Source organism: Strongylocentrotus purpuratus, unplaced genomic scaffold (genome assembly GCF_000002235.5).
Source record: "Strongylocentrotus purpuratus isolate Spur 01 unplaced genomic scaffold, Spur_5.0 spur5_scaffold_8, whole genome shotgun sequence".
Classification (NCBI taxonomy): domain Eukaryota; kingdom Metazoa; phylum Echinodermata; class Echinoidea; order Camarodonta; family Strongylocentrotidae; genus Strongylocentrotus; species Strongylocentrotus purpuratus.
The window spans coordinates 2,614,711-2,758,889 of NW_022145614.1; the positions used below are offsets into that span (position 1 = coordinate 2,614,711).

The 144,179-nt window shown below is 36.3% G+C and overlaps 8 protein-coding genes across 15 annotated transcripts in view; 4 read left to right on the forward strand and 4 right to left on the reverse strand.

The window, feature by feature from the left end:
• LOC585340 (cell surface glycoprotein 1-like) overlaps positions 1 to 2,586 on the reverse strand; it is a 3,082-nt gene extending 496 nt beyond the window's left edge. The window contains exons 1-2 of the mRNA XM_030975556.1: positions 1,124 to 2,586; positions 1 to 1,091 (exon numbers count right to left, since the gene is read on the reverse strand). The exon at positions 1 to 1,091 is cut by the window's left edge and continues 496 nt beyond it. Of these exons, the coding sequence (XP_030831416.1) occupies positions 1 to 1,091; positions 1,124 to 2,449 (2,417 nt within the window). The 5' untranslated portion in view covers positions 2,450 to 2,586. The remainder of the gene's footprint in view (positions 1,092 to 1,123) is intronic.
• Positions 2,587 to 24,029: 21,443 nt separating this feature from the next.
• LOC100889434 (interaptin) lies at positions 24,030 to 39,129 on the forward strand. Of its 5 annotated transcripts, XM_030975481.1 has the most exons (16): positions 24,030 to 24,185; positions 25,628 to 25,851; positions 26,538 to 26,618; positions 27,366 to 27,575; positions 28,366 to 30,241; positions 30,679 to 30,740; positions 31,399 to 31,524; positions 32,338 to 32,421; positions 33,768 to 33,971; positions 34,800 to 34,931; positions 36,277 to 36,405; positions 36,739 to 36,757; positions 36,817 to 36,935; positions 37,383 to 37,505; positions 37,930 to 38,013; positions 38,500 to 39,129. In XM_030975481.1, exons 1-16 carry the CDS (start codon positions 24,113 to 24,115, stop codon positions 38,569 to 38,571), a joined length of 3,618 nt encoding a protein of 1,205 aa, XP_030831341.1. In that variant the 5' UTR covers positions 24,030 to 24,112; the 3' UTR covers positions 38,572 to 39,129. The 5 variants fall into 5 exon arrangements, with proteins under 5 accessions (XP_030831341.1, XP_030831343.1, XP_030831345.1 ...); XM_030975483.1 differs by lacking the exon at positions 36,739 to 36,757 and having other exon boundaries at positions 36,822 to 36,935; XM_030975485.1 differs by lacking the exon at positions 34,800 to 34,931.
• A 3,052-nt stretch (positions 39,130 to 42,181) lies between these two features.
• LOC589075 (lysosomal protective protein) lies at positions 42,182 to 53,198 on the reverse strand. The gene is made up of 12 exons (XM_030976247.1): positions 52,836 to 53,198; positions 50,394 to 50,562; positions 49,589 to 49,751; positions 49,078 to 49,164; positions 48,534 to 48,692; positions 48,019 to 48,110; positions 47,641 to 47,725; positions 47,270 to 47,449; positions 46,491 to 46,633; positions 45,953 to 46,028; positions 44,930 to 45,118; positions 42,182 to 44,089 (listed from the first exon to the last, which is right to left on the reverse strand). The coding sequence occupies exons 1-12, from the start codon at positions 52,852 to 52,854 to the stop codon at positions 44,006 to 44,008; spliced, it is 1,446 nt and encodes a 481-aa protein (XP_030832107.1). The 5' UTR covers positions 52,855 to 53,198; the 3' UTR covers positions 42,182 to 44,005.
• Positions 53,199 to 53,248: 50 nt separating this feature from the next.
• Positions 53,249 to 82,321, forward strand: LOC585739 (protein fantom). 4 transcript variants are annotated; one of them, XM_030976244.1, is made up of 37 exons: positions 53,249 to 53,363; positions 54,880 to 55,036; positions 55,381 to 55,522; positions 55,923 to 56,103; positions 56,341 to 56,421; positions 56,771 to 56,835; positions 57,003 to 57,092; positions 57,744 to 57,816; positions 58,827 to 58,897; positions 60,135 to 60,146; positions 62,012 to 62,117; positions 62,691 to 62,837; positions 63,446 to 63,519; positions 64,197 to 64,336; positions 65,020 to 65,177; positions 65,772 to 65,838; positions 66,635 to 66,855; positions 67,124 to 67,192; positions 67,693 to 67,773; positions 68,577 to 68,692; positions 69,689 to 69,888; positions 70,322 to 70,416; positions 70,675 to 70,846; positions 71,380 to 71,534; positions 71,959 to 72,084; positions 72,662 to 72,748; positions 73,202 to 73,451; positions 74,056 to 74,147; positions 74,916 to 75,017; positions 77,549 to 77,848; positions 78,208 to 78,277; positions 78,821 to 78,990; positions 79,477 to 79,675; positions 80,170 to 80,248; positions 81,173 to 81,309; positions 81,672 to 81,799; positions 81,857 to 82,321. In XM_030976244.1, exons 2-37 carry the CDS (start codon positions 54,964 to 54,966, stop codon positions 81,878 to 81,880), a joined length of 4,353 nt encoding a protein of 1,450 aa, XP_030832104.1. In that variant the 5' UTR covers positions 53,249 to 53,363; positions 54,880 to 54,963; the 3' UTR covers positions 81,881 to 82,321. The 4 variants fall into 4 exon arrangements, with proteins under 4 accessions (XP_030832104.1, XP_030832103.1, XP_030832105.1 ...); XM_030976243.1 differs by having other exon boundaries at positions 81,672 to 82,321; XM_030976245.1 differs by lacking the exon at positions 74,916 to 75,017 and adding an exon at positions 75,414 to 75,503 and having other exon boundaries at positions 81,672 to 82,321.
• Positions 82,322 to 86,875: 4,554 nt separating this feature from the next.
• Positions 86,876 to 97,229, reverse strand: LOC105446690. The gene is made up of 6 exons (XM_030975066.1): positions 97,007 to 97,229; positions 93,319 to 93,420; positions 92,281 to 92,352; positions 90,448 to 90,651; positions 89,812 to 89,979; positions 86,876 to 88,468 (listed from the first exon to the last, which is right to left on the reverse strand). The coding sequence occupies exons 1-6, from the start codon at positions 97,158 to 97,160 to the stop codon at positions 88,149 to 88,151; spliced, it is 1,020 nt and encodes a 339-aa protein (XP_030830926.1). The 5' UTR covers positions 97,161 to 97,229; the 3' UTR covers positions 86,876 to 88,148.
• Positions 97,230 to 107,517: 10,288 nt separating this feature from the next.
• LOC580938 (beta-catenin-like protein 1) lies at positions 107,518 to 115,246 on the forward strand. Its single transcript, XM_030975093.1, has 11 exons — positions 107,518 to 107,734; positions 108,102 to 108,208; positions 108,535 to 108,772; positions 109,534 to 109,627; positions 110,572 to 110,736; positions 111,072 to 111,130; positions 111,749 to 111,897; positions 112,800 to 112,978; positions 113,499 to 113,677; positions 114,198 to 114,411; positions 114,962 to 115,246. Exons 1-11 carry the CDS (start codon positions 107,606 to 107,608, stop codon positions 115,048 to 115,050), a joined length of 1,602 nt encoding a protein of 533 aa, XP_030830953.1. The 5' UTR covers positions 107,518 to 107,605; the 3' UTR covers positions 115,051 to 115,246.
• Positions 115,247 to 122,800: 7,554 nt separating this feature from the next.
• LOC580779 (vesicle-associated membrane protein-associated protein A) lies at positions 122,801 to 132,384 on the reverse strand. The gene is made up of 6 exons (XM_780817.5): positions 132,162 to 132,384; positions 129,155 to 129,307; positions 128,666 to 128,769; positions 127,774 to 127,872; positions 126,954 to 127,112; positions 122,801 to 126,178 (listed from the first exon to the last, which is right to left on the reverse strand). Exons 1-6 carry the CDS (start codon positions 132,217 to 132,219, stop codon positions 126,026 to 126,028), a joined length of 726 nt encoding a protein of 241 aa, XP_785910.1. The 5' UTR covers positions 132,220 to 132,384; the 3' UTR covers positions 122,801 to 126,025.
• A 4,344-nt stretch (positions 132,385 to 136,728) lies between these two features.
• Positions 136,729 to 144,179, forward strand: part of LOC580710 (T-cell immunomodulatory protein) — a 13,402-nt gene continuing 5,951 nt past the window's right edge. The window contains exons 1-10 of the mRNA XM_780751.5: positions 136,729 to 136,952; positions 137,724 to 137,802; positions 139,151 to 139,308; positions 140,168 to 140,219; positions 140,704 to 140,775; positions 141,243 to 141,526; positions 141,988 to 142,076; positions 142,595 to 142,782; positions 143,219 to 143,345; positions 143,716 to 143,830. Coding sequence (XP_785844.4) covers positions 136,748 to 136,952; positions 137,724 to 137,802; positions 139,151 to 139,308; positions 140,168 to 140,219; positions 140,704 to 140,775; positions 141,243 to 141,526; positions 141,988 to 142,076; positions 142,595 to 142,782; positions 143,219 to 143,345; positions 143,716 to 143,830 — 1,369 coding nt within the window. The 5' untranslated portion in view covers positions 136,729 to 136,747. The remainder of the gene's footprint in view (positions 136,953 to 137,723; positions 137,803 to 139,150; positions 139,309 to 140,167; positions 140,220 to 140,703; positions 140,776 to 141,242; positions 141,527 to 141,987; positions 142,077 to 142,594; positions 142,783 to 143,218; positions 143,346 to 143,715; positions 143,831 to 144,179) is intronic.

Below are 144,179 nucleotides of genomic sequence, written 5' to 3' on the forward strand. Positions count from 1 at the left end.
CTGGCGTAGATCGCAACAAAACTAAATCCAATGGCAAAACCATATATGTGAAGACCCCAAGCCGGACCAAGCATGACGAAGGCTTTATCCCAATCTGGCCCAGGTTCAGGCCACGGTTCGCCTTCAGGTTCTGGTTCAGCGGTAGAGTTTGAAAACGGTTCTGGTTCACCCTCTTGGTCGGGTTCCGGTTCACTATCCCCTTCTGCAGTGGGTTCAGGTTCACTTTCTCCTTCTGCTGTTGGCTCAGGTTCACTTTCTCCTTCTGCTGTCGGTTCAGGTTCACTTTCTCCTTCTGCAGTCGGTTCAGGTTCACTTTCTCCTTCTGCTGTCGGTTCAGGTTCACTTTCTCCTTCTGCTGTTGGCTCAGGTTCACTTTCTCCTTCTGCTGTCGGTTCAGGTTCACTTTCTCCTTCTGCAGTCGGTTCAGGTTCACTTTCTCCTTCTGCTGTCGGTTCAGGTTCACTTTCTCCTTCTGCTGTCGGTTCAGGTTCACTTTCTCCTTCTGCAGTGGGTTCAGGTTCACTTTCTCCTTCTGCAGTGGGTTCCGGTTCACTTTCTCCTTCTGCTGTTGGTTCAGGTTCACTTTCTCCTTCTGCTGTCTGTTCAGGTTCACTTTCTCCTTCTGCTGTCGGTTCTGGTTCACTTTCTCCTTCTGCTGTCGGTTCGGGTTCACTTTCTCCTTCTGCTGTCGGTTCAGGTTCACTTTCTCCTTCTGCTGTCGGTTCGGGTTCACTTTCTCCTTCTGCTGTCGGTTCAGGTTCACTTTCTCCTTCTGCTGTCGGTTCAGGTTCACTTTCTCCTTCTGCTGTCGGTTCGGGTTCACTTTCTCCTTCTGCTGTCGGTTCAGGTTCACTTTCTCCTTCTGCTGTCGGTTCAGGTTCACTTTCTCCTTCTGCTGTCGGTTCGGGTTCACTTTCTCCTTCTGCTGTCGGTTCAGGTTCACTTTCTCCTTCTGCTGTCGGTTCTGGTTCACTTTCTCCTTCTGCTGTCGGTTCAGGTTCACTTTCTCCTTCTGCTGTCGGTTCGGGTTCACTTTCTCCTTCTGCTGTCGGTTCAGGTTCACTTTCTCCTTCTGCTGTCGGTTCGGGTTCACTTTTTCCTTCTGCTGTCGGTTCAGGTTCACTTTTCCTTCTGCTGTCGGTTCAGGTTCACTTTCTCCTTCTGCTGTCGGTTCAGGTTCACTTTCTCCTTCTGCTGTCGGTTCGGGTTCACTTTCTCCTTCTGCTGTCGGTTCAGGTTCACTTTCTCCTTCTGCCGTTGACTCAGGTTCACTTTCTCCTTCTGCTGTCGGTTCAGGTTCACTTTCTCCTTCTGCTGTCGGTTCAGGTTCACTTTCTCCTTCTGCTGTCGGTTCAGGTTCACTTTCTCCTTCTGCTGTCGGTTCAGGTTCACTCTCTCCTTCTGCTGTCGGTTCAGGTTCACTTTCTCCTTCTGCTGTCGGTTCAGGTTCACTTTCTCCTTCTGCTGTCGGTTCGGGTTCACTTTCTCCTTCTGCTGTCGGTTCGGGTTCACTTTCTCCTTCTGCTGTCGGTTCAGGTTCACTTTCTCCTTCTGCTGTCGGTTCGGGTTCACTTTCTCCTTCTGCTGTCGGTTCAGGTTCACTTTCTCCTTCTGCTGTCGGTTCCGGTTCACTTTCTCCTTCTGATGTCGGTTCAGGTTCACTTTCTCCTTCTGCTGTCGGTTCGGGTTCACTTTCTCCTTCTGCTGTCGGTTCAGGTTCACTTTCTCCTTCTGCTGTCGGTTCGGGTTCACTTTCTCCTTCTGATGTCGGTTCAGGTTCACTTTCTCCTTCTGCAGTGGGTTCTGGTTCACTTTCTCCTTCTGCAGTCGGTTCAGGTTCACTTTCTCCTTCTGCTGTCGGTTCGGGTTCACTTTCTCCTTCTGCTGTCGGGTCAGGTTCACTTTCTCCTTCTGCAGTCGGTTCAGGTTCACTTTCTCCTTCTGCTGTCGGTTCAGGTTCACTTTCTCCTTCTGCTGTCGGTTCAGGTTCACTTTCTCCTTCTGCAGTCGGTTCAGGTTCACTTTCTCCTTCTGCAGTCGGTTCAGGTTCACTTTCTCCTTCTGCTGTCGGTTCAGGTTCACTTTCTCCTTCTGCCGTCGGTTCAGGTTGACTTTCTCCTTCTGCAGTGGGTTCTGGTTCACTTTCTCCTTCTGCTGTTGGTTCGGGTGTTCCTCCGGATCTCTTTTTTCTAATCAAAATCGCACTTTCAATTTGAGTTCTTCCATCATTCCTCGTTCGTTCATCTTTAATATTTCTCCAATCGTCAAACCTTTTTATCAGATATGAAATAATGTTGCCATACAAGTCTCCCCGTTCATCTCTTTTGTCATCTGCATCCTTAAGTATTCTCTCTTTGGACTCTCCTGAATGAGTCTGAAGTGTAATGATGATGGTAAGAAGCACGACAAAGCTTATTCCTTGATAGGCCTCCATTTTTCTTTGCCTCATGGCTAGTAACAATGTTTCATGTCCACTCTTAAGGCAGGCTCATTTTATCACATTATTCCGATTCTATGATCACAAGTGACTTGTGAAAGTCGAATAAGAGGCAGCCCACTTCCTTTTACGACCCATGTTGAGATGTTGCTCAAGATCTGAAAGATAAATGAAAAATGAAAATACAAGTTTAATTCAAGATCTTTAATATAATTTCATTATAGTGTTACGTAGACAATTAACAGTAATATCTCTGCCATAGAAGTTTCCAAATATTTAGTAGGACCTACTGCAGATCAAACATTAGGCATATTATATTTTAACCATAACCATGGAAATCCGGATAATAGTACTAAACTATGTTTTGAATATACACAATGGTATGTAAACCGTCAATAGGTAAGCTCAAATTAATTTTCACCTTTGAAATAATTCGCAATAATATTCTCTTCAAGCGATAGGTAATAGGCAATTTCTGAGTCAGCATCCATGCTTTAACTGAAAAATAATAAATATTTATTTTAGTGTGCCAAAGATAATTTCGTTTCAGCTATGTTTTTAATCCCGAATGCGACTGTCCAAACATTGTCTTTATCCTTTCAGTAAAATGTAGGTGGAAATATAACTAAAAATCTATAGTTTTCCTCAAATGTGCATATCCATCATAAATATGGTACAACATACGAATTTCAACGTTTGATTTGGGTCTCAAACGCACTTTCACTTACATTATTTTGGACTTTTTAGCCAAATTTGGAATGATCGTTTCTGATAAGCAGCATAATGGACCTAAACTGAGAAACGATATTATATATAGATTTTTAAAGGTTTTTTTTACTAAATTTCCAAGAGCTTTGTGCGATTTACTATATAATAAATGCGGCGAGACATATACTATACAGCATTCTGTGTCACTACTTTGACCTTTGTCATAACCCTGTGCTATTTTATGACTCCAAATTAGATAAATTGATTTGTCCTGCCATCGCTTTACAAAAACCGTCTTGCCTAATCAGAAAGTGAATAGTAGATGATTTGCTCAGATGAATAATGAAAATGTCGCAATATAAATGAGATGCTAAAAATGATTGAAGCCATACAATCCACTGGAATGTCATACATATTTTATCGAGTTATCATCAATGGCTGCGTTATTACATCCCGGTTGAATTGACATAAATCAAGAGTGTAGTTCCCGGTAGTATATTCATCCTATGGGAGTATGCTTTGTACCCTCCTCTGCTTTCAGTGTTGGGTGATAATAACTCAATTTATTTTGAATTAAGAGATAATGCGACGTACTCTTCGCTTCAACACGCCGCATAATGGGCATTCAGTCCAAGTTAAAAAATATCCTGATTATTTATGCAATGAAACGCTGTATGGCATTTCGTCTTTAGCATAGATCGCTTAACATTTACACAATGCCTATAAACCAGACAATATTCTGTGTGAGGATTTTTTTTAAATGCCCTTAATGATTACTGTGGACCGGCTATAGACAGCCACAGATATGAAAAAGACATTTTAAAATTTGTCCCTTTATTAAATGATCATGGATTTGATGAATGGTGGGATGCAAGCTTTAATTTTTTTATTCTGTGACACCTGCATTGGAAAAAGGAAAACACGATATTTAGGGGGAATAGGATGGAAAGCTAAAGAGAAGTTAAAACAGGAAATTGGAAAGGAAATAAGAGAGAGAGAGAGAGAGAGAGAGAGAGAAAGGGTAACAATTTTAAGACCTTACATATATCAATGACATTTTCTAAATATTTTTACGCAAATCGTTTATTGAGCAAAATACAAGTATGAAATATCATTTGATGTCATTGCCTTATAAACTTAACGTATAATTTAACGTGACTAATTTCCAGTAAAAAAATTGTTTGATGTCTTCATTCTATAAGAATGGGAGAGAACCTAACATAGCAAACACCAAGAGCAATATTAAACGTTGAAATAAATAAGCTGAAAATTGCTACAAGTTAAATGTTTTCTGATTATTTTACGTTGAAAAATATCACATAATCGAGATTAATCGAGATATGAGTAAGATTTCACCCCATCTCTCTGTCTCTTTCCTTTTCTCCCCACCTCATTATATATGTCCATTATCCCCATATTTCTCCGTCGCTTCCCTTCCCTCCATCTACCCCTCTCTGACTCTTTATCCCCTTACCCCCCCCCCCCCCGTTTCATTTCTCACTTCTGGTTCGTTCCATTTTACATCTTTGCTTTTTTTCAAATTAGAACTACAATAATCATGTGAACTAAAAGTCCTTGAATTTAAATAACAAATTTTCTGCACCAGTAAACATGCCAGAGTGACAGGAAAAGTGGGTCTACTCTTGCATCTATACTCTGTGATTGGACTACCACATTATTTTGATGAACTTAAATCATTTATTTCATAATCAAATCAACAATTATGATATCTGATTGTAGGTCGGTATCTTCGTCATAATTTGAGTATATCGACGAAGGCACTTATACCTATTTGTTAACCCAATAATGGTAAAAGGAAGACACTACATTTTCCTGAAAATACAGTTCCAATCCGATATGGCAAAGTGGATTAGTTCGCAATTGGATAATAGCGTTTGCGAGGAAAGTGCTGTCCGCATGACGTAACTTTCGTCTGTTTATATGAATATGGGGAACACTTTGGATAAGTGTCCAGTTTCACACTAGTCTGGGATTATCGTAATGAAACAAATTTCATGGGAATAAATGGTTTACAGTATACCTTATGAAATATTTGTCATCAATTGAAGTACATGTATACATAACGAAAACACATGTAAATTAAGTATATTTTCCTGGTTATACCCCGGAATTATATAGCTGATCAGACTATACTCTGAATAAATTGTATAAAATAAATTAATGAAGAAATGAGTTGCTTGGACTGACAAGACGCGATAAAAAGTTGTATTCAATGAATCAAAGCTTGCATTTTGTACATGTCATGTATGCCTATAACAATGTTTTTTTATGAAACTGAAGGGGATTCTTGTTTTTGTTTTTTAATGTGCAAGAATTATAGAATCAAATTATATTATCTAATATCAAATGGATTGGGTTGCTAAACGAAGCAAAATACATAAACTATGAACAATACCAGCTTTATTGTGTGCATCCTCTAAATCGGCCACCGAGAATGGATACATAATTTCTAGGAAACAATCCCTATAATAAAATTTTGCCGGGAATTTAATAAATGTGAAACTGGTGCCTAGACTCCGAAATTCCCCGCAATGGAAGTGCGGCTCGCAGCATAGAACTTCAAAACCAAGTTGAATGTTACGCATCCCATTGTTACCATTTAGAACTCACCCATGCGTTTGAATAAATTACAAGAGTTTCCACTCCTTTTCTATCATCTTCCTACCCACCTGATACAACCATTGTCGGATCTGGGGCCTTTGTATTAAATTTGCGTTTAAGCACAATTCCAAAATAGAACTCCAGTTCTAAATTCAAAATCTTTATTGGTTGGAAATCAAGTTTCACTTAAATTATTGTTTACATTTCGGTCAAAATCATTCGCCTCCTATCACATTGGACATGCAAATTTAAAAAATACAACAACAACAAAATTCGGGAATATTGCGAACATTTGAATGATGTTCAGAAAAAAATTCACTCAGAGATTTGGCATATCTTGTGTTAACTTCAAAAATATTCTGAATTTCCATCGTTTCAACCAATGAACGTGTTCTTTAACATGTTACAAGATCGCCATCTCCTTGTTATGATAAACATACTTGTTGTCCTAAGAAGTACGATTTGCACGATCATTAAATCGTCATTAAGCGGACTTTCACAGTGAACTATGGAATTGCCAAGATATTATGTTAAGCACTTAGAAAAATTACTTTATCTTTCTTTGAAAGTGATCATGATGTATATCACCATCATTCTCATCGTGTGACGAATGTCATCGTTTGTATCTAGGAACGAAATATTGAGTATCATTAAACGGACCAAAATAATGAACATAATTAGGTTTTCCCGGCCAATTTCGTCGAAGCAGCGATCAATTTCACTAACGTGCATTCATGTTCGAGCGAATTTTCTCCACTCGTTGCTCCCTGTTTCATTTTTAAACTTTTTGCATTCAATTTCGTTTCGAGTCACTGAATTTATTAAACATGCACATTCAAATTAAAGCTTGGTTCAATCAATTTGGAAATGCGTATTCGCCAATGTTGAATGAAAGGAGAATTCTTTGGCGAATTGCGGTTTCATTTTCGTCTATGGGCAACCTCTTTCGCAATCGGGTCATTCAAATTAAAAATTTAAAACTAGACCTCATAATCATTGTATGAGGCTCGATGTTTATTCGTATATTCACTTTTTCATGTTCATTTATTTTTGTTTTTTCTATGATCTTTTCTGACATGATTTCACATTATACAATCTTCTTATTTGTCTGATATATTTATATTGCATTTAATGTTTTCTCTTTCTTTCGATCTTTATTTTTGTAGAAACATTTCTTTATACATGTCTTCATATTTTTCATTATAAGTGAGGTTATTTTTTAAATGGTTTGTGTTTATTAATCTTGATTGAGTAGGTGATCTTTCATTCTTTTCATCATGTCCATGTCTAAAGTTCAACTCTACCGCTGTTCACGATCTGTGTATATATAGCTTGTGCTGAGAAGAGAAGTCACAAATTGTGCACCTTCTCTGCATGATCGACAGTTACCTGTGTAATGACAGATATCTGCTAACAAATACGCATGTTATTCCTACAAGTAAACTTAGCATTAAATTATTCAAACAGATTGAAGTATATTAAGTGACAAATTAACATCAAATAAAAAAGCAATGCACAACTGTCACATATGGATGCCTAATCACGAAATCGAATGCTTGAATACATACCACCGTCTGTCCGGCGCGAATTTGAATGCTCGTTGCACGCTTTTCTAAATTGAATGCTCGTTTTGCACGTTTCCGTGACAAGAGTATGAAGTCGCATGCTACTAAAATCAAATTTAATGACGCAATTAGCTTTTTGAATGTCGATCTACATAGTCATTCAATTTCGCACGAATTTGAACGAGCGTAACGTTAATTCGGATGCAAAGTTTACGAAGTTGGGCGGGAAAACCTATTAATTGGCTCACTCATCAACCGTTTGAGCATTCATTTCTTCTCAATACCCTAGAACCACATGGAGCATATGATAACGCACATATTGGGTATTGAGAAGAAATGGGTTCTAGGACAATTACCCCTTGGACAATCACCCCCCCCCCCCCTCCGAGGACAATTAACCTCCGGAAAAAAAAATCTGCTTTTATTAAAACCAACTTGTTATCAGGATGGACTTCCCCTTTAATGAACAGGGGGGTAATTTTCGGGGGGGGGGGTAATTGTCCTTAGTCGTCCTTGAAAAGGGGAGGGGGTAATTGTCCTTTTGTCACTGAGTGACATTTTCAGGGGTAGAGGTTATTGTCCCGGGGGTAATTGTCCTAGGGGTAATTTTCCGGGGGTACTTGTCCTCGAGGGTTGGTTGTCCTTGGGGGGGGGGGATTTTCTGGGGGGGGGGGTATTTTCCTTGCGGGTAGTTTCTCAGGGGGGAATTTTGGGGGGTAAGGGTCATTGTCCTGATACGGCTCCATGCATAGTGTATAATTTGCATAACTGACAATGACACATTTTTAGTTTAAATTACATTGTGAGATGGAGCTAGTTTGAAATGGTGATTTTTTTTCATGTAGTAGTGGCTATTATGTTCGGTAATGATGATAAAGAATGATTCTCCCCTTATACGCCGTTATGGGTCACGTAATCATCTCGAATGGACATTGCTATACAGTGTGTTATATAGGGTTTGATAAAGAATATCAGAATAGGAGTATCACTAATTTTAAATGCATTAAGACCTTTTCCTCTTCTAAATACAGATGAACCCTATTTAGAATGAATACAGAACAGTGAAAGCATCTTTAGCATTCCTTGGGGAAATTTGGGTCAAATACACCCTTATCGATTAATTGTTTTTCCTAGGTCGTTCCTACTCACATCGTTTTCCGATATGGAATTAAACTGACATGCAGATGACTTTCATGAATATAATTGGAATCTCTGGGAAAATTACCACTTGGCTGACCTCGTTTTCAGCCCTATTGTTGGCTTCTTTTGTCAGTAGAGGCTAATTTTATTACCTTGCATTCTTAATTTCACTCAGTCAGAGGCCATATATTGTAAATCTTTGGCATGATCATGTAAAAGCCAAGCAGAATTCTAATGTCCTCTGTATCCATGGTATCTTTTCATAATTTAACAGAAAATAAATTTACAATGCTACATTAAAATATCAAATTGGTCTACAGACATGTATGGACGAAGGTCCCAGCTAACTCGACACTAGACCATACGAATCACATGGAAGATTGTGGCCGAGTTTCAGTACTATATTCGAATATACTAGCATTTTTTAACCGGTTTCAAGCCTAGGGTGCTGGGTGCGAAATTAATTAATTTTTGTTTAAATCCATTAAGAAATTTACGTAAATTTCGTAAAAACAACATATCGGAAACCGCTATGTTTTCTCATAAAGAAATAACATTTTTAAAACAATTAAGTGTCTTTTTCTCGCTCGATTCTTTCGCACACAATATTAACAAACATTTTTATTACAGGCAGTGAAGTGCTTAAATACCCACATAATTAGTCAATGAGTTGCTAGAATATCTCTTTGGCAGGAAGTTGGTCGAATCTTATATTTTGTATATATATCCTGCCTGATCCAATGTGTTTTGTTTACAACATAATTTTTTACCAATCTAAAAAATGTCTTCTTTTCTGTTATGGTCGATTACTTTGCTCGCTCGCACATTTTGAAAACGAAATGTGTCCGTACGTGTGCACATGAAACTTGATGTGTAACAGAGTGATTTAAAATGAATCTTTGTAATGGTTCTGGGATTAGGGTGACGCGAAACTTTTTATTTCTCAAAAGGGTACCTTGACTATGGTTGAAAACAGCTGGACCATACGTTTAGAAATCTCTAACTGTCTTCATAATTTCATGTTTATTCTTTGGTTCATGAGCTGGATCTTGTCTTTTAATGTCAGAGCATTCAGCTTTGATGATCACTCTAGCTGCCACTCTATTAATTTGGAATTCACCTAGGGCCTACCATCCTTCCTCATTGCATGCAGCTCAAGTTCTAATAATATTCCTGATCGTTCTTCTGCACACTTACTTCTTTCTTTGAAAAAGATCACCATATTTTCAATTCCATCTCTCCAAAACTGTGATTATTTTCCATACCCTTAAACCCTTCGATATCTGTAGACCTTGAAACGTGTTTAGATATCGTTTAGTCATAATGAATTATTGTATATCCTCCTTGTTCTCACCATGTTTATGTCTTTAGAGTATTATGTTTGCACCTGCTTGTCCACTTACCTTCATCTCAGCATCAGCATGATAATAATAAAAAATAATAGGCATTTATACAGCGCCGTCTATCTATTCCATCATCATCATCTTTTGTCAGGAAGTCAATGATAAATGTGTGCTCAGATCTTTTAAGAATCTAAAGAGGCGACGGTATTTATCAGCGACGTTGGTGACTCCAAATTTGTTGAATATTGGCCCTATTGAGGCAATGTTGGAGCAGCCACAAGATTACAAACTAGATTTGTATCTCAGGTGAAAGTAATATGGTTTGAACAATAACATATCATAAAAGGTGGTCTAGAAGACTTGCCAGCGCTAATTAAGACAACTGGCAGAGATGGGGATGAACTGCTTTTTAATAAATATCTTAATTATTCAACCCATTTTTATCAACAATCCAAGGCAGCCACTGCTATTTAAGTTTCATTGATATTTGTATTGATTTGTTAAGTGAAGGAGGTGTACAAACTGAACTTTTCTTTCCTGCGTGTGTGTGTAATTGTGTTTTTACAGACGTGTATCAATCAGATATGATTATTTACGTCTGGGGACCGACCTTTAAAGTGCGGGTTCATAGAAAATCACAAATATGGCAAATAGCATATTACTAGAAACTGGTAAGCTAACAGATGGCCATCATGCAAGTTTTATGTCAACTACATATCAGTGATTTATAAAAATACAAATAAAACAACCTCCGTAGCATCTGGGATATGCGAGAGATTCGCCGGGAAAATAACGATGTTTTAATGCCGTCACAATATGAACCAACCCTGCCCAAGCAGACGACATCCCATAGAGAATGAACCCAATTGCAATGCTTTTATTTCTCAAATTATAATGAGTTTAGTGTATATAAATGTGATGGAATTTTATACCATTCAAAAAGGGATATGACCCCAATTCTGATAACTAAATTCTTTTGTTTGTAAATACACAGGATAGGGGTTAATGAACAATCAAAGAAACCACACTTTCAAATTAAAAAACCTCCGGAATGATAGCATGGACGTCATTTGTTCCCTCTTGAAACGCCGAACATGCCGCGGTGTATGCAGCTGAAAATACAATGGCGTCTTATTTTGTTTACAAGGCAGCGACGGATTCCTTTTTTTATTTAAACCTTGCATTTTTCATCAAAATAATACCATGCATCGGGTTTAGAGTGAGGCAATAGATTAAAAATTTCGCCTGAGGTCATTGAAGTAAGAGAAATAACTGAAGAAAAGATGACAAAACGGGCACTGAAATTGTGTGAGATGTCATGGGACATCGTCTGCTTGTGCACATCATGTTCAACATGTGACGTCATATCTTAGCAGTGACGGGGGAGCTTTGCAGGTGCTATGTCGGGGCTGTATCTAAGTGTTTTGTAATTGTTAATAATCATTTCTTCTAATGTTTCCAAGCATTGGCTTTTGATAACCTTGGCCAATCAGAGTGTCACCTTTGCAATAATGACATTAAAGTTAGTATTTTAAATCAATGAACCTTCTCTTTAACGTCACTATCTGAAAGACGTGCACCGATCAATGATACTTGCTTGATAGGTTGAACCCAATTTTGCAATCTCTGATTCAGAGTATTATAACAAAATGATATCATGCGACAGTTACTAATTCAATGAAATGGTTTGGGTGGATAAGGATGACATTTAGTGTAAGGTTTACAGTGCAATTACTGCTCTGATGGATTAAAATGAAGAAAGAATTACATACGTAAAATGAGAAACGTTTGATTACAAAGGAAATCTTTTATATCTGTTTTATTTATTTTTATTTTTTGGGGTGGTCCCACACATCATTATCCACTTTGTACATTTTTTTTTTTTTTTTAATTGTTTCTCTTCCAGTTTATTGAAAGATGATTTTGAGTGTAATATTATGCAAGCCGTAATAAATTTCTTCTGGTAAATCATGTTCATTTTTTTAATTCTGTAAAATATGAATATAAATGGAACAGCATGGGTATACTAATTTTACATTTGTATCATTCCGTATAAATCTCATAATTCTTCCATGCTTGAAAATGGAGTGTATTGTAGAGAAGAATTATTTGCCATAATCTAATTTAAAAAGCTCGGGTATATTATTGATTGGTAAATCGTTCAGGTACACTGCCATATATTGCTCTCATTATTCTGTTCATACCTTAATGTAGTTAGACTACTTAACCTGGTTGTAAGGCTGAATTAAGCAGAATCGAATACAAAAGAAACATTTCTGAATGTCTGAATACCTATGAACGTGAATGGTTGGAGCTGCCTGTCATCTCATTGTATCCTTGGCACGATCGTTTAACTATATTTTCTCCTGATTTTCTTGTTTTCTTGTTTTCCCCTTCGAAGAGCTTTTTTGTTTTTGTTCTTGCTGTTGTTATTTGAAAGAAAATTTGCTTCGATACTACATTTCTCTCAGCTGAATTTAGACTAGACTACTTAACCTGGTTGTAAGGTTGAATTCAGCAGAATCGAATACAAAAGAAACATTTCTGAATGTCTGAATACCTATGAACGTGAATGGTTGGAGCTGCCTGTCATCTCATTGTATCCTTGGCACGATCATTTAACTATATTATATTTTCTCCTGATTTTCTTGTTTTCTTGTTTTCCCCTTCGAAGAGCTTTTTTGTTTTTGTTCTTGCTGTTGTTATTTGAAAGAAAATTTGCTTCGATACTACATTTCTCTCAGCTGAATTTAGACTAGACTACTTAACCTGGTTGTAAGGTTGAATTCAGCAGAATCGAATACAAAAGAAACATTTCTGAATGTCTGAATACCTATGAACGTGAATGGTTGGAGCTGCCTGTCATCTCATTGTATCCTTGGCACGATCATTTAACTATATTATATTTTCTCCTGATTTTCTTGTTTTCTTGTTTTCCCCTTCGAAGAGCTTTTTTGTTTTTGTTCTTGCTGTTGTTATTTGAAAGAAAATTTGCTTCGATACTACATTTCTCTCAGCTGAATTTAAAACATAACCACTACTTCACTTAAAAAGGGAAAGTCCACCCCAAAATAAGTTTGTTTCGATAGAGGCAGAGTAATAAGAAAATCAGGTGAGTGAAAGTTTGAGCAAATTCTGAATGAAAATAAGAAAGTTATGAATTATTGAAGTTGTGATCAATCAAATACAAATTGGCAACTCTGTGACTTATTATACGAGCTCTCCTTCATTTGCTTTGTGCATAATATTCCATAAAATCATGTTTTCTTCGTTATTGATGACGGAATATATATTTGTTCCTTGCAGGGGGAGTATAGAAACATATTTGCAATTATTATATTTAGGGTGCATGTATGGTTGAAATTTTTCTTGAGGGAAAATGAAAATTTTAGATTTTTTTAGTACTGAGCAAATGGAAGTTGAGCTCGCATGATACGTCATAGAGTTGCCAATTTGTGTTTGATTGATCACAACTTCAAAAATCCTAACTTCCTTATTTTTAATCGGAATTTGCTCAAACTTTCACTGACTTGTTTCTCTCATTTTTGTACTCCTATTAAAACTAACTTAATTTCAGGGTGGACTTCCCCTTTGATAATGTTGATGGATTAAATTTGTGTATTTTTTTCTCGGAATTGTACCTTTGTTTGGTTCTTGCTTACAATATCATATATCCTTTCCTGATTGCCATATAGGCCTGGATACTCAACCAAAGAAATCGAAAGGCACGGTTTGCAAATTTTCTCATCTACATTATGATTACTTATTTGTAACAAATGATTAAGATTCTAGAATGAAATTGTGCTAAATTGCAGTCCGCACAAGAAGTAAAAAAAGAATTGGAGTTTGCAGTTTCATAATGCATTATGAAGAGTTTATTTGTGTATACTCTGTCCATATACAGTCACATTTCTTTTTTCCCATAAATTTGTTTGTATTTTTTAGTACCTTTTCAAAAGTTGTTGTCCATTTTATTAATACTTGTCTTCATCGTAGTGTATATTCAAATTGTAATGCATCAATAGCTCCTATGTAGATATATTGCGGCGACAAAAGAAAATCTTGTAGTATTCCTCAATTCCATTCTATTTAGCACTGTATTATGGAAATATTTACAGTTAACTTCTCACTTTATATGTATGCTTTTTCTATGTATTTCAATTGTATTTTCTTTTATGTATTGTATGGAGTGTATTTCTACCTGCCTGCATTCTTTTATATAATATTATACCGTGATTTGCATTTGTATGCTTTTAATTTTTAATTGGAATTGAAAAAAGATAAATGAATGAATTATGGATGTAGTCATTATTTATTTGCAATTCATATTCATGAAAGGGAACAATAATCACGATTATTTAATTGCAGTTACATGATTATGAATGAAGATTTATGTGCCAGTACAAGACCAAAAGCAATGGAAGAGTCTACACACGTATACGGTGCATTGAGTTATTGAATACAAGATGCAACTAGTTCTGGTATAGCCTGCAATAAAGTATAAAATGTCATTATAAAAAACACAATTACTAAATACACAAATGACCAATCGTCGGTACAAACACTGCATAGTTACTTGGTTATGAAATAAACAAATACTAAACTGTGTCAGGGGGATTCTGTTTTCTCACACAAAGTTAGTCAGTCTATATTTGTGAATTTTGCACTTTCCGCATTAAATCATGAATAATAAATGAACCATCCCATCCAACTGAAACAACGTGGTAACCAGCGACAGTTAAGCTAAGCATAAGAAAGATGATTGCATCAGTAATTATCAATAAACTCTAATTAATCATATCGCTATAAAATGCCATATCAATTTTCCACATGATGTACGAAAAAGAAAAAAAATCGGCTTTTCACACGTTTGCTTGATACGTTTGGGCTGGTACTTATAAAAGTGAGGCTGATAATAATTTTAATTTACTCATCGAAATTGAATATTATGATAGTAGATCAACGATGAATATAATCTAAAAATTGTATTAGCAGTCCCCCAGGCTACATTCTCTCGCTCATCTCCCTCTCTCTATCTCTCTCTCTCTCTCTCTCTCTCTATCTATCTATCTATATGTCTCTATTTCTTTCTCTTCACTTTCTGTCTCTTTGTCTCTGTCCGCCACTTTATATGTCTCTCTCTCTCTTAATCCCTCTTTCTCTATTTTCTCACTCTCTCTCTCTCTCTCTCTCTCTCTCTCTCTCTCTCTCGGTATCTCTGCCTCTCTTTCCCTCTCTGTCTCTTTCTGTCTCTCCTTTTCTCTTTCTGTCTCTCTATTCTCTCCCCTTCTCTTTCACTCTTCCTTACCTCCCATGCCCCTCCCCTTCTCTTTCTCTTTCTCTATTCAAAACCCTTGCACCTTTCTCCATATCCGAGGTTGTTCTTTATATCAACTGTCCTAATTATTTGATACTAGATGGAGTAATCCCTTTAATCTGGTCATATTTTTTTCTTTTTTTTCCCCGTTGATTCGACTGCTTTATTTAATTACGTTTTCAAACAAATAACAACACGATGAAATAATGGGACATCCGAGAGCAATTTGATGCAAAGATGCAAGTTAACATTTGCTGGGATGTTCAAATTTTTCATATTTCTATGAACCAGGTGTAATTCATCTAATACTGGTATTCATTCTGTTCACTGACGAATGTGATATCACCAACATAATACTTCAGATCTCTTTCACTTCTGACAATTTAATATATAACAGACTTCTCCATGTCGAAATTAATTCCCCCCCCCCCAGTACATTCAATTAAGAGAATGGCAAGAATTCAATGTTAATTTAGCTCATCTGATACTCCCTGCCCTTCAGATGATAGCCGAATGATATCCTGTCATTATTCTGCGTCAATTCACATTATCACAGCGAACCGGCTAGTTTTCTAATTGATTTCCTCACATCGCAGTTCTGGAAAATGAACAGTTTTTATCAACATTCTTCACGAATTCATCATCGTGTCCTCTTTATCTCTCAATCGGCATCTTGTTAAATCTTATGGAAGCAAAATACCAGTCCCCCTTTGAGAGACATTGCTTGCAATCAGTGGAAATAATGCACATTTTATTTTGCGATCTGAAACAGCCATGAGACTCATGACAAACAGTAATGGTATCTACTTCAAAATTTCTAAGCTCATTATTCTGTTTAAACAGTTCCAACCGAGATAAACCCGAAACGTCCTCTCGGTCATTTCACGAGAATCAACAATGTGGTTTGTCTCACCTCCCTGGAATCAGTATTCGAATTCACTCTCGTACACGGCTCAATTACTTGTCGTGTATGTCAACCTGTTTTCTTTTATGTTAGCTTCAAGCCAATTTCGATTCAATTTTTAAACGAGCCCTCGATTCTGGGAGCCTGACTTATTGTTTCCATGGTTCATGGTAAGGCATTCAAATTCGTTTTTTCAGACGTTCGTCATGTTAGTGCACATTAATAATGGACATGGCCTTTTAAAAGAAATTGATTTATTTTCAAGGTTATATGATGGAAAAGCTAGTGTCGTTTCGTGCATTATCATAATAATGGCTTCGGAACAGACCCCGTCCAATCTCATTATCCTCATTCAAAATAATCACAAATTTACATTTTCACTATATTGGTTGATACTCGCGCAAGTGAGATAACATCCCCTCCCCCTTGGCAATGTAACTTGTCAATACGCCTATAATTATTATGACAATGCATTGACGACTAATTATAAAAACTAGGTCCATGCATATCTGATGTTCGATCGTGGATGTTGGCTTTTAAAAGCTTTATAACTGGAATTTCAAGAGGACAAGGTAGAATTCATGATTGTAACATCACAATGTATATCATGTAGCTTCACTATATCCAGCTCCATGCAGAGTTAGTGTATGCTTGATTAGAAATTTTGCCTAAAAATAATTGAAATGTTCAAGACCTTGAGAAAGGTGTGGTCTTTTATTTTGGATTTTAAACAAGGGGTAAGATTTAAAAGAGCAAGAAATTTCAGCAAAAAAAGGGGTCATACATGGTATTCGCAAATTGTGGAGGATTACATTTAAAATTGTTTTTTTAAATGTATTTACACAAAAAGCGGCCATATTTTGTGGAAAATATGCTTGAAGGTATGCCAAATAGGAATCAATTTCGATTCAGCTAAAAAGCATGTAATATACCTTTGAATAAGAAGTAGCACCACTGGTGTAAAAATAACAAACTTTATACTTTCTCCATCTGTTCGGGTTAATATTGTAACTTCGACAAGCACGATAAAGACCATGATGAATATAATAAATAAAGTTTCAAATGTATCCAGATTGTTTACTTTCCACATAAGTAACATCGGGAGAACTAGAAAGATTTACACTTAAATTCTCAAGCAAAAGTTAACACGCTTGTTTTGCCTCGGTTAGATTAATGTATCTCTCTCCTCAGTGGTATTGATTGATTAGTTCACCTCAACTTCTCAACAAAAAAATCAGCACGGGTTACTAATATTGTTATTTAAAAGTGGTAAGTTTCATCTGTCATCAGTGATCTTATTTGTTTTCATAATGTTAACAATCATATCATATTTTAAAGTGCCAGAAATAGGGGTACCAAATGCCCGTGGCACCCTTAACAAATTGGCATAATGTTAAGTCACAACGATATAATATATTGCCCCTTCATTGTTTAAATTAAGGATTGTACCCCTCAGGCGCGGATCCAGGATTTCTTAGGGGAGGGGGCCCAACTTTTTTTTTTTTGCTCCCGAAAATTTGAAAAACGCGCCGGCCAAAAAATTCGCTCAGTGGGGGGGGGGGGGGGGGGGGGGGGGGGGGGGGGGAGGGTAGTGAGCACATTTTTTTTTTTGATCCTCAAACAAATTTCAATTTGCACCCCCCCCCCCCTTGAGCGCCAGGGGGGGGGGGGGCCTAACCCCCAAAAAAGGTAAAAATCACGTGATTTTACATGATTTTTTTCTCAAGGGCCCCCCCCCTGGATCCGCCACTGGTACCCCTTTCCTTTACAAACTCTTTCACTCCCGAAAATCGTATAAGCAAGAAGAAGAAAAAAGTCCTATATTACGGAGCGGAGACTCACTCACATCTTATCTAGATGGATGCCAGGCCAGTAAACGGTGAAGGTGAAATGGTCCTTTATTCATCGCTTCCTTTAATTTTTTCTTGCAATACTTTCTTCTTCTTTTTGTATGATAGAAAGAAAAAATACCCAAAAATGTAAACGGATGCAAATCGTCTCTATTCATTAAAGTGGGTGACAAATAACCGAATAACGATTTTACACGCGTATTTAGTATCGATGAGGTTTCTAGCCTTTCTTTTTTTAATTTCTGAATTGTCTGGATTTCGAGCTAATGATTTTAAGGAGTAGTCTACTTTCATTGATGAAACAGAGAAGAAAATAAAACAAATAGTCTTGATCTCCATGCATTTCTTTCGTTATTCTGATGCATCATACTAGGTAAGTATATCCCGTTTTGTTCCAAGTATAAATGTGAAAATAGAAGAATATTATCCACCTACCTCTTTTCTTGCAGACGTAAAGGAAATGCAGAACAAGGCACACTCGTCTCAAAATTGTCGGACAAAAATCACCAATCAGTTGAGAAGAAGCATTGAAAAGTCGATAAAATTCCTAGTGCCGCTTTATAGAATTACATGTAATTCAATAAAAATTGGTGGTTGTTTATAAATCAATGCCGAACATATTATTGTCGATAATTGATTTTTGATGAGGATCCCACATGGAAATAATCACTGGAGGTCATGTGAGATGGTTGATGCAGTTCCACCTCTAAAGAGAGATTGATCCTTTCATTCTATGCGACATGACCGATCTGCGAGTCCTTTTCTAAGCTCGGCAATTTATAGACGACGAATATTTGGGTTGCCCAGTCGGCGTGGATGCGAGTCCGTTCCGAGCTAATTTCAAATCTGTTATCCTGGTTTTCTGCTCGGTTTGCTGCTTGATCCTGCGTATGAACTGTTGTATTAAAACAGGGTGATGCAACTGAATTACAGGGGCATATAATTAAATTGAGCCAGAAATCATTAAATGTATCTATATAATGTTATTTGCTTTCGGAATGAATTAAGTGGCTGCAACTGCATTGACGGAGTGCCTTTAACACTTGTGTGCTTATACTGTAATGTTTTGAGAATAACTGCAAGCCTAAACGGACATTAAATGTACGAAGTACGGCTTTAAATACAGTTTTGAATTGAAAAATCATTAATTGTTAATGTCATTATACCTATAAACCTAGTTACAAAAAGAATTACATGAATTTTGATTTTATTTGTCACTCGATCAGATGCACCTGCCTTCCCTCCGTCAATTATGTATCCTCTGTCCCCCCCCCTCTCTCTCTTTCTATCTCTCTCTCTCTCTCTCTGCCTGTCTACATCTTTATTACTCGAGCTGTCTTTATCTCTTTCTTTCATTCTTTCTGTCTGTGTTGTTTCTATATCTACATGTACATGCATATTTTCTGTGTCACTCGCAATCTGTTATATAAACACATTCTCTCCTCCTCCTTCTCCTCCTCCTCCTCCTCCTCCTCCTCCTTCTCCTCCTCCTCCTCCTCCTCCTCCTTCTCCTCCTCCTCCTCCTCCTCCTCCTCCTTCTCCTCCTCCTCCTCTTCCTCCTCCTCCTCCTCCTCCTCCTTCTCCTCCTCCTCCTCCTCCTCCTCCTCCTTCTCCTTCTCCTCCTCCTCCTCCTCCTTCTCCTCCTCCTCCTCCTCCTCCTGTCTCCATGCCTTTCCCTCACCCTCTCACCGTCTTTCCTTGATTTTCACGTATCATTTCGCTAGAATGCATACATAAGATAACAAAGGAAAAAATCTGAGTATTGATGAACTCTATATAGACATTTTACAATTTTGATTTTGTTAAAATAATATTTCTAATGAACTCGTAACTCGAGTAAAAATGGATCAATATCAAAATCTGATATTTCGTGATTTTACTTTCAAACAATTAAGTAAATGATACCTACAGAGTCTGTATGTTTGATGAACAAACGATGATTTCATTAAAATAATGTGAACGAAATCCAATGCTCGTGATTCTACTTTCAAACAATTAAGTTAACGATACCTGCAGAGTCTGTATGTTTGATGAACAAACGATGATTTCATTAAAATAATGTGAACAAAATCAAACATTGTTGTATGGGAGTACACACGAATATAGTATTTATTGATACTGATTTAATCATGAAATGTTTGAAATGTTATATTCATGGTAGAACATGCACAATGGGCCATTTTGAATGTTGCTTTCACAAAATATCAGATTTTGATATTGATCCATGTTTACTCGAGTTACAAGTTCAATTGAAATATCATTTTAACAAAATTAAGAATCCTCAGAATACATTTCTGGAGGCCCAGGAGATTTTATCGATCTAGTGGACGGTATCTGAAAGTACATAACCTTTTTTTAATAACTGACAGAAGAAAACCCATCATTGATTTGGTCTTTTACAATTAAGATGCGCCACCCCCCCCCCCTAAACAAGGTGTCATGCAATCAATAATTACCACGTCTCAAATGTTCTACAATTTTTACCTTTGAAAGATAAAATAAAAGTTTAAGTTCATTGACTTTCAATTTTTTCGTTAAATATCAACACCTGCGGGTGAAGAAGCAGTTGCTGTATTTTGTGAAATAAAACACTTCAGGTGTGCAAACTGTCGATCTCTCAAAATATGCTCAGATACTGTGGAATGATTGCTACAATCTAAGATGATTGTGAGAAGGTGCTGTGGGCCTGATGAAGCTTGAAAACCTTCGTCACTTTATCCCTTGATGATCGGTCAAGGGGAAACAACCGACGTCATAGCGTTGACGGAAGTGCGGATGCTGATTGGTCAATATTTTACGGACTGAATACTTTGGTTGTGAGGAAGACAGGTGGAAGCTGCACTGACTGGATTGATTTAATGAAGCTTAAAGATGACCAGATCACATCTCCTCAAAATCCAGACATCGGTGTCAAACAAGAAAAATGAATTACAAAATGTACATGTCAATATTTCTGGAAAAGTTAGCTTGGGGTTTAAAATATAGACATGATAGATGGTTAATGAAAAACAAGAAAATGGTACTATTCACCAGGTACAAGAAGATGAATTGAAAAAATTATTTTAAAAATATACAAAAAAACTTTCACATCTTCCGCCTCATTTTTCTTTCTTCTTCTTTCCTGAGACTCTTCTTTTTCCTTCTTCTTCTCTGTTGGGGTCCTTCTCTATAGTCTAGAATATGGATGATGGGGAGTTGCTCTCCAGCCATGCACCTGCGCGGATACCCATTGTGCAGACCTGTCATGTTTCCTCTTTGGTCTATTAAGTAAAATAGTAAGAGGCAGATGATGACGAAGACGTTCGGGAAGAAGCCTAAGTGTCAAATCCATTACAGGCAAACCAGGCTTGAAAGCTTTGAACTTGGCTTGACACGTTATTATCACGAGTTAACATGATAACATGCGTCCTTGGCCTTAGAACAAGTTAGAAGAGGTATATATAGTCTAAAAATATGAAAGAACGTCTGCTTGGAGCCAGGAAGGCGTTAATTCTTATACTTTTACATAGAGTTAACGCCCTTCTTGCTGTTAGAGATTATTCTTTAGACTCCTCTATGAGAAATCATTCCAATAACTATATTAGATGAAAAGAAGTAGGCCTATATATTGTGACTTGACGTTATAAGATAGTGCATTAGGGCTATATATTTAACATAACGGTAAAAAAGAAATAAATAAAGTACATACATGATCATACGACATATTGCAGGTAAAGTTGCGTAATCAGTGGATACTTTTTTTCTCCACGGCCATTGTGATATGAGAATATCTTATGTAATTAGAAAGCGTAAGATTCTGGGTTCAGCTAGTACACACGAATTAATTTTAAAAAAGGTTTTGTCGAGTCAGTTGTGAAGAATTTCACATTATAATAATAAAAAGAAGTAGGTCGATGTTATCTGTATTTGATTGAACAAAGTAGTTGGCGTCACGCCAATAAATGGGGAGCCTGTCCCGAAATAAGTACCCCGTTTTGTCCATAAGATGTGACCCCCCCCCCAAAGTTACTTAGATGTCTACGTCAATTGCCAATTAAATGCAGTCAACTTCATTTTGATGTAATAACAGTTGGTTGCATACTAAATATCTGTAAAATTTGAATATGAAGGAAATAAGGTTGTAGAAGGTGATCCATTTCTGCTGATGTAAATATCCACTGCCACGGCAGCTTTTGTAAGATTATCTTAAGCCTCGGTCACAAATGTTATTACGAACTGCTACGAACGCCGTACGAACGATTTTCAGACAATGGAAATTCGGGAAGACAATAGAAAAACAGGGAGATTCGTACGAAATTATCGTTCGTACGAACCTTTGTGACCGTAGCATAAAGCCTCGGTCACAAATTCCAATGCGAACGGCTTCGAACGCCGTACGAACGATTTTCAGACAATGGAAATTCGGGAAGACAATAGAAAAACAGGGAGATTCGTACGAAATTATCGTTCGTACGAACCTGTGTGGCCGTATAGCATAAGGTTGCGACTAAATAAAGAAGAAGATATGCATGCCTCGATCGCCGAGGAAGGGAGGTCGATTCTTATTCAATTCATTCATGTGTGCTATGTCAGAAGATCTGAGTAGTTTGTTACTTAACTATTTAAATATCCCTGATACCAGCTATTGATAACAGAACGGAAGACCCAAGCTGCCTCATTCATTGATGCCATTTAATGAAAAACCACACACTGAATAGGACATTTTCGTAATGTAATAAAAACAGTAATGCAAAAATCTTTGTTAAGTGCTTCATTACAGTGGATGTGGAGAACCTCATGACAGAATGTAAATTCTTTTAGGTAATCCTCAGGCGTCCGCTGGTGGCATTTTCACTGTCTTAATGTTATATGCTCTGTGTTGTCATTTTTATTTTGTTTATGTACCTGGAAATCAAATAAATTTCAAATTTCAAATTTCAAATTACAAATTATTTCATTTAGCTGTTACGAATAATTGTATTTCAATAGACCTCTTGCAAAGTGCATACATTACGTGTTGTTAGGTAGGACAAACATTATGGTTTGTCCTACCTAGCAACAATTAATGTATGCAAATTACGACCATTATTACAAGACGGCCTATTAGATAGACCAGTTTTCTATTCATTATCCTATGCCAGGGAGCTGCACGCAGTGGCCTATTGACAAAGCCTTTCATGTCGGCAGTTTTAAAAATAAATGATAATAATATAAAAACTCACTTTCATACTTGTAACTGAAAGAAAAATTTTATGGGGAAATCTTGACAACATCTGACTATAAAAATAATCATCATGATGAATCCTGAAAGCGTAAAATAAATTAGTATACTAGGCATTGACATATTCAGAAAGTGTCAACAAATAGGCGATCTTCTTGGTAGTGGAAGCTATCAGGTTCAATACCAAACTCGTGCGTTAATTGTCGCTTTTTCCCTCTCCTCTCTTACCCCCTTTTGTTTTACGTTATCTCTCAAAATTTAGTGATGTTAAAGGACATGTCCCATTTGCAGGCCCAAAAAATGAAAAGGTTACACTTCAACGGCATTTGAAAGATAATACTAATTTAGAACTTCCCTCAAAACAAAAGGGCTTGGTAATTATGCCTTCAAGAGTTGGAAAATAAAAACCGTTAGTTGTCTAATCGAATTTAGCGATCGCGGTCGTTTAATTAAATAGTCTGATTTTCAGGCCCTTGTACCGAATGGCTGTATGTTTTGCAATGCTGCGCAAAGATTCAGTCACTTATAGTTATGGGGATTATGAAGTGGGTTATCGATGTAGAGTCAGGGCACATGCTCATTTACCCCTACAGCTCATATTATGTTCAGGGAGTTGTGAGTTTAAACTCCCTGGTCAGTCACTCAATGTACCCACTTAATAGTGTCTGACAGTGCATGAAGTCTAGAAATTAAGTAAACTGCATAATTGTGCACAGATAGGACATAATAGGTGATATATTCATAATTTCTGCAAAGTTCTACAGAAAGTGATGTTGTCTGCAACAGGGATAAATTACCTTTAAACCCCATATTATTTCACTAAAAGTACGACTGGCGACCCACACCCACACGCACGCACACACAGTACAGAGAGAGCCATTTGGAGCCATAGCAATTTGCTGCCCTCTGCGTCAAAAACAATAAACAATAATCTGCTGCATATAATTCCGCTAACTGTGCAAATTAGTAGATGCAGTTGCTCTTGATAAAATTAATGGGGCATTCTGCTCTTTTGATAGAGATTCCATGGATCAGCAACGAGTGGAAGAGATTATTCTTGAGTATGCATCAAAGAAAGGCATGACGGATATTCTGGCAGGTAAGGCGCTAGGTTTAATAATAGACCGACATAGATCAATTCAGTCTCTGATAGATATCGACCATTCGTCGCGATCGCGATCGCGCCCGTTGTTCCCCGGCCCTGAGACTAGCTGAGCTGCGTCTGGCATCAGCTGCACCAGTCCACCACTGTCACTGATGCAAGGTTGACAAATTTCAGTTTTATTTAAGAATTCCCCGTACCAGACGGTTATTTCTGTCTAGGCTAGGTGATTCTAGATTCACTATCAGTGTCATTATGAAAATGGTATAATTACTAATTAGACAGGGTAGAGGTCTATTTACTTTCTTACAAATTTGATCAATATTTATGAATCAACTTTCATTTTAAAAATACAAGGTCACCTGTGACTGTCCCGATCCCAACACGGAATGCCCCAGTTGGGTCTGTGATCATCCATCATTGGTCCGGCATGAACCGTATACGGTCCGAAGTGATCAACACTGTAGTCTGTACCACTACGGTTGCTACACGGACCGTCCCGGACTAACCAGGATTGAAATGTCCTCCTGGACGGTCCTGGCCTGGTCCCTGGATGACCAATTTGAAACAATTAAAAATTTCCAGGGAGGTTTGTTTCCAAGGTCCGCGCGCGCTGCTCACACATCAGCTACACCACGATATACACAAATTAAGCATGTACGGACACACAGCCATTTGGGGAAAGGTGAATTCGTGGGGAGTAAGGATATCAATGCGGGCACAGTTATGTGCGTCACCTGTTTAAAGCATGACCTTTCAAAATCTCTGTGGTGTGACACGTATTGACATTGCCATTGAATTTAAGTTGCGCTTCTTCTTTTTCTTCCTTTTGAGTACAGACCTCTTTACAGAGTATTATACTTTATATTATATCGTACTATACTGGGGGGTGTGTGCAGGTGGACCACTACGACAGGGTTTCCCCCTACTCTTATACGAATAGTGCAGTGGGTTCTTAACGTGCAAAGGTAGTGACTCTTCTCTACACAGGGCCTCCATTTAACTTCCTATCTGAGGGACGGAGTGTTTTCCACTTGACTTAACCTGTGTCTATGAACAAGGGAAGGGGCACGTTAACACACAACGCAGGCTCCAGTCATCCGCCTGGGTGGGAGACGAACCCGGGATCTTTGGTTCGACAGACGGACGCTTTACCGACTGAGCCAACTCGCCTCCTTAAGTGAAGCCACTCAAGCCGATCGGCCAATGAGAGTGCGTAAACTCACTGTCCAGCGCTCAATGCGCAAAGTTCTTTGTGCACTACTCTATCACGTGTACATGTACATTGAACTGTAAATATGAGACCAGTTATGTACACTCACTGCTGCTGTCACTTACATACAATAAGTAATATGAGTTGGCACTTGGCAGTCATATTGTTTGCCTATTATCATAATGTAATAACTTTGAAATCTATTTGAATGCTTTTAAAATTACAGAAATTTTGGAGAGAAGAGGGATGGAATCATTTCAAGTGCTCTTTCTAGCCCCTCTGAGGCTCTTCCTTGCTGTCGTCCTGGTGATCATCAAGAAGGATGATGTCATCGTTTTTAGGAGGGTGATAAACATTCTAAAGATGATCAATAAGAAAATTGATTCAAGCCCAAGAAAGCATCTCCAGATATCACATTCTACCAAGATAATAAGAGAGTTAAAGAGACGGGTGAGTCAGTGAATTGGGCAATTCTACACTTTTGATCTTTAAATTCAAACTATGTGGAGTTCTATGTTTTATATGTTTTAACCTTTAAAGGTGGTGTTGTTAAAATCACTTTGTTAATCGCTTTTCCTCCTGTCATTTGCTAAGGATGATTTTACAGAAGTTTCATTCTGACCAAAACTGAAAGAACCTCAGGAAATTATCTAAGGATAAAAGAAAGGGAATGGAGAGGAAAAGAATACTCACAAGTTTAGTTGGAATACGGGAGTCCACATTAAGATATGGGTGAAAAGCTGTTGGAAATTGAAATTGAATGTAGGTCTATTAAAATGTATGGAGTTGAGGCTGTAATGCCATTGTTGATTTTCCTTTACCCTTCATATGTGTCCACAAGGAGAATGCTACTTTATTGAATATTCTTACACTTTTAGGAGCCCAAAGGGCAAATGAGTCTTAGAGCAAATGGCCTCCTTGATAATAAGAATGCTTTAAAATGACCCCTGGAGGTAGAAAGTGGTAGAGTGGCACCATGATTTGCATCTACGTAAGTAATAGAAATATTTTCTCTTTTTTAATAGAAAATATAGAAAACATAGAAAATATTTTAATGATGATAATGAAGCCCGCCCCTAATAAAATAGAAGTTTTGAGAGATCAATCATTCTATGTGTTCATGAAATCTTTTACAGATTGTTTTGGATAAGATGAGCCATAAAGAGACAGCAGAAGATGCCTACGATTTACTTGATAAATACTTTCCTTATTCTAATGTAAGTAACAACTTTTGTATTCAGCACTTTATGCAATGTAGTGAAGTGTAAATTGAGTATAGGTTTTTAAACGATGTTCTTTTAGGCCCGGTAAACTGCTTACACTTACATATACATGACATTGTTGACACGTTTAGCATGTGTGAACACTGTCAAGAAAGGATGCACAGTTTAGCTGGCAAACTAAAATTTGAATTTTGTTTATTCTATCTTGTTTTATTGATGAAAACAACAGGACAAAAGTCAGAAGACAATGCCTCTTTTATAAAAGATGAATATAATGATAATCGCCACCAAAGTCTGTCTGTATACTGTATGTATGAATATTTTGGAAAAGTTATCCTTTTACTAAAATGTTTTTTGTGCCCGATTTGGTGTTGGAGGCATTGCTTATCTTTTTGTCTGTTCATTTGTGTCAGTGATGATCAAACAGCTCTAGAGGTATGAACTGGAAGGTTGGTATTTGTACACATTTGTATTAGGTCAAAGATCACAAGATGTAAATTCACCCAAAAATATTTGTGTTTTTCTGTTTATTGCAGAAATAAAATCCTAATATAAAAGTAAGGTACATGTATGAAAATCAGTCTTGTTGTGGAGAGATAAATTTGTTATACTGTATTATGGGGAGTTTAGATAAAGCTCCCATACCCCTTTACATGACAGTCTTGAATTTTAGACTCGTATCTATGCGAAATCACATCTTGATGTTTTATTTTGTCAATCTATATTTTTATATTTTTATAGTTAGACAGCCCAACTCTACTCCAGGACAAGAAAGGCAGACTTGATAGATTCCACCTTCAAGACATCAGACAGCAGCTTCTAGAAATCGTCCATACAAATGAGTTTAGACACCATGTAGTTCCAGCTGCAGAGAAGGAGTTCCTTGTGAATCAAGTGAAGCACTATGTCAAAGAGATCAGTAATGAACTTGCTCCTACACAGATTGAGCAGGTAAGGTTAGAGTTATCAGTAACAGCTCTGGAAAGTAATGGGGAATTCAGTTGGTCTTGTATACAACGAAGTATTCTTGTTCCACTCCTAAAAATTCCTGAAGGAAAAGTGCTATTTGCTTTAATATCTTACTGAAAATTGCCACAAACATTTTTGTTATGTCCTGTCTGCAAATTTTGGGCCTATTGTCATTTTCATCTCTTTTATTTTTTACCCCGGTATTGTGTAATGCAGTCTGCCATCAAAATTCATATCATAATATCAGTAATTCTTCAACGTCTATTGATTGTCTCATTTTGCAACTTATATTCCAGAATGTATTTATATTGTAGTAACTTAATGTCTCTAAGTTTGTAGAAATATGAAAATCATGGATCAATACCCAATTCTAAGAAGCATTTTTATGTGTGAGTGAAAAATAGTAATCCGAGTTCACTGTGATGATGTACATCCATGAAGCATTCAGGGGGTTGATTATGATGCTGATGAAACTTGGTCGTACTTTGATATTTTTTACTACTATTTAAAGTGTTTAGACATATAACAATGTTAATTAAAAAAACATTCTTTTCTAATAATACAGTCACTTAAAAAAAAATCCATCGGTGTGGTATTGTCTGCCATTTTCAAAGATTTTGGAAGACAGTATTCATTGAAATTCGCTGAATAGATTAATATTTTATTGTATCTTTTTTAGATGCAAGACAATTTTTGGAATTTTCATACCTTTTCTTTAGCTCATTTGAATATAAAGACAGTGCATGATGTTTTATTCTTATTTTCCCAACAGTTGTCATCACGTAATGGTTCTTCTCATTATGAGCTACCCAATTTATTTGACACTGGATTACCAAAGAGCAATAGGATATACAAAAGGCTGGTCTTACTGTGTATGGATGGCCTTCCCAGTGAAAAGGATCTTCACATTCTTCTCAGGGACATCTGGAATTATGAGTGTCCTAAGGAGAAAAAAACAAGAAGAACAAGACAGCAAGAGGTTGATGGAGAGGAAGAATCAGTCGAACTTTTGGGGTGTTCAGGGGAGGATTTAGATGTAATGAGACAAGGTGCAGCAAAATGGTTGAAAAGACATAAGCAAGGAGCTTTACTCCGTGAGAGGAATACTTCCGATTATTCAGATGATTCAGGAAAGAGGTTTGAGCAGAGTAGGCAGGGGGCAGAACTTCTGTATTTAAAGATCATGAGAGAGGTTATAGAATCAGATGATGACAGTGAGACTGAGCAATCTGACAGAGATGGAGGTCTCAACCAAAGCAGGAGACAGATAAGCAACAAAGACAGAGATCACAATCACAGTAAGAGACGGTCACATCAAGTTAGGAGGGATCTTAACCAAACCTTATCTAGGAGACAGTCACCTGATGTTAACGGAGATCTTAGTCAATCTAGGAGACAGTCACCTGATGTAAACAGAGATCTCAATCAATTGCGGAGACAGTCACCTGATGTGAACAGAGATCTTAATCAATCTAGGAGACAGTCACCTGATGCTAACGGAGATCTTAATCAATCGAGGAGACAGTCACCTGATGTTAACAGAGATCTCAATCAATTGCGGAGACAGTCACCTGATGCTAACAGAGATCTTAATCAATCTAGGAGACAGTCACCTCGTGTTAACAGAGATCTTAGCAGATCTAGGAGACAATCACCTGGTGTAAGCAGAGATCTCAACGGACCTAGGAGACAGTCACCTGATGTAAATAGAGATCTTAACAGATCTAGGAAACAGTCACCTGGTGTTAACAGAGATCTTAATCAATCTAGGAGACAGTCACTTGATGTTAACGGAGATCTTAACAGATCTAGGAGACAATCACCTGATGTTAACAGAGATCTTAATCAATCTAGGAGACAGTCACCTGATGTAAATAGAGATCTTAATCAATCTAGGAGACAGTCACCTGATGTTAACAGAGATCTTAATCAATCTAGGAGACAGTCACCTGATGCTAGCAGAGATCTCAATCAATCTAGGAGACAGTCACCTGATGTAAATAGAGATCTTAATCAATCTAGGAGACAGTCACCTGATGTAAATAGAGATCTTAATCAATCTAGGAAACAGTCACCTGGTGTTAACAGAGATCTTAATCAATCTAGAAGACAATCACCTTGTGTTAAAGGAGATCTTAATCAATCTAGGCGGCAGCCACCCGATCTTAGCAGAGATCTTAATCAATCTAGGAGACAGTCACCTGATGTAAATAGAGATCTTAACAGATCTAGGAGACAGTCACCTGATGTTAGCAGAGATCTTAACAGATCTAGGAGACAGTCACCTGATGCTAGCAGAGATCTTAATCAATCTAGGAGACAATCACCTCGTGTTAAAGGAGATCTTAATCAATCTAGAAGACAATCACCTTGTGTTAAAGGAGATCTTAATCAATCTAGAAGACAATCACCTTGTGTTAAAGGAGATCTTAATCAATCTAGGCGGCAGCCACCTGATGTAAATGGAGATCTTTATCAATCTAGGAGACAGTCACCTGATGTAAACGGTGATCTTAATCAATCTAGGCGGCAGCCACCCGATCTTAGCAGAGATCTTAACAGATCTAGGAGACAGTCACCTGATGTAAACAGAGATCTTAATCAATCTAGGAGACAGTCACCTGATTTTAACAGAGATATTCATCAGGGTAAGAATGTAGAAATCAGAAATGTACTTCGAAATACACATGTATTTATATTTTCATAAAATTACATGCAATATTTTCCAGGTAACTGATGTCCTCAAATATAATTAAGACTCTCTGATCACATAGACAGCTTGATTAGAGTTTTGACCCCAAACCTAATGCCTCTTTAATCTGTACACAAATGTACACTGTACGATATTCCAAATCATCTAAGAAAAACATTAAAAATGTAGTCATTGTCACTACGAAACTCTCTTAGACAATGATACATATATGTTGTACCGTCTCCTTATAGCTTTGAAAGCTACTGATGTCATAAGTATATTTACAATTGGAAAATGTTCTTGTCTTCTCTTTCTTCCTTTGCTTGTTGTTGACATGAACTTTTAGACAATTTTTTTGTTGGTAGTAATTTCATGTTTGTTTTTAAAATCAAGGATTTGATGAAGACAGTGAAGAGGCGATGGACATTGAATCTTCTGACACTGGTTCTGTGCTGGTGAGTTCACTCCTCCATACATTCCAATTTATAACTTGAATTGCGCGGTGAAGGATTAACGTTCTTTATTGAACTGTATAAATTACTCATTAAGAATCTTAAAAATAGCCTTGCCTGAGTTCCTGTAGGGAGGCAAATACACTTTCAGATTTGTTAAATCCAGAAAATGGATGTCTTACCGCTAAATCATTAGTCCTTTTGGTTTAGTTACAACCGAAAGGTCTTTCATAATGTGTCAACCAAATGGCTTTTAATGAATGATCCCAATCCCCATCCTAAGAGGGATTTCATGCACCAAACTGACCTCTCTTCAGTCTCTAGTAGCTAGGCCATGGTCAGATCAGACCTGAATGGGATGGTGTCTCAGCAATTACCGCTGCATCTGAGATTTGTTGACTTACAATAAAGTTACCCAAACTGCCAACTGTTCTTACTGTTGGAGAAATTACATTGTAGTCTCATTTGTTTGCCTTCAAAGAAATGTTATAATTTCTAGATTTCTCTCTTTTTGTGAAAACTGAATTCCTAATTTTGCCACGAGAGATTCCTAATTTTTGCTGTGAAAGTTTGGCAGGGATAAGTTGGGGCATCATTCACATGTGCAGATCCCTGCAATTCATTCTAGTGATCAATACACACTTGCCCTCGTTTCACTTAGACACCGGACGAAGAGGCAGCTTGTGAGCAGAGACAGAGATCTTCAGAGATGGATGCGTGTACATCAAGACTGTTTCCTGTATCCAAGTGCTTCGTAGCCCTCAAAGACTGCACAAAATACAATGAGGTATGATGAGAACATGCACAATAATTGTAAAAAGACCAGTTTCTATGATTTACAGCCCCACTTTCCGTCTGGTTCCCTAGCCATGTATGAATGATATTGTTGTTTTTCAATGCTAAACATTTACAATTTCACTTGTGATATTTTGTAGATGATTGTGCAACTAGCTGCGATAAATATGGAGTTCCTGGTATTGTGCATAGTAATTACACGATTTGCTGGCCCTGCACTGCTAAGGTGCGCACAAACACATTTACATCTAGGACCAGGCCCTCGCACCCACACCCGCTATGGCAATCGTGCCTTTTCTGTTTGTGCCCCCCTATTGTGGAACAATCTTCCCCATGAAATACACGAGTCCCCAACTTTAGAAACCTTCAAGAATAAACTTAATTTCGTTTGTGAATTTATGAAGTGCTGGGTAAAGAATAATTATTAGAAAATTATTTTTAGGAAATTGTTATTAGAATTATGTATCATGCATAAAATTGTTGTAGGTTAACATCACTTTGTATTTCTGTTAAGCACTTTAAAGCCCCATTGTACTACAAGAACTTGGGCCCTCTATATAGAAAACAATGCCTAATCAGTGCCTATTGGTCCCCCATGATCCCCTTTTTCTTATGTTAATTGAGAGCTGATTTGATGAGATAACCATCTGTCAGTGACCAGACAGGCTTTAATAGAAACATTGTATTAAATGTAATATATTATTATTATTATTATCAAACCTTACTGTGGAGCGTCGTAAAAATCACTAGCAATTACCGTTCCTTTTTTTAATTGTTTTTTATTTTTTATTCAACACCATTCCAGGGAATTCCTTTTGTGGTTGCATGCTATGAGGATGATAGTGACCTACCTGAAAGAGCAGAAGAGAAAGATGATGTATTTACAGAGGTAAGATAAATTTTAGATGAACCTTAAATGCCATACATGTAGAGAGAGAGGTTTCTCATGTATGTAGGGTAGAGAAAGATAGAACATTCAATTAAAAATACAACACTCTACATAGTGAATCAGCCTAACGGCAGGTGTGCAAAAACACGTCTATTTCATTAATACGGCTAACTCTGACTGGTTTGACCTGTACCGTAGGTAGAGCTCTCCGAGAAGGCACATTTTCAAACAACGATATCTCCTTCATTTTATCACTTTTTGCGCCCTGTTTTTTGCAGTATCATAGTAATATTTAAGAATATTCATTATACAAATCCTGTAAATAATTTAATTTCCACGTTAAAGTTTTTTGTTTACAAAGATGAAAACTTTGAAAACAACTCGATTTGTGACACATAGTTTTATTTTGGGGCCCAAATAAATTTCGTGTCAAATTTGCATCACAATATTGGCTTTCCAGTCCACATAAAATTTATTTAATCCATGTTTAATATGGGTCAGGATCCCGCAAAGTTTGAGGGCATGCAAAATCTTGTGTTTTTCAATAACCCGTCTTTGAAGCAACATAAAATTTGCACAAATACGTCATATTTGGTCAGAAAAGGAACGAAACAGTACATTGATTATTGCTCTTCAAACTTATCATGACATGTGTCGGCAGGAATTCTATTTGGTGTTTCAGGCTAGCGGTTAATCAATGACGTGCATATTCCACTTTTAAACAACATCAAGACTTTCCACTTTAGAACGCTAGAGGGCCTTATGAATGAAATCCCCTCTACAATACAGGGCCGACCTCGGCCTGCGGTTAGGCTGTGAATGCTCGTGATTTTATGAAGCTTAGATAAACATATAAGTTGGTAAGTTTTGCAGTGGGGAAATTGGCATATTGTTATCCATTATCAACACATTTAACATTTTTAAAAGTGGTTAATGTTAATGTTGGGACTGCTTTTCCATGCATTGTTGCACCTTAGTTCATTGTGCCCCTGACTTGACATTAGTCTCTAAGTAAGCTTGCTGCAATTGAATCTTTCTTAGTCTATTGAGTTTGATATGTTTCTGTATTGTAGATCATTCTAATATATAGATACTTCTGGGGGTCTTTTTAAGAGAAAGATGTTATATTGTACTTAAAATCCTTTCACTCTGTTGAATTCTTTTGTTTTGAACGAACCAGGCACGAAATCTACAGACAGCCAAATTTATTTCAGTTCAAATTATCACTAGTCATTCATCACATTTATGGTACATACATATATGTCTAGTTCTAAGGCCCATGTATGATATAGTTCGTTAACACGTAATGATTTGACAATCTGTTCTAAATCGTTATTCTTTTTTAGGCACATCACCAAGATGCAGCTGAGGAAAGAAGGCTAAGATCCTCTCCAAGCAGTCCAGGTATAGTGAAAAGAACAGACCACCTATCTGGCGTTTCTCATGGGCTCAAGAAGTCCATATCAAATCACAATGTGGACACATCTTTGTCACACTCCAAGTCTTCCAAGTCTTCTCCCTACAGACGGAAGTCCAAACCAATACAAAAGGTATGTACGAAGCAATGATTATAACGCTCTTACACATCACTAATTCTTGTGATGGAAGATAATTTGGAAAGACATCACCAATTATAGATTACAGATTGGATGACAACTTTGTATCATACTGCATCAGCAATATGCAAGTAATTGTCTACTTTTCATTTATTTTTTATTTAAAAACTCAAACATGTGCGTGCCCGTTTAAAGGTGACCAGCTGGAATGCTCCCCAGGGAGGGAAGAATGTGTACTTTAATGTGCACTTTAATGTGCAGAATAATAATTGAATCCAATGACCAGGGTTATAATAATACTGTTAGTGCTTTGGTCCCTTAATGGTATTATTATTGTTGTTGTTAGTAGTAGTATCGTTATTAATATAATATTTAACAGGAAGGAGAAACGCTTATGATTCAGTATGTCTTGTTCTGCATTTACTCCTATTTGTAGACATCCAAGCCCTTGTGATATAAGCATATTAAAAGTAAAATAAAGCTGCAAATTTGTTTCCGTGATATGCAAGAATTATTCACAAATATTCACTTTGTCACAAGTTATCTAGGCCTAGTCTAATGAAGAATTGTATTTATTCTGAATTGATTGCTAGTTCTCCAGTCTTTAGAAAACTCATAATCTCCTAACTCTTCAGTACTTACATGTAGTTGCAATTCATCTACAGATCGATTCAATCAGTTGCAACTCTTTATAAGGCAGAGCCCATGTGTTCTAGTATACGAGACAACAACTCACAAAGCATTCCAATATCTAGTGAACATGAGCTGTATCGTCTGCTACATTTTAATTGGTTATTAATCCCTTTAATATGTTCAATACAGAGAGAAGATATAGAAGTATTACCTGATGTCAGACAAAGATCTCCTTCACCAAGCGGTGATGCCACTGGAAGAGAAGAGAGCTTTACTAGATTCATAGCTATGCTTGGATTATGCCCAAAGACAAACACAGATGTAAAGAAGCATGTTATCCATTTATAATCATTACCATGTATATTATTTAGATTAGATTTGTTCCAAGGGCCGGTCACTCTTTTTTTTGTGGCTGGTCCAGGTCAGTCTTTTGTCACCTTACCTGCTTACATGTATGAGTAGGGGACTGACTTGCACCAGTCACAACTGCCCACTCCTGAATCCTGACCCCCTCCCCCCCCCCCCCCCCCCTTCCCTGTGTGATTGATTGTATGCATGGATGTGTAATTTATCATTGGTGATTTGTCAGTTTTGTACAGTGTAAGTGTAGCTTTTGAATATTTTCTTACTTTTCTTTTATTATACACAGTTTGATTATGATAATGTACTGAGGGAACTTTTTAACCCCCAAGCTTCTGCTTTCTGATTTGTTCTCCTTTTTTTCCTTATCTATTATTTTACTGTACATGAATTGTATCTATTGTTGTATATGATTTACATTTGTTAATGATTTGGAAAAATAAAACGATAGAATTGAATTGAATTGAACATCCTATTTATACAAATAATAATAATAATAATAATATTCTGTTCTAAAATAGTGCATATCACATTATGATATAATGTCTCTATGCATTTCCAAAGGGCTAGACCACAACCCCTCTTCTTTCTGCTAGGTATGGAGTAATGTTCTAAGGACTGAAGTTGAATGAAAAGTATTCATTTTTAAATAGTAACAATCATACTTATCATAGAGACATTAGAGATATGAAGTATACTTATTGCCTATAGAGTGGTGAACTTTGACTTCATCAAAATCTATTTTTTGAATTTCTCAATTTTTTCTTCATAACATTAGGAGCCAGAGCAATATAACACTGAGCACAGGTTATAGGAAATCTTTTAAATTCAGATGGTCACAATAATTAACATTTTCAATTGGTTTTTGATATTTGGACATTATTTTTGATGCTCTTTCGGGAAAATGACGAAAAAATTTAGAAATTCTAAGAATAGATTTTTATGATGTCACAGCTTCAGTACTCTATTACAAACTGCATGATTATTACCTTGGCTTCGGCATAGCTGCTAAGATGCTCAAGTATTAAAGAAATGTCTTCCTACCATTTACCTTCACCTGGGTAGAATGTAGCAAGTGTAGATTAATGTCTTACATGTGTATGTAATAGGGCTTTTGCAAGTGGACATGTATCAATCAGACCTGATTATTGTGTCATGAGACTGACCTTTAATGTCACCAATCAAAAGACACAATGCTGTTTTGAATCAGGTCCGCCAGAATTAGTAATAAGGCCAAAACAGAAGTATTTGTACCACTAGACCAACTCACATCTTGTTATTCTTCATTGTTTCTATAACTAAAAAGGCACCAAGTGAGGCAGCAGTAAATGAAGTGACACAGAGGTCTGAACCATCGACAGACCCTGACCCAACTGAGAGATTGGTTTATCTACGTAAATGTTCAATTGTCCTGGAGAAGGAGAAGTTTATAGAGGTAAGAATTGATGGCTAATGGGTGAGTGAAATCATTCAAAAAAGGGACATGGCAGTGATTCTGAGAAGAACAGGTTTGTACAGTGGCATAGCCAGCTTTTCACTATTGGGGGAGTAACTGACTGCTGGAATAAATGTTAACTTTACCAATTTGAACATGATTCATGTAGGGTGCAAAGAAGTTTTTATCCATCTCACCAGGCCTTTTTTTACTCTCCTTGAATGGAGTCAGAGTGCACATGAATATGATGTAGAGGAACCAATTGTTCTAATTGTATCTCTGCTTTCTATGAGAGCATCTTTTGATCGAGTTGGACTATTTGTTGAAAAACAGTGTTTGTTTGGAAGAAACTACAGGGATGTTGGATTCTTTCAATTCACTTTCAATGTTTATTATTTTGTAACTTCTGAAACCAGGAAGTGGAAGAAGAAAGCAATGTTGAGAAACAAGCTCCTGTCCTTTCTACTAAAGCTGACTCGGACCAAGAAATGGAAGACCAGAGTACTCCTTTCATTCAAGACGATAATGAGGTATGATAGGTAGATGGTAGATCATTAAATACTTTAACAAATTGAAGGTGCAAATGTGATAGGGGCATGAAGGCATTGATCACAGAAATGCCAGTTTTCAGGCAAAAGCCTGAATTTTGGCCCTGGCAAGTTATTTTTAGGCCATAGTTTAGGTTTTTTGTGTACAAAATAGCTTATTCTAGGTGATTTTCTGGCCCTCTGATCAATTCTAACTGGGATCACTGTGATCAGTATCTGATAGGGAAGAAAAGAAATACCTTACTCCCAGGCATGTTCACAATGCAAGGTTGAAAAAGGGTGTAGAATGTTCAGTCTGCAAGAAAGTAACATATAGTCTCATCATTTTTTTTTTCTTCTTGACGTTGTTAAAAATACTAACTGCCAATGTAGGCCTACATGATTCAGTGAAATGATTGACATATGTACTTTCTATATTATTCAAATCAGGCACCTTTTGAGCAAGCAGTGACAGAACTCAAAAGAACATCCGCGCCAATGAATGGGAGAAACTCAGCACAAAGAGAGGTTGTCCTACCGGAGTGTTCCATTCGTCTTCTAAAGTACAAAGTGGTATGTAGCCCCTGGTAACTCATGCTTATGATTGTATCTCTTGTGATTTAAGAAGTAAATCGAAAATTGTGATAAAGTGTACACTAAAGGATACCAGTAATATCGAATTGGGCTTTGTTGAACTGCATTTTGAGAGAAACTGTCTAAAACTCATTTTAAATTGTTTATCATACAAGGGATAGTTCGTTTAGACCTGGAAAATATAAACATCCTCGATACAAAACAGTTTGTGATATCTCTTTGAAATTTCTGAAAAACTCCTACTTACATACATAAAATGCATATATATATATATGTGTGTGTGTGTGTGTGTTACCATGTGTTCATGTTCTGTTTCATCTGATTTCCTCATCATTAGCTCACTTTTACTCAGATAACTGTCATTCAGTTGAGTAATATCTGATCAAATTTATTACTCTTACAGCTGACCGTAACCCACTCCAGAAGGCTTGTCATCAGAAATTCTGGAGGACCGTCCATTTTCAAAAGAAAGAACTATAAGAGAATGGTAAGTTCTTCTTAACATACTTTGGCTTCAGCCACCGCAAGCATTCTGTTAAATACTGTGCATTAAATCTCAGTCAGTCAAGTTTTCTGCTACTTTTTAGTTATTTAAGATTGGTGTTGAATATTCCTCCAGTACTTGCTATATTTTAAGTTTTGTCTCAAAAGTTGGAGTTTGAACTTCAGAAAAGTTGTGCAATTTATGGGAGGAAGAGAGGGAGAACAAAGCAAATTGAATTTAAAAGATTTAGAGACAGCCACAGTCCAAATGGCTTCATTTGAAATTGCTAAAATCTGTTTCATAGAAAACATCTTCTTTTTCTTTTTTTCTTTTTGTTTACAGAGAAACCTCCAAACCTTCCAATATGGAAATGTACACAATCAGATTTTCCCCTTTTCAGTACGGTATTCTGTTATAAAAGTATTCTCTGAAAAATGCAATTTATTCACAAATTTTAAGGATTTGTTTATTATTATGCATATCTTTCAGAGCATCCATATACCAGGCTGTGGGAGAGTGAGATTAAGACATGATTTACCAGCATCTGGTCTTTATATGTGAGTAGATACTGCACACAGCTTTTGATGCAGTCACTCCTAATGAGGCTGTTTTGAAGCTTTTTTGAGAGGACTGTCATGTTCTAAACAACCATTTAATAAATTTCAATGGAATCAGAGTTTGGCGGCATTAGATCAATGTTTATCAGTATTATACATACAGTGTACATTGTACAGGGTGCGCCACAGTGGCATAAAGTGTAATCTTTTAAGATATTTCCATGTATTTATGTTATACAGCAATATTTGATTACCGGTACCCTTTTTTGGGTAGCATAAACCCCATTAATACTGAAAGTGACACATTAGTTAAAACAAACAAGTGATTATTTTCCTGCAATATTCTCATATTTACCTCTAAGAATATATTATTATTTGTATTGATAAATTTGTAATGTCAAAAAGAATTTGATAGCCGAATTAATATGTGGTTTGTTAACTATAAATCATAATGAATAACTTCATATGTGCATGTCTTTGCAAGTCTAGGAATTCATGTTACATGTCGGAGGAAAAAGGAGTAAATAAACGGTATGGCTGATGAAATTAGAAAGAAAAAAAATACAACAATTTATTACATTGACTTTTATGCATGAATTTTCAGGACATTGATAAACTGTTCATGCCTTCTTTTTTCTGGGCGCTATAAATGTTTGTATTATATATATATGTATATTCAGTTCACCAATCCGTAGGATAGGTGGTACAGCTAGAGGTACTCTGTAGCATTCACAAGCATAATACTCAGAAATAGGTATCAATTTATCAAATCATCAAATACTGCTATTTGTACATGAACTGTTCCCTTGTGTCGATCATGACATGATAAATTTTCTAGTGCTCGATTTACAATCAACTTTATTGCACTGTTACTTACAGACAATTTTTTTCATATTACAATTGAGTTTTGAATTTCACATTTAATGGCGAATTCCATTGTTAAGAAATGAAACTAGTACTGTTACTTTTACATCATTACTGACAATTTTTGCAATTTACAAATGAGTTTTGAATTTTCCATTTAATGGCATATTCCATTGATAAGAAATGAAATTATAGTAACCACTTGCAGAAATTTATGTCTTTATATGAATTTGTTAACATTCATATTGCAAAATAAATCTTGTGGATTGTTGAATTTTGCCATGATCGTTTGTATTCTTATTTTACCTATGTGAAACCTGATACATGTACAATAATTTTACAGGGTGATAAGACGCAGGATTATATATATTTGATATATATTGAAAAATGTTTACCCATTAAGCAATGTTTGCTTATAATAATATTGTGTAGTGACACAGGAGAGATATTGTTCAGTTAAATATGAAATAGTATTGCCCATGAATTTTACAATCTTTATAATCTTAATATTTGATATTTTTAGTGTACTAGTGTAAATCTATTATTTAGTTGGTTCTAATAAAAGCAGAAAAATGAGACAAACAAATTAAGTTTGAGCAATATCCAATTAAAAGTAGGAAAGTCATGAATTTTTGAAGTTTTCATTATTGAAAGACAAATTGGCAATACTGTGACGTATTTTGCGAGCTCCTCTCCTATTTGCTCTGTACAGAAAATTTCATAAACTTGCAGTTTCCTAGTTAGTGATGATGGAATAGATTTTGTTCATACAGGGGTTGTATAGAAACTTATTTGCAACAATATTTAGGGTGAATGTATGATTGAACATTTTCTTGAGGGAAAATAATCAAAATATAAATCTTTTAGGTTTGTAGTACAAGACAAATGGGAGGGGAGCTCGCAAGATAGGACACAAAGTTGCCATGTTGTATTTGATTTAATCGCACCTTTAAAATTCATAAGTCTTATTTTTAATTGGTTTTTTCTCAAACGTTCATAGACCTGTTTCTATTATAAAAACCAACTTAAAATTTGGGTGGACTTCCCCTTTAATTACCAATGTAATGCACTTCTTATACTGTGGTATCAAGTATTCAAAACGATCTTGCAATTTGTTCTTAACCATCTACCTCTACCAAAAATGTAATTGGTGCGCTCATACAGGCTTTTACTATGCCGGCTGAAATTAGCCCCAAAATGTATGGTATCGTTTTTAACGCCTCCATATTATTTTCTATGTGTATTATTGGCTCTACATTTCACTACCAATACCATTGATTTTGATATTTTCTTTATGAATTTTATATCAAATTCAGAAAAATATTAATTGTAACTTTTTCACTTGCCATATATATACCAGAAGCAATCTGTGTGTGGACCAATATGAGACCATGATGTTTCCTTTGCCATTTGAATAAATGCTTTTGTACATAATTTTCTTGCCTTTATTATTTTGTGCATTATTTTGTTTGTTTTTATTTTAATAACTTGTTCAATAACTTTTTGTGTCTCCTCTCTTTCCTCTGTACATTCTCCTATATCAAAGCACCAGTATTTAGGGAATTGCACAGTTTACCACACTATCTAAACACAACTTATTAATATCATACATTGTTAATGTATTTGCTTTTTTTTCTCTTGGTTAAAAAATAATTACGTTTACTTATATCACCTGTATGGAAAATATCATTTAGTTCTCTTAATTTGTATTCATTTTATCATTTGTGATAATGTAGAGTGCACAATTTGATGAGTTCTGTGCACTCTCTCTCTCTCTCTCTCTCTCTCTCTCTTTCTCTTCCTCTCTATAATATAAAATACACATTTTTTATAAGGGATAGCAACTGTGAAGAAAAAAAGAAAGATTGGAAAGTGAAAATGTGTTTTAGGCAAGGAGTAAAGTATAGCATTATTTTACAGCTCCTTAAAGGTACTATCCCATTTGCAGGCCAAAAAATGAAAAGGTTAAATTCCAACAGCATTTGAAAGATAATACTAATTTAGAACAAGTGGGAAAATAACGACTATTAGTTGTTGAATCGACGTAAGAGCTATAGATCTAGAGTATTAGTTATAGTCTGATTTTCAGACCATTGTACCGAATGGTAGTACGTTATGCTACTCAAAGATTCAATCAGTTTAATTTTGGCCATTACAAGCAGTGGTTTATTGATGTAGACAAATGCTCATGTACCCTCTACAGCTCATTTTATGTATGTTATTACCAAAGAAGAAAAAAGCCAGTCAGTCGCTCAATAGTGTCCGACAGGGAAGTCTAGCAAGTAAATAGGTTTCCTTGCATAATTTGAATATGAGGACACTGCTAACGTTTAAATTTCACAGATAGGACATACATGATATATTCATAATTCCTGCAAAGTTCTACAGAATTTGATGTTGGCTGCAAAAGGGACATAGTATGCTTTTTAAGTAATTTTATGTAATATAAATATACATCAAACTCTACTTAAACCCCTTGTGTAATACTTCAAATTATCCTAACTTGCAATAGACCAATTTGAAGATTTATTCCTAGTTTCACTGTTGAAGGTCTGGACCCAGGTTCATCATTGGTACACATGTATTAAGAACTTTTATAAGCTACTGAAATTGTTACATTTGATTGGCGGTAAGCAAAACTCGCGACCGTGTATTTTTTTCGTTGAGCAAAAGTGAAATGCGAAACTTGTAACGGGGGCCAAGTGGTTATAAAGATGTAAGTAGGTGAATAAAATATAGTACTCATGGTATTCTAAAGATAGATTTTTATTTCTGCTTATATAGTAATCCAACAATACCTCATCTCTGATTAATTCAAGAAATCACTACTTCACAGATTACACAACTTCGAAATTGAAACCATTTTGGAGTAGTCTAATGTGCAAATGACAAAGAAAACAGAACTTCTTGGGTCTTAACAACTGAAAGGCAATTAAAGAATACAATTATTACTACATTAGAATATAAAATTTACATATAAAATATGGAATAAGGTGAATAATTATACAAATTACCCAAATACTTTACCAATAACAAATTCTACATCTTTGCTAATTATCGTATACATTTTTAAGTAGGAAGGCAAAATTTAATTTTTGCAAAGAACCTTTCATATTCTAATTTTAATTTCTGAAGGCAGTTTTACACACACAATATTAACTTAAACATTCATCACATGCACACTGCAAGTCAAAAAGATAAAACTATATTAACTATATCATCTGTGTACATGATAAAGCAATGTCTTAGTATATATGTTTACATAACATGGTATAGGAGAAAGGGGACTTTATCCATGTGCATATACAAACAAAATAAATGCAAGACAGAACTCAAAATATACAAAATATACAAAGAATACCTGTAAAGAGTTCTTGTACTTTCAGAATGTTTCTACATATAGTACTGTTCAATACATTTAAAGATTATCAGCTGAATAAAACAAGAGCCATATATTCATGTACATAGAGTTGGCTATTTTTGTTACTATGGTAGCAAAATGCTGCTTTTTTCTGTGGGCTTGTATTAATTGTAATATTTGTAATAACTGTTTGTTATTCTTATTCTTTTACATCATACTGATCAAAGCACTGATACAGCAAAAATAGAAATTCTATTCGGCAGTAAACATACGGCAGTAAAAATATTAGTCATCAATATACAAAGATTCAACCTATTACAAAAGATATAACATTAGCAATGACATAGACATTGGGCTTGCCAACAAAACACCATGTTTCTCCTCAATAAAGCTAAGTTGGCCAACTCTGATTCCTTGTCTGTGTATAGAGGGCTTAATATCTTACTTGTATAACTCAACCAAAAATTAGGAATGCACATGCAGAATTTGGAATAATTGGTGATGGAATTTGGGGGCAAGAGCAAGATATTACGCTGTATGCATATGGCCACAGTTACCTACAAAGGCACTTAATATACATGTACATTTAAGTATGTGTACATATATTATGTCACCCCACTTCCTTCTCTATAAGAATTAATTCATCAACTGTTTCACTTTCTGGTCAATTGCTTACTAAATTATCAAGTACCAATGTAGATATATTCTCCACTACACTACACTAAAGACAAATTTCAACAACAAGAAACATACAAACCTTGCCACAAAAAAACCCCATGTATTTGCATAAATACAAAAACAAGAAAATATACAGAAGATTGAAGAAGCTACCTAGCAGTTCAAATGATATTTCTGATCATTAAATTCACACAAATCTCGCTAGTTTTGAAGGGAAATGATCATGCTGGTATACATTTCCACAGGATTTCAGATTTTCTAAACTTTGTCCATCAAATAACTACTTTGAATGTATTATTCAATATGTGATTAAAAGCTACTATGTTGTTCACATGATCTGTAAAGCTATGCTCCTTTAAGTGAATTCTATGTCGTGAAATAAATTGACTAAAAGGCTGTCTTGGACAACAACAAAGAATAATCATCAAAATATAAGGTATTAAATTAATTTAGTGATCAAAGAAAATGTGATCCTTTAAAGAAACAAATTACATAAATGAAAAAAGAAGAGTTTTAGAAACTCCCATGTCATGATCTAGAATGGTTTGTCACCCACAAAGTTACTGATAAGTTGAGCAGTTGCTATAGGTTTGTCAGCTGCTGTCATATGACCTGCTCCCTGTAAAGAAAGGTAAATGAGGAAAAAAAGAATGCCACTACATCAGAAATACAGACAAACAACAATATTTTTATTTTAAATCTCTGTCAAATTCCAGGAAAATGCTTTTAAGTAATAAGCCCATCGGTACCAAGACCATTTAAAAAGTGACCTCAAATATCCTCAGAATTTATAAACATGGAGGGCTTTTACTCTGTGTATTTTAGACTAATCAATCCCAAAGTGATAGAGCTCTAGCCCATTTTCGAGGGATAAGTCTGTTGACCCTTATCCCTTGAAAGATAGCAACAGTTGGTTGATAGGCCCTACTCCAAACACAGTAATGTGCAATTTTGATGAGTAGGCATTGTGCACTTTCAGTTAGAGCAGTGGATGCAGTCTCAGAGCTATGGTATGGTTCTACAACAAATTCTTCAGCTATTAATGCTCTACTGTTAAATTAATTTTAATTTTATGATTATAGTAACCATATTTCTAACTTTAATCCTGGACCGAACACTACATGTAACCTTAAAGACCGTCAATACTACTGGGCCAGAAGGGATTAGACCACACAGCGAGGTAACTGACAGGTGGCTATCTCATTAACTCAGCTCTCAACTAACATAAGAAAAAGAGGATCATGGGGGACCAACAGGCACCGATTGGGGAAGTTTTCTATATAGAGGGAGCAAGTAGCTACAAGTAGTACAGAGGGGCTTTAACACAACCCTAAACTAAACATACAACCCAAGTGCAACCCTTTGCTCTGAACTGCTTTCCATCTTACACATACATGTCATTTCAAGGATTGTTCCATAAGTCCCATAGAATCCCTCAAAACTATCCCTCCAAACATACCTTGACTGTAGCAAAGGCAACACGGTCATACTCCTTGACGAATCCTGCGATCTGGAGAGAACCATCACTGTAGAGCCATGTTCTCCATTGGACCTCCTCCTCTAAACCTAAGGCATCTACAAACCACTCATCTCCAAGACAGTTACTCATAGCATCTACATCGCCGTTGTACACTAGGACGCGATATTTCTGTGCAGGGGAGAGAAGAGAGTTCGCCATTTTTAACCAAATTTGCATATTCATACTATTTTCTAAGCTACCGGTATTCTATCTCATTCTTTTCACACCTTAAAACACAATCTATATTTGTAAGATGATGCAGACATCTAGGGCTGAAAGTTCCTTATGAGGATTAAACATTGAATGGTGGAAAATGAATCAGAATTTTCTTTTGAACCCGCAAATTATACACATGTATAAAATGTACGATGATTACAAGATTAGAATGTTCAAGTTTACATGATCAAGCAATGAGCAGCACTTAAACTAACATGAGAACAATACGGAAATACAAAAATGTTCATATTACATTCATGCATCACCCAAAATATTCTCCCATTTCCAGTCAAACAAGAAAAGACATTCAATCTTCATATGACCCATCTCAGGGTGACCATAATGATAACTAATATTCATATACATAAAAGTATAATATAGTGGATATTTGTAATTGGTTTTCATCATGAAATGAACATTTTGGTATTGCGTCATGTCCATGTAAAAGTGCATGGACACTTTCTTGATCAATAGGCTGATTGGCAACAATGGTGCAAGCATATTAAAAATAGCAAAAGACAGAAGTGGATTTAGAGCCAAGATCCCGATGTCTAGATCATACAAGACACCTAGCAAGCAAACAAATATCCTGTCTCTACACAATAATTAAAGTGATGCTGCTTGTAAGTGTCGGCTTGCATGGTGATGTAGATATACAGTAGGCTTGCAATCATCGTACATTTTATACATGGTGCACCCGCAAGCCTATTGTATAAATTAAATTGATGTAAATCAAATGATACATACATAGGTCTGTTGGAGTGCAATATAGGTCGACGTCAGATCTGGGTACAACTTGATGTAATTCTGAGCAACTTCAGCACTGTAAAATAAAATATGATATGATAAGTGGGCATGTTATATGTAAAAAAGTTGCATATATATACAAAATACTTCCGTCAAGAAAAGTGAAAACATTGAAAGTATCACAATCATGTTAAATTAATGAACAAAAATAAACAGCGAGCTTGTATATAATCATTGATAACCTAATCCTCTCTGCAAAAATTTCTTCTCATGCAATAAACTTTTAAAAAACTCATTATCTTCATCAAAAGGCATACACAATGAAATACTGAGTATAATAACATATTATGATTATGATGTTCTTAATTTTCTGTTGGTGTGTATACTGGTATTCTGTGGATTTTTCTGATAATGTTAACTATCAATCCATCAGATGCAATTAAAACCCAACATAAATAATTTAATTCTTGATAGGCCTAATACTTGATGCTCATTTTTCTAAAAATTGTACTAAGTATAAACCTGAGATTGTACTTACTTGCACACTTGCCATGCTGGTCTGCTCCCATCGATGTGAAGGGCTTCTCTTACATAGGGGCTACTCAAGTAACCAGTCACTAGACTTGTATTCACACACTGTATATCCTGCCTCATCTTATGACTGGGTCGCTTATGGAGGAACTGGTGCGGCCACAAAGGAAAGATAAGACAAAGAAGGAGATATTGATGATTTCTTAGGCTTTGTTAGAAATTGAAATCCCCATATTTTTCCTCACTGATGTCAGTATTGAAACAATAATCTCTAATGATAGATACATGTAAACTTCAAACAAGAAATATTAGTACAGTAGATACAGGAAGACACAAAACAACAGCAGAAGTAGAAAAGGAGAAATTGGAAGAAAGGGGGATAAAGGTTTGTATCCTACTGAGCCATTTGCGTAAATGTACCTGTACATGAGCTACACTGTTACCCATTAAATTGGAATATTTTGTTCCAACTCTTTTCATGGCATGATTATGACAATTGATTTATTCTTGACGGATAAAGTTTGTATCTACTCAGAACTTTATTCATCAATCTAAAGAGTCATAGAGACTGATTAACAAAATTCTGAGAAGATATAAATTCCATCTTTAAAGAATGCACCATATAGTCATGATTATTTCATGAAATTGAATAAGATAAAGATTATTCCAACCTCATGGGCAACAGTGTACAATTTATTCCACCTCAACAGCAACCACGGACTACAAGAAAACAGCTGCATCCTAACTAAAGAATTTCACTCATTCGCAGTAATAAATCCAACACACCATTTGCCTTGACTGTGCATATTTGCTATATCTGAAGACGTCAGAAGGACTGGTTCCATAGTGTACGTAGCCATCTTTCTGAAGGGCGCCCCCTGGTGGTGAGGCTTCTCCAACACAGTCAGTCAGAATATTGTATGGATTCAGGCCGATTGAGTCGACATTCATCAGTGCCTTGTCGACCTGTGCATGGACAAAGAGAGAAATCATGTAGAAAGAGCATGAATAATCATTTCATGCTTTACACACGGCTACAAAATTCAAGTTTTAAAAGCAAGGACAAATTGTTACTGGTGGGCGGTTTCATGAAATACACATTTGTTCTATCGGTACTCGGTTGAAATATTGAAAATTGAGTTGTACTATTTACTTACAGCAACACTGCAGGCTGCAACTGAGGAATTGTAGAAATTACACTTTCCACTAACACAACAAGTAAGTTGTAGGGTGCTCCACAATCTGGAAAAAATAAATAAAAAACAAAAACTGATCATATCCTTGTTCATGTTTCAGGACCTTAATCCCACAAAATCAATACATGCAGAAAGGCATTATGTATTCCATGGACATAACTTTAACAATAACAACAAGAACACACAAGAAAATGTTGTCTTTAAACAAAAATCATAATTTTAATTCCCTGTCATATTTTCCATCACATTCCATAACAGCACATACCTTGCATAACATATAAAGGAAGTGAGAATGTCAGAATAAGCTTCTTTTGTTCGAGCATCAAGAGAGTAACTTACTGGTCACCAATGATACCTCTGTAGTATGTAAAGTAGATCAGGGAGTTTGCCAATTGTTCTTCACTGGTCATCCCATTACCAACAGCAAAGCCCTGTAAAATACAACAAACCAATCAATTCCATCTTGCAATGATCTTTATATATATGCTTACTCTTTAAAAAAAAAACCTGGCTTGAGTAAGACAATATTAGACCATCTTAAATACACTTTATGATAAATATGAGCACTATATAATATATAACTATACAATTATTATTATCATTATCATTATTACATAACCTATCAAAACGGTTTAACTTATCTTGCTCTTCTTATTTTAAAAGAAAAAGTATACTCATCAGATTCAAAGTGAGTTATCCAATTTACATTTTAAATCTGGAGGTAAAACAATATACTCTTAGTGACTTACACTTTGAATAATTATATGTGCTCTTGTTTACTATTACCTTAATACATCACAAAGAAGAAAATACATACACAGCTGAAAGCAGATAAGCACATCAGTATAGTTTACCTTAAGAGTAGTAATGTTAGTTGTCTGTTGTATCTTGAGTGCCAGCAGGGGAGCATACACACCCCCGTACCCCTCCCCCATGATGTACATGGGAAGACTAATTACTTCAGGGAACTCAGTTAAGAAGAACTGCAGAGCGGCTACATGGTCGCTGGTCACCTGGGAAAGAAAAGAAAGTTATCAATATTTTCAGTGTCCTTATCTACATATTAATCAACCAACCTCTTGAACACCCCCCCCCCCCTCTTTTTCTCTCCCTCTCTCTCCTTCTCTCTCTCTCTTTCTCTTTCTCTCTCCTCTCTCTCTCTTTCATTAGCTTCTGTTTGTATCTATCCTCTAATTCAGTTTACCAATCCACTCCCTGTGTGCTCATTTTTAATTTTTTTCATCCTTTTCCTATCCCTCTCTTTTCTAGTTAAAAGGTATGCACATCTAAAGACATACTAATCATAAATCTGGTTAAACATTCTACACTACATCAATGTCAGTTACAATTTATCTATGGGGATGTCCCAATCCCCTGTGTAACACGACTGTGTCTTACCTGGTTATCGTCAGACTTAGTTAGTCCATCGGTAGAATAGGAGAATCCTACACCTGCAGGTGATTCTATGTACAAGATATTGGCAAACTGTAGAAACATAAAGGCAAACAAAGAAACAATGAACATAGGAAGGAGACATGAAGGAGACATGAAGGAGACGCGATGGCTCTGTGGTAGAGCAGTAACCGTGAAGTCCCGGGTTCGAAACCAAGTCGATGCGCTAGTGCCCTTTGGTAAGGCATGAATCCTCATTACCAAGTCCCTCAGAGAGGACTTAAAGCCGTTGGTCCCCTGGTTACTTACTTACAAGCATACACATGCTTTTTTAGCAAAAAATATATAAAAAAGTAAAAAATTAAAAATATCAAACCAAAAATTGTGTTACTTTGAATATCTTCTTCTTCTCTTTTGGCCGAATTCATAAATATATCTACTTCTGCAATGAATTGACCAAGGGCTGACTTTGCCTTTTGTCTGTGAATGAGAGTAACAGGATTGAAATGATAATCACCTTATTCCAGCTGTTGTCATTGTAATCCAGGTCGTATCCATTTTCTTTGACGAGGTACGGACCATTCCCTGCCAATATGCTATAGAGGGCGCTACATCCTGGTCCATCGCCTAACCATACAATCAGAGGATCTTTGGTAGGGCTGTTTTCAGACTCCACATACCTGATCATAAGAAGGAAATTGTGAATTGATGATTATTTTTCTAAATGGTGTAAGCCATAGATTTAAGATTAAACCCAGAGTGATTGCAAATATCATCAAATGAGTGGAAATTTATCTTCTATAGTGCTCTGAAAGAAATTAATTAGCTTTTACAAATTTTGATAACTGATGACTTAGTTTCCAGAAAGTTTTCACATTGACCAAGGATGTACTCAATTAGTTTCAAGAATTAATTATTTACAGCTTCATGAGATTTATAATTTAAAAATGGAAGCTCATTCGTTTGGTTAACTTTTTCCATGCCAGGAGATGAAAATTTCTCCCAAGACTTTGAGTGTTGAACTTTAACATTGTTTTGAAGGCTGTGTTTGGACTTGAAAAGTTTATGTTTGTCTTCCTGAAACTTAACAGGTAAGTTCCTTGTGAAATCTATATATTTACACCAAATTATCAATATGGTAAGTAAATTACATTCAGATGTCAAATTTACTCTTGAAAATTCAGATATCAAATTTACTCTTAAAAATTCATTTTTAATTTTAATTTAAGACAAAACTTTACATGGTGATAATCTGGCATATATGAAGAGGTTAATTTTCATTCTGACAAAGATCTTGATACTCAATTTAAAATGCTTCCTACCAGTAGTGCAGCATATGATTGGCAGTGCCGCTGAGGTAGCCAGAGTACTGGTTGAAGCTAGGCTGTTTGGCTAGACCAGGTAGGTTAGTGATCAAATCTGCTTTCTGGGCTCCAAGAACAGCAGAAGACCACAAAGACAGGAGAACCAACAACACAGGAACTGTGTTACCTATGTGAAGTAAATCACAGACAAAATTTTGTTTCTAATCTTCACTTCAACTTGTGAAAATAATTTATACAAAGATTGTGATTAATCGTTTAGGGTGGGGGGGGGGGGAAGGGTGAAAATATCTTTCAGTGAAAAAAATACACGGGGGCTCAGGGCGAATTTGCCCCCGAAATGCCCAAAAGAGCCCCTGAAAATCAGAAAAGAGCCCCTGTAAATTTGCATAGAGTTCCATGCAAAACATATTTTAGAGTGTTATTTTTATGTAGGCAAGCTTGAAAAGTAGCCCCCGTAAAATAAATATTATTATCTTTTTATTATATTTTTATCTTTCTCATTGTTCTTGTATATATTATTCTTGTTATACCTATTGGAATCATTGTATAAATCCAGCTCCTGTTACAAAAGCCAAAGAGACTACATGTACATGTACATTTATTCCTTTACCAATATGTATGTTTAAAAATAAGGTGCTAGATAATATCCCAGAGCTAAGACCATGACAGAAAAAGTGTAAGTTATGAGTTCATTTTATTCTCCTTCATCATCATAATATATACACAAACAGTTTTCCATAATGATAATAAATCAGATTATTACATGTTTCACCCCTTCTCTTAATTCAACTTTAACAGAACCTTGAAAAAAATAAGATTATAATTTTTTAAGGAGGTAAGATTAGGCGCAAGGGGGGGGGGGGGGGCAGTCAGGATGAAAATTTGTATTGTTTGGTATAAAATACAACATAAAATAAGTTATATTAAAGTTAATGATCAATGATTGAAAACCTGTTTTATTGCAGACATCACACAATCATAAAGGGTAAGTCAGACAATTCAACATAAACATAACAAAATTTTAACATATGGCCATGATTGGTTGCCGAAACACTTATTTGTGGCCATATTGTGAAGAAAACAGACATGAGTCACATGAGATCTCACAAATATGAAGGGGATACAAACTCATATTAGATTACAAGTTTTAGCCCGTCAAAACAGAACAAAATATTAAAGTTGCCAGTTATCATCAACACATTTTTAATGGATCGTGTCAGTGTCTATCGACTTCAAGGATTTGCTTGTTTGTGTTTTTTATAAATCAAATTTCAAACAGACTTTATCCAGTTTAAATAATAAACAAAGGTCAATAGAGTAAAGGAGCCCGTTTTCGGCCACTTAAGACAAAATCCTATTTTTAGGACTCTTTACTTCCTATTTATTATCATTTCTTGTTCAAATCATGAAGCAAATATTATTATTATTTAAACAAAAAAAGAATCCCAGAAAAAAATCACGAATTGCCATGACAATATTCATTTCAATTTTCACTGTTTTGGAGCCAGTTATCGGCCGAGCGTTTCAGTTTACGGCCGCATGTACAAAGTCAATAGGAAGCGCTCGCGCGCGCCGTGCATTTCCGCGCTGATGTACAGCACAAGCGGGCGGAGCAGGTATCCCACGCCGGAGCTCGCTGGTGCTCGCCTGGCCGAAGACAGGCAGAGCGGTGATCGGAAGTTGGAATCTGAATTAGACAGAGATATCGTGTGTGCGTCGCGGTGTGCGGCTGCATTGACTTAATACATGCGATGAGATACTTTTGAGCTTGCGACTAGCACAAAATCGTGCTCTAAATCTGAAAAATACTTGAAATAAAGCTCATTTTATGGTACCCATATTTCTTACAGACACGCGTAAGATACTCAATTTTTCAGATTTGGGTAGCGGGACCACCGATTACATCGCTAAAATGTGATATTTTAGGATATATTTTCCATTGCAAATGTGGTTCTTCAGTGACACTGGCATGGTATGGTATGTGTGGGATATGTGTTAGGCTATTATGCAATGTATTTTAGAGTTATTTTACCTTGCATCCAACCAATCGGCCGAAAACTGGAGCTGGCCGATTACCGGCTCCTTTACTCTAGATCTCAAAATTAATTTTCATAGATTTCACATTCATTGGACATTAAATGATAGATTTCTAAAGTAAAGCATTTCAACAATCTTCAGAACTTCATTATAACAACCTGGCCTCGGCCCACGGCACTAGACTTTTCTGCAGACATTCGATCCATATATTTTTTATTGTTGAGCAATTCTAGTGATCCATGATATCAATAATCAACTCTTTTGGTAATGAATAATGCCATCATAAATAAAATAGACACAGAGAAAAAAGACATTGAACTTTGAAGTTGAACTTGCAATGTTTCTTAGCACATTTTATTAGGGACTCTACTATTATGCATTAGTAAAACTTATTCAGCAAACCTGTCATCATCCTGATCATGTGTCAGTGTCAGAATTCAGTCTCGATCTCGTCAGATGCAGAGCCGAGTCGTCCACGGCCCACGCGCACGCCCACTCCGCCCAGCCACTAGCTCCAGAGTACACCAGCCGCAGTGCAGTGCAGTCACGGCGTCACCGACTCCGATTCCGAGTAGATCTACTGACGTTGACAAAACAAAGGTCAGAACTGAACTAATTGCCCCCAAAACCTCTTTCACTCTATGAAGCTTGAAGGCGGCGGCCGCGGGTGAAGCTAATTGGCTATGGCTAATTAATAGTGCGAGAATCAGAATGGAGCTGCTTTTATGGCATAACCTAGACCAATTTTTTCAAGTCAATACAGGTTAGGCTCGTCTAATTCTAAAATTTGGTCTCATCGTATCATCATGTGACTCAAAATGGTCAGGTGGGAAATTTTTAAACTGCGCATGCGCAGAGTTGAAATATTTCAAAAGCCATAACAACATTGTCGCTGAGGACGCCCATAATTTTGCATAAATACTCGAACTTGTAAGTAATTAGAATTCTTTTGTGTTTCCTGTATGATCAATCCAGATGATTTTTATTCACTAATCTAGTTTTACACGTAAGATGTTTTCAATTAAAGTGTAGATCTACGCCAGCATGGCAGTATTGCATAGATCTAGACTATCTGTAGAAACTAAAAACTGAAGAAACCAGCACAGTCCCATGCATTCAACTTGTGGTTAGTAATTTTAATAATTTTTATGGGATGATCGATTTTTATTAACACGATTAATAAATAATTGCCTAGTCTTTGCCATCATGGCCATTACTAAAGGCATTAGCTTTGGCATGCAAACTGATTCGGAGCTGCGACCCTTTCGTGTCAATTTTCTTATCTTTTTTGGAGTATTTTCCTAAAAACTTGAAACGAAGACATCAATCTGAATCTGGCAACAACAAAACGGAGGGGGGTTGTTGTAGAGTGAAAAAAATGAGCTCCATACACCCCCCCTTCCATCCCCCCATCGAGCCAAAAAAATAATAATTAATGCTCACTATCATGAAACAACCCTCACACTAACGTGTGATTTTCATTATAAAAACGTTGACCTCCTTCTTCTTCTTCTTCCTCCGCTCTATCGGAGATCAGCAGCTACCAGGGTACTGCAGTTTGTCATAGCAGGCAGGATTGTCAAGTCAGGTAGAAAATGTATTAGCGATTGCATTAGCACGAGCAGAGTGGATATTGTATAAAAATGACAGTGATGCATTAATAAGAAGGTTCTTTTGGTTAGGGCAGACAGTTGGAACATTCGGAAGTAGGACTGCCCGCGTGAAGGTCTCAAGGTCATCTGGACTGAATAGAGCGACTGCTCTATATTGACTGCTGTACGCCCCTGTGGTGGAGATTGTCGACCAGCTTCTGGCGATGATTCCTAAGTGTCATTGTGTGTGTTGATCCTGGTCAGAATTACGGAAAATTGCCAACAACAAATAAAAAAAAAAAAAAAAAAATCTGTTTTCATGTTGCCAATTTTACTCTGACTTTAAAACAGTCATCTAGAGTTCTAGACTCTAATTTAGTTTTTGTTGAAAGCCTAAGGTCTAAGACTAAGTTCCTAAGTTTTTTGATTTATAGACCTGTATTAATGTACCAAGTGATCTGAACGGAAGACCTACTGGATATCCTACACTCCCGTATAGATGATGATGATGATGATTTAAAAAAAAAAATCATATGATCCTGCATATTTCCCCTAAAAAACACAATCTTATGTGTACTCTGTCAGTTTCTGTGTTGAATTTTTCCCACATTATAAGGCCGTTAAAAAAAAATCCTCTTTCTTCTTTTTTGTACATCTTAATTTTCTTTTAACATCAATCATTGTTTGTTGATTACTTTAGTGTGGCAGCTCTGGGCAGGCACAATTTGGTTTTGATTGGTTTCAATGAATTATGTAAAGGAACAAAACAATGAAAAGTTAAGTATACAAATTACGATTGCTTACAAAGCCCTCAATAACACAAAAATACTCTTTCTTTTTACATTATTTTGTAGCATGCAGTAAGCCTCTTGCAGACTGGTGTAAAATGAGACATTGATTGCAAGCTAGTGTTCCCTTGGCCAGCCAGTAGTTTCACAATGGATTCGGACAGTGTGGATGATTATCCAGTGAGAGATACAGGAGCAGGCAGGAGTGCTTATGATGACAAAGGTACTGTATTTCTCTACCTCATGCATTAGTCCTGTAATTAAAGGTCTTATCACAATGCATTGTAAGTCCTTAAAAGTTAATAGTTAAATGAATGTTTTCTTGAGTAGGTTGATTTCCTGAGGAAACATTTAATTTTAGAATTGTAGCAAGACATATATGTTACTACTTTGAGTTAACTGTATGGAAATAACGGTAATTTGTGTACAATAACCATGTAATGAATGGAATGTTTTAGCAGATTTTAAGTAGCTGATCAATATTTTCCACCAAAAATCAATTTCGGGCTTGTGTGAAATGTATATTATGCAGCTAGTACTCTGATGAGAAGCATACTCTATTTTCAGTGAGTGAGCAGAAAAGATCCCAGCAAAGGAGAGCTGTTGCTAAGATAAGCCGTGAGGAGCTAGAGGACCAATATCTAAGACTTCACGATGAAAACCTCATCCTTAAGAGACACGCTAGGAAACAGGAGGAGAAGATCAAGAAGTAAGAGTTAATCTGAGTTATGATGATGAAGTGAATGGTTGATTATTTCCTTTTACCTTAAAACCAAGTAAATTATATACAAGAAATGACCCAGGAATAACAATCTTCGTAAAGGGTTAGTCAGCCCTGATAGAAGTTGATTGGTCAGTCAGAGTTTTAGGGAAACCCACTTATAATGTAGGTATTATGAATTTTACTTTTGTTATTAAGTTAAATGAATGCATTATTAAGGCAATGCTTAGTTCCGGAAAAACCTGTATATATATTAGTGAGGTTTTCAGAGAGATAAGGTGCATAGAATAAACAAATGTCATTTTGTTGTAGCTAAACCCAAATACATGTATTCCGCCAAAAAACAACTTTAATGAAAATGCCTGAATATTCCTTCCTTCCTACTCAGAATGGCCACCAAGCTTCTACGCTTGGTCCAAGATAACAAGAAGAAAGATGGTGAAACAGGGGCAGGAGGAACGGGAGCAAGGAGGAAAGGAGGAAGAGATATTGAGACAGACGAGTTGATTCAAGAACAGCAACAACGAATCAGAGACGTAGAGAAACACTGTGAAGCCTACAAGAAGAAAGTGAGTGATTCTATCATTCTATGCAAACCAGTTAGTGCTGTTTGTTCAGTATCTCTGATGTACAAAGAGTACCGGTGAAAATCAAAGTATTTTCTTATGACATGAAGTAATAAATCATTAAAGATGATCTGTCTCGTTTCTCTCATGTTTGGTTGACTTCTTTGGAAAATCTCTGTCTGTATAGGTAGGTCATTTTGAATATCTGCAATTGATTTTATATTTCTTTATCCTCAACAGCTCATGGTTGCAAAGCAGCAACTTGCTACACAAAGCCAAAGAAGAACACCATACAACCATGTCCAGTCAAGGATAAACACAGTAAGTTGCTCTCATTCATTTATTTACGTCTTAATCCCGATTTCAGTGTCTCAAAATCCATCTGCTTGAAAAAAATGTCAACAAATCTGTTCAACTCACATTTGCAGCATTATGTATTAGAATGAATATCATGTCTTCTTCAGCTTGAGCATTGTATGTTTCAAAATTTACCTGCCCCAATCCATTCGACACATACATATTCTGTAATTAGAGATACATGTACCAAATTTAATTAATTTACAATTTGATATGATCTTTTTTGCATTTAATCGTAATCAGTATGAATATGCTAATCAGTATAAATATACTAATCAGTATGAATATACTAATATTGTGTTTTTCTTTACAGGGTATGCCCAAGCCTCCTGGGGATGGTGTACAAAGAAATCTAAGAGTGCAGGGAAACAGAGCAGGGTAGGTACAATTCATTCTGTTTCATTGTCTGCAAAATTAGGATCACTTATGGTATGTATGTAAAAGCATTAAAATTATTTACATCATCAGATGAGTACATTGTATCTTACATTTACACCTCTCTCCCTTCCTCTTTGCGACTCTTTTTTTCATGTTCTAATGTGTAGGTCAGCAACTCCCAGATCAATACGTAATGATGTTCTACCTAGATATGGTCACAGTCTTCTAGAGGAAGCAAGAGCTGAAAACGAAAGGCTGTGAGTACCGTAAATCTCTGTGTATAAGGCGCACCTGTTTATAGGACGCACCCCTATGTTTAAGACAAAAAAATGAATTTAATTTTTTTTTTTTTTTTTTTTTTTTGCTCTTTTGCTCTTTTGCTAACATCATTCATGCAACATTTGATGAAAATGTACCGACACTACACAGTTATAGCTCCTTTTAGCATAATAATGCTGATTAGATGTAAAAACAACAAAACATTGTATTAATCATTATGTCTAATTCAATTCCCCACACTAAACTGCTAAATCCGTGTGTACTGCTACAAATGATGATATCCAGTCATCAATAAACTTGTTGAGTGAAAAGGAATATATGTAGAATGATTGCATCGTAGTAACAACTCTATATTGTCCTCTGGAGTTTCCTTTTTTTTTTATACAAAGTAAAAATATATGTAAGAATTAAAGTGAACTATATTGATTTCTTATTATCATACTGAATGATGATGTATGTTAACTGAGGAAAAACATTGAAACTCAACATTTTTTATATGAGGGTTTCCAAAGCCATATTTAAAGCAAAAGGATAAAAGCACGACGGTCATATTTTCCAGACAGAAGCCCAAGCAGCCTTCATGAAATTGTTGTGAAACTAACCTTGATGTTGTTTGATTTTTCCATCAGGAATGAGGAGATTGATAACTTGCATGAAAACTGTCAAATCTTAGATCAAGAGAAAGAAATACTAATGGAACAGGTGAGATATTTGTGTAAATAAGCATTGATCACCCTTTTAATGTTCCCAAAATATTTTGAGGTCGAGCAGTAAATTTTACTACATGTATTAATGGCCTGATAAACAGTGATTATTATTTATTGTGATACTTGTTGTATTGAATGATATTTCATACCCAAATTTACATTGAAACAAAATACTGTCTGGCCCTAGAAAGCTCATAAACACAAAGTTTTGTGTAAACCTATTGGTACCAAAGGAGTTTTAAATTATTTGTATAATTAGTGGTCAAAGGAAAAGTCGATCTTTAAATGCTCTACATTATCATTCATTGAGATGGGATGCAGTGGTTTATAGAAATATAGACTAATTTGATGTTTGGATGAAATAATGTCATGAACATGGTATTTTTCTATTTAAAAAACAGTCATATCTATTAAACCTTAAGAGGAAGCCTAACCTAAGTTATATTTTTCTCTGAGTGATGAAGCACCAAAATTCTAAACTATCATGGTGCAACAGACATTCAGGGACATTAAGGCAAATATTTGAGTTCAGGCGAATGTGAAATGTTTCTTTTGAGAAGATAGAGAATTTAATACATTTTGTATACAAAATAAGAAGAGTAGACCTTGATGAAACAGTTCCCTAACTTTCCTGACTTTTCACCAATGTGTTACTGTATATGTTGATTTGAATTGATTTGATTTGATTTGATTTATTTTTCCACTCAAATTAGTATAACAATATATAATAGAGCAAATAAATTATACAAGTAATGAAATACGTTCGTAATAAAATAAGTTTACAGACTACATTTAAGTTTGAGAAGTTAAGGAAGTTATCATGAAATATAAATTTAGGTTGTTTAGGATTTCTTATTTCTTTTATTTAGCATCAAAATGTGAAATTTTGTGTTTAATTAGACTTATGAAAAGTTGTAATTACCTGATTTTGTCATCATTCTGATTAAATTCACCATAAGCAATTCTGGGATAGTCATTCGTTTCAATATTATCTTTTTGTGATAGATTCGCATCAAGGAGCTTGACCATGAAGAAGTTCTTCTTAGACTGAAGGAACAGATGTCAGCAGGTCAAAGGTCAGATAAATATACCATGCTGTCGTTTTGTTTTTGTATAGATGTGTTTGAAGATACATGTACACCTGTGACTGAGGAGAATTTATTTCATAATGAGGGTGTTTTATTTGAATTGATAAGTGTATATACATGTATATTTCTTTTGTAAAAACTTGATCATATTACAATCAGCAGTGAGTATACAGCCTTTTTAATTTGTTGCGCCTTTTCGTCTTGGGCTTGGTCTTCTTGTCATAATTTGTGGCAGTTTCATTCAGCTGGCCTATACTTTATGCTCCACTCCAAAATGCCAAGAATACGAGCACTCAGTAAATTGTGCATATGAATATAATATCTCCAGGCAATTGAAGGAGAAATATCCTTCTCTTCAAAATTTAAGCATTTTTGTAGAATAGATTTTGCCATAACTTGTGAACAGATCAGAATGTCATAACTTTTGAATATGTGTAGAAAAATTAATCAAAAATATATATGTCACAACTATCATTGCATGCTCTAGCAGTTGTTTAAATTCATTTTTTTAGGGAGATAGATGTGAAAAATGTATTAAAAATCATAATAATAAGTGAACGAATGGCCATGTATCAAACACATACATATATTTTGATGGTTGTACTTTTCATTATATATAATGACTATAAACAGTAAGTCTAATAATGTGTACCATGATGAATTGCTATTTCCAAGGTTTGTTTCACCATCAAATTTATGAGACTGTTTGTCATACACATAATTTCTAATAACTTGACTCATAATTTTATCCCTATTCCCAAACCAGAAAAAAATCTTTGCTATTCTGAGTATTCTTTCAAACCAAGCAACATCATGTTGTGAAAATTATTTTTTTTTAAATTCAGCATTTTTCATATATAACATTAATCCTTTTATTTTTGTTGGACTAAAAAATCTTTCATTCGATCTTAGGATTGTTTCTGAAGTTTGATGTATGCTTTCCAAGCAATTCTTGAATATCAACTTGTATATATTGTGATTCAATAGTTTAGTAGCAGTTGGATTTCTGCAAACTGCAAATTCCTTTTCTTTACATCTGTATCTTATTCATGTACATGTGATTTCTTGTATCTTGTCAAATAATCATTGTAGATGTAGAGATTAGTTTGAATACTTGTATATATATTCCCTAGATTCTCTCTCCATTCTTTCTATCCATGCCATTTCAAACTTCAACTCCTCTTTCACATTCTGTCATTATCTTCTGCATTGGATGTGTCTGCAGGCATACAGCAAAGTGAGTATTATTCCTATGTTCCATGTACCATTTTTTTTTATCCACACTGCACATCATTATGATCTTCCATTACATTCTAGTATGCATGTTACTAACACTAAATTCCAATTACCCATATACACAAGCACTGAATGCTAATATTCAATAAATTCAAAAAGTTAGTGCTGTCTTTCATTTATGTACATATTTATGATTGATATCAAACTTGAGTTGCACAGTCGTAATTCTTCATGAGATAGGGTCTTGGGTTTTTCTTTTTTTTTTCATTCTAAATTCTTCTCTTCTTTTTTTTATTACTGACTTTGCTTGGCATTAATTATTTTTTATTTGTTGCTTTCTTTTCTTTTTATTAAATTTTCTTTTGTTTTGTTTGGTTATTTGTTTCTTCTTAAATTTTGTATGATGCTTGCATCTATGAACATTTAGATGCTCCACTATTTCTTGCTGCCAGATATGCAGGCATACACGTCACAGGGCACTGGCAATTAAACCATACAGAGTACATAACCCAGAGTTACATGACTGTTTATGAATCTAGATTAAATGCATATCATTAGCAAAAGCTAAAAGGTGTTTTAAGTGTGATTTGAAGTTGATTGAAATGTGAAAACGATTCTGTTTAAAGATTTAGGATTGTTAGCAGCAGAGGAAACACTAATAAGTTGTCCCTCGCTATAAAAATCACTTTCCACTCAGAATATTGAGAATTAAGATAATTTTACTCTGTAACTTGGATTAATGACTCGAGAGATTTTTGCAGGAGTCCCTTATGATTTGTTTGTAGGGTTTATGGTAATCAAATAATGAAACAAACTGTACCTTCAAGTAATCTAATGGACTATTTGATCTTTTGATGTGACCTATTACTTTTTAAAAAAATGAAAAAAGAAATCTAACTGCACTTACAATTGGTACTCTCACATCTTATTTAAAACCTGCACAGATTTTTTTTTTCTCACCTTATGTGTTCCTCTCGCATGCTGATTCCCTAGATCATGATTTCTATTCAGCATGATAAAGCATGATTTGAATGTATGATTAGCTCTCCCAAAATTTGATCATGGTCTCAAACTATGAACTTTTTCTCATTATACACACATGAAACGGTAAACTAGCTCAATAAAATTCTGCTGTGGCAAAGTGAAATAACATACACTGAAACAGAAATAACAAGCCACACATTTGGGGTTTTTTTGCATGCAGCAATTTTTCATCTCCCCTCTGAATTCATTTACATGCATGGTTCGATTAGTTTTTTAAGGTGGTTTGCCATGATGAAAGCATGAATGTAGCTGGGTAAAAGTGGACTCCAGTTGACCAGAGGTTAAACATTTGTAAATGGGATTATGCATATGAGCTCTTGCAGGAGTGCATACAGACCACATGTTCATTTAAGAATATATAACACCCAGAGTTCTTCACTACAATCACTATGAAAATATAACAAAGTGCCAGTAAATTTAGATTATATTTTAGGGTGACACAGTACTTTGGATGTTTAATAACATTTTATTATGGCATCACCAACTTTCAATAATAGTCCACTGATGTAAGTGATACATCTAGAAGTCATCAATATGTTAAAAAATAATAGTAATCTTTTCTGATGTCAATGAGAACTCATTTAATCCCAAAGCATATTTCAGATAAGCTAAATTTCCTTTTAGGCCAAAGTAGTGAAAATCTAAGCAATAAACATGAAACAGAATAACTATGCTATCGAAGAAAGAGGCATCAGTAGTCTTGTGATGACAGGGTTAATACTGTTGACCTTTTGTCCTACCTTGTATTATGTTGTGTATCCTGTCTCATGCTGATTTACTTTGTTTGATTTGATTTGATTTGATTTGATTGTTGTATTATAGGAGTAATATACAGGAGAATGTGGATATGATCAAACTACAGAGGGAGGTGAAAGAGAAATCTCAGAAGTTAGCTGCCCTTGAGGCCCAGTATGCAACCTTACAGGAGGTAAATGATTACACACTTAGATTAGTTAGTTCTGGTGTTTGAAAAACTATACCAGTTTGTATTGAATACCCTCAGGGAGTGGAAACTTATCTACAGCATTGCTGTAATACATCCAAGCACCTGGCTTTTCTAGAAACTTTTATATTTGGATTAGAAAAATTATTTTTTACATGTATGAGTATCCTATCAAAGTCTTTATACCAAAACAAGCAATTGATATTATAAAAATGGTTTCAAGAATGTAGGCAATCCAATTGATCAAATTATACTACGTGACTGGGCATCATTCTTTCCTACCACGTTTACCGTGCAAAAAAGTTCCCATCAAAAAGTGATAATGAACCCACAGCTAAACATAGGGAAACAAAGATAAACATCCTGATGATAACGATAGTCTTTGTTCTTGATATGAAAGACAGGTGAAAGGAAAGAGAAAAATATAGTTAAGACTTCCCATACATCGATATGGAAGAAGAAATAAGGTGCCAAGTCTTGCTTTGATTAGGCAAATAGATATTAATTGGCACTCTTTGAAAAACCCTGGATTGAATTGGTTTGTTTTGTGTGTACTAGAATCTTCACACAGTGAAGACCAGTCATGATGCTGTTATTGCTGAGATGGAAGACTTGAATAGAAAGCTACACCAGTCACAAGCAAAGTCACTCACACTACAGACGGAACTCAAACAAGGCTCAAATTTACAGAGAAATATATCAGAGGTAAGTCGATCGGGTCATTAACTTAATAGAGGTGTCGTTGTCGAGTGATTTCAGCACTTGACTTGAAATTACAAAGGTCCACTCCCGACATGGCACTAATGTCCTTTGACAAGGCATTAATGATGACCGGGTTAATGATATCTGTAAAGCGCTTAGAGACGGTATTTCCTATTGAGTGCTTTATAAATCCAGATTATTATAGTTATTATTAATTTCTTCGGGTATATGGCTTTTCATCCTTCATTGTCATAGTAATGTTATAATGATGATTAATTATTGAATACCTTGATATTGTTTCATATACATAAATATAAGTTTGCATGAGTACAAATGTAAGTTTTTAATCAATGGATGCAAAGGAAAACATAATAGAAGGAGTATCATGAAATTCTAATACCTGTAATATGAACAAAGTTTGTCAAACTTATTACTACTCAATCTGCATCTTGCCATCTTAATTCTGTGTTGTTAATAATGTTTCACTAAAAGAATGTCTTTTAAAGATACATGAATTACTTCCAAGAAACTTGTATCTGTTTAGTTTATGTATAAAATCTGACATGTGGACACATTTCTATTGTCGCCTTCTCTCTGTTTCTTTGATACAGCTGCAGGAGAGAATTACAGACACTGAAAATGAAAAAGATATTTTGAGAGAGGCTAATGAAAAATTACTGAACAGGTGAGTTATAGATTTGTGACTACCTCATGTTGGGTGTGTATCTCTTCACTGTGTGGGTTGGACGGTAATGGATTAACCTTACTCGACATTCTGGAAATTACTTTATTTTTTCGATAATTGAGAATCATTGCTATCGTGGATCTTAATATTTTGTCAGTTAAAAGCTGCAGCAAGATGTCTACATCTGCACAAGTATCAATGAATATTGTTTGGGTTTTGTGATGTCAGTATATTATGAGAATTAAATGATTTCAAATTAAAAGTACACTGAAGAAAGGGTATTCAATATTTTATTGAGTAGATTTTCTTCTTTTATTTCATCATTTTTGTTTAATGTAGTGCATGAATGCATTTTCCTAATTGGGATCTTCTGAAATCATTTCAAGAAAAGAGTTTTCATACAATCATTCTTGATAAATTATTGTGTAATAAATTGGTTCGTTTAATGAATATTTAGTGAGGTAGTGAGAGAGTATCATGTGTTAAGGGGGGTGTTTCACAAAGCCTTTTTTCAATGACAAATGACAAAAATCAGTGTCAAATCTGCTGATAACCAATCAGAAGCAAGGATTTGAGTAGCTTATAACATAAACTGTCATTTGTCACGGATGACAAGTTTTGTGAAACAGGTCCTAAAAGATATCCTAATTCCTGTACGCATTTTGTTTTTCGTGCAGTGCCTTTGATGCTGAGAGGGAACGTCAGTATCGTGCCAATGAGAAGCAACTCAAACTTCAGATTGCTCAACTTGAGGCCACTCTCAAAGGAGATCTCAATGATAAGAACACACTTCTGGATAAACTCAATGAAGAAAGAGGTACGCGACTGAATACAAAAGCTGTCCGTAGGAGAAAGAATAGCAATATTTTCTACCTCTAGTGGAGAATTCTTGAAAAGCATTCTGCCACGCTCATGTTAATAGGATACCCTCACAAATTCAAACTCCTCAGAATTGATTGTAAAGAGCACCAACAGAATACCAATGTATAGAAACTGTTGAAGATTACTATCCAAAAGATACAAACTGTTCAAAACCAAGGTATAATGTACAGGAAGACTAGAGAAGTGACTTTGACCAGCTTACATCTCTTTGCCAGTGATAGAGGCCTCATGTTTAGAGTTGTGTATTTATTCATGCATACAGTTTTACAGCAGTATCTTCAAAATCATGTTAGGTTGGCATACATTGATACAAAGTCATGTCCTTTAGCAAGACATTGATCTACATTTGCCACACTCCACCCAGGTGAAGTAAATGGGTACCGCAGGAAGGAATTCCTTGAATGCTGTGAGCACCGAAAGTGGTAGCCTAGCAGAGCCGGGTAATATTGGAGAGCTTTGAGCACCTTGCACGGTGGATATGTGCGCTATGTAAATATCCAATATTATTTTTATTATTATTATCTAATTTGAACTTGTATTAATTTTCTTTTAGTTCTCTTGTTTCTTTATATGGTTGTTTATATGTTTATGAGGTGTTTTGTTGGTATGTTTATATAGAGGAGTATGAGAAGCTACAGAAAGAGAATCGTGATATGCAGGTGAAGTACTATGCCGTCAGGAAGCAGCTCGAAGAATTGCAAGAGAAGATGAAGTTTTTCACCAAAGAGAGTGCTGTTGATTGGAATGAGATGGAGGAGGCACTTATACTTGTCAAGGTACAGTTCAAAGCCCCACTGTCCTACTTGTAGCTACTTGCTCCCTCAATGCCTAACCAGTGACCATTGGTCCCCCATGATCCTCTTTTTCTTATATTAATTGAGATTTGAGTTGATAAGATAGCCACCTGTCATTGACCAGGCTGTGTGGTCTAATCCCTTCCGGCCAAACTAGTACAGCCGGCCTTTAAAGAGGCTTTTATGAAAACTTGTCATTGTTTTAAACCCTAACCTATGGGAATCAACTGTCCGGTGTATTAAGCCTATGGGAATGAGAGAATTCAGTAGTTAGTGGGGTACTATTAAGCAAACTGTATGGATTTGCATTTGAATCGTATATATTTTTTCATCATGCCTTTTCATCATATAGATAGATAGATATGGTAAAACCTTATAGAGCACACTAATCTTCCCATGCAACTTGGGTTATAGTATTAGGCAATTAAATGCTACCCTCACAAGTCCTCATAGTCTCCTTTTCCTTTGGGGGGGGGGTGAATATTTTGCAATATTTCCATTGAAAAAGAAAATTGTTTTGAGTGTTACCTATAAGGATATAGAACACTCACTCAGGGTGTTTATTTTCTCTTACAGAAAAGAAAAGAGAGGGGTACACAGGATCTGGACTTCTTAGAGAAGGTGGATGATGAAATCAATCGAGGTGAGTGCTGTGTTACATCTTATTGTTCGTTTGAAAGTATTAGTAGCCTTTTACAATGCATAAAAGGGGTTAAACCTGAATCAAAAAGGTTTGAAATTTTTCTGGCAGTGACGTTATCATATATGCAAGCATACTTTCATTTTAACTTTCTTTATAAGCTGACCTAGCCTTGCACCATTTTCATTATGGATAGTAATGAGTAGTAGGCAGATATCTTGAAAGCCAATCTGATAATCCATTCTGAATGTTGCATAGACTCAATCTTTGTTAATCTGGGGGGTGTTTCATAAAGCTGTTCGTAAAGTTACGGATGACTTTACGAACAACTTGTATATGAAAAGCCAAATGGGATGCTCAATCAATATTGATTATCATTTATTAAGTTGAACTGTGCAGATGTAGATTAACATTCTTATTATAACAACCATTTATAATGCAAAGTATATTTTTTGCCATATTTAATTGAGGTTATATGAAATATCTGAAATAAACTTTGGGCATCCTTTCTGGCACTTCATATACAAGTCATTCGTAAAGTCATGCGTAACTTTACGAACTCATTATGAAACACCCCCCAGGCCACATGACCAATAATATACTGGTACAAAATTATGACTGCCATTGTGCAACTACATGGACACTGTCTAATGAAATAGCAAACCTTCATTAGAGTTGTAGAATTTTCTCTAAATTGTAACCTCAGACAAATATCTTATAAGTTGCGTTTCTGCATTTAGTGATGAAAGCAGAAATAGATTATATATTTTTGTCCTTCCTTACTTGATTATTCTATTAGACATGAAGATCCAGATGGGTGGGCTGCAGGCGGAGCATGCAGACACAGTCAATGAGCTGGAGAAGACACGCAACATGCTCCTGCTTCAGAATAAGATCAACAGAGATTACAAGCAGGAGGTGGATAGCTCCACCAGGAGATTGGAGGATTACAAGCAGGAGTATGAGACCAAGCTCGATGAGTATGCTCAGCTCCTCGATATAAGGGCAGCTAGAATTAAGGTCAGACGCTAAAAAGACTCTTTAATAATCGTAATTGTAATATAATAATCATATTCATAATATTGCATTACTCACATATTGAACAATTTGATCAGATTCTTGTAAAATGTACAAACATGTAATTAGGTTCGGTAAAAGAATCTTAATGGTACTTGTCTCATTAACAAAGTGGATATTTATGTATTCTTTTTAAAACTGGGTTGAGAATCTAGAAATATCTCCAATACTTCATATCATTATTTCTTGGGTGTTTTTTTTTTTCATACAGAAACTGGAGAGACAGATGAAGGACGTAGCTTACGGAACTAAACAATTCAAGATGGCTGATATTGCTCCAGTGAGTTAACATTTATCTACAAGCTTCTGAATCTATATTATCTTTTAAAGCTATGTATGATAACTCTAGAAGAAAATTGAAAAACATGTTTTGAAAGATTAATGGTCTTCCTGTCTTTATTTTCAATTTATTTTGTTTTATTCTCTTCTTAGCGATCGCAGCTTCATTTATTTTAAGATAACAAAAATGAAATGTGCAAAATACATGTTAAAATTAGTACTTTCAAACAATTACATTTATTTTGATAAATGCTCATGTTATGGATTATGTAAAGAAATGTATGCTTATCTTTTTAGTTCTGGAATATTTCAACATAAAGTATGTCTTTTTATTTTGTGTTGCTCTTTTACTTCTTCTGTTTGACTATTTACACATGTTTAGCATTTTCTAATCTCTGTCTTCCCTCGCTCTTTGTCCAAATTTCTTTTTTTTTAAATCAAAATTCTGCATTTTCATCTCTCTCATTTCGTACATCTTTTTTTCTTTCTGGCCATGCATAGGATGAAGGTGATTATGAGGAGGTTGATGAGAGTATCAAGCTCGAGAGAGGTCAGAATCTCATGGAGATACATATAGAAAAAGTGAGTGATTCTTCTCGTATGCAGAGTTAAGTTTTGATTTTAATAGAAGGGTGTAGCGCTATCATCATGGCATCATGGTGGCCCGTTGATAGTTAAGTATTTTGGGGTAGTTAAATGCCTTTGCTTACAACAGCATCAAATTTCGTAAATGAGCTCAACATTTTAATTGATAGCCTGTCTGTCATGCTTCAGCATTATATAGAAAATATGTCAATTAAGGCAATATTTGTTTAAATCTATGTAGGTAACACCTGGAGTTGCATGATGCTGTAACCTGTTCAAATTCTATACAAGAACTTGTCTACATTAAAATGCAGCTGCTTCAGACGGATGTATATAGGTAGATGAATCATCCTAGTGTGCCCATCATCCTATACATTGTTTCCACCAACCAAAAACCAGGTCCTCCTTATTTGAGTTTTTCTGCAGTCATCAGCTGGTGCACAGTTTCATATTTTCTTGTTGTTATTCATAGATTGATCGATGAGCATAATAATAAAAATAGGCATTTCTATATCGCCGTCTATCTAGAAATTCTATCTCGAGGCGCATTTATTATTACCCCGGCTTTAGCCTAGCTGCCATTACAGCGCTCCAGCATTTTAAGGAATTAATTCCTGCCAGGTACCCATTTACCTCACCTGGGTTGAGTATGGCAAATGTAGATCAATGTCTTGCCAAAGGACATTGGTGCAGCGGCAGGACTTGAACCGCAGACCTTGTGATCGACAGTCAGGCGACGTGTCGACTTGATTTTTAGATGTCTCTAAACAACGCTTTCTCATTCATCTTGCTCCCTTTAGATCTCCTTCTCCAAGGAAGGTCTTCGAGAGCTTGGAGATAACGAGCCGGCAACGTTTGCTACCTATGAGTTCTTTGAATTTGAGCTCCAATCTACACCAGTGGTCAAAGGAGACAAGTGAGTAGGATTATTGATCCTTCCTGTGTTGCTATTAAATCGAATGAATACAAAATTTCATCATATTTTTGTGTGCTGCTTATAAGTATCGGCTTGTATGGTGATGTAGATATACAGTAGGTTTAAGGTTGCACCATGTGAGAGAGAGGGAGAAGATTGGGGAGTCCTGAAAAGGACTGTTGGTAGTCTTGAAAAAGACTGTTGGTAATCTTTCTTGTGCTTATAGTTCTAAGGAGAACTATAACGCCGGTTGGAGAGGATGGGTAGTAGGAGTGGCTCGACCTTTCGAACAGGTTGATAATCCGTCATCAGGAGTGGGGAATAGCTGGCGTGCATGGGCTATTCTCTCACATGGTGCAACCATAAACCTACTGTATATATATTTTTTGTGTTATACAAAATATGGTTATTTTTATAACGAGACATTTGCAAGGGTGATTGCGGGAGATATAGCTTCTAAGGAAATCTACTTAAATGAACAATGGCAAGGCCAGTGGCTAGAACAGTGCCCTTCCCAGCAAACACGCAATGTTCACTTAACGTTGTATTGTCCTGTATATATTTTAGAAATCCTGACTTTTTACAAAATTTGTTTTGATTTCCTGAAGGAATGGTGTATTTTCCAGAGCTGTAGCGATAAATGTTGGGCTGGCAACCATGCTATATATCGTATTTTGAGCAAAGCATTAAAGTAGACATTGATTAAAATAGACATTGCATGTCAAATGAAAGCTCATGATCTAAAGAGAGTGAGACGTGTCATCTTTTTCCCCTAAAAACACATAGGGGACCACAATCAGACATTTAAAATTACTCATTTAATATACTCTGATGGCTTACAGCATATGACTTCCATAGCACAAGTGTTAAATTGAACGCCTCATAGTTAGACATTTATCAGTGATAGAATGATGATTATTTTATATTGGTACTAATATTCCTTCCCTAAACTGGTTAATGAATGCCTCTAAATGCCCTTTCTCTTCGTGCACCCAGACCTGTGTTTAAGTTCACATCTCAGTACCGTGTCACCGTGGATGACTTCTTCCTGCATCACCTCATGAAAGGAGCCACCACGCTGGAGGTACACCAAGCCATTGGGACAGAGTTCCGTACGATAGCAGCCTGTCAACTCAAGTTCAGGGATCTCCTGGACAAACCTCAGGGAAGGATTCATGGATCAGCGCAACTTGTAGGTGAGTCTCAAACCGAGAAAATCTGGGATTGTCTTTATGTAAATCAAGCCCGTTGAGGAAAAGGAATATGATTTTGTCATTACTCACAATCCTGGGTTTGACTAGGGATGTGAAGGTAGAGGGTTCAAATCCCGAAACGGCACTGCACTTGCTACTCTCCACCCAGGTGTTGAATGGGTACCCGGTAGGATGCGACCGGCATTATTGGTCAAACAGTGTTGAGCGTCAAATAACGCCTGTCTGGAATACTCCCCAGGGAGTGGAGATTGTGCACACGGTCAAGCATTGAATCCAATGACCGGGGTAATAGTATATCTGTAATGCGCTTAGAGACATCATAGATGTATTAAGCGCTATATAAAAGCGGAATATTATTATTATTATTCATATCCTTGCTCAAACATTTTCTTATTTCCCTCCATTATGCATCAAGGTGTGGAGTCTGGTCGTACCGATGTGATCTACGGAACCGTAGAGTTCTGGGTGAGACTGAGGGTACCTATGGACCAGGCATTGAGACTCTTCAGGGTAAGGACCAAATACAATCTTTGTTTTAGCCCAAGCACATTTAACATCAAGTAATTATGATGAATACAAAATTTAAGTGATAAACACTCAACTCTGCATAAACGTAGGGAGCATGTACCCTGCTGATTGCACATTAAATAATGGCTGTGGTAGTTCTTTTCCAAACAGCCCCTTTAATCCCTTTAATTCAAGTGTAAATAACATAAAGAACATATGTTTATAGATCAACGTCATGAGATGTTTTTGTTTTGGATACAGGAGCGTGTGAAGGCCCTAGGTTACATGGCATCTAATCAGAGGAACACCCAGCAAGCCTTGTCCAACCTGAAGCAGACAGGAGAGGAACCACCGACCCGTGATAGAGATGAGAACATCAATGAGCTTACAGTCAAGGTCATCAGATGTAGCGATGTCAAGGCTAGGAGAGAAGGTGAGTACATGTGCTTCACTCCTCGTGGTGATCGAGCTTTGGAGATTTCAGTTTTAAAGCCCCACTGCTTATAGCTACTTGCGCCCTCTATATAGCAAACAATGCCTAATCGGTGCCTGTTGGTCCCCCATGATCCCCTTTTTCTTATGTTAATTGAGAGCTGATTTGATGAGATAACCACCTGTCAGTGACCTTGCAGGGAGGTCTAACCCCCCTAGCCAAACTAGTGCAGATGGGCTTTAAAAAAAATTGGCATATCATTTATCATCAATCACATTTGTGTCTGATTTCAGGCTGTACAAGGCTTTCTATATAATAGCAATAATAAGTTCACTTTATGTATGTAACTGTACTCATTATTGAAAGGGGTGTATCTTAGCATTTGTTATATTGGCATTCCCATATTCTTTAATTTCTTGATTTCGACACAACCTTTTTAAAGACAATTATATGAACCAACCGAACATGTTCAAGTTCATGATATTCCATTTCTCTAGCTTATCCTTTCCTGTTCTTCTCCTTCCTTACCCTAGGTATCCAGCCCAACCCGTATATCATCTATCGCTTCTTTGATTTCAACGACCATGACACCACCACAGTCCGGAGTAGCAACACACCAGAGATCAATGACATGCAGACCTACCCTGTACCCGTCACACCGGATCTGGACCGGTATCTCAGAACAGAGGTGAGAACTATTCCATTAGTAATTCATTGGCTGTGCGAGAGAGGGCAGTAGTTGGCCCCCTCTTTAATACAACCAGTAGAATTTTACAGGTGTTCACTTGTTTGTTTTTTTTATATCGCTGTTGAAACAGCTTTACAGTTTCCTTTTTATATAGGTGGGTTTGCTAAATATTCCTGAGTTTTGGGAGCTGGCTTTTACCAGTGGATAAACTGTGTCTTTAGTCAACATGCTTTTACACAATTATTTTGTTCTTCGATGTATTTTGAATTTAATGTCAGGAGGGACCTCCTGGAGAATTAAGTAAAATGCGCCTAAAAGTCTTATTTGTTTAATGGCCCGAATAGTAACCAATATGATTATATATATTCATTTGATTACTTAATAATCTTATATCATCTCTATTTTAAATTCTTTTATTTTGCAGACTCTTGATTTCTATGTGTTTGATGACACGGATCCAGAGGATACAGCCTACCTAGGAGTGGCCAAGGTTCCTCTCATCAGCTTAGTCAACAACAAACCAATGAAGGGAACATTTGAACTCAGAAATGTAAATAAACTACCTTCATCTGTGTTTATAAAGTTCATTTTCATTATCAACAAATTTGTTATTACCTTTGAATTCCTTACACATTCAGCGAGTGATAAAAATTCTTTATCTAACTTTGAAGCATCTGAGGCTGCATTTTCATTCACAAAGAAAAGAGAAAAATTGATCTTCCATTCTTCTAAGGCAGTCATTGTCTTATTTCAATCCAGGACACTACATTTGTCAACATTACCTTGTACATGTAGTACATGTATGTGTAAGGAAATAAAGTAATTATACTGTGCATTTTTTGCTGAAGTAAATGGAATGATAACATCATTCATTTAATCTCCTTTCTTATTTGTTGATGACCAAATAAAATTATGATGTTCCAAAGAATACCATATACATGTGCATGGAATGTTGCTGATATAAGTAGCATAGGAATATATACCAACCCGTCTAAAGATGCATTTCCTTAGCTATCAACATTTCTACCTGATATTGTAAATGTTTATATCAGCATACCACCAAAAATATTAATTTGACTTCTCCTTTGATGCCACATTTGTATAACATTCTTGATTTGTTGTGACAGAATGAGGGCGCCAATGGAACGATTGATGTGATGATCAGATGGCAGTATACCTACATGGCGCCAAAGGTCATTCATACACCACAGAAGGTATATATTCTTCTCTAATGTTACTCCAATGCTATTTATTGCTCTAATGTGACTACAATTTTGTATTATGCTACAATCACACTTTCATTAAAAGCCATACTACCACATACAAATTTGCTTTAAAAATAAATACTGTGCAGGCAAATTAGCTGACTTAAGCTGCCAAAAAAAAGAACCATGCAGTCAGCAAATTCATTTTCCACCATATTGAATCAATCTTATGATGATGATTTTTGTTCTGATTAAGTTTTCTTCTCCATCACTTTGTGATCCTGACAGGAGCCAACAGATTCCTTCCTATGAGCTATCCATTTACTGCAACTGACATTATTGTAAGATTGACTTGGTCAGGTTATACATCATATGCAGCATGTACATACATGCCCATCAAAGTAAGCTGTCAGTTGCTCATATTACTTATGCCATCATGCCCTATTCATTTACACATTACAGCCACCTGTTCCATCAAGTAGCACAGCTCCCAAGCCCCCTACCACCAGACCTTTATCAGCTAAAGCCCCTGTTCCCATGGGTAGGTCCCCCAAGCCCCCATCTGCGCCTCCTACAGCGCCCCCAACTGGACCCCCGTCCATGCCCCCATCAGGGCCACCACAGCCCAAGGAACGCATAGCCAGACCTTCCCCAGCACCAAGAGGCTTGGATATGACACCAACCAGGGATAAACCACCACTGAAACCTGTAGGTAAGGATACAAAAAAATCATCCTCATTGATGACAGGCAGTATTTCATTTATTATTTGTGTATGTAATGCACCATCATAACGTTGAGCTCATTTATGAAATTTGATGCTATTGTAAGCAAAGGCATTTAGCTACCCCAAAATACTTACCATCAACAGGCCACCATAATGCCATGATGATATCGCTACACCCTTCTAAATCAAAACTATTCCACCAGAATATTTCGTCTCATCTTTCTTTAGATACTTTATGTTTGTTTTCATTTCACATAAACATATTTCTGCATCTGAAAAAAAAATATTTGAAAACATTCATGTTGTTATGTTGCTACCCTATTCCAAGTCACAGCATGACACTACACAGGCTCTCGCAAAGTGATTGAATTTTTGCAGATCTTAATGATTGCAGTGCTATATTTGTAAGGGACAGTTATCAAATTTTCCATTCACGCTTTATAATATATGGGTGAGAAAAAAAAAATCACTTTTGAAAATTAAATGAAAGAATCATGGGTATGTGAAAATTTCATGGATATTATTGAAATTTATATTGAGTGATAACTTCTTTACAAGTAGATCACCAAAAACTTGAATCTTAACCCACAGCGTCATCTACACCATCTAGCTCAGCCCCAGAAAGACGTAACTCACGGGATAGACTGAATAATACAGGGCCATTCTTACCACAGGTTCAAGAGGTAAGATCATCCATCATCTGCTATTTGCTCAGTCATGCTGGGCTAGCCTTTATTCATATCATGCAAGCATTGTTGTTGCTATGCATGGCATGCATGGTGATGCTGCTTGCTTGAATTATTGATGTGCATTGTAAAGCTCTGCTAAAGGTCAATAAATGAAATATTCTGATCAAACTTTCAATATGTTGCAAACGTCATGCCGCAATCTTGTTAAAAAAACATCAGTGCATTGAACACAGTATCGATCAGTCCCCTTTCCTACTACATTCTAATTTCCTCTAAATGAGCATGAAAAGGTGATTTTCACCTCATTTCATTTATTTAAAAAAAGACCATTCATGTTTGTTGTTATAATAAGCCAAACCATTATTGTTTCAATGTGCATGTTGATAAGCAGCTTGGTGGTAGTAGTGTTGGTGATGGTTTTAGTAATCTTATCCAGCTGACCTCGATATTTAAAACATGCATGCATAGATTGATGACTGGTTTACCTGTATTTTGTGTCTGTCTACCATTACGTTGACTAACGTATCAACTTAGATTACCGTGCGATTGTATATGACTGTTTTCTAGTATATGTATCTTTTGGAATGAGAAATATTATATGTAAGCAGTATTGGAAATTGATCAAGTCTCACATTCGTCATAACTTGTGGGGAGATATAGCATATTTGTTCTGCTTAGCTTCCTATTCTGTGGTCAATGTATTGATTTGTTTTAAGACGATTCTATAAACTCTATACCCGTTTGCATGCTGCCCTTCACTAGGCCAAGAAGAAAGGGCCAAAAAAGATTCCTGCGACAGAAGAAGAGAAAGAGATTAGCCTTACCCCTCCCGTCATCTCCGTTACACCCCCTACTCCCCAAAAGGTAGATGTTTCACCCCCCCCCCCCCCCTGCACACTCCTAACCTCCCCCTACCCATACTATGCACAGATTGTTGTTTGATGTTATGTGACAAACACCCCTAATGTTGACAGAAGGCACCATGAATGTATTAGGTTAATTGCACAGTATGCTACAGCCTCAAACTTATTTGTCACCACCGTATTCTTTTATCAACAAAGTTGAATAGTTTAGAGATTTTTAATATCTTTTATTGCTGTGTGGATATATGGGCATGTTTGACTTCGCAGGAGGGTAACAAGCTATGTATTTAATAGATGCATCATGCTGTACTCCTGCAAAAATAAGAATATGTCACTATATAATTATTGAAGTGTTGTGTGAATGTATATGGTTCCATGGATGTTTGTTTTTAATAAGGAGACTGAAGAAGAAACAGAGGATGATCCAAGTAATCTCCAAGATAATCCCACCCCTCCCATCATCACGATTACCCCTGTAGCCCCACAGGTAGCTATCATGTACCCCAATCTGGTAGGTTGTCATAACTATTTGCAAACCCTGGCATAAGACTCTCACATTTCGGAAGTCATTCAAGTTTATCTTCACCTCGTAATAAAGTTGTTATGGAAATCATGAATTTCAAGAGCAATGGGGGGAAATATTGGTTGTTTTTCTATAATTGTGAAGTTTAATTAGGCAGTATTTGCAAGGAGTTGTTTGACCCAGATGATACCAATGTACAAATCACAACTTAAGTATGAATCACAACTAAAATTTCATTGTTTATCTTGATTAGAAATAAAGTGTCAGGGTATCAAGCTTGTTTTTACTTTTAAGGACAAGCTTTTCTTCATCCAAAAGTATTTCAGAATTTGGGCAGCTGAAACCCCCCCCCCCCCCATACAGCACTAAAAAAGGGAAGCATATAGACTGTACTTTTTTTACATCACATGTGTGTGTGTATAGGTTTAACCCATGTACACACATATCAAGAGAGTAAGTTGTTAGTTTTGCAAATAGACATGACCTTTTTAACATCCCTTATCCCACCCTGTAACATTCAGTTGCTGTGATTTTCTAAGTAGTAACATGATATATACTCTTTCATTTTTATTTTTTGTCATTGTTATGATGTGTCCTAGAGTTAGATTGATGATGAATAAATGCTATTAAGGCATTGATAGATGTACCATTTCATTTGCAAATGATATGAAATTTCTTTCCTAATATCCCTGATCATTATGTCTACCACAATGAGTGGATAACTTTCCATGAAGTATCATCGTTTGAATAAAGTGCCATTTCATTTGAGTGTGGATCATGTTGAGCCATGATTTCCAATGTGCCTTTTGTCTCTACGGAAACACTGATTTTAGATTTGCATACACAGCTGATACATGTAATTGCATGAATGAGAGTGTAGATATTTCTTTTAGATTGCATGAGTGTAAATCATCTTACAAATTATAAACTCCTTCATTGATCATTAGTGAGTTTCATTTTAGTGATAGCATTAAAGAATCATATATCCATTAGTTGCTTCATTTTTTCCCCTTTCATGTAGTGGGCAACATTGTTGGATATATGTGCTCAGCATGTTCAAGTCTGTCCCTACAGCTTAGCAGCTAGGTCTCTTCTCTTCAACTATTTTGTCTCAATGAAGTCCTTTTTTTTTTTTTTTTTACTCCAAATGCCTTCTGCCTTCATCTGATATATATGTGTGTTTGCAGTGCCCTTAGATTCCCTATGCAGTTCCAACTTCATTGGCAATATTCTGTTCTTCATTATTGTCCATTCCCTTGCCCTCTCTCTCTCTCTCTCTCTCTCTCTCTCTCTCTCTCTCTCTCTCTCTTTCTCTCTCTCTTTCTATGATCTGCTAACTTGTTTTTACTTTCTCTCTTCCTGTTTGCATATACATCTTTGCTATTAAACTCACTTTGCAATTTTGAAAAACAAACTATTAAGCTTTTTTCTTACAGCCCCGTTGTTTGAGATTATTCTAAGAATGTTGTTCTTCTGAGATATTAGGAATCATAAGTTGCAAGGAGGACTTAGAATGTGATCTTTAGCACCTTTTAACAGCAGCTCAATTACAGCCGGGTTAATCATAATTATACTTTGTATTTAGCGCAGTAGAGTATATTCATATAGTACATGTAGCTGTGATATATATAAATGGACCTGTTATTATTATTACCATCTATATGTGAAAATGTAATTTATAGTACAACAATGTGATTTATTTTATTTTCTAAGAAACATGTATGTACAGTCTGTTAAATGAAATCACATTAAAAGGGAACATTTGTTTTTGAAGAAAAAGTGCTGGTTAGACACATATAGCAAGTGTAATAAATTGTCATTCATCTGTCAGATCTGTCAGATGTAAATTATTGCATTGAGACAGATATTCATTAGATATTCGGGCCAAACACTATTTTCTTTCCATCTTATTGTTTTGAATATATTTCCTTTGAGGTATATATTAATTTACAAATCATCTGTTAAGATTCCATTTTAAAAGATTTTCATTTGTCTGGTGGTTGTTATAGGGTGAGAAGGAGACCAAGCAGGAGAGAGCAAACCAAAGAAGACGATCTTCTATCACCAAGCCACAAGAAGCAGAACAGAGGGAGGATGAGACAGCCCTGGAAGTGCCAGAGGTTGAGGAGGGTGACTCTGTGGATGATCTGGAGAGGGAGATTGCAGGAGAGATGGAACGGCAAGAAAAGGAGGAGCAGGAGGAAGAGAAGTTTGGAGCAGAGACGCCAGCAGCAGCAGACGAAGAAGATGATGACAATGATCTAGTGGCGCAAGAACTCCAAAAAGAGTTCAATGAGGATACAACCCAGGTATGATAAATATTAAGATATATGAAACCATGATGCACAAGGCCAGAGTAAATTTTTAGGCTGGTTTAATAATGATTCAGTTCATTTGTCAGGTAATAAAAGTGAAATATATATATATATATATATATATATATTTATTTTCATGGACTGAACAGGACTTGTAAGAATTAAAATGAAAACAATAGAAAAATTGAAATGAAATGAAAACAATATAAAAAATGAAATTAAAATGAAAAATTGAAAAGTTAAATTGAAGTGTAAATAATAGAAAGAGTATTAAGAAAAAAAATTCATTGAATGTTTTTCATATAGCTTCTAGGAAGATGAGCTTACATGTATTAACTCATTTGTTGTGACAGATTGGAAAGACAGAGATGTATGAGGATACAATGTTTGGAGATGCTGCTGCCCCTGATGAAGAGAATGACTGTAAGTAATCCAACATTCAAACATTTCATTCATGTTCTACAAAATACTTCTCTATTGAATGAGATATCAGAGAAAGAGAGAGAGAGAGGGGGGGGGGGGGGGGTATTGTAGGGACTGAGATGGAAAATGAATAGACACAAAGAGAAAGTGTGTGGATGAGAAAAGAAGTAAAGACGTACACACTTTTTTAGAGTCAGTAACAGGGAATTGGCATAAATGAAAGATCAATTAAGAGATGGAAGAGGAAAATAGATGAGAAGTAAAACATAAAAATATAACTTAATTGCTACAGAGAGATTGAGGGAAATGGAGGGATGGTAGAGGAGAGACAGAGAGAGACAGAGGGAGAGAGAGAGACAAAAAGAGAGAATTAAGAGAGGAAGAGAGAAAATTGAGAGAGACATCAGGAGCAGCCAGCAACAACAACAACATTCAGACACAAAGACAGATGATCCTTCAATGTTTCACAAAAGGATGATGAAATATTTATTTAAATGTTGAAATACTCTACCCAACAAGTTCATGTTTTCATTCTATCCCCAGTCGATGAATCCTCCATAGAAGAAGATGTTGATATTCCGGAGCCAGATGATGATGAGGAGGAGGAGGAGGAGGGTGAACCAGGAGTAGCTAAGAATGAAAGCATCATCTCTAGTGATAGTGAGAGTGTGATCATGCCATCAACACCATCCAGACCTGTCTCAGTCATGGCTGTAAGTATATATATGCTAAGCTTAGCAGGTTTATGATCTGCTTATTCTAAAGAAATCATGAAATGGCACTACCGGTATATGAAAATTATATTTTTGATTGGATTGGAAAGAAGTTTTCTGTTTTTTCTTTCTGTATTATAAGTTTATTGTAAACAGAGCACATTTGGAGATTTTACGAAATAATTGGAGTTTTCTTCTTGCATTTTTTTTTACTACAAAGCTAAAACTGTGAATACAAACAAAGTGCATATTATTATATAGTGAAACCTTGTGTGCATGAATCAGTAAAAGCATCCTGTATATTTTGTAGTAATTGGATTCGTACTCACTTCCATTCTCATTGTGTATTTAAGCCCTTCTCAAAATATCCCACATTTTATATTTCCCAACACTCCTAACAAATATTGAGCAATGTCTTCATCATCCTCATTCAAATACCAGAATACGCTAGCCAAATTAATGTTCTCTTTCCTTTTCTGTTTTTAGAACGAAGATACCATCATAATCAACATCGCCCAGCTGACCATAGACCAAGATGCAGCTCTCATTACAGATGATTCTCTTCACAGGCTCTTTATAGAGTATCAGTTTCTTGGCATCGCTCAAGAAGAACTTGAGACACCCTTCTCGCTCCCCAAACCTGGCCCAAATGGACCCTTTGAATTGTCATATAATTTTCACAAAGGTATGTTTATCATTAGTCTATCCTTTTGAGCAGTAGTCTAAAAATAAATCCCCTAATCATTTTTTCATTGTTTAGAAGCAAGGCCACATTTTCCCCTATAGTTATGCTTTGGGTTTTACAGTATTTTTCTTTGTTTCAATTTTAATATTCGGTTGGCTGTGTTTTTGTTGGTGCTATTTTTCCTTTCAATCTTTTGTTAGATCCTGTTAATTGATATTTGTTTATTGATTCAATGTTTAGTAATGTAAAAGATTATTAATTATGCATTCAAAAGCTTCTTATAGTCAATTAAGCTAACAATACTTAACCACATGGCAGAAGTTACATTATGGTATGGAATTAGTATAGAGTAGAATGAATTTGTGGTAGGACTTAGACTAAGGCTTTATTAGTAGCTTACATTACAATTATATCTCAAATCCTTGTAAAGATGTTTATAATTGAGACATGATTAATTTTATGAATAATTTTGGCTACATTATGTTTGTTTACAGTGATCCATATTGATGGAGACATGACTAAAAGAAACTACCTGGCAGACTTTCTGAGACCAGACCATAGTGAGCAGGGAAGGTATGTCTCTTGTATTGTCAAATTTTGTTCATAAAAAGCAGCGATTGCCTCCCCGGTTTAAATTGGGCATAAAGATCCTCCTCAAATCAGTTCATTTTTGTTGATGTTGGTGGACCAGCAAACCATGATATAAAGTATATTATATCCTGCATCAAAAATTTGTTGGCTTCTGGTTGGTTGAGAGCTCGTCACATGACCAAAAATATTTGAGCTATTTTTAGAAAGTACTATATGAGAGTACTATTTTGGTTTACTATTTGGGAGTTTTTTTTCAAATCTTAATTTAATGAAAACAAAATATTTTAAATCTTTTTAGATAAAAATTGACATTTTTTTGTTCTAAATTTTTTTCTTCCAAATTTTTATTTTTTTTTATTTTTAATTTTTTAAATAATTTTTTGATGCAGGATATAAAACAAATATACCATGCCTTCTATTCGAAGTACTGGTTAAACTATGGGCCTCGGTGACTCCAAAAGTACTATTTGCTTCGGGGCGCCCCTCAGCAAATAGTACTATTGGAGTCACCTCTTGCGCATAGTTTTAACCAGAACCTCTCAAGGCAGTGTATATTTGTATACTATCTTGGCAGATGTAAGTTATAATGATAATAATAATGATAAAGCTGATTTGTGAGATGCTCTTTCCTGTGGATACAACGTGCTGTCAACTACTATTACCCTGGCTATAGACAAGCACTAGACCATGATACATCTATTAATACTGATAATTATGATAACAATGGTGTATAAACAATAGTTTTGACTAGCCCATTGTTTTCAAGTAATGGGGGCATACCCTGCACCCTTCCAAAACTAGGGCAACAGGTTTATGATTGGGCCATATTGTCTCATATCCCCCTCAAGGCAAACTTAAGTTTTCACCACTGTCTGTCTGTCTGTCTGTGTGTGTGTTTCTTACTAGGCTTCGTTTCACTGTTGTGAGCGAACCTCCAGATGAGTTTCAAGAGGATGGTGATTGCATTGAAGTGGGTTATGCTTACGTTGACCTCCGTGCCTTACTGGAGGAGGGTCGTGACCTCACTGACACAGATATAGAAGGTGAGCATAATTTTAGATTTCCAATTATATTACATTAGAAATAAGTTTAAAAATACTTTTTAAATGGAAATATTTAAGCCCAGTTCACTGATATGTGTTCACCAGTTCACCATCATAGATGGAACCTTTACTGTAAATCAAAATGTTTATTAATTCTATTTTGAAATAGTTACAGAAAAGGTAATTATACTAAAAAGCATAGGAGACAATGTAAAGAAATGTCAAGACAAGGAGCCATATAGTAAAAGGGAGAAAAAAAACTTTGTCTAGTTCTTATAAAGGGGAATATTGAATATTGATTTCTATAAACCATGACATAATGTTTTGTAATCATTTGATCTGTCTCTCCTCGATCATTCCAGTGGTGAATGTACATGATGAGTCTCAGCCTGTGGGCTCGCTGGGTGTGACTGTGTGGTGTGTTGCTGCCCTCAGGGCCATTCAGCGTGAGGTAGAGGCATCCAGAGCAGAGGAGGAAGAGGGCCAAGACATCGACACTGATGAGGAAGCTTGATCAACACCCCCCTCTATAGACCAACAGGTAGACATCGACACTGATGAGGAAGCTTGATCAACACCCCCCTCTATACACCAACAGGTAGACATCGACACTGATGAGGAAGCTTGATCAACACCCCCCTCTATAGACCAACAGGTAGACATCGACACTGATGAGGAAGCTTGATCAACACCCCCCTCTATAGACCAACAGGTAGACATCGACACTGATGAGGAAGCTTGATCAACACCCCCCTCTATAGACCAACCAACAGGTAGACATCGACACTGATGAGGAAGCTTGATCAACACCCCCTCTATAGACCAACAAGTTGCCTGAACTGCCATGGCCTCATGTCAGGTACTACAGAATAGATTTTAAAGTCCTGCTGCTGGCCTTCTAGGACATGCTCAGAGTAAGATTATATTCTTTCCTCCTAAAGTGGCTCTCTTTTAACTGGACTGATGTGGTTTTATCTCTAAAAATATCTTTGATACCATAATGTCGATGAATATTATTTTCATAAAATTGATAATCTGAAACCTTGAAAGCATGCCTTGAGAATCGCATATCAAATGTATTTTAGTTCAGAACTCACCTCATGCAGCATTAGACTTTAATGTGATAAACAACAAGTAAATAGTATAAGCGGATTATAGCACTATGAGTGTAATGGCCACAATGTTTTGTTTAAAATTTTCCAATTAAGATACACGTGACGACCATATCTATTGTTAATTGCAGTGTAAGGCGTTTAGTGAATGGTATTGGAAAAATTACTGATTGGTCAGTTTGTGCAATTTCTATAGTACGTTATTGATGTACTTTCATATCTTCATTGGTTGTATTCATATTTTGTTCATTCTGTAGCACTGTTGATATTGTTAACCAAATCAACTTAAGCCTTTAATGTATGTCAATCACCAATCGGTCCATTACAGTGATGTTACATGTAGACATTGAGTGAAAATGTACTTGGTATTAATGTGTAAATACATTTATTACTGAAATCACTCAAAGTGTCTGAAATCGTTAAAAGAATGTATGATATTATGTCCAAAGGTTATAATTAGATGCTGAAACACAATTCTCAAAAGCTTCATGTTTCTTTCCTTTTCGTTTTTACATTTAAAGTCTGCCAATCCTCTTGAGTTTCAAGTTAGTTGACTTTAATGGTTACTATGTCTTGTGCTGCTTTGAAATGTATATTATGATGGTTTTATTGGTATAGCGTATTTTTTCATGGAATGCAACCTGAAATAGAGGGGACATATTCTTGTATAATACATATATTATTGTTTAGGATGTTGAGTATTAAATCACTTACAAGTGCAAACTGTCAAACTCCCATTACATTATCTCTCGACTTTTAATGACTGCATTTCAAATAAAAATTATTTTTGACATTTTCATAATCTACCCTTTGTAATTTTATTTCAATGCTTGGGATTGTTCGTTAGTAGCAAGGTAACAGTTCATGCAACAACTTTTTATCAAGACTTGTTTTCAAGGTTATTTGAATCTCTTGAAGCCTATTATCATTTAGTGATTATATATTCATTTTGAAGCTCATAGCAATTTCTGACTTGATGAACAATTCTGCCTCATACAAGTTATACAAGTTACATTATTTATTCAAGTTATTTATCTATTTATGGCTAATGTGTATTCAAGAGAACCCTTACCTTTTTTTTCATATGCAGGTAATTCTAGCGTTAAATGTGGCCCTTACTGAAAATGGATTCAAGCTCTGTATTTTATGTAGTTGTCTTTACATGCAAATACCAATTTTTAAAGATCTATTCATTCATTTCTAACTACATAACTGCTCAGTTGCCCCCTTCTTGAATGTATTCATTATCCATGTAGGTCTTTGTTAAGCTGAGAACTAATATAACAGCAATGTGTAGATATACCCTTACTGTATACTATGTGGAGATTTTTTGTCTTCTTTTTTTTGTGCTATTATTTTTAAAATTGAAATTTGTCTTGCACTGCTCTGTATTGTACTGTATTATAGATATAAAAATGATTTGCACACATGATGTACATATGCCATATTTATGAATTATAGACATTCTTCAACTATCAGTATCCTCCATGCAGTGTTTTTTTTATTTATGTCTGTATGTGAAGAAACATGAACTGATGCATAGAGAGAGTGTGTGTGTAATAGAGAGAGGGAGACAGACAAAGACAAAAACGGATTGAGATAGATACACAAATAGATCGAGAGACGGAGAACGTTCGAGAGAGAAAGAGTCGGACAGGCGGACACGTACATACATATAGGAGGAGGACGGAGGGAGATCGAGAGAGAAATTAAGAGTCGGACAGGCGGACACATACATACATAGGGGGACGGAGGGAGAGTGAGAGAGCGAGAGAGCGAGAAGATATTGGCTCTTGAACGATAAAAGACGTGTTGCACGAGTATAAGATTACTCTTTTATTTTATTTTATTTCACTAACACTGAAAGTAAATACAGACAATACTATAATCAAATACATTAAAAAAACATTTAAATTGAACTATAATCTTTCCTGAATAGGACGATATCTTCAACTTGATTATATAGCAACAAGAACAACTGTTCGTATTTCAACCCATAAATATATAGCAATTTCGTTTATTTACAGTGATTGCAAATTGGGAGGGCCTTTAAAGTTCATCTAAATCGGATTGTCATGCACACCATTCACACGCATAATTTGAACTACATTGTGACTAGCTTTGATTAGAAATAAATCAAGCTTCCACATTCTTATTTTGAATCCCAAAACTTTCTTCGCCGGTAGGCCAAATTATAAAATGTCGGTCTTATAAATTAACAAGTGTTAAACAATGTTAATTCTTCAGTATGTGTCCAATCGACCAGCACGAAACACAGCCCATGCGACTCTACGAGACTAACAAGCCACCAGATTGACCATGTGGCACTGACGGGCATTCTGAAAAGTTGTATGTGGGTCATAAGTGTCGATCGAAGGGGATGTTCCATTGTTGACAGCTCTAATTCTCTCTTAAAAATGTTCTTACAAACCATACAAACAATATTGAAACAACCTTGGTGTGTGTGATTTATACTCTTTTAAAATACCTGTAACGGACACGAAAAGTAATTGACCTCAGAAATGAAATTTCACAGCTACTATTGTATTTATTAAGAAACGAAACCTGACTTTCCAATCGATGACTAGAAGGGGAAAAAAGGATGATGTTTTGATGAATTTGTGTTGTTCATGTCAAAGATGAATTCATCCTTTTTATATACGATACCTAAAAACGGCTGTGCATGAACACACAAAAGTTTCATGAGCAATGTCAAATTGTCAATAGTAGTTTACGTACAGAATGAATAATGTAATTATACATCTAAGTATTATACGATAAATAAACAAAAGATTAAGATAATCAAAAAGATAACTGATGTTTCATGATTTACATTTATCCTTCTTTCAAATATTTTTAACCTAGAAATGAGTCCATAATATTTACAATTTGATCATGTTAATAAAATAATAACCTATAGGCTTCTATTATATAGCGCATTTTCATCTTTGGAGAAAATATCAATGCGCTTTACAATATTAAAACAACAAAATTACACATAACTGACTAATTCATGAACTAAAGAAATGTCAAAATAAGGACAAGATTAAAGATAAACTCCAGTACTGGTAAAAAAAAAAAAAAAAAAAAATAAGGACAAGATTAAAGATAAACTCCAGTACTGGTAAAAAAAAAAAAAAATTCTCACAGAATCAAACGAAACTTACACTGAATGTTCAAGATTACAAATAAATGACATGTGCCAAACAATTTTGGAAGAAAATGTATACTGGCTGAGTAATGAGCATAGAAAGACAAGGAAATCAAGGTAGTACTAGCCCCGACACCATGTGTGTTGTCCCATATATAGCTTTCTATGTGAGTCCTTGTTACTTTACCAAGACTCGGTCAAATTTATTATGATTTTGATGACTCCAGAACCTTGCAGTGCACACCAATACTTACATGCTACATGATCAACTGTTTCTGATCCTTTCCACACCTTTTCTTTCACAATGCAATCGCATTACCAGTACTAAAGTTTATCTTTAATAATTATCATTATAAACATCAATTACAGAGAAATGAAAGCAAATAATGACAATTAAAGTAAAGTAATGTAATTAAATGTTGATGAATACAATAATGTAGTTTAAATGACATTAAAATGCGTTTTAAACAAGTAGGATTTCAGTTGAGATTTAAAGAAAGTTAAGTCTGTGATGGTCATGGACAGGACAATGTGATTGCAAGATAAACATGAAAGGAAACGCAAATTAAAGAGAGATTCAATGAACGGCCATTCGTTGCATTGATCAATAAATCCCAATCATATTATACGCAGATCGATTTTGACATTGTTATTGTAATTGACATTGATATATCTAGTTACAGTTCGATGATCACAAGCTTTATCATTACAAAAATGAATGTGTTGTCATAATTGTGGAAAAAGAAAAACAAATTTCTGCTTGGTGATTAGAATGCCAACACAGGAGTATAAATAATTCAAGTGATAGTATGTACAATCTATCGTTACCATGGCAGCATGCAAATTTTGCAAAAAACACGTATAAATATCAATTAATCTATTTACTTATTTATTTCTTTTAATGGGTACAATCTTTAATTTTTTATACAGAATTATGGTGGTTTATACAGGATTGGGAGGATATGATAGACACTTTATACAACGTAGATTACTGATGAGAATAACCTATCGCTTTTACGAATACAAGGCTGTGTCAAAAATACTGAATTACAATTAAAACTTGAATATATGAGTATAACTTTTACAGTTAAAGTTTGCATTCTTCGTTTGGAAAATCTGTGGCGTATCCACGCATTTGGGCGGAATCCTCTTTAGACTTTAAAGGGGGAAGTCCGACATGATATTGAGAGTAATATTATTATTTATACAAGGTTGCCTCTACAGTCAATAAACTGCTGCATGGATAACAATCAATACAATCAATATCATACACAAAAAGAAATACTCAAAATACTGGAAAATATTTACAACAAATTAAAACATATGATTTAATATTTAAGTAAATTGCATTGTCCACCCTGATATTATGTTGGTTTTGATAAAGCAGAAAAAAATGAGAGTAATATTATTATTTATACAAGGTTGCCTCTATAGTTAATAAACTGCTGCATAGATAACAATCAATACAAACAATATCATAATTTATACAAAAAGAAATACTCAAAAATACTGGAAAATATTTACAACAAATTAAAACGTATGAATTAATATTCAAGTAAGTTACATTGTCCACCCTGATATTATGTTGGTTTTGATAGAAGCAGAAAAATGAGAGTAATATTATTTTTTATACAAGGTTGCCTCTACAGTTAATAAACTGTTCGAAAATACTCAAAAAATACTTAGTGGAAAATTATTATGTACAGAAGAATGAAAAATATTTACCACAATTTAAAACTTATAAATTAATATTCAAGTAAGTTACATTGCGATGACTGACTTATATAGTGATGACTAACTTAAGGTATATTCTTCAACACTGAATTCTAAGATAATCAGTCTTCATTTCTCAGGTGCAACAATATTAATTGTGATTTTGATATGTTTACAACATTTAAACTTTCTATATAGGCATCTTCCAGTCTTATCATATCAAGAATTCATCTTTAAAATAAATACGGTCATCAGTCAAAATATTGACAGGTTTGATGACCTCAATAATTTATACAACAAATATTTACCCAAATGCTACGATCTTCAGATTACCTCTTCATTTTCGCCATCTTCTATTTACGCCTACTTTTATTTCGCCTTCTTTTATTTTCTGATTTTGGGTTTTGTTTACTGTATTGCTCTCTATGTTTAACAAATTGCACGGGGTATGAAAAGGAAATAAATTTAATTTCTCTGCAATGAACTCCACATTCTTTAAATAATCATTTAAGAATTCTTTACAAGGTCTTTCTTCCGGCTGTTTTCCATATAGACGACCTACCATTACTGGGATTAATAATGTCACATTATTGTATTTTACCATGCTATAAAAATATAGTTGTATAAAACAGGTTAAGGTCTCACGAAACCGTCGTACAAGTTCACTATTATCCGATTAAAACGCGTGTATTACATGGGATGCCGGCGAACTTTACTTACGACTGCTTCGTGAAACGATGCCCTGTATATCATCACGAGAAAAGGCTTATAATGAAGGTTTTAAATTCAGTGACAATCCCAAGTTTAACAGCGATTGACTTTAAGATTCAATTAATTTCTGGTCTTCATATCTCAACCAGCATTTATGCAGGATCCTGACGTTGGCTTTCCTGGCAGAATGTCGGGAATTTCCAATACCCTTGTGATCCATATCCAGTCCATATTCCGACATAGGTGACTGCAAGAGGATTCGGATCAGTGGCGCTCATAAGGGCCAGTTGTGTACCATAAAGGCTTAACTTAATATGACCGTTGGCAAAGGATAGCTGGTAGTGGTTGTAAACCTGAATTCCCGAAAGACGGACAGAGATTACTTTGGAAGGAGATAATACTTGCCACATAGAAGTACCGGAACTGGCAGCTCGTACGATATGTCCACCAGTATTGCTCCATCCACCGATAGCTATGATAGATATAAGTTCACAGGTTCATATATTCATTTCTTTTCCCAAAAGAAAATGAAAAGTAAGAGAGAGTAGAAGTCATTGATGCGCAAGATTCCTCGTAACCAACCCCTCCCCACACTCTAAAAACTGAAATGTTAAATGTCAATTTAAAAGGGCCGAGGAGTGACCACTCTTTCAAAATGTCAGATTGTTTCTTTTAACCTGCTAGATTCAACCTTTTATAGTGTTGGTTCCAGCATGTTCAAAGTGTTAATCTACCATTTTGAAAGAGTGGTCACTCCTCGGCCCTTTTAAATGATTTAACATTTCAGTTTTTAGAGTGCACCCCACCCCACCCCACACCACACCACCCGTGGAAAGCTTTCAATACGTGATACATCGTGAAAGTAGTAAAGCGCGATGAGAGGGCGAGTAGTACAGAGTGTATTGCCCCTCCCCCCTTCCAAACGAGCCCTACCCCTTTCCATGGAATGGGGACGAAGGGGGATAAAACCTAGGGGTAAAGGATAGGGAAACGGGAGAGAGACAGGGAAGAGAGAGAGAGGAGGAGAGAGAGAGAGGGGGGGGAGAGAGTGTGTATATATGTGTGTTTGTGCGTGTGTGTGAGAAAAGTAGAGGAAGAGAAGGAGTCAAAGACACATATCTTACATAAAGTTAGATCATTGAGCCAGCAAACTATAGGGTAAACTCTTTCAGAAATTTGAATTTTTTTCTTTCGTGTAGTATAAGGCCATTTAAAAATATATTCATGTTTAGCGTCCCCGCCCGCTTCTTTTTTGGAGGCCGCCTCCTTTTTTTTTTTTTTTCTGTTTTCTGTTTTTTTTTTTATTAAAAAAAGAATTAATAATCCTGAATTAAACAAAAAATTAAAGAAAATGCCGGCGGCCATCTTGAAAAATAGCCCGACCGTCAGGGAAAATGTACCGAGCGGCATGCATTTTGAGCGGCAATTTTGAAAGAAAAAAAAGGGGCCTCCTCCTTCCTATTTTTCAGATAGGCAGGACGCAAAAACATGTTGTTGTTTTTTATTTGGCCTTAACAGACAGACAATACACACAATTGAATCTCTGCCTGTTTGATACATACGACTCATACTACTTCCCTCCTCCCTGGGTGTACACTCTTCTACGATATCATTGATTTTAAAACTTTTAATTTTTAAGCGAGAGTCCGTCGTGACGGATCGAGAAGATTATCAATATTTCTCGAGGGGGGAGGGGGGGGGGGAGATCCTCCAAAGAAATATTTCGAGGAGCCTAGGGGGGGGGGGGGGGTGGTGTCCCCTCCCGCCTACCCGGATCGCTGCCCTTGACTCCAACACTCAGCGACGCTAACTCACCTATTTCATATTTTTCGTGTGTCACGTTACTTGCGAAGAGTCCAATGTGCGCATCATTGTCAGCGCTGACCAAGAAGTCAAATGACGTCACATTCTCAGCAATCCAGAAGCCGGGAAAGGTGTACACTCTGGTATCACCCACGTCAGGTGTATGGAATACGGGACATTCTGTCAAAGCATGTACGACATACCCATGGAGAGGAAGAGAGAGAGAGAGAGAGAGAGAGAGAGAGAGAGGGGGGAAGGGAAGGGTTGGAGGGGGGTCAAAGCGTCTACTTTTCACCTTGAAAAATGTCCATGAGAAGTATTCGAATCATCATTTTGGTCCTTACATTAATTTACAAAAAATAATGAAGGACTTCAATATAATATTTTTTAGATTCACTGCACGTACAACATTCCCTTTTTTTCTGTTGTATCTTCATTTATCATTGGTTTATATTCATTTATTTATTATTTATTTAGTTGTATGTATATTTATATATTTATCTATTATTAATAGTTTCTTTCTTTCTTTATTTATTATGTACATAATTACTTTTATATTTATTTATCACGTATTGTATCTTCATTCATCTATAACGAAGGGTAGTTTTATGCAGAGCCTCGAAGGTCCTCTTTTGCATATATTCTTACGGTCTTGTGAAGGCGTTGTTGGGGATTTCGTTGTCGATGCTGAAGTTGCCGTGGTCGTTAGTTGCGGGGTCTCACTACTTGCTTCATCGGTCAGGGTACTTGTTGACTTTGTGGTGGTTGTAGTGGTGGTGGTGGCGTTGATGGTGGTCGTGGTGTCTTTGTCAGCAACGATTTTTGAAGAATTTTCATCAGAAACACCGATTGCTAGGCGGGAAAGCACACATTTGAATATCGGATCTATCATCATCGTCGTCGTCGTGACCATAATGATTATAACAACAAGAGTAATTATGTTGTTAATGATAATGATAATGATGATAAAAGTAACAATAATGATTATAATCATGAACATCAACATTTAAACATAATCATTTTTCAATATTAAGAAAAAGAAGAAATAGAAAAAGAGAAAATTAAGAAAGAGGGAGGAGGAAAAGGAAGAGGAGGAGGAAGAGTAAAAGAAAAAAAAGAAGAAAGAGGAAAATGATAAAGAAGAGAGGAGGAAAAGGGTGAGGAGGGGGAGAAGAAGAAGAAGAACAATAAGAACAAGAACAATAAGAAGAAGGAAGATGAAAAGGAAGAAAAGGATGAGGAGAAGAAGAAGAAGAAGAGAGGAGGAGAAGAAGAAGAAAAGAGTAAGATGGATACGATGAAGAATAGAGGGTTATGCGCTCATGTCTTTCATACATGACTCTCCTGGTTTTCTACTGATCTTACCCCAGCTGTTACCATGGCTACTATTACGGTGTCCTAGCATTTCATTGACCTGAGTGGAGAGTCACAATTTTGGATGAATGTGTTGCCTAAGGACAGTATGACAGTGATTCAAACCTCGTACCTTGTGCTTTATAGTCGGGGGACTCATCCACTAGACCATGCATGAAACATCTACAGCAATCTCATTCAATGCTCAGGAACACACAGACAAAATCATGTTGAAGAGTACAGGGTGAACAAGGGTGGAATAAGGATTATCAGAAGGGGTAGAATGAATTTCCCCTCGACCCCGACCAGGTGCGTACGCAGGGGGTGGGATTGATCCCCCCCCCCCCCACCCTTTGACTTTGTTTATGTGTATGTTTTGGAGTAAACCCCCTCCCCCTTTGCATTTGTTTTAATTAAAAAATAATAATAATAGATAAAAATAAAAATAAAAATATGATGATGGATGTCCAAATAACCTGACCTTACCCCCCCCCCCCCAACGAAACGAAATATCGATCGGCCAAATTTTCAAATTTTGGGAAGGAAAAAAAAATGTCCGCTTACCCGTATATATTCTAATAACTTTTAACTAATGTAAGAGTCACTTATATCAATTATGTCCAACTTTTCAACAACTAACTTATCTATTTATTTGTGTCTGGGTCTTTTGTGGGCTATATTGCACAAGCAATAACTTCCCTCAAAATTGGGCGGGGGTATATGCCGCCGCCCCCCCCCCCCCGGATTAACGCTCATAACGTACCGGGAAGGCGACAGACTCTTCTCCCTTTTAGGGAGCATTGGGTATCATCGAGAGGAGATGCTGGGATGAGCTTATTAGGGACTCGGGTCTTCAACCTAGGCCCATCTTCTTGCTAAATCGTGATCAGGCATGGGCCAAACATGGGTAGGGTATAGTTGAACCCATGGCCATCGCTACAGCAGTTCTGCCCTCTGTCGTCAGGACATGACTGTATAACGAGGCCTCTACAGTTCAATTTGTTTCCATATTATGGAGAGAGAAAGAGAGAGAGAGAGAGAGAGAGAGAGAGAGAGAGAGGGAGAGGAGAGGAGAGAGAGAGAGAGAGAGAGAGAGAGAGAGACATAGTGTAAATGAAGTTTTCTTACGAGTAGTCGTAGGATGTGAGGTGGTAGATTCTATCGTGGACATCGTCGTGGTATCTTGTTCTGTAGTTGATTCTGCAGAAGAAATATGATATGTACGCCTGATGACACATTCTGAGGGCAAAATACATTTAAATTCATATCTTACTAGACAATGATATTCAATTCCTAGTTTTTGACGCCTAGTAAGCGGCTGCCGAGAATAGGATGTTACTTCATGTTGTAGCATATTGTATACGCGTGGAAGTGGAAATGAAATAGAAAGAAAGAGAGACATGGAGAGACGAAAGATAAAATTGGAGAGAGAGAAAGGAAGTGAGAAAAAAATGTAAAATAGTAATCGAGAGTGAACGAAAATGTTGAGAGAGAAAGAGAGAGAGATAGAGAGAGAGACATGGAGAGACGAAAGAGAAAATTGGAGAGAGAGAAAGGAAGTGAGAAAACATGTAAATAGTAATCGAGAGAGAAAGAAAAATGTGGAGAGAGAATGAGACAGAGAGTAAGGGTTAATGAAAAAAAATGAAAAAATTGTAAACGGAAACGGTGAGCATGGTGAGAGAGAGAGAGAGAGAGAGAGGGAGAATGAAAAAAAATTGTATACGTAGGTGGTGAGCATGGTAACAGAGAATAAATTAGAGAGAAAGAGAGACATAAATAATATAGAGGAAGATAGGGAGAGAGGGGGAAGGGAGAGCGAAATAGAAAGAGAGGAGGAGAGAGGGAGGGAATTGGAAAGAGAGAGAAGGGTAATGGGGAAAGAGAGATAACAAAGGCAAAATCGAGAGAGTAGGAGAAAGGCAAAAAGAGATAAAGACAGATAGACAGACCGACAGAAATCATGCATGGAGGGCAGGGGGGGGGGGGGCAGAGAGAAAATCGGATTATTTTTTTTATTATCGTACACTTATGCTACCTTACCTTTTGATAAAGCTGATCAATTTTGCTCGAATTCAGGTTACTAGCAAAAATTGAGTTGTATGATGGTTTATAATGCGTCTAACCGACTTTTCAGATAATTAGTGTGATTGTTTTTATTCTCACGTTCATTGCAACGTTTGCCTCGATATCCGGTAGAGCAGTGGCATTTGAAGTTCTCCATATTCTCCTCACACCAGCCGTTTTGACAGGGATTTTCGCCACAATCTGTAGTAAAAAGAGGAGACAGGACAATGCAACTACAGCTCAATAATTGTTTAGCAATACAGTTACATCTGCAACTCCCTCTACACCCTTGACGCATATAATGTATCACTGTATAATCGTTTCAGTGGATTTTTTTATCAAGAAAATTTCTAATACGACCTATTTTGTACAAGGCATATGAAGCTGAGCGACAAATATTTTTATACAATCATCAATCCTAAGATTATTTTCAAAGATAACACCGAGGTTACGTGCACTTTTGACAGGCTGTATTGGAACATTAGCAATTTCGACAAATGGTAAATGGGAGGACTTTCTAAATCGAGATGTTAAATGAATAACCCCAGTTTTATCCTCATCTAATTGCAATCATTAGCAATGGACCAAGCTTTGATATCATTTATACATCTTTCAAGAATGGTCAGAATCACATTTCAAAACAATATAAGCTTGGGTCTCATCTGCATATATCATTCGGCCTAAACATCACACCCCAAATTGCATAAACCTGGTCGGAGTTATAAGTAGCCTCTAGTTAGCCAATTTGTTTACCCTGTATTTTTCGTAGTACTTACTATAATCATATCTTATTCTTGCAAGAAAAACACATTTAGCGAAAAGAACAAGGCGGCTCTTTTCTAATCTATACGCCAGTGGCCGACATTCATTCACGAGTATTTGGATTCCATGGACAGACAATATATTGTAATAATAATCATGACTCATGAAACGACAGTCTTAAGAAATATCTGTTTAATTTAGCTTATAATTGATTACAATTACCTTTCATGTCTGTACCTTTCCTATTGCACTTTTGTATATATATTTTATGTATCATGTATTTCATATTTTGCACAAGCTGCGCCTTGAGCATTTGACTGTCAAGTGGATTTGGCGCCTTATAACTCTTATGTATTATTATTATTATTATTGTTATTTTGAATTATAATGTAATTAATATTGTTTCATTATACCTATGTTGAATACTACTACTGCTAACACTACTATTTCTACTACTACTACTACTACTACTACTACTACTACTACTACTACTACTACTACTACTACTACTACTACTACTTCTACTACTGCTACTACTACTACTACTACTACTACTACTACTACTACTTCTACTACTACTACTTCTACTACTGCTACTAATACTACTACTACAATACTAGTACTACTACTTCTACTAGTATTAATTACTACTACTGCTTTTACTTTATAAAATACAAGCTGCACTTAAAAGGTGCCCTGAAGCATTCAATTCTTTCTATCAATATTCAATATTTTGACCCATTATTATCAATGTTACGATTTTACTACTGATACTACTACTGCTGCTACTACTAATAATACTACTACTAGTAGTACTACTACTAATACTGTAACTGCTACTGCTGCCAGTATTGACAGTATTAAGATTTTGTTCAAGGGGCGGGGGGGGGGGGTAAATTTGAAAATCGGGCCGATTTTTTTTTTTTTTTTTTTTTTCGGGGGGGGGGGGGGTCCAGTTTTTGAGGAAATATTTCCTCAAAGACGGTCGCTGAATAAGCGGGGGGTGGGGGGGGGGGGGGGTAAGAGCACTTTTTTGTCCCGGAATCGGAAAATTATGCCGACCGATATTTCGTTCAGTGGGTGGGGGGGGGGGGGGGTAAGGTCATTTTTTTTCTTCATCCTTTAGCACAATATTACATAAAACAAATTTGAGAGGGGTTACCCAACCCCCCCCCCCCCCCCCTCCTCTGCGTATGCGCCTGGCTGCTGCTCTTACTAATTAATGCTGTTACTAGCTGATGTACATTGTATCATTATAATTATTGCGACAGTGTTGTCAAGTCTGATAGGAATGACGTATTGTAATTGTTCATTTGTAGTAGTAGCATTAATCCCTCGGGTGTATCATCATCTGTTCAACATGTTATGTTGCTAAGACAACAACATGCTAACCGTACTAGATATCAACAAATAATTGACTATAGTTAAGTGTTGCTCGTTCTTCATGATCGAGGACGGAATATAATATATTATTCGTGAATAAGGTAGGCAGATCAACATATGGAAGTACAGTTAATTAGACCTGAACCGAACATGAACAAAAAGATCACATGCAAACAGGTTACATTCGCCCAAACCCCCACAACATGATTATTATTATTATTTGACATTGGTTGTAATTTGTAATGCCTTCCGACATTATCCTTCATAATTTGAGTTTACTAATTAACAAATTGCTTTTTCAACTACTATCGGCCTCAAACCTTTTTAGGAAACAACACTTGAATAGAAGTTTAGCAATAAATATTTCTATCATTTCAATATGTAATCATATTGTATACACAACTAACGTCATAAAAAGTGTCTCTCCATCTGGTTTAGCAAAAAAATTCCCCCCCCCCCCACCCCCCCAAAAAAAAAAAAAAAAAAAAAAAAAAAAAAAAAATGATATAAAAAAAAAAATCGTTGGGGCGCTTCCATCTTGCCTTCGATCCCCATGCATCAATTTATTTTTTCAAAATAAAATGGTATTTTTTGTGCATTACAAACACACACGCACACAAAAGACAAAACTTCCACCGGAAATATGTTGTCAGAGGCCCCTTAAGCCGAACAGCACAAACATATCCACCCTTCAAGCTTACGTGCCGAATTTTGTCGACAGAAAGTGCTATGAACAATGACAGACTTCTGAAGAGAAAAACATTCAAGTACCCGGTGACCAAAATCTACTACTAAAATAATGTATTTACTTTCACGCTGCTAGATTTAAATACTAATAACTTCAAATTGCTCTAATACAATGGCTTTAGTCGGGTAGCGGTGCTGACCGAAATTAGCCAAAAACTGTTCAAGAATGTTTTGTATGGTAAGGTGAACTATTATATCGCAGCCGTGTTGAAGTATAGGTTATTGTAAATATCCAATTAAATTATTAAATTCTGAAATTCCTGGTGGTTCTCAAATATATCCCGGACTGGACCCTGTAATATAATAGCTGAACCTTTGGTCTGGTTTAAATTTTGCCAAAGGTGTGCTATTATTGCGTGTGCCACAACAAGGTTTTGCGCTAGGTTTAGGGTTAGGGTGAGGTACTTGCATGATGATGGATACTAAGTTATCGTAGGTCAATCGTCGCCGTAACAAGTAATTCATCACTCATCGTAAAGGATTATGTAACCATCTAGCTGTTTGACTAGTGATTAATAAAGTTAACAACACCCTCTCCTCAGGAACTAAAACAAAATCGAAGTTTTAAACTTTTGACAGTCTTTCGTGTTTTGCGATGTATATAGTAACACTAGGCCTACTTTCTATTCTTGACGAAGGTATGTCATGGACTAGATGAAGTCAAACCATCTCGCGGGGAGGGGGTTCGGCTGCTTCACAGGCTATAACAACCCGACGACTGATATGGATAGACTCTCAACCTTTCTTGCCAATGTCTTTAAAAATACTTTCTAACATAAATATCGAATCTTATGACACTTTGGCAAGGATTTACATTATTACATTTTCAAAAGAATTGAACAGTAAAACAGATTATATGTTTTATCATGTTTACAGCAGGCAAAGAACGACTTACCAGGAAATCTGCACACTCTGTGTCCGGGTGGGATCCCCAATTTACTCTTCCTTCTTGGACAAGCAGCTTCCTTAGATGTGTATGGGACGAGCTTTGGAATGGTCTGTACCATGCTGCCATTAGAATGCAGTTTCTTCTTACATTCGTTGAACATTGGTAAGGTGTAATTAAGCCCTAATCCGTCCGAACAGCGAGTTCCCGTCTTCTTGTTCTCATTCGAAGAAACGAGAGTGGCTTTGAATGAGATATATACCAGGAGAGAATATAAAGTTGAGTAAAGAGTATGCATCTCTCTTGTATTAACTGATTAGGAACCCCTAACTACAGCCTATAGCGTAGCGTGGGTCTATCCATTGAGGAAGCTCTTGAACTATGGAGAGAGGCACAGGTTTTACTCGGAAAACGAAATGCGAATTTACAACATTTACATATAAGAATGGGGTGTGCGGGGGGGGGGGGGTGGTTCCTCTATAGCGTCTTCTTACAAATACATTCCATCATTATCACTTCTAATGAATACAACGGGTGCTATAGATACAAATATTGTTTAAAACTATGTTTGTATTATATCATTTCCATATTTTGCTTACTCATGTGTATGTTCTTTTTTTTGCATATTTTGAAAGCACCAAATAAATAAATAAATGACAATCACGACAAAGTTTTGATCATTAACGTCATTATCAATGTTTTATTGTATTTATGTTGAAGAATATACTCCTGCTACTACTTTTAGTGTAATAATGAAAATAATAATAATAATAAGGATGATGATGATATAATAATAATTATTATTATTATAATAATTATAATAACAATAGTAATGATAATAAATCACTGTTGACATGCAGAGTCATACATACCGAATGATACACATGTCAGGAAAACAAGGACCCCGCCTCGTATGAGACCTTTGTACTTTACATGTGGAGTAAAAGAATTGGAAAAGGATCGATATTAGATGATAATAGGCTTGAAATTCGATGATCCAAATGTCTATTAATTGATATTATAAGATGATGAAGCGGATCCTAATCAAGTGATTGGTTGACAGCGTACACGTGACCAGGCATTTATTTTGCCTAACACGCAATTTTACTAATGACCGGTCATTAGTAAATACGTATGACCGGTCATTAGTAAATTCATTTTATAAAACAGCATTGTATAAAACAAACAAAACATCGTCTTATAAAAAAAATAATACACAAATGATTTTGTTCGGGCGTTAGTAAAATTACCTTCGAAACAGTCCAAACACCCTTCAGTGAGGATTAGGGGAGGGGGGGGGGGGGTCGGAGGACATAGAATGCGGTGTTTGCAGGGTATGGTGTGGCATAAGGGTTAACACCCCCCTCCCAATATAAATTTAGTATCAGAAACAGTGAGATATATAGACTGAATAAAACAAAATAATAAACGAAAGGTTTAATGTTTGCTTTTTTTCCTAAATACGAAAATGTTCCATGATAACTTACTTTAACAGAATTTCCATGTCTCAATAATTTAGAAACCCTTAGATCTATACGGGAAAAAGTGAGGGGCATATTAAAGCATGGACCGCAATGGCGCGCTCATCTTGGTTTCATAAAGCCCCCATCACACCAGACTCGTTCAGTCGTTCTCATCACTACGTTCTGAAAAAAAATAATGCCAAACGGTTACAACTGTGGTGAACGCGAAAGGAGTGGACGTCTCCCCTCTATATCTCTCTTTCTCTGTATTCTATCCATCTATCTCTCCGTCTCTTTAAATCTTTATCTCTCTCTCTCTCTCTCTCTCTATCTCTCACCCTCTCTTTATCTCCCCTCTACTTCTATCTGTCACACTCTCTTTATCTTCCCTCTATCTCTATCTCTCACTTTATCTCTCCCTCTTTCTCTATAAACTCTCTCTTTCTCCCTCTATCTCTCTCTATATATCTCTCTTTCTATCTCTTTATCTATCCCTATCATACATCGTTTATAACATTATTCTGCCAAAAGGGGGTTTGACGGCATGGATTATCTTAATTCAGAGAAACACAAAAAATAATAATCTTTGAACACCAGTAATGATTCAGAAAAGGCTATAAAAAAAAAACACTCATTCGTGACTTTGATAGTGTTTATGATAGGCAAGTGACGACACTTGGTGTATTTCTATACTTCGCCCAAGCATTTGACATGATTGATCACTGATCATAATTATTTAATAGCAAAAAATAGCGCTGCAACAAGTATTATGTTGGGATCAGCGGAGTGAGAGAATGAATTGAATGTATCAAACGAAATGCAATTACATATGGTTTTTGCAAAAGCTAAGTTACACATACGCACACACACACACACACACGGGCACAAATGTTCGTTGATATTTGATATTCGATATTTCATATGTGTGGCATGAATAATGTTGTTAGGGATCTTATTTGGATCTGCAATGACCTAATTTATACCCAAATCCCAATTGTTTTATTCAAACATCACATAAGCAACTTTGGCGCAAGTCGATTTTTCCACTCTCGCAAACAATGCCTCCCGTCCATCCAAGCGTGAACACATACCATACAAAAATGATACTAAACGATTCGGGATGAAACACTCTTTCATAAGATGTATAATAACTTACTGTTAATTGATGATTTATAAAATCATTAGCAATTTTATAGGTGTAAACTTTTTTTGACTCACACTGTATAGGCCATTTTCGCAATGTAACCAAATGTGTACTTCAGTGCCTCGATAGAATTTTTTTCATTGACCTGTTACGAATAATTGTATTTCAATAGTCAGAATGCGAATTGCATATACTACGTGTTGTAAGGTAGGGCAAGCCATATTAAATGTTTGTCCTATTTAGCAAAATCGTATCCAATTTTATTTCTGACTATTGAGATACAATAATTCGTATCGAGGAGTTTCACAAAGGCGGTCAAATACCCGCTAGGTTAACCGCCCTCTGGGACGACTACCCCCTAGAACAACTACCCCCTAGGGTAACCACCCTCTGGGACGACTATCCCCCGGGAGGTAGTTGTCTGGGGTAGTTGTCTGGGGTACTTGTCCTAGGGGGTGGTTGCCCTAGGCGATAGTTGTCCTAGGGGTAGTTGACTGGGGGTGGGTTATCCAGGGGGTGGGTGTCCAGGGGGGAGGGGTTGGTGTTAGAACCCGTATGGGCTATTGATTGCTGCGTTCCCTCATCTAGAAAGTTAAATGGCTTTTTGATATGTCATAGAGCTAATTCCCCTTCTTCTTTTTCTCCTTCAGCATAATCTGCCTCCTTTACTGCTGGAGATTCTTGCAGATATGTAAGTGCATTATGTGTGTCGACATATGCCCAGGTGTGCAGGTGAAAGTGTCTTAGTGCCAGTTGAAATGTTGCCAGAATTCCTTATCATTGTTTCATTTTAAATGATTTGCATTGACATACAGTACATCTTTAAATGGGATACGTATAAATAGATATATACCAACACAATGAACATGTATATGTTTGTAATTAAATAAATAGAGGCGATGACTCACCATTTTGACCGATGGAAAAGAAATCCAAATTATTCGATAAAATCCAGTCGAGCAAAAGTTTATAAATTGTATTTTTTTCTTGCGATGTTGTCTTTACATTTCAAACAAAGTAAACTCTCAGAAGACAAAACGTATTGAAAATGTGAAGCAAACATCCAAGAATATTACAGTTGAGGTTTTCGAAAGATTTTGCCCATCTTCCTTGCTGTGTTGTGTTTATAACTCAAATACGACACTTGTTCATCAGGCAGAACAATAATTCTGTGAAGATGTTCTTGCAATGTTGTGTTTATTCCCGAACTCCTCAAAAGGAAGTAAAAACATGAATAAAGGATCCAGTATTACAAATAGTCTGTTTATTTACTTTTCGAAATTACATCTATTGCTCACAATACAAATTGCCTAATTCTGTTAAGACAGTGAAATCAGAAACGATTAACGCGTTTACCGAAACACTCTGAAATCAACGCCAACTTTCACAGGTTAATATCCAATATGCGAATGTCGCAGCTAACAGGCACCCTTCTGCGTAGCTAGACACGCCCATCACTTAGTAACCAATCAACGCCAGGAACACTTGACACATCCCCGCTGTGCCCAATCCGACTGCTTTGACAATCGAGTGTTTAACGAAACTTGGTATCAGTGTTTCCATCCCCCCCCCCCCAAAAAAAAAAAAAAATACAGGCAAATTTAAGGAAATTTGGGCTTGGTGAAGGACTTTTTTAGGAATAGTGAAAAAGTAAAAAAAAAACATTTTTCTTTTATCACTTTATTTAGCTTAAGAAACGTGTAATTTTACCCATTTCCTCTGAATGAAGTTTTTTTTTTAAGCGATCAGTCTCACTGCTATTAAACTGGTTCGCTTAAAGCAGTAGCGGATCCAGGAATTTCTTACCGGGGGGAGGGGGGCACAAAATCGCATGGGTGAAATATATGAAAAACGATGGAGCCGAGGGGGTGGAGCTGCCAAGCGGGGTTGGTCTGGAATGGGGTCAGAACCCCCTCCATAGTAGGAAGCATTTGCAATTTTAGAACCTGCACCTTAGGCACATTTGTAGGCTCTTCCTGGAGTAATATGATGTAAAATTGTTTTCTCCAACCCCCTCCAAGAGTAGGGATCTTTTGCAATTTGAGAACCACGTTTGGCGCATTAATGTCCTCCGGCACTTCCTGGAAAAAACGAGGCCTTCGGATCGGTTAGAAGTTAGAGAAAAGTGATCTGTCACGTCGCGAGACGTTGTATATGATTATATGCTTCATTGCTGCACAATGCACAAAGACGGTGGTCTGGTACTTCACCAGTAGTATTCGACTCTTAATCCTTGTCTGAATCCAGTTTCCCCCCTCTCGCGCGAAGCGCGGAAGCTTTGACGTTTCATTAAGTCATTAGAAAAAGACGACGATTTGTTGTACTATTTTCGACTCTTAATCCTTGTCTGAATTCAGTTTCCCCATCGCACGGAAGCTTTGACGTTTCATTAAATTATTACTCTTAATTATTGTCACATTCATGCCACTCGGGCAGAAATCTAAATCATGAATGAAACAACCGATTTTCGGACCGGCTACACTACCACATATTTTCGGGTAACGAGGTGGTCTGTTTGAATTCTTGTTTTCTTACCTAGCGTATTTTATGATGGAATTACACTGACATAGATACAAATGGTTTCATATTTTTTGCTCACTTGCAATTAAAATTAACAATTTTATATCTTGGCGAGATACGTCGTCCCTCACCTCTCTTGACATTTTCCCTACGCTATTGATGATATATATTTGTGGGGGGAGGGGGAATCGAAATTAGATTACAAACCTTTGCTCAACCTTTGTACGGGGAAAGTAAGAGACTTAGATCAAATCCTCCCTCATCCTCCCCGGCGAATGGTACACAAGAATAAAAATAGGGGAAATATGATCCCAAAAAATGAGCAAAGAGAAAGGGATTTCTACGATAAAAGAGGTCGACTGGACCGACCCGGTACCCCCTCCCCTTGAGCAGCCTTATTCGCATTTCATTTTCCCAGTATAACGACAATTTCTTCTTTCTTCCTTCTTTTCTTAGTTCAATTGCATGTCTATTCATAAATGACAAATTTGATACTTGATGTTAGTATTAGCTTTCAGACGAATCGAGCTTTATCATTGCCATGTTTAAATACAAAATAAAAATAATGATATAGTGAAGCCGTAAATTATGGAGGCCATTTTCTTTGAATTGTTTTTGAATAACTGATACACATCACTATTCCTACATTATGTCTTAATTATTGTTCTTTCTCAACACTGCATTTATCAGTTTATGAGCATGTGTGCAGCGCTTTGTAACTGCAAGGAAAAGGCGCTATATCAAATATTTTTTTGATTGGATTGGATTACTTATCCTAATCATAGTAAGTGGATTTCAATTCGGTTATTATACTAATAGCGGTGTTCATGCCATGGCTCATTGCATGCATAATGATGATAATTATGTGCATGTCGTGCACGATGCATTGCACTTCTGGCAGTGGCGTACGCAGGATTTTTTCAAGGGGGGGGGGGGGTTTAAAATCGGGTCCAAAATTTCGCAACGACTCAGGAAAATTTGAAAAGAGCACTTTTTTTTTTTTGGTATCGAAATTTGACAATTTTGACAATTTGCTCCGTTGGGGGGGGGGGGGGGGGGTAAGGTCACCTTTCTTAGTTCAGCCATGGGGGTAATTTTTTTTTTTTTTTTTAAATAAATAATAAAAAAATTAAAAAAAAAAAAAAAGGGGGGGGGGGGTTTTAGGGATTTTTTAGGGGTCTTTACACACATAAAAATACAAAGGGGGGGGGGGTTTAACCCCCCAAACACCCCCTGCGTACACGCCTGACTTCTGGTCACCATGGCGTTCATTCTTTCTCATCTCGGGGGGGGGGGGGAGGTAGTGAGCATTCATTTTTTTGGGCCCTCGAAAATTTGAAAAATTGCACCCCCCCCCCCATTTAATTAGTAGAGAAATAAGACGATTCATTGTACTGTTTTCGACTCTTAATCCTTGTCTGAATTCAGTCCCCCCCCCCCCCCCCCCCCCCCCCCCCCCCCCCCGCTCGACGCTTCTTTAAATTATTAGAGAACGAAGACGATTCGTTGAACCGTTCTCGACTCTTAATCCTTGTCTGAATTCAGTTCCCCCTCTCCCCTCCCGCCCGACGTTTCATTAAATATTAGAGAAAAAGGACGATTCATTGTACTGTTTTCGACTCTTAATCCTTGTCTGAATTCAGTTTCCCCCCCTCCCGCTCGACGTTTCATCATTATTAGAGAAAGAAGACGATTCGTTGTACCGTTCTCGAGTCTAAATCCTAGTCTGAAGCGAGCGCGGAAGTTTTCATGTTTCATTAAATTATTATAAAAAGAAGACGATTCGTTGTATCGTTCTCGACTGTTAATCCTTGTCTGAATTCAGTTGCCCCCTCCCCGCGAAGCGCGGAAGCCTCCACATTTCATTAAATTAGTAAAGAAAGAAGACGATTCGTTGTACTGTTTTCGACTCTTAATCCTTGTCTGAATTCAGTTCCCCCGCCCGCCCCCCCCCCCCCCCCCTGCCCGAAGCGCGAAAGCTTTGACGTTTCATTAAATTATTAGAGACAGAAGACGATTCGTTGTACCGACTCTTAATCATTGTCTGAATTTTCAAAAATGTTTCTTTGTCCGATATAAAGTCACAGTTCGTAGGGAGAAAAAAAATTCCCGTCGAGCGACATAATACATCTCACCGGCTTCAAACTTCTGCATTGATATAGTACACGAGGATCGAGCAGGAATACCGCGCAGAAACATACTTTCTTGCCCCCTCGACGTGGTAACCCCATCCAAGTGACCCAACATCCCCCTCTCTCTCTTACTCCCACCCTCTTCCCCTCAGGCTTTACCCCCTCTCTCTCCTCTCTTTCACCCCCGTTTCTTTTGTTTCCCTTTTCTCTTTTTTTTTCTTCCCGTTTTTCCTTTTCTTCCTTTTCTTTCTTTTCTTTCTTTTCCTTCTTTTCCTCTCCTTTACCTTTTTCTTTTCTTTCTTTCTTTCTTCTCTTTTCTTTCCTTTCTTTTCCTTTTCCTTTTTTCCTTTTCTCCCCTTTCCCTCTCATTTTCCCCTTTCATTTTTCCTTTCTTCTTTAACTCACACAAATTTTCTCTTTTCCCTTTTTTTTTCCATGTTTTTTTGTTTGGTTCTTCTTGTGTGTATTTTTTTTTTTTTTTCGGGGGGAGGGGGGACCACACGCCTGGCAAGAGGGACCCCATACCATGAACACTACAAAATTGCGTGCCCCCCCCCCGCCCTTTTCCTGGTAAAACTTGAAAAAGCCTCTCATTATCATCCCCCTAAGTTCTTTCTTTCTTTTCCTTTCTCATTATTCTTCTTTCCCCCTATGGTTCTCTACTCCGTCTTTCCCCCTTTCTTCCTTTTTCCGTCTTTTCTCTCTTCTCTCTTCCCCTTTCTTCTTTCCCCCCTCATTTTCCCTTCCCCTTTTCTCATTTTCCCGCCGACGGCAGCGCAATTTTACCGACAATAATGACAGGTGGGTGGGGGGGGGGGGGGTGTCGCAACCCACACACCTCCGGTTAGCAACGCCACTGCGTATAATAGGATTAGGCGAGTACCCCCCCCCCCCCCGCCCCACCCCCAGGTTTAGATCTCTCACATGCACAAGTACAACTGTTCAATACGTGTTTTAATTCAGTTTTATTTTATTATACAGCAAACTTGAGTCTGGGATATTAGACTAATCCATGATCTGAGGCTAAGGTTGTGAATTTGAATCCGAAGTATCATCATATCAAATCGATTTTTACACGAATTTACAAGAAGTTATGGACATCGGTGATATCCTCTCATCCAGGTACATGTGTATTAATATTTTTTCATTGATATAACGTAACGGCGTGTAATACTCTCTTATATTTACCTTGAGTAGACATGTACATATGCATGTGCAACTCACTAAATCGTAACTGTAGTCCCACACATTGTTTATTCTGTTGGAGGACAACTAGAGATATTGTCTTCTGATTTTTTAAATTTTCGTCACATTCCCATACTCATAGTCATACATGTATGAGATATGTATAATAAAAAATGAATTATCCACTCTTTGTAGCCCGTAGTTTTGGGGACTGCTGCTCGTTATACATTCCCTTGACTGAGGCCTGAGCCTTGACTTTGCATTTTATTATTTTCATGATTTGGTGTCCAGAGCTGCAGAGTCAGAGAGAGACCTGGCAAGACGGGAGGTGGGCTAACTTCTTAAGTTCTTGCCACCCCCCTCCAATTGTTTTTCTTCGACATTAAACCAATTCAAATGAAATAAAATAAAATGAGTATTCAAAAATTAGATTGAAGAATATGTTACAAGTTACAACTGCAACTTAAGCTTGTAATGTGTTTAAAGGTAATACAAAGTTTTGGGAAATTTTGAAAATTGGGTGGATAGTGATTCTTTACACGTTTGATATATTTGGATGCCCCTGTGGATGTATTATAAGCACTAGAAAATTTAGCCCCTAAAACACTTCTACTTTCGGGACAAATTGAATATAAAAATTTACCGGTGCTCCCGGTAAATTTTGATAAATTTCAAATAGCGCCTACGGCCGTTTAATGGTAGCTGCGACCATGAAAATCTCAGAATATGTAGTTGTGATATATAATTTCCCAATGAGAATAGCTAATCGGTCGATTTTAGCCAAGAAAATTTTTTTATATCTTAATTGATATCTTGACCTTGAGAGGGGGCTATACCACATAAAGAGTTATTATTTTCAATTCATAACTTTAGACTGGATTTCAACCGCGACGACGATCACTGAATATTGTCGGATCGTATATGCTTCCAATATATTCATTTGAACCAAATTCATGACCCCATACCAAAACTTTGTATTACCTTTAAGCTTCTTCTATGTGTAATAACATCTCCAATACTCGATCTAGTAAATAGTTCACAACCCAGGCTTTAGGAATTTTATTTGTCATATATCATATATTTAAAGTTGCAACTTGTCTTTGATAAAATATCGTTATATTTTTTTATGTGAAGTCTATTGAAATGGGTTTTAAAAGTGAAGATGATTTGTTATATTGTATTTTTTTTCATGCGATGTTAACTCAAATGATTTGTGAAATTGTGAACATGCATGCATAAATAAATAAATAAAATACCATGATGATTTATGCCTGTAGTCTAAGACAATGAAATAAATCAAACCATTCAATAGAAGTTTGTCAAAACTTTTACTTTTTAAAATAATTATCTCTCCTGTCTGCATCTGGAGTGCTGAAACATTAATTCTTCATCAGGTATAACGAGTTGGATTTGTATTATGATATTGTATTTTATACAACTCACTCCCAGATCCTAATCAAATGATTGGTCTTGCACGGTCAAGTGTGATTCATTTACTGAGCCTATTGCACTCGTTTTCATGAAAAGGAGTGCAATATTTTTCAGTACTACTGAACTCGTTTTAAGAGCGCAGTAGTGCGCGTAGAGGTTAGAGCGCTTAATACTGAGTGAGCATGAGCCTATTCTTGCGCAGCACTATGCGTAAAATGGGTATAGAGGTAATTACCGGTAGTACGCTTGCTATATCTATAGCTATGTGTGCACACTAAATTAAGCCTTATTACACTTGAGATTTTCAGCCAGATACTGTCAAGAAACAATCTTGAATGAATTCTTTTTACATCAAATAACAAGGATCTAGGAGTTTCGTTGTATAAAATAATAAAAAAATAAGCACAAAATTATTATACAAATGATGCATGTTTTCATTCGTTCATTATACGATCTATCCGCCCTCGTTGATGCTGTGTGTATCTATTGCACTCAGCCTAACGGCTTTGGGCAATAGATACACACAGCCTCAACTCGAGTGCGGATAGATCGTATAATGAACTCATGTGCATGCATCATTTGTATAATAATTTTGTGCTTATTTTTTTAATTTTCTATATTTGCCTTTTGATAGACTTTAATTACTCTCCTTCTTCCTCTTAGCCGGAGAAAACCCAATTTGAAGCGTTCTAGAGAGAGCAGAACGCAGGATGAAGGAGCGGATCCAACCAAGATGGCAAGGAGGGGAAGAGGAGGAGGAGGAGGAGGAGATGAGATGCCTGAAGGAATGGTTGGGATGTCTAGCTCCCTCAGTGCAGAGGAGAGGGAGCGTATTCTCAAGATGGTTGATGAGGAACCAGAGGTAATAGAGATACCAGACCATAAACATACACTTATACAGCCTTTTACTAAACTCTTTGTACAATCATATATGTACAGAGAGAGTGATATTTGTAAAAGCTAGAAATCACCAATTATGAGGAGGCTGGCATAAACTGCTACATATGTAGTCTGTGTACAGGAACTCAGTATTAGACTTCCATGCTTGTGTTTTGTACTTTGCACATTGGTAAAATCCTTATTATCTTGCAGTTTACATTTTCTGTGGTAACATATTTTGTACTCATTCGTTATAGGCTACCAGAACGTGTAAGAGATTTGTTTTTGATATTTTACTTTCATTATCATGTTATCAATGTGTTTACACTGTTTTTCTCATTCTTTTCCAGGCCCCAGCTCTTGATGACACAAGTTTGAGGAAACTCATTCTGGGATTTGAGAAAAAGGTTTATAGGAACCAAGAACTCCGCATCAAGTTCCCTGATCTCCCTGAAAAGTGAGTACTTTCTGTAATATTGTTTGACAGTTTTCCTTTAATCTTCAGACACACAGCAAAAATTTAGAGAGAAAAAGAATGCAAACAAAAATTGGGGGGCTGAATTTAGACAAAAGTGTGATAAAACATTATTTCAGATTTTTAACATCAATTTAGTTTTTTGAATGAGAATTTCATATTGGCTTTTTGGAAAAGCTGTTGGTTGTGAAAGCTTCAAATCCTTGTTTTTTAACGTTGTTTTAATTGACACACCGCGATCTAAAGTGAAATGATAATTCTGTACATCTTAATGAATTATATATCCTTCAACTTTCACTTTGTTTCAGATTCATGGAATCCGAGATTGACTTGAATGACACCATCCAGGAGCTCCATGTGATTGCTACTGTACCTGATATGTACCATCATTTGAAAGAGCTCAATGCCATCAAGTCTGTCCTACAGCTGATTGGACATGAGAACACTGATATCTCCATCGCTATCATCAACCTTCTTCAGGAGATGACAGATGTGGATACACTGACAGAGAGTGAGGATGGAGCAACAGTTCTTATCGATGCATTGGTAAGCTCTAATTTGTGTTAAATGCCACACTAAAACGCAGCAATAAATTTTGCCAACTTTTTATTTTGTAAAGCATTTAGAAACATTGCATCAAGAAATACAATGTATTATTAATTATTTAATTACGAAAATTTATGTTTTTATTCAGATGTTATGCACCTCAAAACTTTCACAAATCATAAAGTAGTGTTAGAAATCTTTGAAGAATGATGAAATTTCCTTTAGATTGTTGCAAATTAAATCTGATGTCATATATACACTCAGCAACAACAAAAAGTGGACACTATTTATAATTATCATTTTCAAATAGATATATAATATGAAGTTATCTTTCATATATCAATATGAACATTAATTAATCCTATTTAAGACGATATGCTATTGGAATCATACCAATCACTCATGAGTGAGCAAGCCATTTAACAATAAATGAGTCTCTGAAAGAAAATAGCAAAAATGGGGCATCAAGCTATTCAAATGTTGATGAACATTTCCACGATGTGGACTCAAATTAAAATAATGAGAGGAAAAAACAATCACAAGAAACATGAAAGGAGAGGCCTCTGGACTGTGCTTGTCAAAACCATGCAGTCCTGAGACTGCAATGGACATCCATATCTCAATCCTATCAATCCTCCTCATTACTTCTCAATCTTTGCTTTCATTGTTGAACAAGAGTAGGTATTTTACCGATGTATGAATTGCTTATGACTTGCTCTATTTTTGAAATTTTCTAAATCAGACGTTTTTCTTGTTTTTAGTTGGAAGAGCAGGTATGTGCTACATTGGTGCAGAATCTGGATAGATTAGATGACAATGTGAAAGAAGAGGCAGAAGGAATCCATAACACACTGAGTAAGTATCAAACTTTATATTTCTATGATAGGGAAACATTGCCAGGGGGTGTTTCACAAAGATCCAAAGTTGAAGTTATCTCTAAGGTGGACTTAACAATTATGGAAAGCCGTTAGCATCTATGAAAATATTTTGTAAAAGTTATTTTAAAAGGCATAAAATGTTGATTCAAATCATTCATATTTTTTATTATCAAGGAGATTTCTTGTTCTTTATGTGGAATTTATTAAAAGTCTAAAATACTTCAATTTTCACTATTGAATATATTTTATTTTAAAGCTACAAATAGCTTTCCATAATTGTTAAGTTCGACTTAGGATCTTTGTGAAACACTCCCCTGATCATTTTCACTTCCAGCTTACTGTACACAGCTCATTTCCCATAACTCCCAATGCTTCTTAAGCTCTAATCTGTTTTGGTTGATATTATAAAGAAATATATATCATAGTCAAAGTCAACATTCTTTTCTTTATTTTGCACAGTGCATCAGTAGCTACAGTTTTAAATGTAAATATCAACTTTGTAGTTCGTGTTTTGTTCCATATCCAATCCCTTTATATAAATGTCAATGCAATCATGTGAAAATCTCTGTAATGAGCAAGTCATAAAAGTAATGAAATATTACCCTGTTGAATACTAAGCCTATAATTAAGGATGAAATGGAACCTCTTGGAAATACATGGACACACTTAATATATATAAAAACATCTCTAAGGGGTTATAGAGTTGTTGAGTTTTGTTTTGTTTTGTTTATTTGCATTTCATTGCAAGCTTTACAGCATGTATACATCTTTTAACATTGTTTGTTATTTCATGTATTTGTATTCCTTTTTGTGTACAGGGCCTCTCAGAAAAACAGTATTAATACTCAGAGAGTTACCCTGTTTAAATAAAACAAATAAATAAATATATAGTATATAAATAAATGTTCTCTCTCTTTTCAGGTATCATAGAGAACATGGCTGAGTTCCGACCTGAAATGTGTCCTGATGCTGCCCAACAAGGCTTGATGCAATGGCTACTTAAGAAACTCAAACCTAAGGTCACATTCGATGCCAACAAACTTTATTGCAGTGAGATCCTCGCCATCATATTACAAGACACACAAAGTAAGATCTCATTCCAGTCTTATTTACATTGTTTGAGAATAAAGTATGCTTGGGAAGAAGGAGAGAAAGAGAGAGTGGGAGAAAAGGGGATATTTAGAGAAGGGGTCAGGGGGAATTAGGGGAAATTGAGATGTAACTAATGGAGATTTATCACTGTATACACTTTATACTTAATGTCAAATTCATGATCAGGATGGATGACCATACAAAGCCAAATTTTTTCTTGTACTGAAGAGACTGTCACACCAACTAATTTAAAAAAGTGGTATTTATCATGTCTTTCATGTCATCATGCTTTCGTCACTCCAAAGAAACATTTTTTTTCTTGCTTGCAGGAAACAGAGTATTGCTTGGAGAACTTGATGGAATTGATGCACTCTTACAACAACTTGCTGTAAGTATATTTTAGAGCTTGGAAATTTCCTCTTATACAGTCAAACCTGTCTCTAGCAACCGCCCAAGGGAAACACAAAAAGTGGTCTGTGTAGGCAGGTGGTCTTTGTAGACAGGTTTCTGTAGTACATGTTTCAATGAGAAACCTTTTCAAGGGAAACAACAAATGTGGTCTTTGTAGGCAGGTGGTCTTCGAAGACAGGTGGTCACTAAAGCAGGTTTGACTGTATTATACCTTTATCACAAGCTGGCGGCATCAGGTTTCCTTACAGTCTATCTTTATGTGTCTAGTTGCATCACCTTACTTTACCATTAAAGTATTTGAATTAGTAAGGATTCAACCAAACATATTCCAACCCTCTACATTTTTAGCACAAAGAGGTAAAACCACTATTTAAGAGTTTTAAAGAGTCAATTTTTAGAAGATTTTTTCGAACTTGAAAATCTTGACATTAATATTGATCTTGAAACTGTCATGAGCTTAAAAAAATAACAATTCAATAAATTCATATATTTTTGTCCATTGATATCTAACCTTCAATCTTACAGATAATATGTACTGATGAAAATAATAAATTTAATTCTGAGCACCTTTTTACAATGTCTATCTCCTTACTAGTATTTCAAGAAGCATGATCCCATTAACAGTGAGGAACTGGAAATGATGGAAAATCTCTTCAACTGCCTCTGCTCATCCCTTATGTTGCCTGGCAACAAGACAGCATTCCTCAAAGGGGAGGGGTTACAGCTGATGAACCTCATGCTCAGGTATGCGGAGCTAGTCAGAGTTGATAGAAGTGTTTATATTGAAATTGATGCCTGTAACAATGATGATACCTATAGAGATGGTGAGGAGGAGGAGGGGATGATGATGATGATGATGATTGTGGTGGTGATGATGGTGGCAGTGGTATTAATGATGGTAGTGGTCACTAAGTGGTATTAATTATTATTATTATTATTTATTTGGCATTTCAAACATACAATAGAAGGTACAATAGAATCATGAATGGCACATAGGATACATAGTATGAAAGAATAAAATTGGCTTCCCCTGCTGCACCTCCCGAAGTTGCCTGGAAGAAAAAAAAAGAATGTGAAATTCCTATAATCAGAAAGTCTTTCGTTCCGACTCCAGGAAATGCATCAGAAGATGCCTAAAACACATACCGGTAATCAGATTAAAAACAGACAGAAACGACAACTTATTGATGAGAGTGAATAAAGTTAAGCTCAATAAATTGGGATATGTTATCTTGGGTGTCACTGGCATGTCTGTCTAAGTGAAGCAAAAAAGAGAAGTAAATAGCAGAAATTGGAATTGAATAATAGTTATGTTGCACTTCAGAAAGATTTGGTAGTGGTGGTGTTGGTAGTGATGGAGATGGATTTGGTGTTGATGGTGGTATCATTAGGATTGATATCACTGATATTACTGTATCATTGAGGTCAGTAGTGCTTTTGGAATGAAGAAGATGCCAATGTTTATAGTTGTCATGATATGGCTCCTGGTAACTTGATGCAATAGCTGTATGTTAATACACCCCCAAGTTCAAACCATAACAGCACAGTTTTTGTATAACATGTACCAAGTGCGTTGTATAGTCCAGACAATAGTGTTATACTGCATTTGCTCTGTTATAACTGACTTGTTTCTTTGCTATTTCTAGGGAAAAGAAGCAGTCGAGACATAGTGCTTTGAAGGTGTTAAACCATGCCATGACCGGTCAGGAAGCTGGTGATAACTGTACAAAGTTCATTGATATCTTAGGACTACGGAGTTTGTTTCCTCTCTTTATGAAGACACCAAAGATCACCAAGAAAGGCCCTGGAGACAGCGAACATGAAGGTAGGTGGACCACACCGACCCTGTTTTTTTATATGCCATTTTCGTAATGTAATCAAATTTAATGTATAAACCTTTGAGCCATGGTACATTTATTTCATTCACCTGTTGCAAATAAGTGTATTTAAAATAGTCATAATGCAAATTGCATACATTCTGTTGTAAGGTAGGATGAGCCATAATGCTTGTCTTACCTAGCAACAATTGATGTATAACATTGTAACATGGCACTTAACAAAAATGTATGGATTAAATTTGATAAGGTTACAAAAATGGTCTATTGCTTGATTTTATTGGTAAGCTCTCTTTCCATCCTGAGTATTTTTATATATACTGTATACTGAAAAGTGAAATTTTTCAAAACTACAGACTTCTTCAATCTTGTCTACATTCTGAGAATTTAATGTTTTCTTTAATTAATGATGCAATTCAAAAGGAGAAGACAATATTTCCTTGTTTACGTCAGAAACTTTATTGCATGTTAAAGCTGTAAAGATGAATTTCCTATGCTTTCTTGATTCAGAGCATGTGTGTTCCATCATTGCCGCTCTGTTCCGCAACGTAACCGGGTCTCACCACCAGAGGCTGGTGGGAAAGTTCTCAGAGGGTGATCATGCCAAGGTAGATCGTCTGATGGAACTTCACTTTAACTACCTCAAGAGGGTTCAGGCCTGCGATGACAAGATTGAACGCGAGAAACAGGTATCCATTCTTTCCATTATTCTTTCCTTGTTTTTGTCATGCCTGCGTAGCAAAAAGTGGGCCACCCTGCCTATAACTAATGTCCAAACCTCAATATTTCATCATATCGAATTGCGTAATGCAGGCGTGACCACCGAGAGCGTTTCCCTTGTTTTTCTTCTCAAGTACATCAGAATTTAACCAAGCTTTTGCCAGTGGGTTAGTAATGCCAGTATTTAATTTTATGCCTGATGAGATGGAACATATTGAAGGAATTACCTCTGAATTTTCTGTCATATGATTCATCTGTGCTTCAGTTACAACATGTTCAGAATTATGTTGATATGTCATACTTTTAGATTAGGACCCATTTCTGGATATACAGAGGTTGGGTGGCAGGCGGGGTTAAAATGACATATTAATTGTCAGCTTTGGGTGATTTGAAGTGACCAAACTACTCAAACACAATAGATGTATCAGATTCTTGATTATTTTTGTAATAATCTAAGTCTTATTACCATCATCATATCTAATTGCTCAGAGGAGGTTACGAGAAGGTGACATCATTGATGATGACCAGGAGGATGAGTACTACATCCAGAGACTTGATGCTGGTCTCTTCTCTCTTCAGCTGCTTGACTACATCATCCTAGAGCTATGCTGTAACTCAGGGGTCAGCTCCATCAAGAGTAGGGTTCTACAGCTACTCAACATGCGAGGGGGTACTATCACAGACATCAGGAGTGTTGTGAGAGGTAACAGAAAAAAAAGCTTTGAGAATACTAAACTGTTGCTAAACTTCTACTCTAGTTGATATTGTATATCATTTCTATTTTTTGTGAATGATGGGGTATCAGGAAGGTTTAGAGGCAGCAAAGTGGGAGATAATAAAGACAGGTATTTAACCTTGATAGAGCAGGTAGTATGGAACTTTGCAAGCATAAGGTCCATCAATAAAATAGATAATAACAATAAAACGGTGCTCATAAATATCAAAGGTAATACATCTAAATTTGTGAAACTGGATATAAAAGTATATTTGTTCAAGGTTTATGATTCAACAGTTTAAGATGCAACTAGCGCAATATTCTATTGTCTTTTGAGACAGACAGATGCCAAGAGACCTGGTATATCAAATTTCACCAACATTTGGAAGTTCTTTATGTTTTATCATGAAAATTTGTGATTATCAAAAGGATTTAGAAATGAAATTTTGTTTTTGGTACAGGTACATACCGTCATAGTTCTTGAAAACAAATGATAACTAGCACTCATCATTGGCCATGTTTTCTATTTATATTTCAGAGTATGCAGGGAACATCGGTGATGCAGACAGTGAAGAGAAAGGAGAAGCTGAGAAACAGAGACTACTTACTCTGATCAACAGGTTCTGAATGAAAGACTGTCTGATTGAACATGAAGAGTAGAAATATGCTCTTTACTCTCTAGCTGTTTCTTGCTTTGGATATTCACTTTGAAGACTTCTGTGAGTCTAGTTTTGATGGATATCATTACAAAGACCGTAAAGAGTACAATCTTGGAATGCACTCATACTGAAGAGGTCATGCTTACATCACAAATAAACTCATGAATATTATAATAATAATAATAATACAGAGTATTTGTACTGCGCCAACTCCACATGAATAATGTGTTCGAGGCGCATGGAGAAGAAAAGATATAAGTACACAAGAAAATACACACAAAAATGAACGACGACAATGTGAAAATAAAACTAAATCTACTGAAAAGCTGCTTTGAACAAATGAGTTTTAAGGGCATGTTTAAAGCAATCTACACTTGAAATATAACGAATATGTTGTGGCAATTGGTTCCATAGGTAAGGTCCAGCGTGTGCAAATGACCGATCCCCCCATGATTTCTTAGTTTTCGGAACAACAAGCAATTGAGAATCGGAAGATCTTAAGCGTCTGGGAGGATTATAAGACATTAACAAATTAATATTGTACTCTGGGGCAGATCCATGTATACAGTGAAAAACAAGCAATAATAATTTAAATACAATACGGGATTCAACAGGTAACCAATGTAGTGAAGACAAAACAGGAGTAATGTGAGAAGTACGTCTGGTAAGGGTAACAATACGGGCTACTGAATTTTGTAATTTTTGTAACCGTGAGAGTTGAGATTGTGGCAGCTGAAACAAAAGTGCATTACCAAAGTCAAGTCGAGACGATATGAGGGCATGAACTATTTTTTCTGTGGCCGAGCGGGTTAAATACTTGCGAATAATGCCTAAATTACGTAGTTGATACCTGACAGATTTACAAACAGCCGGGATCTGAACTGACATGGACATCGTAGAATCAAATAAAACTCCAAGATTTCTACATGATTTAGATGGAGTGATAACATCATCATCAACCCTAATAGAGGGAAGGCTCACCCTGTCTAATAAAGTTTTAGAACCCATAAACAACAGCTCTGATTTCTCTTGATTTAATTTCAAGGAATTAGAGCTCATCCATTTCTTGATATCATGAACACAAGCTTCAAGTTTTGTGATGGTATCAATGACATTGGTTTGGTTAGGTAGGAATGATGTATACAGTTGGATATCGTCTTCCTACATCGTATATCGTATTCCTACATCTTACTGCTTCTTACTTTCTGACTGACGGACAATCTATTAGTGAAACTGCTGTTCAACAAAACACAATCTACTAGAAGCCTTCCATGTATCAAGTGGATTCTGGACGAATTGGTTGAAGTTCCCAGCCCACTCACAACACTGTTTACCCATCCATCTACAGTCTCCTTCATTCACCTCTTCGTACGAAACAAAGAGAAGGGAATCTAGTAGGATGTTGAAAGCGTTGCAATTCAAGTCATCATATACCTGCATCATAATGGTTGGATCAATCTAATGGGCATAACGATATTGCTTTTGGTGTGTGCAGGCATGAATTAGGTGACTTCTGTGACATTTTCAAAGTTAAGTTGGACCCTTTCGTGTGTAATCTTCTAATTCATTTAAACCCAACCCTGGATTTAAACTCATGTTTAACAAAAAGAAAACGTAAACCTCAGACTAACTTCCTTTGTTATGCTTGATCCTGGACAAATGTCTAAATCTAGCATGAGGTTCATATTTAGTAGAATACAGATCGTGAAGTCCATGAAGTCTACTTAGAGGTTTCCTCATTACTCAGGAATGTTGAAATCATTGACCCATTATTTATATAATTATCTTGGTAAATCTCACAAATCATTGCAGATGCAGGTTCCAAAGAAAAGGGTTCTAATTTGACCTTATGCTCCCTATGTCAGCCATTCAGGAAGCTTCTATCAGTCATTTAAAGAGAAGGTTGAGTTCTGGGAAGAGGTCAAAATAATTTGTGAGCGTTATCCTCGTATTATGCAATTTCTTATCATTTTGATGATTCCAGAACCTTGCAGTACACACCAATACGTTATGCTAAATGGTCAACCTTTTCTGTTCGATTCCACCTTTCTTTCACAATGCAATCTCACGACCAGAACTCAACTTTATCTTCAAGCTGTTCTTACAATGATTTCCTGAACCTCACTTATTTGTTGCCTTGTTCTGTGAATCTTGTAGATGTGAATGTAATTTTGTATCAGAGAGGAAGATGTGTTGACTGACGAAAGAAATCAAAAAATTTAATCTTTGTAAAATTATATATTTTATTTGGTATTTTGTGATAATTATTTGACAAGTATAGGTAACGATACAAAAAACTTCCTCTGTTAGTCGATCGTAACATAAGGTAAGCTTCTCTGAAACTTTCATTTAGCAGGCAAGCTTTCATCCATACCTAAAAACTCTCTGAACGTTTGCCTGTGAAGCTTTAAAGGGAGCCGGTAAATTTGTCTCAGATGCTGAAACAAAATCCTGGATTTAGCTCATGCTGCAATGATAATCATAAACCTTTAGGCCAGTCAGGAACCCGATGACTTTTACAAGCCGATCGCCTGTCTTGATTATCAAGATATTTATGATTGGAATTACACACTACAGTCTATTGGGGGAAACGAGTATGGTAAAACCGGTCACTCGAAGATTTTTACTTTTTTGAGGCACTCCTTGATCATTTTGAAGCGCAATTTTTTTTAGGGCTTCAATATTACACCATATCACAGACACTGATAACACGTAGAGTCATGTTACTCAGATTTAACATTGTTAAACGTTGCCTTTAAGGTTGGAAGTATAGAATCTTGAACCATATGATAGTTAAGTGATGTTTGTGGTGAAGTTAACCTAGTTGTGAATGGGTTCTCTCTATCGCTTCTTGTACTATTGATACTCCCATTCGTGAGAATCAATAGTACAGACACATGGGTACACCTGCCATGAACTTATTCTGTTCATTTAAAATGGACAATGACAGGGATGTCATTTTGACGGCTATTTTACGATTGCAGGATCAGTCACTTTTCTTTTTCAGACTTCAAATACATGTGTAGAACATATAAAGCCCTAGTTTGAGTCACTAAGATTTGGTTAAACCAGCTCATATCCATTTTATGGTTAAGTCATAAAGCTCTATTTTCAAGGAAAGATGAAGTACAGTTAACTCTGCTCAAGTTGAATCTGTTGTGACTGCAAACAATTGGTCAACTTATGCAAAATTTGACGTAGGAAGTGTGTGAATAACACATGTTTTATGTATTTTAGTCAAAAAATTAATTTGACCCAGAGGAAAATTTGACTTGTGCAACTTCGAGTTGTGCAGAGTTAATTGTATTCACCTGTTGAGGAGTTTTCACACTTGTCTAGTAAGTCATTAAGAAGCATATAGAATGGTATGTAGTACTTTGTCAAATTTTTTTTGTGGGGGGGGGGGGGGGGGTGTCCCGTAGTATTGAAACCACGTCATGAGAATTGCCTACAAGAAAATATGAACACAGTCCTCTGTACAATGTAGTGAAATGGGAAGTCATGCAGGGAAATGGCCTTGTATTTGAGTCATGTGAATGTACCTGGTATGTGTATGATTTGCATACAATTGAATTATCAGTGAATAAATGTGTTGTACATATAACATCTATAAATCTTGCGATATATTATCTTCTGTTTAGTGTATGTGATCTCCAAATACATGTAATATAATATAAATATGGTGTAGTAGTACATTGTTTGTTGAAGAGAGGGCCAATAGATCAGTTCACGGTTAACACATGTCCCAAATGACCCCGAATATTCACAGATCTTCAAAACATGAAGAGGTCTCACTTTGTACATTTTGAAATAATCAGTCCTACTGCAATGGAGGTGCCACTTGAATAGCCATTGTTTCCCCTTTTCAAAGAATACTTCCACCTTTGTATCATGGAGTGTACTGCTTGTGCATAAATGAATAAGCGTTACATAGTGATATTACATATTTGCTATGTTTCGCCATTTCAACGTATGTTAATTAATAATTTAACACTTTTGTTAAGTAGGATAATCATTTTATTTTCCGAAATAAAGGGTTATTGCCACAACACCTTATCTTAATAAATCATTCAATTTGAATTTATACTTTTTTTCCTTCTTTTTTTGTATACGATAGTTGTATGCATTTTATATGTGTGATAGAGATCACGATTATGAAACAACTTCAAATCGAAAAGTACAATTGTAACGTTCGGGGGTGGGGGGAGGGGTAGATGAAGTGATAAGAATACTAAAAGACATTTGTACCACGGGATGTTCAATAACCATTAGACATGCCTAAGCCATATATCAGCATCAACAAGTCCTGTCATCCCTTTAATGCAATAACCAATATTATCATCTTCTATATCACTGTCACCTTCATCACAATCATAATCATAATAAACAATTTTTTCTTCTCTTCTCTTCTTCTTCTCCTTCTCCTTCTCCTTTTCTCCTTCTTCTTCTTCCTCTTTCTCTTCCTCTTCCTCTTCCTCTTCCTTCTTCTTCTTCTTCTTCTTCTTCTTCTCCATTTGGGACAGGCTCCTTCCTACAATAATGCGAAAGGAGCAGCAGTGCAGTGTGCCCTTTTAGACCAATGCTCCTTGTCTACATACAAAATGGAAAGAGCAGCATTTTAATTGGTCCGCTTAAATTTCCTCATGGCTAGATGCAAAAGTCGGACATGAACGCTCATCGCATTGTCACGCAGGGTACGGTGCCAGAAAATCCTCAACGAGTAAGTATTGTGACGTCATAACCTACGCGCGTGGCATAGGTATATCTCTGACGACGCGTTTTTCAATTGTGACGTGTTGTATCACTTGGCAATATATTTTTGTTTAGGTCCGGTCAAGTAAGACAACGTGAAACTTGTTTCAGAGTCGCTTAACATGATCCACTGAGGCTTATTGATCTCTCTGGTATCAGTGTGAAAATGAATTAATTACCGTCAATAAGATTCTACCTAAAATGTAAAATAAAATATTTAAAAAAATGTACGACCAACAGTCATCACCAATGCCAATCTCAAAAATAATAAAGAGCCGTCTTAAAAAACATTTCTTCGATATGGCTAGACTAATTCATCAACCGTTTCAACAACCAACTAATGTAAAAATGGCGTGGCTGAATTCTGACGATCCTCTTTCGATCTCGGTCATGAAGCGGACGTCGAAGATTTCTAAACTAGGTGAATCCTTGGAGATTGAAGCAATTGATGAGGTCGAAGGTAAGACCGCAGGCCCTACAGCTCAAATAAATTATGGAATGCATGAACCACAAATAAAAATTGTTTTATATTACTCTGAAATCATATTATATTCTGGGGTGCATGAAACACAAACTGTTTTATATTATACTGCTGTTAAACGCGAAATGTGAAGACTAGTTCAATCAGGCGATAGCAAGCTTTGTCTATCTTCGGTAGATGTTAAGATACTGCGATATTCTCAAAAGAAGCGTCTAACAAGACGGCAATTACTTTTGATCAAGGAGTTCTGCAATTCACATTATTTCTCGCAGCTGGCTGCGTCTTTTCCATTTAAAAACACTGCAAACTCCTTTCCCTCATATAGATCTAGTTTTTAATTTATTTAATATATATTTTGTTTAATTCATGTGCTCATCATAACTTATGTATGTTTATATGTTTTGTAAATATGTTTATGATCATGTTGATACAAGGCCCCTATAGGTCGAGCAGTTTTAAAACTGAAAGGGCTACCCTGTCAAAATAAAACGACAAATGAATAAATAGGTTATTTTAATATCCTTGTGCGTCACCTAGACTACTGAAATGTGCGAACACGACAGTGATGTATTAGACCCCGTTCTCATTCACTTAGTTACGTAATCCGAACATGATTACTGAGGTACATACAATAAGCTATTGAAATACCATCGAGTTGATTTTTCGAAAGTATTTGCTACCGCGTTATTCTATAATAAGGGGGTAAAATAAAATAGTGACTCGATCGCGCTTTGAGTAGACCTACCGCAGTGGTATATCACTTCGTATTCAAACTAAAAAGTGTAACACAAGACCGTTCTTATTTCTCTTCTTATTATTATTTTTCTTTTTCTTCTTCTTTTCCTTCTTCTTCTTCTTCTTCTTCTTCTTCTTCTTCTCCTTCTTCTTCTTCTTCTTCATCATCATCATCATCATCATCATCATCATCATCATCATCTTCATCTTCTTCTTCTTCTTCATCATCATCTTCTTCTTCTCCTTCAATTTTCGTTTTTTTTTTTTTTTTTTTCCTCTCCCTTTTTTTCGTCTGAGCAGGTAACTTAGCCAAGGCATCACGTCGAGACGATCTGTCTGGTTCATGTCGGCAAAACCTCAGCAAAACTAATGCCCCTTCACAAACATCAGCAAAAGGCGAAACATCGTCATCGATTTGGCGGAAAGAAGGTGCTGTTAATAACTTTGACGGTGATGATGGTGAGAACGGCAATAAAGAGGCTGACGAAATATCATTGGAGCTCAAGTTGTATGACCAAGGCCCTGTGTACCTGACGGACCTCAGTTCAAATCCACCGATATTCCGATCACGTACGAGGCGGTCGATACGTTGCCGGCCATCATCCAGGCTATCATCAAACGACCTCGACGACCCCGACTATTCTCCTTCCAACATCGACCCGCAGGCGGGCGATGACGTCGAATGCGACCAATCTGACATGATCGACGATGAGGACAATAACGATTTTCATCATTCAGATACTGAGGATTGTCCAGAGCGATGTAAAACACCACTTAACCAAGAGCCACAATATGAAATGGCAGCACCGATATGGTGTATGATGGAACCGGGTCAACGTCTTTCTACTATATACGTGAAACCTGCTGATGCTTGCGTCGATCTCACTAATGCTTATCCAGAAATTTATAGAGATCACTAACATAACTTCGGTTGAAATTTATTCAATTTATACTGGTGAAGGAAATATAAAATCGGGTATGATGTCATATATCACAAGGAGGATAAATTTAAATCCACAATTATTCTTACATGATATTAAATTTCTAACAAGTATGTCCGTTTTGAAGCACAATGCTCTCTTAGAATTTCTTATGACGACAATGTCTAAGGCCAGCATGACGTTTTACATGAGTTCATTGAAGAGAATCTAATTTTAATGAGATAGTGTAAAGCTATAACCAGGTCAACGTTCGGAAGAGGGACATATGAAATCACAAGATCTGCTGAAACTAACTAGAGGCCTAAAGTGTGCTTTATTTGGATGTTATTATAGATAATAGGCAGTAACCACGCAGTTACTCAGCAACACGTTTTAAGATTTTATTAAAAAAATAAAGGCTAGTGACATGATGAATCGGTACTGTCTATGTGTATTATGTTTACACATTATTTTAAACCAGTTTTTATCTGGCACCTTACTTCAACATATTTATATTGGCTTGTTTTGAGAACGCCAGAATATTGTGTAGAAATGAATGAGTGCCCCCACCCCCTCTCTCTCTCTCTCTCTCAATCTCACTCACTCTCTCTCTCTCTCTCTCTTGCTCTCAATCTCCCTCTCCCCCCCCCCCCCTCTCTCTCTCCCCTCCTCTTATCCATGCCTCACTCATTCTTCACTAGTACTTGGATGAGTGTTTCAAATCCTGAAATCATTTATGTCTATACATGCTCCCACTCTCATTGATAATACATGTAGGCCTACTTACAAACGTTTCCAAAAGTATTAAAGAAGAAAGAAACACAGATAAGTTTTATTGGAATTTTACAAGAGAATCGATTGCTTTATTCTAGACGATATTCATGGGCAGTACTTCTACGCTACAACTACATATAGAGAGAGAAATAATGGAACAAAATAAAAAGGAATATGGAAATTGTAAACAGTGATACGCTTGCTTCAGACTAAAAAGACTTCATACATGTACACTAGTTATACGTTCAATCTGTGTCTATTCTTAAGTTATTATTGGTTTAGCTCTTGGGATAATGCTATATGAACTTAAATAGAATTACATTTCAAATTTCAAATGTACAGATTGTGCACCTCATCAACACATTTGGATGAGCTACAACATGACTCCTTTGTCTATGATAATCAATTTATATATTACATGAGCTACATACATATTACTGTTTCTTATGAAATTTCAAACATCTTTCTTCTTTTTTCTTTACACAATGTCATCCATGAACATTAAATGTCATAACAGAATAACAATTGGCATTACATAACACTTTAACACAGACACAGGAATTCCTAAATAATTAGGAAAACAAAGTTTGGTGCATCTACAAATTTTGATTGGCCAATGCATGGGATGCCAAGCATAGTCAAAATGAATTGAAACAATATTGCCTAGAGACTCCAATTTTATTTAATTTAAGCAAAATAATAGTCATAGTTCAATGCAAAGAGTAATATATTTGACTTTAGTACCAAAGTCATGGTTAAATTGCTTTAAATAATTTGAAAATAGGCTAACATGTAATTACATACACCTAAGTAATACCGGTATTATGAAGGGTAATAGTGAAGAGTTACAAATCAAAAATAATACTAAACTATTTAATTACACTGAACAAAGTCTTTGGGTTATAATTCTAACTAACTAGACACTTTACGATACCAATGTACAGATAAGCTCTTGGTGTATGTACATAAAAGTATAATTAAGGTTGACAATGTGTATTTGATTTCAACAAATGGGTAATATGCACATCATGTACAGCTACATCTGTAATGGATAAACACCCCCAAAGTAGGGAATACTGAATGCAGAATATTGGAGATTGGTAAAGTATTAGTCAAACCTCATCATAACAATTTCAAAGAATACCTCAACACAGTTTTTGTCTGAAATAACATTGGAAATTTAACCTATAATCTCAAATTTCAAATCAAGTTGGAAAAACATGAAATGCTGCTTTAGTAAGGTTGTATATATAACATGAAGATGAAATCCTATGATTCCAACAGAGGATTTGTGTTCAGACAAAAGAAAAACATGAAGAAAATACAAAAAGAAGACTTACAAATACATAGTCACAAGGAACTAGACACAGAACATTGAAATGAAATTAAAACAACAAAGTAATCTATTTGTACAGCCCCCATGGCCATGTGCTCAGTAGCTACACATGTATTTGAGAAGATGCTAGCTGTACTGGACCATGGGGATTTTTGGTAAGTTTGATAACAGCAATCATAATTGGTCTAATCAAACCTACACATCTTTCAGTAATGGCAATACATGTATATATGTACATAGCAATAATATACAAATCTTTTTTTATTTTTCTTCATCTTTTTTTATGATACAGTTGACTACTACCAGTATTCAGTGTGAATGTTTAATACGTCACATTTTGTATCATATCCGAATGATTGCATGTCTTCTGCTTGCATTGTTTATCATATATATCCCATATTGATGTACATGTATAATAATTTACAATGAAGCAGAATAAACAGCTTGTAGCAAAGAATAATAAATAACAGGAGAAAAATAGTCCCATCTGATCAGCTGTACATCAATACCTACTGAATGCTACAAATAAATCGTACACGGATGTACAAGTAGAATGTTTTACTACCATCTCTTTGTGCATGTTCAACAGATTCTGGTATTGAAATAGTCTGAAAAGTCCTTTTAAAGGGATAGTGATCTCAAATACTGTAAGGATAATCAAACTGATTTCACCCCTCGCATATTGAATGTTCTATATATCAAAACACAGACCCGTCAGTGCACTTTTCTTGTATTATCCTCAGACTTGAGAACTTTTAGTCTAAAAGAACAGTGAGCTTTCTAGGATCTAAAATTCACTGCTCTCTTGGTAACAATGGGGGAGGGGAGCTGTCAACTGTCAATTTAACTTGTCATTACATCTGAAGAATCACCACCTGATCAATATGCTATTTGATCTTTAATCGTTGTAAAACAATCAAATTCAAATTCCATTCCCATGAATAGTATTTCCTACATTTGCTTAGTCTCCACAGAAAAAAAATGTACATAATTCAATCCTTTATTTGGATTTTAAAGTATGAATTTTAGACATGGAACACAATCCTTTGAAGAGATTGAGGAGTTAATTTTGTAACAAAATATGAAGCACGAAGCATACCAAGTAGGTTGTATTTGAGATAAAATCACTTCATTCTCAAATATCAATGTTTCAAAAAGACTGAACAAACCTATCATTACTATCAAATAGTGATGGTTCGTAACAAGAGAATACAATACATGTATGTACCCTAGAAATAAATGAAGTACAGGTATATTGATATATTGACTATGTAATGTTGCACTGTGCATGTATTTCAAATAATTGATAAATCAAACATGAAGGAAGAAGTGATTACTTTTACATTTGTTAGCATTTAAATGAGAAAACTACATTCATAATTATATTAGAACACAAATTGTAGCAAATACTCTGCATACAAAATCTCATAAGCATCAAGTACAATGCAACTTCAAATACACTTCATTCTAATTGATCAACCAACTGTAAACAGGCATCCCACTTTTTACACCATGCACGTCATAAAAGAGACTGATATGTTAACATGACCACAAACATTCCTGTCTCTAGATTAAAATGCAACACATTCCAATATGATAAGCACGCTTCCAGTTTGACTTCATTTTCATCTTGTCAGAGCAATTTCTATACAAATTCTGTTTCAGATCTTGCACATGTGATGAGATTTTGATAAGAATAATTGTCTACATAACAATAAATAATAGGAAAAAACCCACACTTCCACTCACGATAGACTTCAGAGATCCAGTAAATGTTAGAGAACTATTAACTTCCCATCTTAAAATGTATCAGTATTTATCCACTTCCTTAATCATATCAACAAAAGTGACAGTTTTCATTTTAAGCAATATATTTTTACACTTTTTGTTTTCTCTCTTCCACCACCATCCAAATAGCTTTATACATGATGACCTTTGACCTGTCTCAGAAGACATATTTACCAATGAGGAAACCCAGGATGAAGATTGCCAGGATGATCATGGTGGAAGGCAGCATGGGTTTCGTCTCTGTGACTGTGGGCGATACTGTTTTCATGGGTTGACCTCCCTCAACTCTTCGCTGCCTCACGCCCTCCGTCTAAGGTCAAACAGAAGAAGAAGAATAAACAATTTAGACACCGTTTTTTTTTTTATGGATATACATTTTGGGGAATACATGTTTTTCGCAACCTTCATGGAAAGCCTCGCATATAACCTTTGTAAACATAGTTAAAATTTACTGTTACTTTGTATATTTTGATTTTTATATTGCGAAATATTTTTTTTTAATTGTAATGCAACTGCCTTTCATGATAAAAAGGCAAAAAGGAAACAAACCTTCCACAATCTAGACTAAACAAAATATTTGAACGATTGAAATTGCTACAGTAAAACACAGCTTGGTTGGTAAAGCAAGATAAAGATTACCTTTAAAGGGATTGGGTAACTTTGTCTCAGATTATGAAACAAAATCCTGGATTTAGGTCAGTCAGGAACCCCATTACTTTTAAAAGCCAATCGCCTGTCTGATTATGAAGATATTCATGATTGGAAATCAAATTCACATTTTGCGCTTTCCTAACGGTTTTCATAACACTACAGTCTTTTGGGGAAAACAAGTCTGGTGAAACCGGTCACTCAAAGATTTTTGCTTTTTTGAGGCATTCTTAATGATTTTGAAGCCCAATTTTTTTAGAACTTCTATATTACACCATATCACAGACACTGATAACACGCAGGGCCATGCATCTCAGTTTTAACATTGTTAAACGATGTCTTAAATACAGCTTAATAGTATATCAAAGATACGGACAAAGCCACAAGAGATGGGAAGGAGCATTTCCAATCTAGATATAATCCTGCACATTCCTCACCCTTAGTTGTGTGTTTTCTGCTCGTAAGCTGCCAACCTCTCTCCTGAGTTGCTTGCATTCCTTGACCACTGTATCTAAATCCCTTGTCTCTAACTTCTCCTCTCCGACCTGGGGAACAGTAGACTGGATGGGTTTGCTCTCTGCTGAGGCACTCTCAACCTGCATCAAACAGATCAGTACATTATCAAATATATATAGATATCAAAACATATAAACATGGCACTTGCCACTCCATAGGCAGGAGAGAAATAAGGACCTAGTAGGATGAGGAAAGACATTGAGATCATAACTACAATATGCCCTAACAGATACCAATCAGTTACCCTCAGTAAGCAGTCTATATCCTCAGTTATGATATGGTTGGAATACTCCCTAAGGCACTCTGGGGTTTGAGGTGATGCACATGAAATCTGATGTCCAGAGTAATGATATGTCAAGTGCATAGAGACATGATTTTTTTATGGTAATATAAAATCCAGATGTCATTACTTTGGAAGGAGCAAACAGAAAGTCAGGTGGGGTCAAGGTTGACTTAACAGTAAGAGTTTGTATGACAAGGCTTAAATTAAAGTCTGTTCGAGTTTCCAGTTGTTTGCTTGCTTTCTTCAAGTTCTTATTTGTTAAGTTTTTTAGGATCGTAATGCCTTATTTAAAACAATTTGATTGACTAAATGAATGAAAAATAAAATATCTAATAGATAATTAAATATAAGTATAGGGCCTACGGTATAATGGAAGATAGAAGGAAGGGTATAAAAGAGAAACAGTTCTGGGTATAAAAGAATGGGCAGGAGGGGGGGGGGGGGGTTGTTGTTGATACCTTTTCTTGTGAGGCAGGTGCAGGAGCTTGGTTGGCTGGCCATTCAAAAACACACTTTAGTTTGGTGTCCATTATAGCAGCAACATCTGATGCTTTCCACTACAAAGGAAAAAAATGGTCACAACAAATTGGATATCTCGATGTCTCAAATGAAATTATTCACACACAAAAAAAAAAAGTTTATATATTACCTTATCGAAAAACAAATGAACCCCATCCTTAAAAAAAAAAAAAAAAGTTCAGTGGAAAAAAAATGAAAGTAGCTTGCAAAGAAATCTTATATTTGCCAATCTGAGCCAATTTTGTAAGTAATCTTTGAGACTGCAAAAGTATTTGTGACTTTCTTATTCATCAGAATTCTAATGTATCATAATTTTTCTCATACTTTTACTGAATGCTTTCCTTCATTTTTTCTGCTGGTTGACACCAAATTGATGTTGGGGAGAACTTCCCATAATTAAAAAAAAAAAATGACTGCTTGAGTACAGGATAATGATATCAATGAACATGTACATTAATAGATTTAAATAAAGTCAAAATAACTTAAGAATTAAGATATTCCCTGGAAAAAGAAAACATAGTTTACTGCACAGATATATGATAATCCACTTTATTTGACAGAAACACTGACAAAACACTGGGAGCAGTATCATTAAAAATGATAGGTGTGCAGATTATACCAAGAATCCAAGATGCACCTCCATACAAAATTTGAAAGGAATATGTCAAGGAATGTGGCAGTTAGAGCGCACACAAGAATATGACGCGACTGCGGATGCTGCGGTGCGACACTGCTGAATCCAAAGTATTGTCCAGCATACTGTCGGGGGATATAGTGTACATTAGCAACCCTTGAATGATCCCTAAGGTGAAAAGTTGAGCTAATACATACCACTGCTTCCAAGTCGATATCTGCCTTTGGTATGACGATTGATTGTACCATGAATTTGTGCTTGTTCTTCTCATTTGGATCAAAGTCAAAGGGTTGTAGCATTACTAAAGCAGAAAAAGAAGAGAAGGAAAAGGGAAGAAAAATCATTAATTAAAAGTTCTGTATGAATGCTCCATAGGTTATTTTTCATCTCTTCTTCACAAATATTTTGTATGTTTACCTGTAAGTCTTATTCAGCTTGCTTAATATAATGAATTCAATATGCAATAATGCAATCAATACAATCTTCTCTGCATTTTGGGGAATGGAAGGGAGGTTTTGAGGTTTGAAATCCCAATCTACAAAATTTATCACATCATAAATTGTTACTCTGGATACAAATTCTGTTACAAGTCTGTTTGTCTCTGTCTCTCTGTCTTTTTCATTAATCTTCTTCCCCTTCTTATACAAATTCCTTTTCTAAAATTCCTTCCATACCATAGTACCTACCTGAAACTGTGACGTTCTGATTGGGAATCATGATTCCGCTGTTCGGTCTCACACAGTACCTTCTTGGTGCTGTTGTCTTGATTTTAAAGCAGAGAATTTTGTCCGATGGATTTGAAAGTGTCAGCTCAGATGTGACGACATCTGTAAATGGACCTGAAATGAAAAAAATAAAACAAAAAACAGATGAATACTACAAATAAACAGACTACTGAACGTAAACTAAAGATAATAATGGCCTCAGGGTTTAACAACATGACAAAGTCCAAACTGGTCAGAGCCAGAGGTCAACTAGGAGAGGCACACAGTCAATATGGGAGACTCTTTTCTATTTGAGAGTTGAGACAAGTGCTGTAGACGCTATGTTCGTGTTCGGTTCGGTTCGGCAGAGTTCGGCAATTTTTCACCCGAACTTGGTTCGGTTCGAGGTTCGGTAGTATAATAGCAAGCAGCGTTATAGCCACAGCGGTTGGCACTGGGCCGGCCGGGCCCGACCAGCACGGAGGACTTCTGCCCACTCCTGATGAAAAAACTGCTTCCGACCAGCACGAATATCACATTAAAAAACTGCTCTAAATTATTTGTGAAGAAAAGTACTACTTACATTCGTATTTCCGTCTTGAATCGTGTTTTATTTTCAATTTTAAAAGAATCATGTTTTCAATTTGTCAATAAATGATATTTTCAAAAGATTTTCCGAGACGGCTGTTGTCTAATGTTAGAGTCATGAAAGCTGCCATCTTGAATAGCGACTCAGGCTCGTCGATTACTGTTTTTTATAAGTGTTTACCTAGTTTATTTTTAATAGGAAAAATATTAAATCCCTATTTTTACTGAATAAATAAATACCATACTATAATATGTTTTTTTCATTATTTATATTGTAAAATTTGTCCGATATTGTTACAATTAAAATATTAATTTTTTGGTTGAATGGATTCGAGCTGAACTTGTTTTGATCAGCGCCTAGTTAGCTAGCTAGATCACGCACATGTATTCTTGTTTATGGCTTGTGATCGGGACGTAGCAGAAGTCAGGATTAGAAATTTAAATGGCACCAGTGAAGTCGCGCCCACCCCTGGATCTATAGGCATAAATCACAAAGGCGGAAAATGGGAAAAAATAAATATAAAATGAGCAATCATGACATGAAAATTAGGTACAAAATGACAAGTTTATTAGCTTGCGAAAATGTTTACATTTTTCTGCCTAACATTCGAACCAGGCCTTAGCATTCGGTTCGGTTCAGTTCGGAAGTGCCATGTTCGGCGAACTTCCGTTCGGTTTGCAGCACTAGTTGAGACACTGTCTGTATTGTCAGAGACTTTTGTCAAAAATATTTGGTAGCATATTTGGGAGCCCCAGAGCCCCATTTAGGATACCAGCATCACTACCAGTTTCCTTTCTTTACATTTGTTACAAAGAGATAGCCTTGGCTAAAATTGAAAATGTGATAAGTAGATTCCTCATGACAAATTACCCCTTTTTATCGTCTACTTTAAAAACTCATTGTCTACATTTGTTTTCATAACAGTTCTCTCTTTTTTTTAAAGATCCATACACAAAAACACTGGGCTCCTGACCTCAGTGCAGAGAGGGAAAATTCTGGCTGGAAAAAAGGAAAATATTTGTGGATGTTGTTTCTTTTGTCCTTTTGTTATCGTAATCTCAAAATCATTGATCATGATGACAGTCTCTCAGTCTCAAGTGGGGAAACAGTCTCCCAATACGGTCATTGAAAGTATCGCTAAATGTTAGATGTTGAATCACCAACACATCCAGCACTTCATGTTTTTTCTTTCTCTTTTGCAATTCAGCATTACATTGACAAAGAGAAATCAGTTTTATTTTTTGTATACCAAATTGTTTGTTCACAAGATTCTGGCCAGGATCAACATTACAAACTCCTGTCAGAGGTCAACATTTTTGTGATGTAAATTGCATGTCAGTTCATGCCAACAGGATTCATGTACTGTCAAGTCTGTTTCATGTCCACACAGTCCATGACCATGATATTGATATAGGGTGATAATTATTTTATTAAACATATGAATCACTAAGTAAAAGACAAAGCCTATAACAGTAAGGCTAGTCGAGTCTTAGACCAAAAATTTCTGTCGCTTTCGTTCATTAACCTCTGATTTAGGTAGGGTCGGCTCCTCTGTTTAAGTCGAGTCTGTCCTGTAACATTAGTCATCAAGGGGGAAGAACTAAGAATTCCATCTTTGATTGTCTGCATAAACGAGGATCGTCTTCGTAAATGCGTACAGACGCGTCCGTAAAAATAAGGATCATCCTCACTTTCGCAGACGTTTCACTCCAATTTCGAATCTGCGCGTTGGCAATACGACAAATGGATTCCACAGTGATTTACTTGATGCATTCTAAATTTTATTTTTACATTGACTTTGTACAGAGACTGTCGCGTTATGAGTGATAAATCCTTGGGAAGACGGACAACCCATAAAATAAGACAGTGGACTGGGGTTATTTTCTTACGTGGGATCCGTTTTTGCATCGTCAGTGTGCAGTTCAGAAACCCGAAAGGCGAAACCCGCAGAGCGCCTATGAAAAAAAATGTGGACGATCCTTATTTTTGAGGACGCAATTTGACCGTGTTTAGGAGGATATCCTCGTTTATGCGAACGATCCTCATTCCCGGACAAGCGCCTTTACTGATCATAATCATATTCATAATTCATTCCAATCGCTGAATCAGCAAAGCCACGACATGTCATTGACGAAATAGTGCTCTGCCAGCTCTGCTGGTCGGAGAATGAGCAGATGGCTGAGATGAGCGGTTTCCTATTTCATGATAATGCCAAACATCTGAATATTTCTTACGTAGAAACTAGAACCCGAGATAAATATTAAAGTCAGCTGCCACATCTTGAATCTAACGTTAATAATAACACACATGTCACATGATGATTTGATCGACAATGCAAATCAAATGAGAAAACAAATTGAAACGAGTAAAAAAAAAAATCAAAACCAAATAAATTTTTACCTCGGAAACGGAGTTCCGTTGGTGGTTTGATTGCAAGGAGTTGATCTGGCTTCGCCATTGTTATTATATTCCTCTAGAAAGAAGGTGCAAGAGGATTTTGTTGATGCAGAGAAATGTACCGTCCAACCAGAACTTCGCAAATTAACGCCTATCTGTCACCGGCAATTCAAGATTAGTACACGTCGGCCATATAGCAGCGCAGCACAGTGACTTAATGTAGATTTCGCTGCGGTACATATACGGCAGATCCCGGGTTTATGCGAAGCGTGCACGTACAGCTCGACATCAGCGAATCAATTACCAGTCGTAAATTGCATTGTGGGTGCATAGTGGGATAAGCTTATCTCTTATTCCTGATTATAACGGTATACGAGATTAATACAGGTCCATTTTTTTCAGTGGCGGATCAATATGCGGCACATGAAATAGACACCAATATGTAAGAATACTGCCAGTGCCTGGATATGAGATTATACACCATTGTTATGACTTTCGATAATTCGCTGGGAACTAACATTCGGATGGAGCTATTAATAGGGGCGGCAGCTATAGCATATGCCTCTAAGTCTATAGGGGCGCGAAAAGGGGGGAGGATTACTCTCAGGAACATGATTCCTTCTCCAGTTCTTCTGACAATGGACCAGCTCTGACCATGGTATGGGGTCCATGCATGCTCTAGCTGATCGGTCGGATCAGGAGGTTTTGTCATGGTAGATTTGTGACTTTGAAATAATTAATAAGTGACACCTGTCTATATATAGACCACCAAAAGGAGACAATAAAAGTGGTCTTTATAGGAAGGTATTTACAGGTTCCTTTAGTACATTTTTCAATGAGAATCAAGTAAGCCATTTTCAAACTAGGGAATCAAAAATGTGGTCTATGTAGATGGTCTTTCTATACATGCAGGAGGTCACTAAAGCAGGCTTGACTATATCATTATCATAAATAATTATAATTGTGCATTGAACAAATAACGACAATCGTCCTTGAAAAGTGGAAAGTTTTAGTAAAGGGAATCGATATCACCAATGAGAATTAATGATTGATTTAAAGGCCCCGTGTATCACAATAGCCAAGGTGTGCGCAGGGAAAATACCACCTCCCGTACACCCTCCTCCTTATCAAACAACATTATAAATAAGCATTTCATTCCCAAGCCTGGCTAGTCCCCAATGAGAATTAATGATTGATTTAAAAGTTGATCCATCTAGGCATATGAGATTGAGTTTGAGTTTATATTATTTATACACGGTAAAAGCCCGAAACAGTTTGCAGACTGGTTTCAATCAGGGCCGTGTCGATAAAAAAAACAACATAATCATGACATATAAACAATAGTAATATAACACTGACAAATTCACAACCATAACACGACAATATATAGGAAATAAGCTAAAAACACTTTACTTAATTAGAACTATATTGGTAGGCCCAAAAGATAAAGAATTGAAATAGGTTATGATCATCATAATCTGTTTGCATTATATATATATTAGGTAAAAGCAAAAAGGAGTTTAACAAGATTATAAATAAGTTAAGAACATATTATGTATTTATCTTAAATATTAAATAATCAAACTTTAAAACAATAAACAAAAGAAAATACACATAATGTAGAATGTGTATATAATAATTATGAAATTAATTTGTTTTTCTTGCGGAAGTGCTCTCCTTGTAAGCTAGTGCCCCATGCATCACAATAGCCAAGGTGTGCTCAGGGAAAAGATTACCTCCCGTAAGAGCACATTTTTTTGTTGGTGTGTCCCAAAATTTAAAAATTTGGCCGATCGATATTTCGTTTCGTTCGGGGGGGGGGGGGGGCTAAGGTCGGCTTTTCACTTATTACTACAATTTTTTAAATTTTTTAATAAAATTTAAAAAAAAAAAAAAATCCCTCCAAAACACACACATAAAAAAGTTTAAGGGGGGGGGGGCTTAACCCCCCCCCCCCCTGCGTACGCGCCTGTCTCAACCAATACTTAAAGGGGCACGTTCCCGCCAGTGTAGTTATCGGAACATGCCATCTGCGTAAGAGCCGTATTATGTTGGTGTCAATAGGCAGCTATAGCGCCGTCCGCCAGCGCGTACGTATATTTTGAGCGCCCTCTGGAATACGGGGAACATGCCCCTTTAACATATTCAATTGGTTTTAGACATTTGGACATAAAATGAAGAAAAATTTGAGAAATTCTAAAAATAGATTTTTGGTGACATCACACTTCACCACTCTTGATTACTCGTAATTCCATACCACTCTGTGCTTCGCACATGTCATTTCTGCCACGCATCCTTTTCTTATCCAGGGTCATTAGTCGTTCATGACTATGGATTAAAAGAGGTGCACGGGACTGACGGGAGTGTTTCAGCTGCAAATAGGTACTTATCTGAAGTAAAAGGGGGCACTTAATGGATACTTGAAAAAGTGCGGGCACTTTGCCCCCTTGCCCCCCCCCCCCCCCCCCGGGCCCGCCGCCTATATAAACCGGTCTATTCCACATGAAAATTCGGATCCTACAATAAAGCAGGCCCTGGATTTTAAAGGTAGGCCTATACAGTTTGAGATATTTAAGTTGAGAAAGTAATTGAATAGTTAAATTTGGCTTAGAATGGAAAGGAAAAAAAAAATTCCATTAAAAGCAGTATGGAACTTTTTTTTCCTTTATGAGAAAATGAATATTTATTTTAAAAATAAATATTAATTTTCTCATAAACGAGCTCATCGCTGCATCTGCAAATCAAGGCTGTGAGTCCATAACTCTATTATATTTCTATCAACTTTCTCCCTTTGAATTTTGAATAAAAATTGTCCGCATCTATCTTATTTTTCTTTTACTATATATATATATATATATATATATCATTTTTTGTTCTTATCTTATATATATCGAAATAATAATTTATCACCCTCGTTTGTTTGACTCGCTCGCAACATTTGAAAACAGGAGAGAGTCAAATCTGGACAACGAGATGCCCATAATATAAGTTTGAATATTCATGTATTTATCGAAGACTGAATGCATAAAAGTCATAGGCCTAAAAAATTTTTTTTTAAAGTCATGTATATTCGACTGCGAACTAGTTGCCGCATACATTATTTTACGGCATATGCCTTATTTTAAATCTTATCTAGTGTGTTGATTACAAAATAAAACTTTTATCGTATACAAAATGTATAATGTTTGCTCATCATTCACTTCACTCGCTCGCAAATTTAGAAATAAATGCGTGCGTTCGTTTGTACGTGGCAGAGTGATGCCAATGAATTTTCTGTGACTTTTTTGGATTGGGATGAGGCGATACTGTTTATTTAAAGGTATCGTGACAAAAAAAAGTGGGGGAAAAGAAGAAGGTTGAAAAACGCTGTTCTATAATCCATGCTCGATGTATTTTTTATGTTTTTTTTTTCAGTCAGGTAAAATTGTCACATGATTGTCCGTGGCCTGTTGAGTTAATAAATACATACACCGAGTCAGAGTCCTTTCCATACAGACTCAGGCGCGGATCCAGGATTTCTTAGGGGAGGGGGCCCAACTTTTTTTTTTTTTTGCTCCCGAAAATTTGAAAATCGCGCCGGCCGAAAAGTCGCTCAGTGGGGGGGGGTAAGCGGACATTTTTTTTTTTTTTTGGAGTCCCAAAAAAAAATCGCAACGACTCAGCCAGCCGAAAAGTCGCTCAGTGGGGGGGGGGGGGGGGGGGGGGGGGGGGGGGGGGGGGGGGGGGGTAGTGAGCACATTTTTTTTTTTTGGTCCTCGAAAATTTTAAAATTTGCACCCCCCCCTCTTGAGCGCCAGGGGAGGGGCCCAACCCCCCAAAAAGGTAAAAATCGCGTGATTTTGCATGATTTTTTTCTCAAGGGGGGGGGGGGGGGGCCGGGGCTCCCGGCCCCCCCCCTGGATCCGCCACTGCCAGGACTCATCAACCCTCTCTCTCTCTGCATCCGCAAGTCAACTATATCTATCACCATGCAAGCCGACACGTACTTACAAGCAGCATCTAATACATATACATGTATTTCAATAGTTCGTCGTTCTTGGTCGTACATGCTCGCATCACATGAAAGTATGCAGTATAGACAGGGAGGTGAGACTTGAACTCACATGCCCTGGTATAGACAAATTTATCATGACTGTATACGGTGTGAGAAACACTAAATCCGGGGTAAGGGGCAAATTTGTAAGCTCTCCCGCTCTAGCTACCTCCCCCTTTCCCCTATTTGTTTACTATTTATTAATTAATTTATTCATTATCATTTCATTTTTTTTATCTATGCATTTATATATTCGTGTTTGCATCTTTGCATGTATAAGTATCCCGATTTATATACTTATCTATTTCTCTATGTATCTCTCTATTTATCTGTTTATCTATTTATCTATTAGCTTATTGATATATTGATCTATATATTTATCTTCTTATCTGTATACCAATCTATAAATATATATATAGGTCTATACATTTTTTAATTTTTTATTAGGCCTATGATACCACTCCAACTCGGTCTCGAAATGGTTGGCAGGCCGAGTTATCAAAATTTGAGGTTGAATTTGTTGAGATATCCAATTATGCACAGCGAAGAAATCAACATGGAACGAAGGCGCGGCGTTGTAAATATTTTCCATATTTTGTGGGTATGCTGTGTCATATCCATGACAGAAATTCATTACTCGAATGCTTCATTTACTGGAGTAACGCAAAAGATTTTAGGAGGGCCACTGGATGGACTTATCGGAGTATTCGGAGACTTCAATATGGACAAGAAGACTGACGTTTTCGCCATTACTGACAATGGTAATACACGTACTAGCCTATGCGGTATATATACGGGCCCAGCCCCAGAGCTCCCCGGAGCGCGGAGCGGAGGATCGAGGAGCTGTCTGCTGTGCGCTGCGACTCGAATACAGGGATATCTCAGAAATTTTAAAAGAAAATGAAGATCTAGATTCAGCTATTTTTCGATACTGATAGTGAAAATGAAATTTGATTTGCTTGTGTTTTATTTTTTACTGGCCAGGCCAGGCCACGCATGATCAGTTAAGTTAGCCATTAATTAACAATTTGATTTGTTATTTCTTCTTCAATTTGGTTTTATTTGATTTATGTGTAGAAATCTTTCATCTTTGTGAATGTTTCTTAATGTTACTGTTACAGGTGTAGGTCTGAAGTCGGGTTGTATAGATCTAGTTCATTAATTTCCAGTGAATTTCAAGATTTTAGTAATATATTTCTACTAAATTCTAGCCCTCCTAATATTTCTTGCAAAGTCCAATAGTAATACTTCCTTTAGTAGATCTAGGAGTTATTACTTCGTCTCAGAATTAACTTTTTCTGTTTATATAACAACATTATTGTATAACTCATTTGAATGTGTTTATCATTTTATGGAAATACTTTTTATAATACATCATCATAATCATCAATTCATCATCATCATTGACCTTATTGTCACTTTTGTCTACTCTTCTTCCCTTTTCCTTCTTCATCTTCTACTATTATTCTTTCTTGCTTACTTGCTTGATTCCTTTCTGCCTCTGTTTCTCTCACTGTCTCTATTTCATACAGGTCATAAAATTGAGTTATACATGAAGGATGGTAATAGTTCCTATCTGTTACATATTCAACAGTCTGCAACTATAAGCAGGTATGTTTCACTATGCTCCATCCCCCCTTTTTTCTCTCTCTGATTATAATACTAAAATCAGAAGCGGATCTAGAGGGGGGGTTGGGGGGGTTGCAACCCCCCCCCCAAAAAAAAAAAATCCGGGGACCATTTTTTTAAATCTTATCTTTTTTTTAAAACTTAATTTTATTTTATTCTATTTCTATGTATTTATTTCATTTATTATTATTATTATTATCATTATTATTATTATTATTATTATTATTTCTTTTGGGGGGAGGGGGGGGGGGGGGGGGGTTGGGCGAACAAATGTCACAGAGTCCCTTGCCCCCCCCCCCCCCCCCCCCCCCCCCCCCCCCCCCCATCAGCTTTTTTGAGGACACGGGCCACCGCCGAAGTGGAAAAAAAAAGAAAGAAAAAAGAACGCACGCTGGAGAGAAACCCTTTCAAGTGCAAATATTGTGAGAAGATTTTCAACTCATCTGGTAACCAAACACATGATAACTCTGGATATAACTGTGTATTTAACTGTTACTTGATTTAAAAAGACGTTATCATGCACTGCTTTTTATGGTCTCCATTGTGTTAATAGATGCCAGGAAAACATCACTTACGGGGTTCAAATAAACACCCCCCAAAAAATCGGCTCGCCGCTTTGCGGCTCGTGGACGATGCTCTGCATCGTCATAATTTTGATCAACCCCCCCCTTAGCAAAAAGCTAGATCCGCCCCTGAAAATTGATATGTTTTTTGAATAATAAAGGTACACAACTGAATGTGTAAAAGGATATTTTTTTAAATCCAATTCCATTCAAAAGCTATTTAATGTAGCACCCTTTCCTTGTAGTTACAAAGCGCTGCACACATTGCTCTTCATGTGTGGGCCACTTAAACAGTAATATATTACTTCAGAAACACCAGTTGAGCTAATGCAATACAATATTCTCTAGCAAAGTAAAGAGCGCTTCAGAAGTTTCATGAACCAATGGCCTGAATGGGTACAGTGACAAATTGGAGGAATTATTATTATAAACTACATATTGAGAGCTATTCGAAAGAAAGCTTTCAAAACAAGATGATAGACAAATTTGAGTGTTCTAGTTTCTGAGTGGTGAGTCAACACACCGATTACTGTGCTGGGAGACATTGCCAGGCATAGCGCCAGGTGGAGGGTCATAAATCCTGACTTTAAATTTTTTTTTGCGGCTAAAAAGTGCGTCTTATACACAGAGATTTATGGTATTAAGATTTATTCAAACTTGCAATCCCTTTTAACAGTCGGTAGAAATTGAAGCTGATATCTAAATAAAAGTCAACTGATTTAAATGACGGTCATGTTCAAACTTTTCACTAATCCATGAACATCCAGGACAGAGGATACAATCACTAGCGTGGCATCGGGAGACTTTGATGGAGACTTTCAGATAGATGTGCTGATAACTACCAAGCCTAATTCAGATCCACTCAGTGTGAATGTACCCACCAAGGCTTTTGTCTATTGGGGCAATATAACAGCTATGGAGTATGGTAAGAAATGTATTCCAACAAGCTTTCTGTCTCCCTTTTTTAAAAAAAAGGAAGAAGAAAATGAGATAATCAGATAAAAAAAAATGAAAGGATAAAGATCCAAAGGATATAGTTCAAGTAGTATTCTTTGATGTTCTATAGATTTAGCATATTTTGAGTGCTTGCATGAATTCTCACAACAGATTATCAACATTTTCCTGTCTTAACCTCAAGTAGGTAGTATGATCCCATGTTCTAGAAGATTTTAGGTTAAATGAGTAATTTTCCATGAGATATATGAGGACCATTAATTTTAATGATTCTGTATCAGAAGGTATGCACTAGATAGCATGTGTCAGGACTTAAAAACAAAGTACAATATGCCTGATGTGTTCACACCATTAATTCATTTGTGCAGTCATTTTGATTGGATTAAAGGTATACCGGTAGACCAGTATTGGAAACGCCCCCCTCTCAAAAAATGAAATGGAAGCTCTCATTATCAATCATGTGAAAGAATATGATTTTACTAATACGTGATGATACAAATTTTGCCCTGAAACCACCTACTAATTGGTATATTTGGTAAATTATTATATCTATCCGGACCGGATAGATATCGTGCATGCGTCACATAGTTCCATATACATATTTCTGTGTACAGTGCTTGTAACTTTACCAAGACTGGGCCAAATTTCTTATCATTTTGATGATTCCAGAACTTTGCAGTACACACCAATACTTATATGCTAGATGATCAACCTTTTCTGATCGATTCCACAACGTTTCTTTCACAATGCAATCACATGACCAGAACTGGTCTTTACCTTTAAGTTGAATGATGTTTACTTGTGATCTTATTTTCTACAATATCTTTCAGGTCCTCCCTCATTGGTAACAGATCAGTTATCAGATCAGCCTTTAGTCATGGAGTAAGTATTACATTGAACAGAAATGTATAGTTCACTTTCATAACAGGAGCTTGCTTAATTTGCCATAAACATTGAAATCTTTGTCTAAGGTTTGTCCAAGGAACTAATCATGACCCTATGCTATTTTCCAAAAATCAGAAAATGCACACAATATATATTCCCTTACGTTGACAATTGGGTATCTCATGTAGGCATGTTGATGGAAGAAATAAAGGGATAGAAATATGGATGTAACATAAATTGTGTTTCTTGAATTTGAATTTTCTGAATTGCAATGTATGAGAGTGTAGAAATTGATGTCCCCAAAAGTGACGAAACCCAATCTTGTCATAAATCCTTTTTTAATTTTGTTTAATGTAATATCCACTGTCATGAACTTCATATTTTGAGTATCATTCAGTTTTTGTAAAATAGTCTCTTCTTCTTTTGCTCATGAATCCTTTATGAATCAGCCTTGTCTTGTGTCATTAATTTTCCTGTGTAGTTGTGATGGTGACATGATTCCAGATATCTTTGGAGCAGACATGACAGGAAAGAAGATGTTCTGGAAGACAATGTAAGTGGGTCACTACTTCATTCATTGCATTCTGATTGAAAGGCTTAAGGACTATACTAGTGTCAAGTAGTAAGACATCAACGTTGACCACCTTCCTGAGAAAGAATGAAAGGAATTGTGAAATTGATCAGAGAATGAACTAAATCGCACAAAATTAGAAAGCTGGAATCACAACTGTAAATGAATGTGCAAGTTTGTGTTATGCAATATTGAATATTTTCACAATTTTTTGTCAGTCTTTATACATACCTCACAACCATGCAATCTTATGTGTTCCTAAGAAATTATCTACAATGAAAACTGCTTTAATGACCACCTATCTGTAAAGAAATATTTTATATTTTCCTTGAGAATTGTTTTCTCTTTGGGATCTGTGCTATAGTGTTCTGTACAGAAAGACCAATATTGTCTCCGTGGAGTTCATCTGCAAGTTCCTTTATTCATGTTAAATAACCTTTATTTTATAGGATAAACGACTCTAGGAAATTTGTTGAGGAGCCTCTCCTTGGCCGTGAAAGTCAGCACTTGGTGGTGCCTAACTCTAACGCCTTCTTGGACCTGACCGGTAACTTTGCTGCTGACCTTTTCATGGTGACCTCATCCAATGGGTCATCTGATGTGACCTTTGAGATCTGGTCCTACATGGCAGGCACGGATGATGAACTGAACACATGGCAGTTCAACAAGGGTTACTCTCCTCCTACTAAACCACAGATTGCACATCTAGGAGTGTCTACCTTTGCAGACATGAGTAAGTTATGACATATTATCTGCAGAAAGCTAGAAGGGCATTAATCCTCTCTAGAATTATATGAGATGAAGCTCTTCTGGCTTCATTAGATGCTGTCATGAGATGTTGATTGATAATGTTAAACTTGAGCATGATGCATGCAACAATTAAGTCTCGATATTCTTACCCTTTTTTTCTCTGACCTACCCGGTTCCTTGATATGATCCCTTTCCTATGACTAGAGAAGGGATTCAATGTCTTTGGGACACTTGGTCAATAAAGCTAATCATGGATTCTGAAAATGGCATGAAGTCAATTTCTCCCAGAATCCCTCAAAGCTTATATTGAATGCTAGAAACTACAAATTAATGAAATCTTTGGTGGAAGAGAATCATCACTAAGCCTTTGAATTGATTTTGATTCAACTTCCTGAAAATGAAGTTTACTTAAAATTGATATCTCTCATTTCCATTGCATTGCAGATGCTGATTCCTTTCTGGATCACATTCTACCAGTATGCTTCAATGATAACTGCACAAAGGGAGCCATCTATGTTAAATTCTTGGGACCTGTAAGTTGTGATTTATCTTCCAGAACACTAAACGATCTTTCTGTTTTTAATTGCATTTAGGAAAATTTTCTCTTCCCTAACTAGTATGCATTTCATTTGCATAGATTGTCAGATAAGGATAAAATGTCTCAAAAGTTTTCATAATGTCCATACTTATATGAAAAATACGACTTATGACATTTGCAATTTATTGTTAAGTCTAAAGTGGCAATGCTTCTATGCATTTTGTACATGCACACATCATTAAAGGAATTTTCACCTACCACTCACCAGTTTACTACGCTTGGGGGAAAAAGTGGGAAATATATATACTAATACCTTTGATCTTGACCCCATGCCTTTGTAACTCCAGTTGATATTCATACTACTTCACTGTTTAGTCAGTTGTAAGAATCAGTTGTAAATTCATAAACTAAACTACGAGCAATTAATGAGATACAATAATCTTTTGCAATACAGTAATTTTCATGTAGTATGGCAGCAGCTAGATGCGTCTTTCTCTTTTCCATGTTGATTAGATGGATTCACCATGGACACCCATGTTTAACCTTACCCAGTTGGATTATGATAAGAAGACTTGGGGGTTTGTGCCACCGTCAGAACACCTGACAGACTTCACTGTACTACCCTTGGTAGCAAGGACAGGTGACTTCAACCTGGACACTTTCAATGATGTCCTTGTTCTGGTTCAGTCCGGTGTTAAAGGGTGAGTGTGAAGGCTCCTAGCAGCCATTGACAACTTAAGAAGGTCATGGTGCCTTTAACAAACAACATGCCAGTGAAATAATGAGGAATGATTGCCAATCCAAGGAGCATTGCACGCCACAAACTCCAGTGACAATTGCTCCTAGATCTGTTTCTAAGGACCAAATTCCAAGTTTCATCCCTTGACCCAACACTATACCGACCTCTAACCCTAAATCTAACCTAAAGTCTTATGTGAAACCAGATCTTGAAGAAAAAAAAACTGATATTGATGATGTAATAAAGCGCAGAATGAATAAAGCTTGAGTTAATAAAGGTAAGCATACAGTAATGAATTTTGTTGGTCAGATTAAGTGAGCCTACCTTTGTGTATGTGCCAAATTTTCAATCCCACGATCCAATTATTTATTAGAATTATCTTGGAACTCTCTTCTCAGATCCTTCCAGAGACGGATTGTGCTGCTGGAGAATGTGGGTGACAGCCTGCAGCCTGCTTGGGTCACAGACCCAACTAACGACATCATATCCCCAGTACTAGCTACATTCATTGACATACAACGTACAGTAAGTTCTTTCTTTTTGTGTTTCAATCATAAACAAGATTGGACTGGAATGTGTAGAGAATTTAATTGTTTTTATAATTCTATAACTAGCACCCACTCTTTATTTGATAATTTTTCTGTTATCTTGTGTATGCGTTTGTGTAATTATTTTCTCCTCTTGTCTTACTTTTCCTGCCATATGTAGTTCATCCTGTATGGGTTATGAGGATGATTATAATTTCATTTACTACATTCCTTAACATGAGGTTGAAGTGAATTCGCTATTTTCTCTGGTTATTACTTGTTTTTAGAAGAAAAAATTACATTTTTCCTTCACCATCCACACTATTTGATATTCACTCTTTGCAAATACTGTATGATTTGCATTGCAGGGCCAGCTGGACATCATTATCGTCAATCAAACCTCTGGAGGGAACCAGCATGATTATGATATCTATCTCATGGATAACATATTGGCCATTGACGCTTACTTTGTACAGATGGAGAGTAAGGATATAAACTTATCAGTTTGGCTGCTTCTACATATTTCAAGCCCTAATTTTGTATTTTGATGTAGTTGCTTAGCCAATAAACATTCTGATGTCTGTGGTGGGGGTTTAACGGTTAGGTGTGATGATTTATATAACTTATTGATTAATTTCTGATAGTAAATAATGCCACTTTGATTAACATCGCCACCACAGGTCTTAACCTTTAAAACATATGCCCTCTTATTTTATTTTTTCTTTAAAACATTTTTATTGTTCTGTTACGAAAGATTTGTAAGTTCAAGTCTAGACAGAGTTCTATCAGAATTATCATGAAAGCTGAAATGTAAAGGTTTTATAATTTGGTT

Excerpts from the sequence above, each read along its gene's own strand:
- LOC100889434 (XM_030975481.1), top strand. The coding sequence starts at position 24,113 with ATGGATCAGCAACGAGTGGAAGAGATTATTCTTGAGTATGCATCAAAG. Across the intron at positions 26,619-27,365 it reads AATACTTTCCTTATTCTAAT|TTAGACAGCCCAACTCTACT; the intron begins GTAAGTAACAAC and ends ATATTTTTATAG. Across the intron at positions 33,972-34,799 it reads AGTCCAAACCAATACAAAAG|AGAGAAGATATAGAAGTATT; the intron begins GTATGTACGAAG and ends TGTTCAATACAG.
- LOC589075 (XM_030976247.1), bottom strand. Across the intron at positions 45,119-45,952 it reads TTGCACTCCAACAGACCTAT|AAATATCGCGTCCTAGTGTA; the intron begins GTATGTATCATT and ends TCCCCTGCACAG. Across the intron at positions 44,090-44,929 it reads TTGCCTTTGCTACAGTCAAG|GGAGCAGGTCATATGACAGC; the intron begins GTATGTTTGGAG and ends CTTTCTTTACAG.
- LOC585739 (XM_030976243.1), top strand. The coding sequence starts at position 54,964 with ATGGATTCGGACAGTGTGGATGATTATCCAGTGAGAGATACAGGAGCA. Across the intron at positions 72,085-72,661 it reads GAACATTTGAACTCAGAAAT|AATGAGGGCGCCAATGGAAC; the intron begins GTAAATAAACTA and ends TTGTTGTGACAG. Across the intron at positions 81,310-81,671 it reads CACTGACACAGATATAGAAG|TGGTGAATGTACATGATGAG; the intron begins GTGAGCATAATT and ends CGATCATTCCAG.
- LOC105446690 (XM_030975066.1), bottom strand. The coding sequence starts at position 97,160 with ATGTTCAACGAATGTAAGAAGAAACTGCATTCTAATGGCAGCATGGTA. Across the intron at positions 92,353-93,318 it reads AGGCAAACGTTGCAATGAAC|AATCAACTACAGAACAAGAT; the intron begins GTGAGAATAAAA and ends TTTCTTCTGCAG. Across the intron at positions 88,469-89,811 it reads ACACGAAAAATATGAAATAG|CTATCGGTGGATGGAGCAAT; the intron begins GTGAGTTAGCGT and ends TATCTATCATAG.
- LOC580938 (XM_030975093.1), top strand. The coding sequence starts at position 107,606 with ATGGCAAGGAGGGGAAGAGGAGGAGGAGGAGGAGGAGATGAGATGCCT. Across the intron at positions 111,898-112,799 it reads CTGATGAACCTCATGCTCAG|GGAAAAGAAGCAGTCGAGAC; the intron begins GTATGCGGAGCT and ends TGCTATTTCTAG. Across the intron at positions 112,979-113,498 it reads TGGAGACAGCGAACATGAAG|AGCATGTGTGTTCCATCATT; the intron begins GTAGGTGGACCA and ends TTCTTGATTCAG.
- LOC580779 (XM_780817.5), bottom strand. The coding sequence starts at position 132,219 with ATGGCGAAGCCAGATCAACTCCTTGCAATCAAACCACCAACGGAACTC. Across the intron at positions 128,770-129,154 it reads TCAGAACGTCACAGTTTCAG|TAATGCTACAACCCTTTGAC; the intron begins GTAGGTACTATG and ends TTTCTGCTTTAG. Across the intron at positions 127,873-128,665 it reads ATATCGACTTGGAAGCAGTG|TGGAAAGCATCAGATGTTGC; the intron begins GTATGTATTAGC and ends TTTCCTTTGTAG.